The 144179-nt window shown below is 49.1% G+C and overlaps 2 protein-coding genes across 6 annotated transcripts; both read right to left on the bottom strand.

Moving 5' to 3' along the window:
* Positions 1-49127: 49127 nt before the first annotated feature.
* On the bottom strand, positions 49128-117021 carry mtss1 (MTSS I-BAR domain containing 1). Of its 2 annotated transcripts, XM_064304009.1 has the most exons (14): positions 116292-117021; positions 99145-99206; positions 96453-96526; positions 73095-73179; positions 71625-71716; positions 71094-71168; positions 62391-62548; positions 60170-60277; positions 58915-59009; positions 57981-58092; positions 55301-55399; positions 54068-54224; positions 53058-53084; positions 49128-51555 (listed from the first exon to the last, which is right to left on the bottom strand). In XM_064304009.1, exons 1-14 carry the CDS (start codon positions 116361-116363, stop codon positions 50549-50551), a joined length of 2223 nt encoding a protein of 740 aa, XP_064160079.1. In that variant the 5' UTR covers positions 116364-117021; the 3' UTR covers positions 49128-50548. The 2 variants fall into 2 exon arrangements, with proteins under 2 accessions (XP_064160079.1, XP_064160080.1); XM_064304010.1 differs by lacking the exon at positions 53058-53084 and having other exon boundaries at positions 116292-117020.
* A 4164-nt stretch (positions 117022-121185) lies between these two features.
* On the bottom strand, positions 121186-133942 carry osgn1 (oxidative stress induced growth inhibitor 1). 4 transcript variants are annotated; one of them, XM_064304611.1, is made up of 7 exons: positions 131738-131890; positions 130496-131210; positions 128702-128777; positions 128223-128359; positions 127276-127467; positions 126021-126112; positions 121186-125471 (listed from the first exon to the last, which is right to left on the bottom strand). In XM_064304611.1, exons 3-7 carry the CDS (start codon positions 128757-128759, stop codon positions 124505-124507), a joined length of 1446 nt encoding a protein of 481 aa, XP_064160681.1. In that variant the 5' UTR covers positions 128760-128777; positions 130496-131210; positions 131738-131890; the 3' UTR covers positions 121186-124504. The 4 variants fall into 4 exon arrangements, with proteins under 4 accessions (XP_064160681.1, XP_064160680.1, XP_064160682.1 ...); XM_064304610.1 differs by lacking the exons at positions 130496-131210; positions 131738-131890 and adding an exon at positions 133590-133942; XM_064304612.1 differs by lacking the exons at positions 130496-131210; positions 131738-131890 and adding an exon at positions 131903-133569.
* Between the last annotated feature and the right edge of the window lie 10237 nt (positions 133943-144179).

Here is a 144179-nt window from a genome sequence, read left to right as displayed (position 1 = left end):
CATGAGCAAACTATACCAACTCTGCAGAAAAAAATCCATTCCTAAAGCTTGCAGAGAATTTACCTTTAATCGTTTTTAACTACACCATTGTGTTGTGCAGATTGAACTCAACCTAAACAATCTTTTGTAGTTCACATCACTAATCCTTTAATTTCATTTTAAAACCTCAGTTAAATCTCCTTTTAGCTTCCTTTTACTGAGCTTGCAGAGATTAAGTATCTTAAGTCTTTCATTGTAACCTTCTACATTCAAAACCAGGAACCAATATAGCTTGCCCTTCTTTGTAGTTCTTAAAGATCTTGTTTGTAGGGAATTGGGCTGGTGTGGGATCATCTTGCGGGACAGCACTTCCTGGGTTTGAGGGCTGGCTTCTGATTGGCCAACAGGTGACTAGACTCAGAGGTGCTAACATGGAGGGTGTTTCTGGGAGCTGATGGGCCAGAGGCTGGAGGAGGTGGTGAGAGCCTGTCGTCAGCATAGCCTCTCTTTGATGTAGAAATGTCCCCATTTGCCCACCAGAAGCTCATTTTAAATGGTAATGGAGAGATAGGAAGTGATTGTGATGACACGGAACAATTAAGAGTGCTGTAAAAAAAAAAAAAAAAAAAAAACACAACAGGAAGTCTGGAAGAACAAACTGTCTAAAGCAGAGTTACAGTACAGTATGTTATATTTTATTTGGCAGGCACTTTTGTCCAAAGTGCATACTGAAGGTCATTGGAACTAATTCAAACACAGGTGAGATAAAAGTACAATTCTCATGTAGTAGCAGCTACCCAGAGCCATGTCATGTCTAATTAACACAGTAAAGCATGCAAAGGTGTGAGGCATAATTACAAGAGCTACGGTCAAAGTTAGACTTCATTCCACCCGGTAACCATTAACTGAATCTGCATTGCCTTGGCTGAACCAGCTTTGCTTTCCTTGCATTGTTCAGCGAGAGCTTACGGCAGCTTTTAAAGACTGGGGCCAACCTGGACTGCGACCGTTGAGAAGCCCATTGTTAGCCTATTGTTGTTATTGTCGTGGCTGAATGCTGTATCACACCGGTGATAGATGTGAGGGCGCAGAGCACTGAGAAAGGCTCTGGAACGTTCTGTGAGTGTTTGGACAGACAACCGTACACTTGCACTGTCCCGGTAGCAACCTCAGCGTCCTGCTCCTCCGACCTTTGACCCCATTGAATTGGGCTGCAGGAGAGGAACATTAACCAGAAGTGGGGGCTACACGGGGTCAGGATTTGGTGGAGGGGTCTTGCCATATTCTATCTGTAGAGAGGAAGGGTTGAGCTCAGCTGAACATCACAGCTCACAGCCTACCATTGCCACTATTAAACTTTGGAAGACCTGCTCCACATTAACCTGTGTCAGGTTAGAATATCTCAGAACTGAAAATTTCACTGAGCCCATCGTCATGCCAACACAGAAGGAAATCCACAGAACTAAAGAAAAATGTCAGTAATAAATAAACAATGAGCAGTAGTCTGGGGGGAGGTGCTGCACTGTGGGGGGAGTCTGGAGAGGACAGAGACAGGTGTGTGGAGTTGGGGGGGGGGGGGTTGGGGGGGGCAGTCAGTGTGGGGGTATGTTTATCCGAGGCGAGAGTGGGGACAGGTGTGTGGTCAGACCAGCCGTGGGGGGGTGATTTACGGTGGAGGGCCTGTGGTGTGGGGAGGCAGGCCAGGAGATGAGCTCTCAGCTCTGCACCGTATGGAGCTCATCCCCAGCACTGCTGGACCCTAATTACAGCAGCACAGTGAGATATGCACACACTTACCAACACACACACACACACAAGGACATACACACAATGGAACAGTGTCTTAACAGATACCAGACCATGGGGCCCATCCACACACTGGAACAGTGTCTTAACAGATACCAGACCATGGGGCCCATCCACACACTGGAACAGAGCCTTAACAGATACCAGACCAAGGGGCTCATCCACACACTGGAACAGAGCCTTAGCAGATACCAGACCGTAGGGCCCATCCACACACTGGAACAGTGCCTTAACAGATACCAGACAATGGGGCCCATCCACACGCTGGATCAGTATCTTAACAGATACCAGATTGTGGGGCCCATCCACACACTGGAACAGAGCCTTAACAGATACCAGACCATGAGGCCCATCCACACACTGGAACAGAGCCTTTTAGCTTGAAGTCCTTACAGCAGAGAATTTTACCTGCACAGATATAACCTCATTCCCCGGGTTGTGGGAGTCACCTGGAACATTCACTTTCCATTACCAATACCGGTCATGCTGAGGTTTAATTTGAACTCTCACCACAAAAACAAGCTTTAAAACTTTTGTTGGTCAATGCGTTGAATGCACTCTCTGTCTCTCTATCTCTCTCACACACACACACACACGCACACTCGACTGACCCCACTGGCCTTCGGTGACCCTGGGTATAATAGCTCCTGCCCCCCGGGCTCAGAGACTGGCCGTCCAGCGGAGTTCAGCCGGGGGGATTTTGGGGTCAGTCTCTAATGACTCCAAATCTCCCCCAGGTCAAAGGTCACTCTGTATCCACTTTCAGAAGACAGAAAGGCTCTTTCTGGGGTGAACTCCTAAGCTCTCTCCAGGCAGAGGTGAGACTGGGGATGGGCATAGCTGTAGTCCACTGTCCTCCCACACGGTCCCCCAAATTTCTCCTGCCCCCCCCCCCCACCGCACTGCAGGGGGGCCGCGGAGGGCCCCTCCGTGTAATGATGGGATCCCGGCTCCGAGCCAAACCTGTGGGGACCGATCGGGGGGCGAGGGGCTTGGGGGGGCGTGCGCGGAGTGACAGGGCCCCTCAGGAACACAAGCGTGTTTCGGGGGAGGGCGGGGGGGGCGGGGCAGCTCAGGGTTCCCATACCCCGGCCCACAGGGCTTTTGTCGGGGGGGGGGCCCCGTTTCATGAGGCCCCCTCTCCTGAAGGAATTAGGAATTTAGAGACGCCCTTTACCTCTCTGTGGGAACCTGCCTCTCCTTGGAACACTGTGTGTGTCCCAGTTCCTTCATGGTCCTCCATGATGCCTCAGAGACAAAGGGAGAAATGTGGAACAAATTTATGCACATATTTTAAAACTGAATTTAACCATATTTTGTGTATTTTTGCACAGGGCACACTGTATGGACAGAAGATGTCTGCAAACCACATTTCCATACACCTTAGGACTGGCAGGTCAAATAAATTACTATTACTCCAACCTTATCTAATTACTATTACTCTTACTATGATCATGTACAGGTCAGATGTGCTTTGCTCTAAGTATTAATTAATCATATTTCTGATTTATCATATTTATTATATGATAAATCATAATTAATCATATCATCATTTTATCTGTGCGCTTAATGTCAAATTCAGAGTAAAATACTGGTTACAGCAAACTTACTACACTCTAACGCACAGTACAGGATAAAACGCGTGACTGCATAACTGCACTCAATACAATTATACAACTGAAATTAATAAGCAACCAATTATTAATGAGCAAATACACAATTACCTATGATCTGACCATTCATAGGGATATATGGATGGTATCTACTGAAATAAGGATATATGGTGGTGTTTTGGGTGACAGTGTAGCATGCAGAGAAGAGGACTTTCTAACATTTAAGTTCTCGGTTGAATTCCTAGAATTTCCAGAATTCCCACTGCTGTTGTAACCCTGATGAAGCTACAAAAGCTAAACTGCTTCAGTAAAAAAATCCAGCTGTTCGAACAGAATGCATCTAAAGAATGTAAGTCATAAAGCTCTCTGGATAAGAGCTTGTGCTAATGCCTGTACGTTAACGCTCAATGTAAACGCATGTACAGCGCAAACACGTGAACATGTGTAACTGTTTGTGTGTGTGTGTGTGTGTGTGTGTGCGTGCGTGAATGTGTGTGTTAGTGAAAGTGACATGCTGAACTGTCCTGAGGTAAACCCAGGTAACCCAGCAGCCCAGGTAACCCAGCAGGGCTGGGTTAAGATGGCCACAATTAGAGCATTTCCTCTGAATCACAGGGGTTTTATCCAGCTCTCTTACAAGCACTCATATACCCACTTTCATTCTGTCTCTCACTCTCGCTCTGTGTGTGTGTGTGTGTGTGTGTGTGTGTGTGTGTGTCTAATGTGTGTGTGTGTGTGTGTGTGTGTGTGTAGGGCAACTCTCCTCTCCCCCGCAAAATTCAAACAGCATAGTGGAGTGTTAACGCAGGGCTTTGCAGTGCCCGTTCAGAAATGAAGCCTGTGGAGATCTGCTGCCTATTACACCTTTACCGCCACAGACATTTGAAAGAGCGACAGGAGTGTTCAGAAATCTGAATATCTAACAGTCCTTTTCTGCAGTCCATAAAATTCTCAACGATGCAATCACTTCTGGTTTCACACGCAAGCCCCAACAGCACCCTCGTTTTAAAAATAATTTCAAACTTTTAGTTTCCCCGAGAAAGATAGTGGATTGAATCCAATCTGCATAACTTCACATGTTTTGATGCTGTGACAATGACAGGATGAGTAAAAAAAAAAAAAAAAGAACAGCTTCTGTCAAGTGTACTTTCTCTGCGGAGCGGAAAATTAAGAGAATGACACAAAGCAGGTGACTCTGAAGTGAAGACTTTTTGCAGAATTTCCAGGCTGTTGTCGCCCACTGTTTGCGAAGAGACAAAGACCCAAAGGGCATTGAGGTTGACTCTGCTCAACCGCTGTAATACTTTATCACAGGACTGGGGCTGTCCCCTCCTTCAACAAGCACTTGCCACTTCGCTCAAAATAGTCTTTCTAAATGATTCGTAATAAGAGGGGTGGGGGGGCAGTGGTGGGGGTAAAATAATTCCAAGGGCCCTTTAAAAAAATGTTACAATATAGGGTTTTATGAGATGGTGGGGTCCAGTGTGAGATCTTTTCACGATTGGGGGACGCGCCTGTGCTTCTGTGAGGGACGTTTCCCTCTGCACTCACAGGTGAAAGCAGGTGCTTGGCCAGGCCAGCCTCACACGCACACGCTGATCTGGCAAGTCAGACTCTGTATAAGTGCAGTCCAAACTCTCCAAGCTTTGATTAAACAGCACTATATGCACTCCACCCTCCCACAGTTTCTATGGAAACTGATAAGGGGGTGAGGGCGGTAGGTTTATGATCAGGGTTTGGGGGGGGGGGGTAAGAATTATGGATATTTATTAAATGAATTACATTTTTCAGGTGCGCAAAAAAACCATGCGTCACAAGAGCATTATAATGATTTATTTATTTGGCTACCTGCTTTGTTTTTAAGTGTGTGCCTACATAAGTCACTGATTGGCTAAACACAGTCCCCCAGCTGAGCTGCGCAGTCACTCTGCAGTCCCCCAGCTGAGCTGCGCAGTCACTCTGCAGTCCCCCAGCTGAGCTGCGCAGTCACTCTGCAGTCCCCCAGCTGAGCTGCGCAGTCACTCTGCAGCCCCCTCAGCTGAGCTGCGCAGTCACTCTGCAGCCCCCTCAGCTGAGCTGTATAGTCACTCTGCAGCCCCCTCAGCTGAGCTGCCGTCACTGCACCTCAGCTGGCTGCAGTCACTCTGCAGTCCACCAGCTGAGCTGCGCAGTCACTCTGCAGTCCCCCAGTGCTGAGTCTCGCAGCTCAGCTCTGCATCGCAGCCCCCCGCTGAGCTGCCAGTCACTCTGCAGTCACTCTGGCGTGCAGTCCTCTGGCGTGAGCTGCCAGTCACTCTGCAGCCCCCTCAGCTGAGCTGCGCAGTCACTCTGCAGCCCCCTCAGCTGAGCTGTATAGTCACTCTGCAGCCCCCTCAGCTGAGCTGCATAGTCACTCTGCAGCCCCCTGCATCTTAGGGCCTAGAGAAGTGGATCTGGAGGCCTGCTCAGGACTGGAACCCTCCTCTGTGGGAAGAACGAGTGCGTCAGCGAGACACCCACGAAATGTTGCTTCGGCTACATGCAGCAGCTGAACCCGGGTTTAATGTAAACATTGCTTTTGCTATCAAAGCGGATTAATTTCATTCAGGCAGTGGGCAGATCGCTTCCTCACAATTTCTCGCAGTGAAGGCACGCGCATGTCCACGTCTTACAAACCTGCAGTCATTCATAAAGCCAAAAAAAGACTACGAAGAGCTCGAGCACCCACCAGCGGAAGTGAGCACTCATACCGAAAGCTGCTAATTTCTCACCGCACAGATTCCCTTTACTCTCTCTACAGTCACTGCAGAAGCCCTGAGGTTTTCTGAAGACGAGGAACAGTCATTAGCAGGCTGCAGCTGAGATGCGACGGCTTCAGCCCGGTGTCTGGATGGGGCCCGTGGGGGTTTTTTCAGAACTGGCAGTCGGTGCCCGCAGAAGACGCGCTGTGACAGGAACTAAAACATCACGGACCTCAGGAAAGGAACACACAGGCGGAACCGCAGAACTCAAAGGCGGTGGGGGTACTTCCTGTTACCTATTTCAGAGGTGCTACAGGTTTTGTGTGTGACATTACACTCAGGATCATGCTTGTGATTCACAGTGGCTAGCTGGCTTTTCCACGAAGCCCCCTCCCCACAACCACCAGTTCCAGTAAACGATCTCCACTGCGCTGAAGACTCCCGCCCCCCCGCCCCCCCCCCTGCACACAGGAAATAACAATTATTCATTCTCAACATTATCCAGGTTAATGCTAGTTAGTTAATATGATGTATTCCATCTGCAAAGAATCAAGGCACAAAAAAACCTTATCTCCAACAAGGCAACTTTTCAGGAAGTTTTAACTCTGTGGCATTTCGAATAAACTTTATTCAGCGCAGAGACGTGAAACATTTGACAGTACAGAGAGGACGAAGTTAGCTTCCTCTATATATGTCAGATGCGCGTGGTTCCTTACAGCAGCGAGAAAGAGATCAGCAAAACATCAACATTTTAGCACTGTGTTGCGTCTATGTTCATTGCAATGCAGTGGTGGTTCAGTGTGGCTACATCACGGTGGTACATTGATTCATACCAGGAGACAAATCTTGGATGAAAATTTACACTACGTTACATTTATTTAGCAGACGCTTTTATCCAAAGCGACGTACGAAAGTGCATATCGTGGTCATTGGGACCACTACAATTTGCAGGGATTGTCATAATTTGCAACATCTACCTCAGGTCACCGCGATTGAACCTGAGGTCATGTCATTCCCATTTAAAGACGACAGCGGAAACGCACACCTGGATGTGGTCGGCCCGGGCGCCGGTTCCACAGGCTAACGCGTGTAACGAAGAGAACAGAAACGTGACGTGCTGTTCAGCGATCAGCAGTTCCCTAATACCAGAATGTGCGTTTTCATTAGACCTCAAAGTTCAATTTAAGGCCAAAGGTCCAGCCGCAGTAAACTGGTATTTTTTAAACTGTACTACCATTTTTCCAGATGGGTTATTGTTCGGCTCGAACATGGAGTAGATATGGAAACCATGTCTATGTCTAAAACGTCCCAACTTTAATACAGAACTACACCTGACCTCCCAGTACACGCGCACACACACACACACACACACACACAAAAGCATACATGTATGCATGCATACACCCACATGCACACGCACACACGCACACACGCATGCACGTACATGTGCACACACGCACGCAAACACTTACACCTACACAGAGATACCATCTCTGTGAACACTCCATAAACAGAGCCATTCGCCCGTGTGGACTTTTTGCTGAAACTGTGACGCAGTGAAGAGGGCACAGAGAGCGAGAGAGAAAGTGCAGGTGGTGGAAACGAGGTTAGAAGGTTATGACTCCTCCAGGAGTAAGCAGTGTGACGCTACGCTAATGTACGCGAAACCCGAAAGGAATAACTCACTTTGCACTGCATTTCTGGGGGTTGCCCCTACCAAACTTTCCACATAGTGCTTCTCAGAACTCTTCAGTAGTCAAAGGTAATTAATCTGTGGCTAATCGAGACTAAGTTTCATGCATACCCAGTTTAATCCTTTCTAGGTTACGGTATACACAGTGGAGGTGGGGATTGTTTTAGCTGAAAAAAGCATTTTAGACCTACTTTAGATCTGATGGATGGCACGCCATTGAGATTAAGAAAAGGCTCCAAATCTTTTCTTTCCCTGCAAGTAAAATTTTATGACAAATATCAGTTCAGTCCTGGCCATAGTAAACTAGAATGCATTTCTTTTTCTATATTGACACTTGACTAAACCGGACATTTTGCCAGATATGTCATTGCCTTTATACAGGAACATGATGTAGATATGGAAGCCATTTTTATGTCCAAAACTCCCAGACTTTTCTGCTGAATTTCACCCTAGGGGCGACATAGCTCAGGAGGTAAGACCGATTGTCTGGCAGTCGGAGCAAGACACCTAACCCCTAACCCCTAACTGCTCTGGCGAATGAGAGGCATCAATTGTAAAGTGCTTTGGATAAAAGCGCTATATAAATGCAGTCCATTTACCATTTACCATTTACCCTAGCTTCTAGTACACACAACACGTGCACACACACGATGCACTTGCATGCACGCACACACGCATATTCATGGCTGCATGGCTGCATGCACATATGAACACACACACACGCGTACACGCACAGAGACACATAGACACGCACAGGCACACATACACACGCAGGTTTCTGGGTGACACACAAGCGGCAGGTTTGCGTGTGCGGCGCACAGGTAGAAGGCGCAGGCGCGATGTCTTTGGGCCCTAGGGGACCGTGAGTTTCCTGTGTTAGCGCAGAGCTGCAGTCGGCGCAGTGATGCCTTTCTGTACGTTTCCACTGCGTACGCGAGGAGAGAGGGGAACCCCCCCCCCCCCTCCTTCTCCTCCTCCGCCTCCTCCCCCTCCCCTCACCATGGCAGGGTGCTGTGACTCACCCTGGCTGCTGCCTCGTGACCTGAGGGGACCAGACTGGTGCTGCTGCGAGAAAGGGGGGGGGGGGGGTGTCCGCTGTCCGCCACAGGGACCGAACTGGGGGGGGGGTGCAAACATGAGCCTCAGTCACTCTCACTCTCACTCAGGGCAGGTGTGGCTGCGGTTTTCTGCTTCAATACCCTTGACTTCTCACTAGAGGAACCGACACTGCTGGCTCTGAGGCCAGTAAGGCTCTCACCAATCAGGAAGGAGCAGGCCTTATTGGTCTACTGACCTATTACTACACTGTTATGACTATCATATGAATGGCCTCAAAAACACTAGACATGGCGTCAAACCATTACATTCTCATGGAGGGAGCGTTGATGCCCGACTTGGCAGCGACGCTAAGCCTGGTGTAGCACACAGCTCACCATAATGTCAAGTTGCAATCCTTAAGGCTCCAATCTGAACTGTGACCTTGTTTGAAGCTGACCTTTCATAGCGCCTCCAATCACATCCCAGCTTTTTATGAAGCAGGCAGATGTAAACATGGAAGAATATTTAGGAATAAACACAGGGTTTATCAGTTTCGCAAAGTTCACAATTTAGCCTTACAACTTACTACTGTCACTGGTTGTTACAGTTTTCCTAGCCAATGGCTTTCATAGATGTATGACGTCAAGCTTCAACAGCTGGCAGCACTCGATTCTTCTCATGTGTAAGCACCGCCTTACTTGGCGTTGAACGCACCATTTGACTCTTTTCATGTGAAAGAAGCTTGACAGTTACAGGCTCCGCCCCTTTCACCACACTGCTATGACTGACAGTTACAGGCGCCACCCCTTTCATCACACTGCTATGACTGACAGTTACAGACTCCGCCCATTTCCCCACACTGCTAAGACTGACAGTTACAGGCTCTGCCCATTTCCCCACACTGCTAAGACTGACAGTTACAGGCTCCGCCCCTTTCACCACACTGCTATTGCTGACAGCTACAGACTCCACCCCTTTCACCACACTGCTATGACTGACAGTTACAGACTCCGCCCATTTCACCACACTGCTATTGCTGACAGCTACAGACTCCACCCCTTTCCCCACACTGCTATGACTGACAGTTACAGACTCCGCCCATTTCCCCACACTGCTAAGACTGACAGTTACAGACTCCACCCCTTTCCCCACACTGCTATGACTGACAGTTACAGACTCCGCCCATTTCCCCACACTGCTAAGACTGACAGTTACAGGCTCCGCCCCTTTCATCACACTGCTATGGCTGACAGTTACAGACTTTGCCCCTTTCCCCACACTGCTATGACTGACAGTTACAGACTCCGCCCCTTTAGTCACACATCTATGATTGACCAGTGCTCACTGCGTCGTGGCGACCATGTTTGGAGAAGGTGGTCAGCTGTGAAGACGGCTGAGGGCTGGAGGTCGAGCGGCAGTAGACCTGGGGAATTTGGACTTATCCACCCCTGTGTGGCTGAGCAGCTGAGTGGATATCTGAGCACAGGCTGCCTGTAGGACTGCCGTCTGCCCAGTGCCCAGAGAGGGCCCCATTTTACCCAGCCAGCCTGTTAAAGAGCAGCACATGAGTAAACAACTCTGGACTTGCACCTTGCCGTTTCCCCTGCTGATAGTATACGTTAATGTGTCACCTTGAGACGAACCCTTTGCTTGCAGGAATGCAGGTTTGTATGTAAAGCAGGCAGGAGGGGTAATTTCAGCTGTCAATCACAAGTACAGGCCATCCCCATATGCAAATATATTCAAATATTTGTAGGAGGAAAAAAAAGATGCATTTCACAACTGTGGAACAGTAATGTGATAAGATTATCTGTCTTTGTAAAATGTGTGTGTGTGTGTATGTGTGTGTGTGTAAGGAATTCCTTTAAGATATTTCTGTTCTGTCAGAACATGTGTGCAACATCAGTACAACAGTCACCTTGGGTGGTGCTATGAGAATAAATCCCAGGAAAAATACTGGATGTAGACATTTACAGTATTTAATAAACAGCCTTGTTCAGTTTCGCAGCTATAGCCCCACCCAAAAAGCCCCCCCCCCTTCCTCCCAGCAGATCTCAAGATCTCAAAACAGTTGGCCAAAAGTGCCAAAGAACATTTTGAATAAACTAACCTTTCAATCACCACCTCCAAAATATATATATACATATATAATTTATTAAATCGCAATAATTAAATGATAACATAGTACGTATGAATGAATATTATAACCTAGGAATGTTTGAAGTCTCCCCCCACGCCAAGATTGAAAGAACCCATGCAGGATGAACACAGTAAAATTTCACATTAAAAGTTTGTGTAAAGTAATATTTAGCAGTAAAAAGCTCACGTGAACTAATATTTACCGGTAAAAGCTTACATAAAGTAATATTTACCAGTAAAAACCTCACATAAAGTAATATTTAACCATGAAAAGCTCACGTAAAGTAATATTTATCAGCAAAAAGCTCACGTGCAGTAAAATCATATTTACCAGTAAAAAGTTCACAAAGTACTATTTACCAGTAAAAAGCCCACAAAAAATATTTTCCACTAAAAAGCTCACGTGAAGTAATATTTATTGGTGAAAATCTCATGTAAATAATATTTATCAGATTGATATTGATTCATCTTTAACTGGACTGGCTGAGCCTTCCATTCACATAGATAGTCAGGAGATATCAGGACTTCCTCTTTTTATTATTTATTTATTTGTGTCTTTTTTCTCTTTCTATTTTCTTTATAATATCTCTGTACTTTTTATGATTTATTATTATTACCAATATTATTATTCACCGTTTCATTTTTTTCATCGTTGTCATTGTCGTTATTATTGTTATCATTGTTGCTGTGCGTATTATTATTTCACTAATCACACAAGAAAATATTACAAAGTGAACCTTAATACAAAATACAGTGTATACTTTAAACCGGTATTTATTTGCAATAAAAAGTGTCAACAAGAGTAATATTCATAACTAAAAGTGCTTGTAAAGAACATCTAAAGTAAGGTTTAACACTAAAAGCTCATGAAAAGTAATATTTTGCACTAAAGGATCATGTAAAGTAATATTTTGCACTAAATTATCATGTGAAGTTATATTTAGCACTGAAAGCTCATGTAAAGTAATATTTAGCTCTAAAAGCTCATGTAAAGTCATATTTAGAACTAAATTGTCATGTAAAGTAATATTTAGCACTAAAATCTCATGTAAAGTAATATTTAGCACTAAATGATCATGTAAAGTAATATTTAACTAAAGCTCATGTAAAGTAATATTTAGAACTAAATTGTCATGTAAAGTAATATTTAGAACTAAATTGTCATGTAAAGTAATATTTAGCACTAAAAGCTCATGTAAAGTAATATTTAGCTCTAAAAGCTCATGTAAAGTCATATTTATTAATGAGTAAGTAAATTACACTTAAGCTCATGTAAGTAATTAAGTACTAAATTCATGTAAAGTAAATTCACTAAATTGTCATGTAAAGTATATTAGCACTAAAGCTCATGTAAAGTATATGAATAAATTGTCATGTAAGTATCCAAGTGATTTCTCTAAAAGCTCATGTAAAGTCATATTTAGCTCTAAAAGCTCATGAAAAGTAATATTTAGAACTAAATTGTCGTAAGTATAACACTAAGCTGTAAGTATATTAGTTAAGCTAAGCATTGTAAATTGTCAGTAAGTATATTAGACTAATCATATAATAAGCTCCATGTAAAGATATTATTTAAGTCTGTTCATTAGCTTAAAGCTCATGAAAGTATATTAGAATAAATGTCATAAGTATTTAGCCTAAGTCTAAGATATTAACTGTCATGTAAGTGATTAACACTAAAGCTCTGTAAGTTTTAGCTCTAAGTCGTGTGTCTATTACTAATGTCATGTAGAACAAGCTCCATGACGGCCCTGGGCCTTTGGAGTCTCCTGCCTTTCCCAGCGCTGCTGTTTCAGGGAAAGGGTTAAAGGGGAGAGAGGGACGGGGTCAGGTTTAAGGGGAAGGGATGGTCAGTGGTGTAAACTGCAGTGTGTAAGTGTGTCACAGTGTCACCCAGTGTGCCGTGTGTGTGTGTGTGTGTGTGTGTTCCAGACCACAGTTCAACCTATTAGTAATATGCAAGAGAGCACTGTCCACCACCAGTCATTCTAACGGTGCTTTACTGTACACAGGAGACACTGCATAATCACGTCTATGAGATTACACAAGCAGTGTTTTACTGTACACAGGAGTCACTGCATAATCACGTCTATGAGATTACACAAGCAGCTCTTACTGTACACAGGAGTCACTGCATAATCACGTCTATGAGATTACAAAAGCAGCTCTTACTGTACACAGGAGTCACTGCATAATCACGTCTATGAGATTACACAAGCAGCTCTTACTGTACACAGGAGTCAGTGCATAATCACGTCTATGAGATTACACAAGCAGCTCTTACTGTACACAGGAGTCACTGCATAATCACGTCTATGAGATTACACAAGCAGCTCTTACTGTACACAGGAGTCACTGCACAATCACGTCTATGAGATTACACAAGCAGCTCTTACTGTACACAGGAGTCACTGCATAATCACGTCTATGAGATTACACAAGAAGTGTTTTACTGTACACAGGAGTCACTGCATAATCACGTCTATGAGATTACACACTACTATGAAGCACGTAGCAGCGAATGCTTCCCGTACTCCACACGAAGCCCGATGAAGTACCCGGGAAACGGGTGATGCCAGGGGAACACTTGAAATGGTCCTGTTTTAACCCTCCTGTTCTGTTCATTTTTTAGGTACAGCAAAAATGTTCCCGAGTGATATAAACATACAGGGGGGGTTTACAAATACATGAAATGAACCATTTTCATTTAGAATGTTGATTACACTAATTAAGGCCAGTAGAAGAAGTTTCATACTGAAAAAATAATTTTAAGTATTTTTCCTAGATTTTCAAACTTTAAAAAGGGTCAATTTGACCCGCAACATAACAGGAGGGTTAAATGGGTCCTTTATTTATTTATTTATTTTTATCACCAGTTGAACACCGCAGTCCTCTGAGGGAGCTTCGGAGGCCAGACGTCAGTCGTCAGTTTGAGGCGTTTTTTTTACGCGCCGTCGTGCTTCCCTCATCGCGCGTCCCTGACGCCCGCCTTCGGGGCCTTTCTCTTCCTGGGGAACAGCGTTAGTTTTATGTGTTTGCGGCACGTGGTGTCAGTGGAGGAACCATGTGTGCAGGGGGGAGGGGGGAGGAGGGGACAGTTTAACAGGGGAGACAGTGTGAAGCCAGCTCCAGAGTGACGGCGGACAGCTGAAGAGCTCAGAGCATGAAATCGCAACAAAAGGCTGGAAACACAGATTAACATTCACACACCAGTGTGTGTGTGTGTGTGTGTGCGTGTGCGTGCATGTGTCTGTGTGTGTGTGTGTCTGTGTGTGCGTACGGTTGTGTGTGTGTGTGTGTGTGCGCGAATGTGTGTGTGCGTGTGTGTGTCTGTGTGTTTGTCATAAGCATGTGTCACTCTAAGTATTAGTAATAAGAGGTTATGAGTTTAATGGGAGATCATCTGTGTGAGTCATTGTCATGATGTGTTGGTGTTCTGCATAAAGAAACTTCATCTCCCTTTTTGGAGAGCTGTTCTCCAAATCAAAGTCTCCTATCAAAGTCATGCAACACAAGCTATCTGAAAATGGAACAGCCATTTTGAGTTGAAGAAAAAGCATTCTATTTAATTTTCAAATGAAAAATCATGTCATTCTTATATTTTAAAATTAATTTGGCGTTTCATACATTGCATTACATTACAGGCATTTAGCAGATGCTCTTATCCAGAGCGACGTGCACTCATAATAGCCCATACCTAGCATTTACATTGCATCCATTTATACAGCTGGATATACACTGAAGCAATGCAGGTTAAGTACCTTGCTCAAGGGCACAATGGCAGCATCCAAAATGTGCATCATTAAAGTTTTAAAAGATCACACTACCTCAATACAATGATTAAACATCACTATTAAAACAAAGATTTGTTTTGTTTTTTCTTTCCAGTACTGCCATGAAAATCCTTTTTTTTTTGGTTTGTCTGCTCTGTAGAATTGTCGTTTAGTGTGCAGCACCGTGCCGTGTAGCACCAACCACGCCACCTACTGGTTCTAGGCCCCAACCACAAACCTTCTCTTCACAGGACCGGCAGATTTCTGGAACTGTCAATCAAAGGAATGCTCCTCATGTTCCCCAATTCTGGATTCTTTAATAGCAACAAATTTCCTTTCAACAATTTTTTTTTTTACAAAGTAGATAATCTGCTCCTGGCTTAAATAAACACTCGTGCTTAATTTCAATGCAAGGGTTATTTTTCCTTAACAGTTGGACAATTTTATGTTGGTGATTGTTGAATTCCCTGAGCAGAGGGCAAAACAGGACCAGGTTAAAACCTAGCATATGGCTGGACCTAACGCACGTGATCCGGCCGACCAATGGCGTCACTTCGTCACTCAGTCAGTCAGTCAGAGACATTCGCGTTTGTAGGGCTGGCCCCGCTGTTGCGGTCTACCCAAAAAAGTACCAGCTCGCAGTTAGTAAAATCTCTCGGCAGGACCGTTTTTGCCGTAAGTGTTTTTGTCGCATATTTAAATTGCTGTGCAAATATGCGCTCTTCAGTTCTCCGTACGACACTCTGTAACTGACATGCAAATTCAGCCTGAGCAGAACTTGTGGAATGTGATTTCGCGTATGGGATCCCAGGTTACCTGGAGCTCCAACAGTTCAACAGGCAACTTCCTGTGGAAAACACCATTTATACATGAGATTTATCTTTCAGGGGGGATTCCCCATCCCCCTGTGCAGCCAGAGGCTGAAATTCAAACCAGCAGAATTGCATTTGCTGATAGCGTCCCCAGACATGGACACTGTGCGAACAATCATCTCACAGAGTGAGAAGCCTTCATTTTGTGTAGCACACTATAGTTAGCACATTGTAGTTAAATGCAGTGATCACAGTGGTGTTTTTCGCCCGGTAAATAAAAAGCTCATTCAACGCTATGCAGGCATTTGTCACCTTGATTTCCCTGGTTTCAGTACGGAATAAGACAGGAAGTGAGTCACAGCCAGCTGTTGAGATTTAAAAGAGGAACTTATGGCATTACTTAAACCAAAAAAAAAAAAAGAAAAAAGGAAAAGAAAAAACGCCTCTGACTGTTGGAGTTTATGTTGGGCGCCAGGGGTGGGAAATGTGTTAACGTCGATGTGAATCAGGAGAGGAGCTGAGATGACAGTGTGCTCTGCGGTGTAACAGACTTCTGTTTGTCTCAATTCAGTTCCCTGAACTGATGGGAGGGGAAACCCTGTTCCACCGTCTCACAACCAACCAAAATGCCTCATAAGTCAAAGAGTCGAAAACAATCTGCTCCCTGCTCACACCCCGGCTTCACACACAGTGGGAAATGCATGAGAAGTACCTTCAACACCAACACAAAGTGCCTTCTACACCAACACCAACACGTTTATCCCCCAGCAGATGTAAGAATCCTGCAAACAAATAAATAATGTTTGCAGAAGTCTATGTATGCTTTAGTCTATGTAACTTAAAATATGAAGATTTGCTTTATGTTCCGCAAAATTCTGGTAATGCAATATGTGGGTAATGCTGAGATTATGTTATGGTGATGTTTCTATAATGAGAGGGTCATGTTACGGTCATGCTTGGGTAGTGTTCATGTAATATTGATGTACATTATGACAGGATTAGCAAGTTTGAGTTAACATTGATGCACTGTTTTGGTATCTTTATTACTGTTGGATTTATGAGCATGAGGTTTATGTACTGTAGGTTAATGTTGGGATAATGTTTGGGTTATTGCTTTCATGTAATGTTGAGGTAAAGTTTGGATAATGCTGGGGTAATGTTTGGGTAGTGTTTGGGTGATGTTTATGTACTGTTGGTTTAATGTTGGGATAATGTTTGGGCATTGTTTATGTAATGCTGAGGTAAAGTTTGGATAATGTTGAGGCAATGTTTGTGCAGGGAGTAGAGCAAGAGTTGAGAAGCTCATGGTGTGTGTGTGACGTTCAAAGTGCACCGTCCTTCCTCAGAATGTGATTTTCGGCCTCTGGCCCGGTCAGTCAGCTACAGATGAGCAACAATACACTACAGGAGGTAAGGATTTGGAGCACGATGAACAGACCGACAGCCAGGACCCCTCCCACCCTTAAAAATCAACAGAATTTTCATGCTAATTTCATTTATTTTTGACTCTTACCCTCCAGTACTTATCAATAGACTCCTTTAACCACGTCGTTTCTCAGTAATAGGTCCTGCCATTCAGAACCTGAAAGAGAACTGAGTCATTGCTTTCTTCTTTGGGCAGGTTACTGACAACCATGAAACAAATCCACAGAGCTAGGGAACCATGCATCATGTCCAAACAAGACACCGGATCAAACAGAAAATTTTAAACTGTGCTGCCTTTAAAAAAAACTACTCTCGTTAACCCCATCATTCAGCTAAGTGTAACCCTCTTTACTTTTGTTTTCTGAAAAGTTGTTTTTGAAGATGTTGAGAAACTGATCTCCTATCATGAATTTGACCATTTCAGTACTTATACTGTATCGTTTAACTTGCCTTTTCATTACAAGACCAGATAGTTTGTTCTAAATTATCTATCTGATTATCTAATGCCTACCATTACACATCTGATATAGTACAGTAAAAAAGAACATTTCATGAACAACAAACAATGAAATTCACAAGCTCTCATTCATGACAGAGGCAGATCACAGCTCTGTCCATATTTGTAAAGGACTTCAAAAGAGGAACGAGCTTTTACATCTTGGCACAAGAATACAGGATGAATTATGCTCTTCTCCAACTATAATTATAATTTTACCTAGGTGAGAAAGCCTTTCAGCAACTCCAGAAATGTTCAAGATCCATCGTGAAAAAAAACTGTTAATTTGCTCTCATTAAAAAAATTAAGCACAAAATTAAGCGGGCATAAGGGAGTTTTAGGATGCAATTGTAAGTAATGATCTTCAGTTAACGTGCCTCACTGTGTCCCTGAGTTACATAAGGATGAACAGAGTCTTAGAAATGGCCTCTTTTACATTTAAACCAAAAGACATTGTTCTGCAAATTCGAGTCAGTGAAAGAGCGGGATTTTGAGACTCTGAGATGGCGGCCACCTCTTAAAAATCCAATTGAAACGGAGCTCTGCGGGTTTGTTTAAAACGCTGGTGTTCTGAGGCTTGGAATGTTCCAGCAGCCTCCTCTGAAAGATCTCGCCGTCCCTCATCCGCTGAGCTGGGGAGGGGTGCATTGTTGCGGAAACCTGTCTGAGAGGAGGTCATGCCCCCCCCCCCCCACTCCCCTGCTGGGACAGCATATTGGGGAGGTCGTGGCATCCCAGGATGGGGGCACAGGTTGGGGTCATTCCCCGCAAGATTTAGAGTGGGGACTGCGCTGACCGGCTTTCCTTGTTTCCGTCAGACTTCAAAGGCCAAAGAGAGACAAGGAGACCTCGTCAGCTGCCAACGATGATGACCGCTAATGAGAGAACGTTGCGTCTCCCCGGCCTGTCCGCCCTTTGTCTTACGAAACGATGCACTACGCATCCAGCTAATTCAGAGTCTGTGTGAAGCTTCGCCCACCGACAGCTGGCATCGTTAGCGTCGACGTCCTTAGACAATGAGTCCCCGCGGCCTACAGGTAGCACGCGTGAAACCGCTGCAGGAAGTGACCTCCCGTTAACGGCTAGCAAAACCCCTTAGCCCGTTTGTGCTTCGTGCGGAAGCGCAACTTTGTTTTGATACTTTAGCTGGCATTGATTTTCCAGATATGTTAAAGCGGACATGTTCTTGTATACGGAGACGCAAAGTTCTGGAAAGTTCAAGAGAACGGAGAGTGCTGGTGCAGCCTAAATTTAAAGCAGCTGGGTTTCAGCTGCTAATGAAGCACCGTTTTTACCCCCCTGCAACAACCAGGAAGTAACGGGGATACTGCCGGATTCCACCTCTTTTTCTCTCAGTTCAGAGCTGAGAGATGTGGAGCAATTTTCTTTTTCTTCCTAAGATGCAACTTTCTTTCATGCCATTTCCCCCCCTTTTTTATTCATACTTTGACCATAGCACTCTAATGTACTGGGAAGGTACTTGAAGCTCTGCTGTGTTGTGTTGCGTTGTCTATGTACTGGGCAAATTTCCACAAAAGTGGACAATAAAGTATCTATCTATCTATCTATCTATCTATCCATCCATCCATCCATCCATCCATCCCAAATCTAAGGACAGGGGTGTTTTTGCACCCGGGGGTGAACTCTGACCTGTACTAATTCAATCCTTACCCATTAATCAAGATAATGAGGAGTTCAACCAATTAAAAGATACAGTGAAAGATGATGGAAGCACTGACTCAAAAGGTTTGAACTGACTCAAAAGGTTTGAACTGTCTCAAAAGATTTGAACTAAAAATATTTGAACTGACCCAAAAGGTTTAAACTGACTCAAAAGGTCAGGACTGACTCAAAAGATTTGAACTGTCTCAGGCCCGGAGTCAGTTGGAGCTGGTCGCGAATGTGTTATCGCGGCGCTTGAGAAACGCGAAACTCCCCCCAGCCGAATGACGGCCCTCCCTACCACCCCTCATCCGGGACAGGCACAAGCTCCTGCGAAAAGCTTAGCTCTAGTCCCGTGCGTTTGTTTTGAGCGAGCTGCTTCTCTGTCAAGAGCCGGCTCCTGCTAGCTTTAGCACGCGGCGGCTTCAGGAAACACATGGTCATGAACAGAGGGGGGGGGGGGGGTTTGAGACAACAGTAAAACACAAACACCACCCGTGCCTGGGCCTCGCACCCCTTTGTTCCGAGCAGGACCCAGGGCGGGATCGGGCTCAGCGAAGCGGGACGGGGGAGAGCGAGCCGGCGCGAGGCGCGAGGCGATCGGAGCGGGGAGAGAGGCGCGCGGCGGTCTCGTAAACGCACGGCGCGCGTCTGGCGCTTTGCGCCGTATAGCTGCAGCCTGTTTTTTTGCGTTTCCTGATCTCGCGCGGCTCTTGTGGTTTTTTCTTCTAATGAATTCTGAGGTGGTTTTACAGCTATGAACTCGCCGACTCCCTTGCCCCCTCTCTGTTTTTATCGCTGACAGAAAGCGAGAAAGCAATGCAAATGCCTCTTTTACTCTCCCGACTCTTGCGTGCTGCCATAGCTTCACCCCAAATGAACTTAGCCGGGTTTGTTTGTCAAATGAAGACCCAAAAATAAACCGGTAAAATGGATGTGCTCTGTTCAGCTTGTGAAAGAAGATGTGTGAAACTACCCTAATCTGACATCACTGTGAAGTTCACATGAGGTGAATTACATGTGGGGCTGTCATGTGACCTGTGATAGACACCAGGGCCATGAAACAGCTCCCTTGCCTACTATTGAGTATGCATGTTGAGTGCACTGGATGAAAAAGTTGTCAAGCAGGCAAACTTTTCTCTAAGTGTAGTGTACTTAAAATCCCAGGAGGATATACTAATTTACAGGGTTTAATTGAGTGTATTCAGGAGCACACTTTTTAGGAAGTAAACCAGACTTTTTTTTAGGAGGTCCCAGTGGGAGGTCCCATAAAAAGAGGAAGAGGCGGGGCCCTTTTTACTACAAGGGCAGGACGTCTTACGACACTTCCGCAGTACCATTGGAGAATAGTGCGGAGGATATTTTGCACATACTGCCCATCGCATACTAAAAAATACGCATGAAACAGCAGTCAGTATGTTTAGTATGCAGTACACGTTTCGAGGACGCAGTCGTTAGTAGACCATTTTGGACACGGCCCCAGGCTCCTTCCTCTAAAGGTGCGTACGGCCTGTCTCAGTGCCAGCTGAGCAGTTCTTCATTGCCCTCTCTCTGATATGTTCCGTCCTACTGGCCCGTTTAGAGGATCTGAAGCCGAGTGGGCCCGGCTCTGCTGTTAGACCCATAAGCCCCCTGCACCGTGCATCCTGCAGGACGAGAACGCGCGAGGTTCACGCGCTTCGTTACGCACTTTCACGAGCGACAAAGACGCGCGAGGCGCAGCTCCTACCTGACAGCGCGTGAAAGGACGTTTATTTACGAGAGCAGGACTTCGCTGACGCACCGCTGGCGTGTGTTTCTCCTCGCTCGGCTCGCTCTTCTGCAAGTTTGCTCGCCTGATGTGATTTCATTCTCTCTTTTGGAAAGGAAGCACTGACCCCAACAGCAGTAAGAGTGGACAGCGAAGAGAAGAGAAGAGAAGAGAAGAGAAGAGAAGAGAAGAGAAGAGAAGAGAAGGAGGGAATGAGCGCTAATGGCTAATTCAGCCAGTACCGTCGGCTGCCTAAGATGAAGAGAAAGGAGAAAGGAGAACACATCAAAGCTGTCAGACCCAGGCTCAAAATAGCCGCACATGAAGTCACACGCCGTGCGCATCGTAAATTTATGCTCAGCAGATCGCAGGCCTCGATATTGCTGTGGTTTCCTGGCTACAGATGAAAGATAAAACAATAGAAAATCCCTAGACAGACCGTGGCATTTAAAAGAGGGTGTTTAAATGAAACATTTTCACCATCAGTAATGGGAATGAGAGAACGTGGGGCTTTTCCCCAAACTCCATCACTGCAGAAAATTACATTACATTTAATTAGCAAATGCTCTTATCCGCAATGACTTACTGTACAGGAGAAACATAAATGCCTTCACCTGCCTAACATGAACAATAGCTCTTAGGCCTGGCTAACAACATTCACAGTGAGTAAAGATGTCTAAAGCGCTAGCATAAGTTAACCATGCTAACAAAGAACCAAAGTACACATCTTGAATGCATGCAGATTTAATTTATAACAAGCCCTAAGAAAAGAAACATAAAACCATAAAAAATATAGCCTAAAACCATTTTTAAAAATGCCATAATCTGAGTCGGTTCAAAATGTGGAAGTGCTCGGGGGTGCAGGCAGGAGGGAAACCAGGGTGCTGTCTGAACAGGTGGGTGTTCAGTCTGTGTTCAGTCTGTGTTCAGTGTGTGTTCAGTCTGTGTTCAGTCTGTGTTCAGTGTGTGTCGGACGATGGCCAGTGACTCTGCAGACCTGACCTCTGTGGGAAGCTGGTTCCATCAGCACAGCCGCGGAACAGAAGGACTGAAGGGTTGACTTCCACATGGGGGGTGGTGGGGGGGTGGGGGGGAGCCTGTTCTCAAACACAGCCACCAACATTAATCAAAGTTCCCAGGCGACCGGTAGCTGTTCTCCTGGAGCGCCTCGCCGGAGGGTAACGCAGGGTTTCTATTGCAGTGTTTGGCCACACCTGGCAACATGTTCAACACTGACTCACCCCTGACTACTGATCTCCAGCATTAGTCCATAAACCAACAGAAGATTACACGTGGTCGCAAACAGACAAGTAAGCTGCCGTTTGAGATTTCAGTGAAATCCCTCTTGGGCGCCTGACGCGTTCTGATTGGCTGCTATCCGCAGAAGCTCAGGTAAAGGCCTTCTGGGATGAGGGCTCTCTCTCCTTTGACAGCCTGGCGCTGTTGATGCTACCTGGCACCAGCAGTGTTTTTTCCTGCTCGTTTCTGTGTAAAGGGTGTGTAAAGGGTGCTTCCAGGATCTTCCACGGTATCTGAGTGACCCCTACTTCTATGTCTCTGTCATGGAGACTGGGGTACGAGCTGACAAGCAGCCTCTAAGAGGAGATGAGTATCAGGGTGCAGTGTGGAGGAGATGAGTATCAGGGTGCAGTGTGGAGGAGATGAGTATCAGGGTGCAGTGAGGAGGAGATGAGTATCAGGGTGCAGTGTGGAGGAGATGAGTATCAGGGTGCAGTGAGGAGGAGATGAGTATCAGGGTGCAGTGGGGAGAGAGTATAGGTGCAGTTGGGATGGTATCAGGGTGCAGTGGTGGAGGAGATGAGTATCAGGGTGCAGTGGGGAGGAGATGAGTATCAGGGTGCAGTGGGGAGGAGATGAGTATCAGGGTGCGTGGAGAGAGGTATCGGGTGCAGGGAGAGATGAGTATCAGGGTGCAGTGGGGAGGAGATGAGTATCAGGGTGCAGTGGGGAGGAGATGAGTATCAGGGTGCAGTGGGGAGAAGATGAGTATCAGGGTGCAGTGTGGAGGAGATGAGTATCGGGGTGCAGTGGAAAGAAGATGAGTATTGGGCTGCAGATTGAGGGGATGAGTATCGGGGTGCAGATTAAGCAGATGAGTATCGGGGTGCAGATTAAGCAGATGAGTATGGAGGTGCAGATTAAGCAGATGAGTATGGAGGTGTAGATTAAGCAGATGAGTATCGGGGTGCGGTGGGGAGGAGATGAGTATCGGGGTGCGGATTAACCAGATGAGCACTGACTCACTGCAGCACAGACTCACTAAAGCACTGCCTCACTGCAACACTGACTCACTAAAGCACAGACTCACTAAAGCACTGACTCACTGCAGGTGCATTTTTTCTGAGGCGGCTGGGGCAGTTTTCGGTCCCCACACCAGCTCCTGCGTGGATGTTTAGGACCCGCGCCCTTCTCTGAGGGGCCAGCGGGAGCGGCACAGGGCCGAACCGCCACCGCAGGACGGTTGGTGACTCAGAAAGACGGCATGACCACAGCCCGGGTCCTCCCCCCAGGGCCCTTTTCCTTCACAGCCGCACATGAAACACTTTCAGCTCTCAGGACAAACACCGAGCCAACAGTTAATAGCGCTCTCTCTCCTGCCTCACCTCAGGCAAGGTCCAAACGTTAGAGATTAAACACCGCCCCCCCCGGCAAAACGATAAGAGATAGTGTACTTAAGAAAGGTGTGTGAGTTTGTGTGTGTGTGGGGCAAGGGGGGGGGGGGGGAGTGTTATGTGTGTTCAGAACATTTTAACAGTTTGTCTCTTCCTGCAGAGGTCCTGTACAATACAACAGGATGTAAAAAAAAAAAAAAAAAAAAAGCTTATTTCGAAATTTCTCAGCCTGCCGTGTTTTTCACTTCTTCTGTGAGAATAGGAGAGGAGTGATTCAACGCCCGGCATTCCAGCACCTCCTACACAGTCTCCCCGCTCTCAGATATCACAGGGATAGAGGCGCAGAGAGAGAGGTAGAGAGAGATAGAGGTATGGAGGCAGACAGGTACAGAGGTGAGGTGAAGTAGATGCAGAGGTGAAGTAGGTGCAGAGGTGAAGGTGGTGCAAAAAGGCAGTGGCTTTTCTGCGTGGGTGGATGCAGTTTGCAAGTGTAGACAAGCACACACCCCCCCCCCCCCCCAAAATTCCCAGTTCCCAGGCGGGTTATGCCCTCTGAACGCTGTACCGGTGCGTCGCTTCCCTCTAACAGATCCCAACGCTCGCGTTCCGTCAGGAGGAAACCTGGGGATCAGGTTTCGCAGCGGCCGCGGTTTACGTCTGTCACACACGGTAACGGCAGCAGACGAAGCGCGCGCGCGAACACACACACACACACACCGATTTACAGCCCCCCGGACCACGCTCAGGGAAACACAGGAAGTCCAGGTCCTGGAAAGGCCAAAATGCTGATGCACGAGACTCGCTCTCTTTGGGGCTGTCCACATGACCTGAGAACATCCAGAAATTGACATTTTAAAAATTAATTTAAAAAATGTAATATTCCTGTTTTTGTCTTGTTAGTTCACCTATTGAGTCATTTTTTTTTTACAGCATTTCACTTTGGAACCCCACCCCTCCCCCCCCCCTAGAGAAGTTATGAGAACTTCCTAAAATGAATGTTAGGAAATTTACAATAACTGATTTTACAATAATCTTCACTGAACTTGGTACTGTAGCTGAAAAAGCACCGGTCATGCAAATTTTACAAAACGCTACATTTATATCCACGGATCTAATTTACATTCACAATTTCATCTCCTGTACTTTCTTAACGAATAATTTGCAATTTTGCGCGGTTCTGAGTACTTTTCAAAGGACTTGCACAACCTGTCCATGAGTACATGTTGAAATATGCCGGTATTTTTGAATCTTCTGTGCAGGAACACAAAGGCCTCTGGGACCCCCCGGGGGCCCCTGGGGGCCGCAATGGGCACATCGCGCGCGGGCCCGGATTTCGAAGAACTCCACCGGTTTCTAAGAATGAGTGAATGAGATTTTTTTTTGAGCCGTGGGGTCAAGAAGAGTAATAGACGTGACAGGTGGTGTTTACGAGGCGGGAGAGAGAGGGACAGAGGGGGGGGGGGGAAGCAAGTGAGGGAGAAAGAGAGAGTGAGTAGGAGAGAGAGAGAGAGAGTGAGTGAGGGTGTTAATGACCATGTATTTACTGGTTGGTGTTAGTTACCCAAGTTCTCTTGACATGCAAATAAAACTCGTTTGAAATTCAAATGACCGGGGAATTCAACTGTCCGCCTCACCTTCAGCTCCGAGTACAGCTTCATGCGAGTAAATACACGCCCGAATACACTGCCTTAAGTAAATAAGCACACGCTGTTCAGAGAAGGGACCGGCCGCCTCGGACAGAAGGCATGCGGCAGTCAGGGTTTATGGGCACTGGGCCTGAGGCTGCATCAGAGCCTGTTCTCTGGTGAAAGGGCTTTTCTTGGATTACATTCTGCTTTTTTAAGGGGGAGGCGGTTATAAAGCCTGCAGCTCATTCGCTCTCTATTCCTGAATCATTGCAGTAGATACTGCGGTTCTGGCATTGCATCATTGTGTGCGATTCATGCGCCATACTTCATTTCTGCATTTGCAGAGCACACAAGTGTGTCATTATTGAAGGACAGTCCAGAGGTATTCTGTGTGCAGCAATGATGCATATTTGTCCTCCAACCAATCAAAAAGAGATGCTCTACAATGTCAATTCAGCAGCTAATTCAGCAGCTAACCGAGAAGCTAAACCAGGAGTTAATCCATCAAATAATCTAGAAGCTAAACCAGCAGCCAAACCAGCAACTAATCCATCAAATAATCCAGCAGCTACTTCATCAGATAATCCAGCTGCTAAACCAGCAGCTAATCCAGTGGTAATGAGGTAATCCAGTGGCTAATAAACAAGGGTTGTCAGATGCCTGTTCTGTTTTTTGAACAGAATGTCCAGTTTTCTAATTATTTCTACATATATATATATATAGTTTGTGGTCCCAACCAGACAATATAAATAGTAAATGATGGAAGAAACTGACTAGTAGTTTGTGATAAATTTGCCTCAATCACCCCCGGTCCCCAGGCCTTCCTGGCATGTGACATCATCATTGTGAGACAACGTGGGCCTTAGTTAATTTATGGATTTTTCCGCTGTTGATATATCTGTCCCACTGCTTTTTTTTGTCTCACATTTTATAATTTCACATCATTTCTTTGCCTCTATAATTGGAGCGACATGGTGTTTCTTCACTCACGTTGTCAAAACAGGAAACATGTGGTCCACACCAATGTTTTTGTTTTTTTATGTGGTTTATCAAAAATTTTCTGGCCTTTTTTTCACATTTACCTCTGTGCTCCATTTTATCCAATACTCTTCCACAGTGTTGAGTGCGTGTGGAATGGGTCAGGGGTCATGGGTCATTACGCAGAGGTAGCATTAGGTGCTGGGGCAGAGCTAACTTCTGAGGGAAAATACATCATTGGCTCCAGGGCTGTCTTTTGTCTTCAGAACAAAGCATCCAGCCTCGACAGACAGTTTGCTTTGGTGCCTGGAAGTACTTGATTGAGCACAGTCTCTGTTGTATGTTCACATTACATAATCATTAACAAATACACATTTCGGTCCTTGAGTGAAAATGAGTGAAAATGATGCAGCTCTTTCAGATTTTTTCATGTGGCTTGTGAAGTTTGTTTTTCTTCAGAACATGAAAGTGTTCAGTGATGCTCTGGAGGGCTCTGAACAGTCAGTCATGTGGGTGTTAACAGACCTGCCACTCAACCCTGTGCCCAGGTCATATAAGGACAAGGGGCTTTTGTGGGCAGGCTAGTGACGGTCTCACAGTACAATAGCGACTCCTACAGGTGATTTGGGTACCTGCAGTCTCCCTGTACCAGCTACACATACAGTGCATTCATCTGGCAGTGGGGGCTGCACAGCTCAGCTGGGGGGACTGCAGTGTGACTGCGCAGCTCGGCTGGGGGACTGCAGAGTGACTGCACAGCTCAGCTGAGGGGGCTGCAGAGTGACTGCACAGCTCAGCTGGGGGACTGCAGAGTGATTGCGCAGCTCGGCTGGGGTGGCTGCAGAGTGACTGCGCAGCTCGGTTGGGGGACTGCAGAGTGACTGCACAGCTCGGCTGGGGGACTGCAGAGTGACTGCGCAGCTCAGCTGGGGGGGCTGCAGAGTGACTGCACAGCTCAGCTGGGGGACTACAGAGTGACTGCGCAGCTCAGCTGGGGGGGCTGCAGAGTGACTGCACAGCTCAGCTGGGGGACTACAGAGTGACTGCGCAGCTCGGCTGGGGGACTGCAGAGTGACTGCGCAGCTCAGCTGAGGGGGCTGCAGAGTGACTGCGCAGCTCGGCTGGGGAGCCACAGAGTAACAGGGGTGTGGGGGTGTGATATCAGAGGCATTGGCTGTCAAGACAGGATTGGGAAGGAACACAGCAGGCCTTCGGGACGAGGATCTTATCTGTGACGAGTAGCTGCTTGCTCCAGGCCCTGACTTGCCCAGCATGCACAAGGAATATTCATCCCTGTCAGCTCAGCCACACTCCACCATCTCCATCACCGTTCTCCACCAGCACCATCACCTTCTTCTTCCAACTCTATCACTTTCATCCAACTCATTCACCCTCCTCCAACTCCACCACTTTCCTTCTCCAACTCCATCCCCCTCCTCCAGCTCCATCACCTTCATCCAACTCCAACACCCTGCTCCATCAGCTCCATCACCTTCCTCCTCCAGCTCCATCACCCTTCTCCATCAGCTCTGTCACTTCCAGGAGTGAGCCACAGAGATGCCTGAACTGGAGCTCAAGCTCACCTGAAGCCAGGTGTCAACTATGGAAAGAAGGCACATTTTCAATGATAACTCATTCTTTGCATAATATTTCTTCTGAAACATTTATTGTTATTGGTATTCATCCAAAAACATATTATATGTAATAAATTAGTTCAATAAAATAGTTTCAGAAATGCGTGCACTGCCGGGAAGCTTTCTTTATTGCAGGTTTTATTGCATTACATGTTTGTGCCAATGTTTGATTTTAATTTACTAATCACCCCCTAAATTATCTCAAATTTTCTTCGCCACTAGACACAACCCAGAGAATCCAAAATTAATTTTTTGTCCAATTTTTCTTATTTGTGTTTTTCGACGTAACTGGAAAGAACTCTCTTTAATAAGTCTTTATGGTCAAAATACTTTAACTATGAACATTTATTCCTGAGTAGACTGAATTCAGTAATGAAATGTAACACCGTGATGCAGATTCGTTCCTGCTGTGTCTCACGGGGCGACATAGCTCAGGAGGTAAGAGCGGTTGTCTGGCAGTCGGAGGGTTGCCGGTTCAAACCCCGCACCGGGCGTGTCGAAGTGTCCCTGAGCAACTGCTGGATGAGAGGCATCAACTGTAAAGCGCTTTGGATAAAAGCGCTATGTAAAATGCCGTCCATCACGCACAGGGTTAAACATCCCGACGCTGAGGCTTGTAACCCGTCTTTCCCACATGAAAAGCGAGCTCGGTTGCGAAAGAGCGCTTGACGCATTTTTGGGCTCGATGTGTGAGAAGGCCCTGGGGCCACGGCTCTGTGTAAACTCCGGATCACTCACGGAAGGGCGGGGTGTGCCATGTACCTTTTACACACACACACACACACACACACACACACAAAATCCTCCTTACAGACAAGGGAGTGCTCTTTACCTGTCCTGCCAGCCTAATCCCTCTTCGGTGAGCCCCTCCTCCCCCTCCCCCATCCCCCCTTCCCCAACACCTGGCAACCTGATAGCCCCCTCCCTCTGGATTTCCAGGAACTGCACGTGAGCTGCCGCTCGCCCCTGCTGCTCCGGGGCTGATCAGTATCGCAGGACCCTGGACCCTGGGCGAGTGTCCCACCCCCTCACGGACTGTGTAGGAGTGCAGAACAGAGGCGTGTGGGAGTCTGTTAAAGAACATTACAGCAGTAGGTGACTCCAGGCTCACATTGGAGCAGGCCTACAGTGGGCTCCATTAGTACATTCCTCACAGCCTGCTCAGCACACCCTCCTCTCTCTCTCTCTCTCTCTCTCTCACACACACACACACACACACACACACATGCACAGACACACACACACACACACACACACACACACAAATGTGCACATTTAGACCTGCAGCATTTAATCCAGATCCCCCTGCAGCTCTGTGAACAGACACAGTCATTTATGAAAGCACACAGTCATCCATTAACAGCTGCCCCCCCCCCTCCAGACCCCCCTCGGACCTCGCGATAGCAGCAGCGTGGCGGGTCTTTGAAGCCCGGGCGTGCGGTGAGGGTCTCTCTCAGTGCCGCGATACCGAATCTGGGCCAGCAGGTGTTCCGTCTCCCACGCTGCCTAAAATAGCCCCCCGTCTGGTGGGAAAAGCGTAGAGCGTACACAGGTGGGGGCGGGGGGCGCTGTTCACAGAGCGTGTTCGCAACCTTGTTCCCCCCCTTTCCACGAACTGACCTACATCAGCGGATCTGTTCCGTACGCTCGCTGGACCCTAACTTTAGAACGGTGTCGGGGACAGGCGTCCGACGCGGCCGCGCGCTTGTGCCCGCGGCGTTTCTTCACCAGCGAATCGCTTCCCGCGAAACCCGGTCAACCAACCATCTCAAACATCCACTCGCTTGCTTTCCCTCGGAAAGGGCGGGGGGAGCTTCTTTTGGGGCAGGGGGGTGTGCTGCCAGAAAAAAAAAAACTTGGAACTTGGATGCAGACCAAGATCATCCCGTGGCACACATTCCATATATGGTAACCGCTACGGCTGCGTAGGAAAGCTAATAAAGTGCGTAAAGCAAGAGTTTTACAGTGGCGACTAAAGATACCGCGTACGGGTTTTACGACATCACTTCCTTCCTCTGCGCTCTAGGCAAACGTGCGCGCGCCACCTGTACAGGTTAGCGCTGAGCCGAGAGCGACCGCGCGCACGTCCAGAGTCAGAGTTCATCAGAGCGGACCGGGACTCGGTGTCTGAGGTTCCGGATTATATTTTAGAGCCTCCGCCACGGAAACTCGGAGGCCTGTGGCTGTGACCGCGGCCGGCTGTGACCGCGGCCGAACCGCAGTGCGGAGCACGGGGCCGAGGTTCCGTGCGCAGTTCCGATGTTCCCGCGCCAAGCGGGAGGAGGACACGCGTCCTTCTCGGAATACCAGGAAGTGTTTAAAAGCTGAAGCTTCGAGCCGGCGCTGGACTGCTCGGATAACGGGGTGAAGCGGGACGGCCGGGGTCTGGGCGGAGGGGGAGGCGGGGCGGGGGGGAATGGCTCGTCTGTAGAGCGAGCGCAACCCTGCTCCCCGATAACCAGTTATTTAAGGAAGTGAAAGGCTAGGCCAGGCTAGGCTAGGCTAGGAACATTGCATGAAGGAACACTTCCGTTACATCCTGAGGATGTCAGGCATGATTCCAAGCGACTGACAAAGCCAAATCCTGACTTCCTTTGTGTAAAAGGTGTGTGGGGGACCGCATCAAAGCCAGTTTTGGAAGTTCTTCCAGCTAAGAGCGTCTGAAAAATGATTAAATAGTAAACAAACCGCAGGTAAGCTGCGAGTAGGCTTGTTGGTGACCTCTCTCTGATTTAGACTGGCTTGGGAAACCTCACACAGGCTAAAGGTGAGTGACCGAAGCAGGGAGCTACGTTTGGGTCATACCACACGGTTCCAGAAGAGGGGGGGGACGTCAGAAAGGGATGGATGCTTTCAGAGGGGGACATTGAAAGGTCAGGGGACTCTTTGGTGGGGGATGATATTTCAGCTGACCAAGGAGGAGCCTGGACAGCACCGCCCATCCCCCCTTCCAGGAGACATAAATCTGGGCAAGGTTTCAGACAGCCAGGAGAGTTCAGTAGGATCAGCATATAGACACACACACACATAGACACACACACACGCATGCACACACACTCCTACATGCCTACACACACACACACACATGTACACGAACTCACACACACACACAAAAGCTTGCATGCACACACACACACACACGCACACACACACACTCACTCACTCACACACACACACAAACATACACGCACACATCCATGCATAAACATACATACACACACACACACACACACACACACAATCCTACACATATAAATACACACTTAAGCAAACACACGCGCTCCTGAGCTAGATGCAAAGGCTTGTTTAAATCACACTTTAGAACCCCCACTCAGCGTGTCCATGTATGTCTGCTACCTCTAACACACAGGCCTGGGGTTCCCAAGCAATGAACTAAAAAACAAACAAACAGGTGAGCAGGGCCTGCCGCTGAACAGGCGAGGACAGAGGAGCGAAGCCAAGCAGGACGTCCCAGGGGCGCTGGTTTTGGGCAGCAGAAAGGGTGTCAAAGCCAACCGGGGATGTCCCAAGGCCTCTAGTTTGGGCAGTTCGTCGTGTGTCACTCCTGTGACGGAGTTAATGACTCCCTGCTATCACACCTCAGACAGACCCGGCTCTGCCTTCAGGCTGCGTTCACACTGGACGCTACTTACAGGCTGGAAAACACCAGAGCCTGTCTTGATTTTATGAGCCTACTCTGAAAAAGGCACAAGGCATCTTTTTTGCAGTTGCTAGGCAACCTCACTCAGAGCCTGTCAACATATTTAACGAGACCCCCCCCCCCACCCACCCAAAGTAATAAAATAAAAAATAAATAAATACATTAAATAAATTAATAAAATAAACAATAAAACTGCACTCACAGGCTAATGGCCAAAATCAAGCTGAGGAGGGCTATGTCCCACTCTGTTCATTCACTGATAACTGTGTCATTAGACAGGCACCCAATCAGATTTTCTCCCAAGTCAAACAGTCCAATGGGGAGCCTTTGAATGGGCAGAGTCATTAAGGATGGCACCTTTGACACATGTTCTGTGAGTCATTAAATTACAGGAGCATCTGTTATACTCTCCTGGCAGTGTTTTCTGAGGAATGTTTGACCTATAGGGGTTGGGTATCTATCTATTTATACGGACGGAGTGTAGCACAGTGGGTAAGGAGCTGGGCTCGTAACCCAAAAGTCGCAGGTTCGATTCCCGGGTAGGACACTGCCGTTGTACCCTTGAGCAAGGTACTTAACCGGAATTGCTTCAGTATATATCCAGCTGTATAAATGGATACAATGTAATCCAAGTTGTGTAAGTCGCTCTGGATAAGAGCGTCTGCTAAATGCCTGTAATGTAATATATATATCTACATTGAAAGGCATTATGTATGTCATCAACCGCTTGTCTTCTACAAATGCCACAAGTATAATGAGACAGATTATTTTTTTGTCTGCTCCAAAACTGTGGAATGTATTGCCTCAAAACATCATGAGACTTAAATTGCAGTCCAAAAATCACATTTAAAACAGTGTATCCTTTTGAAGAACTCTTTTTTTAATTGCTTAATTCTTTTTTATTTATCATTATATTTGTATCAAATATCTCATTCTTGCTAGCATTATTATGTTGAATACTACGCTTTATCTTGTCTATTTTACTCAGTTTTCTGCACAGTGCTTTGGTCTATATTTCTAGACAAAAGGTGCGGTATAATAATGGTATAGTTAAATTCATGGATAAATTAAACAGGTGTGTGTGTGGGCCTCTGCTCAGCTGACGTTGCCACGTGTAGCAGGACTGGGGGCGCCTGAGGTTTCTGACTCAAGGCTTTCCTGGCAGTGGCAGGGGAACTGGACACCTCGTGCCAGACCTGCCGCAGGAAACACGGAGGACAGTTCAGAGGCAAGCTGCAGTTCACCAGCTCCCTGGAGACCCATTCTGTCACTTCCAGAACCTTCCGCTCGCTCTGTGGCCTGAACCGAAGCTAGCCAAAGCAGCTCCGCCACTGCAGCACTGACTCGCCACAGCACAGATTCAGCACAGCACAGACTAACCACAGCACTGACTCACTGCAACAGAGACTCGCTAAAGCACTGACTCACTGCAGCACAGACTCACTAAAGCACTGACTCACTAAAGCACTGACTCACTGCAGCACTGACTCACTAAAGCACAGACTCACTAAAGCACTGACTCACTAAAGCACTGACTCACTGCAGCACAGACTCACTAAAGCACTGACTCACTGCAGCACAGACTCACTAAAGCACTGACTCACTGCAGCACAGACTCACTAAAGCACTGACTCACTGCAGCACAGACTCACTGAAGCACTGACTCACTGCAGCACTGACTCACTAAAGCACAGACTCACTGCAGCACAGACTCACTGCAGCACTGACTCACTGCAGCACTGACTCACTGCAGCACAGACTCACTAAAGCACTGACTCACTGCAGCACAGACTCACTAAAGCACTGACTCACTAAAGAACTGACTCACTGCAGCACAGACTCACTAAAGCACAGACTCACTACAGCACTGACTCACTAAAGCACAGACTCACTAAAGCACTGACTCACTAAAGCACAGACTCACTAAAGCACTGACTCACTAAAGCCTGACTCAACTAAGCACTGACTCACTGCAGCAAGACTCACTAAAGCACAGACTCACTAAAACACTCTGCTAGCCCTCACTAAGAGACTGAAACTGAAAGCACAGACTCACTGCAGCACTGACTCACTGCAGCACTGACTCACTGCAGCACAGACTCACTGCAGCACTGACTCACTGCAGCACTGACTCACTAAAGCACTGCCTCACTGCAGCACAGACTCACTAAAGCACAGACTCACTAAAGCACTGACTCACTAAAGCACTGCCTCACTGCAGCACTGCCTCACTGCAGCACAGACTCACTGAAGCACTGACTCACTAAAGCACTGACTCACTAAAGCACTGACTCACTAAAGCGGCATGTTTAAACTGTTAGCACCTGTTGGCACTTTAGAATTTTTTTTCCTGGAGGGATGAAACGTGAGCTCCTGGATTTTACTTACGGTTTCATCAGACTAAAATACCTCTGCTATGACACTCGCTCAGAGAGAGGAAGAGAGAGAGAGAAAGAGAGAGCCCCCATCAGCACTTGTCTACCCAGCAAGTGAACACTCAGTACCCCGACCCACCCCCCCCCCCCACCCCTGCCTCTTGGCCCCAGGGCCTCCATCGATGTCACACCTGCACAGGCTCACGTGGGTCGGTCAGGGTGCCAGGGGGGCCGTAAGGTGGGGGGGGGGTGGGGGCGGGGTGAGGGTTTGGGGGCATTTAAGGTGAGGGCTGGGGAAAAAGGGAGAGGCAGAACAAACAGTTTCCAGCTCACAGCGTTTAGATAACGATCACTCTGCCAGGATGGTGGGGGGTGGGGGGTCTGAGAAATGCCACAGTCACCTGAGGTACTGTAAAACAGCCATCTATGGATGAATGACTCCACAGCCTCCTCCTGCTGAACAGCAGGCTAAAGTATACTGGCAGTACTGCCAGTGCCCTTGCACATTTCAAATTCAGCTGACAAACTATAAATTACAGCCAATCAGGAGAGACTGCCACAGGCTGCCATTATCAGTAAAAAACTTTTTTTTTTTTAAATAACGTAGTATAGGATGAATGATGGTACCAGTATGCTAGTGTTGTAACATATAGTGCTTACAATATCTTTTACAGAATTATCCATGCGATCGTTTTGCCTCACAACATAAAAACACTTCATATCCAAAAAAAGTAAGTAAATAAAATTATTATTTTTTAAAACCTGCTGACTGATTTGTGGAGTTTTTTTAATATGAGTTCTCCACAATAGTACACACAGGAGTAGGACATGGCTTATCAGTTATTCATAGTACAGTGTACAAAAGTACAAAGTACACAGCACTCTACATGGAAATGTTAGTTAAAGTCTCTCTCTCTCTCGCTCTCCCTCCCTCTCTCTTTCTCGCTCTCTCCTTCTCTCTCTCTCGCCCTCTCTCTCTCTCTCTCTCTCTCTCTCTCTCTCTCCCTCTCTCCCTTTCTCTCGTGAGCAGAGGAAGCTGGACTGTTCGGCTGCGCGTGGAGACGTTAGAGTTAAAGTTCCTCCTCTCTCTGGTGAGGCAGCTCTTGTGAAGAATGCGGTCCTGGCGGGCCTCCAGAGATTAGCATATCGCGAGCGGGAACAGCCCGTCCCTCTCTAGCTCCGCTCCACAAACCCGCCCCCCGCCCCGTCAGAGCCGGCTGCCTGCTGGAACCCTCCCCCCCAGCTGCAGGCTCCGCCACGCCGCGCTCCCATTGGCTGGCCTTTTCGCGCGCTTTCCCCCCCTTCGCCGCCTCCTGCCCCGCCAGAACAAAAGTTCACTGAGTCCAACGGAGCAGGATGTGACCAAACACGGTCCTTTCCGACGCTCCGACCAAACACGGTCCCTCCTTTTTCTCTGCGGTGGGAAAAGAAATATAACACCGAACCTCGTTACAAAAACAAACTCAGAACGGACTCCGGCCAGAAGAGTATACATTAGCACATTCTTTCATTTAAATTATTTTAGCGATGCTAGGAACAGTAATCGTTCTTCTGCTTGTACGGGAAAGTGAAATAGGAAGCACACCCTCTTTCTGTTCCGTGGTTTTACATATTAAGACACTTAACCCTCGTCTTGTCCTATTATGGTTTTCACACATGAATTCCGCACGTTGGCTCATTTTTGGATAAATAAACAAGGAAACGGTAAAACGTGTGATTGCTTTGAGTCACACGAGGCTAGATTTCTCTACTGTCGCGGCGTGCGGTGAGGACTAGATAGTCAGGTCCTAATACCGTATGTAAAACCGCAGAACTGAAAGAGAGCGTACTTAGTCACATCACTACGAATGGAATACGCAAAGTTGTCAGCCTGGCGGTAGCCTTTTGAGAAGGTTAGCTAAAGGCGAGGAGTATCGAGAGTGACAGGATCTGACTCGTGAGGAGACCAGGGAGAGCGGACAGGTGAGTGAGGTTTAAGCCACAGGAACCGCTCCTCCGTGCCCCCAGATACCTCACGGTTTGCCGCACGCTGGCCTGAGGACGTCCATCTGTCCGGGTCAGGCTCGGTTGCCAAGAGAAGAAATGACGCTGCCACCTTGTGTCCCTTCATAGCCCGACTCAGGGGGCCCCTGTGTTGTATAAGCATTGTCTTTTCAACAACAGGTGTTTTAGCGTCGCTAACAACAAAATCAAGGCGGTGTTGCTACTGCTACAAAGTAAACAGTCATCAACAGACCCCCCCCCCCTCTCTCTCGCAAAGCGCCACCTGCACCTTTGTCTCCTCTCCTGGTGCATTGTGGGAAGTCCCTGAAGGGCAGGTGACGGCCGTCAAAGCGAGGCCAAGGAGCGGTCTTGGGTTTCAGGGGCCAGCTGCGGGACGGCGGGCGTTTATGATGTCACCCTTGCACCGGGCTCTCCGCGCTGCTCTTTGTGTCCCGCCAAAGGGCGGCGAGGGCGGCCCGAACTCGGCCGCTCAGGTGGAACGCAACGCCGCTGTGATTGACAGCCCTGCTCATTACCGCGCCCTAAAGTACTGTACACAGTCTTCCTGTCAGCGAGGTCACGGGTCATGTGGCTCTGGATAGCACACACACACACACAGACTCACACAGACACACACACACACAGACTCACACAGACACACACACCTACACACACACACAGACACACACACCTACACAGACACAGACATACGCACACACAGACACACACTGTCACTCACTCACATATACACACAGACACACACAGACTCACACAGACACACACACCTACACACACAGAGACTCACACTGTCACTCACATACACACACACACACACACACACACAGACTCATACACTCACACACAGACTCACACACACTCTCTCACACACACACACAGGGGTCAGAGCAGGCTGCCGCGTTTTGGCGGGAAAGCAGGGAGGAGAGCGGAGCTTTTGTTTGCTTTCAACAGAAGAGCAGCTGCAACCCACTATAATTCTGCTCCATTTCCACAGAACACAGATCACACACTCACTGGAGTAACAGACAGAACACAGATCACACACTCACTGGAGTAACAGACAGAACACAGATCACACACTCACTGGAGTAACAGACAGAACACAGATCACACACTCACTGGAGTAACAGACAGAACACAGATCACATACTTACTGGAGTAACAGACAGAACACAGGTCACATACTTACTAGTGCAACAAACAGAACACAGGTCACACACTCACTGGAGTAACAGACAGAACACAGATCACATACTTACTAGTGCAACAAACAGAACACAGGTCACATACTTACTAGTGCAACAAACAGAACACAGGTCACATACTTACTAGTGCAACAAACAGAACACAGGTCACATACTTACTGGAGTAACAAACAGAACATTATATCTAGCTGTTCAATATTTAATATAAAACAGGAATAAACCAAGGTTTATTCCATACTCAAAAATGACACCATTAAAATTCAAAACCAGAACAATGGTTCAGTACAGTTTCTTTTATCAGGGAACTGAAAGCTTAGAAAGACATCCTTAGTACTACAGTGGCTCTCATTTGAGTTTGAAAATGTGAAATATGCAAAAAATTAAAAAGTTGTCCGGTTGGGGAAAATGTTCTTCACAAGACTATTCAAATGCGAAGTTCTGAATGAAGGACTGCATTTGATTAATTCAAATGTAACGCGGATGTGAGCAGTAGTATGTAAACGGTGTCCTTGTCCGTAGCAGGTGCTCCTGATGAATGAGGATTCGAAAGCTGACTTGGGTGGGGTGGGGGGGGTAGTCCTGGAGCACCGTATGTAGGTGTTTCATGACCCCCCAGGTCTTAATGTCACAGCTGGATCAGTTATTTCACTAAACTAGCGCATGGGGAACACAGCATCCGGGTGCTCTGGCTATGAAGTCGATCAGATTACACACTTACGAGCTGGGGCAAGATGAGGGACCTGCAGACACCCCTGCTGTTGTGGGACAGAGTCTGGCTGCTCACCCACCCCCACCACCCCAACCCCACCATCACCCGCATGCCCGACCCCACCGGCCCTGCTCTGCACTGTACTTCTAAACCAAAGTGCGATGCTTAGACCAGTTTGTTTCCTCTGCCAATGCTGTGACACACACACACACACACACACACACACACACACACACACAGCAGCAGACGAGTGTGCCCTCTGCCTCCCCCCTCCTCAGTGGCCCTCCGGTGCCAGGTGGGGGGGCACGCTCAGAATTACTGACTGGTGTGCGGGCGACCGCCATCTGAGATGTGCTTTCCCAGCATACCCTGCTATCTAACAAATCACAGGCAGAGAACACCCAATTACAGTAAGAGCGAGAGAGAGAGAGCAGAGGAGAGAGAGAGAGAGAGAGAGAGAGAGAGAGGACAGGCTGCTGTGGCTGAATCCCCTGCCCTCCTGCATGCTCTGCTCTTCAGTGATGTCACTCAAAGAAGATCATTCAGTCACGGTCATAAATACATCAGGCTGTTTGTACTGAGAGTACACCTCTGCCAAAGAAGCCAACTGCATCAGCTCTCTTCTCTTACTTTTATTCATTTACCCGAGCATTCACTCCCGACCTGCTGCATGACCTTCAGACGGCTTCAAACTCCCAACGTTTTTAACATCCACATCAGGGCTGCCCAACCAACCCTGTTCCTGGAGATATACCATCCTGTAGGTTTTCACTCCTAACAAACCCAAACAAAGCACACCTCGTTCAATGGCCTTGAGATCTTGTCGAGCTGCCAATTAGTACAATCAGGTGTGCCAAAGTAGTGTTGCAATAAGGAAGGTACAGGACAATAGGTCTCCAGGAACAGGGTTGGGCAGCCCTGTTCTAGATGATCGGTAATTATTCTTCTGTTTGAAAATGAGTACAACCCTGCAGGGGAAGAAAATCTACAAATACATTTGTATAAATTGGCCATAACAGTGACAGACACACCCAGTTAACGGCATCATCTAATCGGCACAATCTGGCAGAGTACTGAGCTGGGACACAACACGGTGACTGAATTCCTAGGCGCTAACGCAACCCGTGGGCTCTTAACACGCCGCGGGCTACTGTGTACCAAACGCGGCCGGTGCAGTACGAGAGCTGGGAGAGCAAACAAGCTGCCACGTTTCGGGAGTCCGTACTGGGAAGCCCGTACTGGGGAGCCCCCGTTCTGGGGGAGCCCGTTTTGGGGAGCCCCTGTTCTGAGAGCCCGTTTTGGGGAGCCTGTTCTGGGAGACCGTTCTGGGGAACCTGCTCTGGGGAGCCCTTTCTAGGGTAGCAGTGTAGCATGATGGGCAAGGAATTGGTCTTGTAACCTAAAGGTCGCAGGTTCGATTTCCCCGGTAGGACACCGCCGTTGTACCCTTGAGCAAGGTACTTAACGTGCATTGCTTCAGTTTACATCCAGCTGTATGAATGGATGCAATGTAAATGCTATGCTAAAGTTGTGTAAGTCGCTCTGGATGACAGCGTCTGCTGAATGCCTGTAATGTACTGTAATGTACTGTACTGTACTGTAATGTAATGTACTGTACTGTACTGTACTGTACTGTAATGTAATGTACTGTACTGTACTGTACTGTACTGTAATGTACTGTACTGTAATGTACTGTACTGTACTGTACTGTACTGTACTGTAATGTACTGTAATGTAATGTACTGTACTGTACTGTAATGTAATGTACTGTACTGTACTGTACTGTACTGTAATGTAATGTACTGTACTGTACTGTACTGTACTGTACTGTAATGTACTGTACTGTAATGTACTGTACTGTACTGTACTGTACTGTACTGTAATGTACTGTACTGTAATGTACTGTACTGTACTGTAATGTACTGTACTGTAATGTGCTGTAATGTACTGTACTGTAATGTACTGTACTGTAATGTACTGTACTGTAATGTACTGTAATGTACTGTAATGTACTGTACTGTACTGTACTGTAATGTACTGTACTGTACTGTACTGTACTGTACTGTAATGTACTGTACTGTACTGTACTGTACTGTACTGTAATGTACTGTACTGTACTGTACTGTAATGTACTGTACTGTAATGTACTGTAATGTACTGTACTGTACTGTACTGTACTGTACTGTACTGTAATGTAATGTAATGTACTGTACTGTAATGTAATGTAATGTAGTGTAATGTACTGTACTGTAATGTAATGTACTGTAATGTAATGTACTGTAATGTACTGGGCAGCCTGATCACAAGGCGTGCCGCGCAGCCCGCAGGCGCTTCCCACGGTGGCGCGCTGTAGCGGATTAGCGGTCGCATTAAATGCGTCACTCATCGCTCATCGCGGATTTCAGAGAGCCGCGGCGGGAAGAGGATCGGAGCTGGCGGCCTCGGGGGCCTCATCCCGCCAACATCAGCTCCCCCTGGCGCTCTGAGGCGAGGGCTCAGAGGTGCGCAGTCCGGCCCGCGATTATTTCACTCGCCCCCGTGCTTTATATCAGCCGAGGTTCCCGATAAAGCCCTGAGCTACCACTGCAGGCTGCACACACTACTTCTTATTACTGCTGGCATTCCCAAACCTGGCTTTATTACTGCTGCCATTCCCAAACCTGGCTTTATTACTGCTGGCATTCCCAAACCTGGCTTTATTACTGCTGGCATTCCCAAACCTGGCTTTATTACTGCTGGCATTCCCAAACCTGGCTTTATTACTGCTGGCATTCCCAAACCTGGCCCACTTAGGGCTGGCATTCCCAAACCTGGCCCACTTAGGGCTGGTGTTCCCAAACCTGGCCCACTTAGGGCTGGCATTCCCAAACCTGGCTTTATTACTGCTGACATTCCCAAACCTGGCTTTATTACTGCTGGCATTCCCAAACCTGGCTTTATTACTGCTGGCATTCCCAAACCTGGCCCACTTAGGGCTGGTGTTCCCAAACCTGACTCCAGGTGTTACTCAGTACTTAATCGATCAATGAAATCACTTTTATGAAGACACCTGCTTACTTGGGTCTAAAATTGTATTATAACCCTATACTTAAATAACAAGATGTGTGCTCTATAGTCACAGACCCTAAAGAGTAGAGGTCTCAAACTTCAGTCCTGGAGGGGGGCAGTGTCTGCAGGTTTAACTCCAGTTCTGGAGGGCCGCAGTGTCTGCAGGTTTAACTACAGTCCTGGAGGGCCGCAGTGTCTGCAGGTTTAACTCCAGTCCTGGAGGGCCGCAGTGTCTGCAGGTTTAACTCCAGTCCTGGAGGGCCGCAGTGTCTGCAGGTTTAACTCCAGTCCTGGAGGGCCGCAGTGTCTGCAGGTTTAACTCCAGTCCTGGAGGGCCGCAGTGTCTGCAGGCTTAACTACAGTCCTGGAGGGCCGCAGTGTCTGCAGGTTTAACTCCAGTTCTGGAGGGCTGCAGTGTCTGCAACTTCAGCAATGTGGAGGAATGTTAAGAGAGGTGTCTAATGTATTAAAGAGGTAATTCAATAGTTAAACTCAATACTCTTAGGGTCACTGAAGCCAGTCCAGTGCTGGCTTGTACATTGCAGTTGTACCCCAGGGCAAGATATTAGATCTCCACCTATGGGTACAGATATGCAAAATTCAAGATATGCAAATCATGGCATCAGTTCTCAAAACAAATTAATATTGTAATATGTCCTCAGGACAAATGCAGATGTGGGTCTGGTACAAATGGAAAATAACTGAAAATGTATGGTACCCGTCTCGTTATAATCTTAAAACTTTGCATGAGTAGCCTACACATTTAATTCTTTTTTTAAATGTCCAAATTAGCTACTTTTCAATAACCTTAAAGTAACGGATGGCAATAGCAGACCCCATGAACTCCTTTGCTATGCAGTCAGCAGCTCTTACTGAAAGGAGGAGCTTCACCGCTTAACTGCCAGATAGCTGCGAGACAACGGGACCAGGGACATGCCACCCACTGAGGCGCGCCACGTCACAGCCTGAACATCTGAACACTGGTGACAAATTGAGCAAGAATTCCGCATGTAACCGTTGATTCAGCGTTTAAATCCCAGCTTTGCGGTTTACTTCACTGCACACCGAGTGCCACGTCACCTTTGTCCACGAAGTGGTTTCAGCTGGCCGCGTGCATAAAAATGCCTTACGATTGTTTAAACAGATAAAAGGAACCTACATTTTTCCCGCATACTAGCGTTTTCTTAGCAGCCTATCCCACACGTCATGCGGTTTTCGTTTGTTTACACAACTGATGTGCTTCATCGACCTTCTACTTACAAATCGACTCGCTGGTAGCCTTCTCGATCCAAATTCCACAGAAATATTTTTACAACCCTGTGTGCGTGTCATTGTTGGCGGATATGATGGCATTCCCAGAGGGACCGGGTTTCCGTCTGGATTAGAAATAGGAGATTCGGGCCCAGAAGCGCTCTCGCGTCTGCGAGGAGGAGGGGCGCAGCGTGACCGGCCAGTGGATCAGCCGGCCTCCTGGAAGTGACTCAATGAAGCGCGCCGCATCAAAGCGATGACTAGCGCTGAGTCACAAACGGACAGATGAAATTACCGCGCCGCAGCGCATTCAACCCCCTTTCACTGCTGGGAGAGAGAAACAGCGGGGTGTTTGTCTATTGTTACAGTAACGGCACAAGCAGGAATTATAAAGGAAGCCCCCCCCCCCCCCCACAATAAATAAATGAATTAAATAAAACAAATAAATAATAATTATAATAAAATAAATATAGGAAACAGACTTGGAAAGCCATTACACTTATTAATAAACAAACACATGCCGACCTTGTTTGAGGTCAAAGCTCATAAAACACTTTTCCTCAGCCATAAAGCTATGTCCGCTCTGCTGTTTATCCAAGAACGGAGCCTTCTGCACCCTGGCCCTTGGTAATATAAATCGCTTGTCGAGTCAGCGGTCGTGTGGAGTAATCAATGGGCACATGCGCCCCCTAGTGGAATACAGGGAACACGAAGGTGACGCACAGTAGTGCAATCGCCTTGTAATCTGTAACGTGTTATTTGGGTCAGATGAGATCATAGGTCGGTTATAATCAGTCACCGAGCAACGTGCTGAGTCATGGTGAGTGGACAGGTATGTGCTGTCCCTTCGAAAATAAAAGTTTTCAGTTGGATATAGTCAGTTCATCTTCTTGGAAAGAAAACAGTATAATTAGTGATTCATCCAGATGAATGTGGGGTGGGATAAACCAAGGAATGTCCCATCAAAATGCAGTCATAGCAAAGACAAGGTCTTTTTTTTTTTTACCTGGTTGTATTTTAAAGCGCACATTCATATCCAGCTGAGGCATCAGCTTCACTACACAGACAAAACTAATACCCTGCCATCCCCCCTCCCCCCAACCACAAAAATAGAGTTAAATTAAAATTTACACTGATACATCTTTCCACAACACAAGACAGTCACTTTCCTACTCAGCAGAAGTAAACACTGGCACATCCTTCCACAACACTCTCACTTTCCTCCTCTCTGTGTGAAAGTACACACTGGTACATCCTTATAAAACTCACTTCTGTGTTTTTCATCTCCCCTCTGCTACAGCTTGTGAAAACACACACACACGCACACACACGCGCACACGCACACACACGCACGCACACACACACACACACGCACACACACACACATGCACGCGCACACACACGCACACACGCGCACACGCGCACACACACGCGCGAAATGAGCTGTGAACAAAAGGGAGTAGTAGGAAGAGGGAAATGAGGTAAGGAACTCAGCTAGCTCAGGCACATACGCTGTGATGGAGATGGTTTCTGTTAATAACAGTAACCGTAACAACAACAACAACAACAACAACAACAATGGACATGGATCGGGATTAAACAGTGTGGCTATCGGGTTCTTTGCTGGCGTGACCGGCCAGGTTTGCCAATAACGCGGCAGAGCTCCCACACCTTGTTTGTCTCCAATGCGTACACAAGGCAGCCGTGGCCAAGGCTGAGGCCGGGGTTGAGGGTTTCACTCAGCCATGTTCCCAAACGGAGTACCCCACACTGTCCAGGAAAGAAGGAACTCTCATTTCAACCACATTAACAAATAACGTACCACTCGCCCTAAAAACGAAGACAAAACAAACAAGGCATTACATATGTACTCTTAAGAAACACAGCATTGGACACACTGTGTATTACAGTGCAGACACACTGAGTATGACAATGCGGACACACTGAGTATCACAGTGCAGACACACTGAGTATCACAGTGCACACTGAGTATCACAGTGCACACACACTGAGTATCACAGTGCAGACACACTGAGTATCACAGCGCACACTGAGTATCACAGTGCAGACACACTGAGTATCACAGTGCAGACACACTGAGTATCACAGTGCAGACACAGTGAGTATTACAGTGCACACTGAGTATCACAGTGCACACACACTGAGTATCACAGTGCAGACACACTGAGTATTACAGAGCACACTGAGTATCACAGTGCAGACACACGAGTGCAGACACAGTGAGAACACACTGAGTATCACAGTGCAGACACACTGAGTATGACAGTGCAGACACACTGAGTATTACAGAGCACACTGAGTATCACAGTGCAGACACACTGAGTATTACAGAGCACACTGAGTATCACAGTACACACTGAGTATCACAGTGCAGACACAGTGAGTATTACAGTGCACACTGAGTATCACAGTGCAGACACACTGAGTATCACAGTGCAGACACACTGAGTATCACAGTGCAGACACACTGAGTATCACAGAGCAGACACACTGAGTATGACAGTGCAGACACACTGAGTATTACAGAGCACACTGAGTATCACAGTGCAGACACAGTGAGTATTACAGTGCACACTGAGTATCACAGTGCAGACACACTGAGTATGACAGTGCAGACACACTGAGTATTACAGAGCACACTGAGTATCACAGTGCAGACACACTGAGTATTACAGAGCACACTGAGTATCACAGTACACACTGAGTATCACAGTGCAGACACACTGAGTATCACAGTGCACACTGAGTATCACAGTGCAGACACACACACTGAGTATTACAGAGCACACTGAGTATCACAGTACACACTGAGTATCACAGTGCAGACACAGTGAGTATCACAGTGCACACTGAGTATCACAGTACACACTCAGTATCACAGTGCAGACACAGTGAGTATTACAGTGCACACTGAGTATCACAGTGCACACACACTGAGTATCACAGTGCAGACACACTGAGTATTACAGAGCACACTGAGTATGACAGTGCAGACACACTGAGTATGACAGTGCAGACACACTGAGTATTACAGAGCACACTGAGTATCACAGTGCAGACACACTGAGTATCACAGTACACACTGAGTATCACAGTGCAGACACAGTGAGTATTACAGTGCACACTGAGTATCACAGTGCACACACACTGAGTATCACAGCGCACACTGAGTATCACAGCAGACACACTGAGTATCACAGTGGCAACGACACAACACATGAGTATTACAGAGCACACTGAGTATCACAGTGCAACACACTGAGTATCACAGTACACACTGAGTATCACAGCGCACACTGAGTATCACAGTGCAGACACACTGAGTATTACAGAGCACACTGAGTATCACAGTGCAGACACACTGAGTATCACAGTGCGGACACACTGAGTATCACAGCGCACACTGAGTATCACAGTACAGACACACTGAGTATCACAGCGCACACTGAGTATCACAGTGCAGACACACTGAGTATCACAGCGCACACTGAGTATCACAGTACAGACACACTGAGTATCACAGAGCAGACACACCGAGTACTACAGAGCACACTGAGTATCACAGTGCAGACACACTGAGTATCACAGTGCAGACACACTGAGTATCACAGCGCACACTGAGTATCACAGTGCAGACACACTGAGTATCACAGTGCAGACACACTGAGTATCACAGTGCACACAGAGTATCACACTGCAGACACACTGAGTATCACAGTGCACACACACACTAACTGATCTCCCACCCCTAGAAGAGTCCCTTCCAACGGCCTTTGCATTGAAGTTGAACTCATAAGAACTGGTTTCACCCGATACACATGCAAACGCCTGAAGGGGAAGGAGGGAGTAGAAAGTCAGACAAAAGCCTGGCAGTACACACCCTGCAGAATACATACACACACAGCCACACACATACACACCCACAGATACAGACACAGAAACAGACTCACACAGCCACACACACACACACACAGATACAGACTCAGAAACACACTGCAATCTGAGAAGAATTTGGGTCTCAAGTCCTGCCTGCAACAGCAAAAAACAAAAGGCGAACACACATTATTTTCTCACTGAAATACTCTCCAGTATTTCCAATAACCATGTTTTAATAATGAATTTCTACTTTATAAAGTCTTAAAGTGCCCCTCATTTATCTACAATGCCATTTTATTTAAAAAAAATGAAAAAACAAAAAAAGTTTATTTCAGAGACAAGCAGCATGTAAGACTTTTCTTATGAGATTAACTGTAATACATTCGTATTTAAAGGTTATCAGAAAAAACTAGTTATTTATAAATAATAATTTATAATCTGTCATATCACAATGTAAAAATCTCAATCAGAGTTTTACACCTCAAAGTCTCTGAGCTAAACTGGTCAACAAAGACGGGACATCACAAAGAGATACGACTGAGTTTCACACTGGCTTCAGACCCAATCCACTTTTATCCCACCCCACTCTGTAGGATATCACCATCACTTTGGTAAACCTCGCCCTGCATATACCTTTACAGAAATATTGCGTGTAAGCTTGTGAAGGATAGCAATGTTGTGCCAACTTTTTTTTAGTTTTTTTCCTGTATTTTATAAAGCAAGTCACACACCATAACTTTCCATCTTATCTGGAAGTAATTGGTGGAGTCAGCTGAAGTTCACCAAAGAGATGAAAGGTGACATGGAATTGGCCTTGTTTTCTGTTGTACCTGTATTATAATAATATTACTTGCAGAGTGAAGCTAGCGACAATAAGACCTTTTGCGAGGGTCTGAAATTTTTAAAATAGTCCCAACGATAAAACCACTATTATGTTCATCCATCCATTATCTATACCCACTTACCCTGGACAGAGTCATGGGGGGTGCTGGAGCCTATCACATCATGCATTTGGTGAGAGGCAGGAATACCCTCTGGATAGGTCGCTAATCAATATTACAGTTCAACATAATGGACTTAAGCTGCCTACTTTCTGTCACTCATTTCATGGTACTAACGTTACCTCTAGCTATCCAGCTAGCTACATTAGGTGAGGAATTTGGGGTGAGCAGGAGAAGAAGACTTCTTTGATTGTAAACACAGGCTAAATAATCCTGCATAGTATGCATTTAGTGTTATTTGCAACCATCCACTGAAACACTGTAAAAGGTCACATTAGCTTTTAAGAGGTTTGACAGAGGTAGCAGAAATGCCCTGAACTTGGCCCAGATACTCACCCCAAATTACGCCATGTAACAAGCCCTAAAATTACCCGATACCTTAACGCCTGAGACACCAAAATACCACTGGCCGACTCACCCAGTCCATGCAGATCACCAATCGAGCGAACACCAGATACATACGCTAACACCAGAATACCAAGGCTAATCACAAAGCCTAAGCCGAACTACAGAAACCGTACGCAGACTACCAGATATACGTAACATGCTGCAACAAATACACTGACGACTGATCACAGATAGCATCTGTAACACGGCCCTGAGGACTCAACCCAAGAATTACACCCTGTAACACGGCCCTGAGAACTCAACCCAAAGATTACGCCATGTAACATGGCCCTGAGAACTTGACCCAAGATTTACACCCCTGTAACATGGCCCTGAGGAACCAACCCAAAAATTACACCCAGTAACCTGGCCCTGAGAACTCAACCCAAGAATTACGCCCTGTAACATGGCCCTGAAAACTTAACCCAAGAATTACGCCATGTAACATGGCCCTGAAAACTTAACCCAAAGATAACACACTGTAACACGGCCCTGAGGACACAACCCAAGGACTATACCCTGTAACATGGCCCTGAGAACTCAACCAAAAAATTACACCCTGTAACCTGACCCTGAGAACTCAACCCAAAGATAGCACCCTGTAACATGGCCCTGAGGACTCAACCCAAGGACTACACCCCATAACATGGCCCTGTTCTCTCCCTTCAGCCCTCAGTACATCCCATAAGGTGCAGAAGGAAGGACACAGACTTTAAATCACAGTGATACACAGCTTTACTGAGCCTGTACAAATCATTTCATTTGGAATCACTCATGGGAATGAAAAAGACCAGTACAAATAGAATTCATGTTACAAGACCATGGGTAATGGTTTGCTTTACAAAACACAACAATCTTTAGATTAAATTATATTTATTTACTAGAAAGGAAAGATCTTTGAAAGTCTGTCTCTCGTATGCAGTTAAAGCAGCAACAAAAAAAGAGAGATTTCGTACATTTTTAATTTAAGAAAACAAAATATAATAAAAATGAACTTGTTTCATTCTTACTCTGTTCAAACAAACACCAAATCAGACAGAAGTTTACTACCCCACATTTCTCCCCTTGGTCATGAGAACATTACTGCCACCGACTGTGTGCTTTTTAGATAGATCAAGTCCACTCCATTTTCCTTTATAGAACAAAAATCAGCCTTAGATTAGATGTTTCCTGTAGCTGTACACATTTCCCATGGCCCTTTCTGGAGCTAGCTCTAACCATACGTGGTTTTGGTTTGGGCCTAGTGCGACTTACAGATTAGTTTCTCTGAAGCCAAAGCCATAAATGAGGAAGCAGGAAGTTGTAAATGAGAAAGCAGGAAATTGTAAATGAGGAAGCAAGAAGTTGTAAACGAGGAAGCAGGAAGTTGTACATGAGGCAACAGGAAGTTGTAAATGTAGCAGGAAGTTGCAAATGGGGAAGCAGGAACTTGCAAATGGGGAAGCAGGAAGTTGTAAATGGGGAAGCAGGAAGTTGAAAATGGGGAAGCAGGAAGTTGAAAATGGGGAAGCAGGAAGTTGTAAACAAAGAATCACGCAGCAGTAAACATGTTCATTTGGACTCCAAAACAATGTGAACCGTGCAACGCTGCGCACTTTTAAACACAAAGTTTTACCCGCAACAAAACACGAGCACGTGTTCCTTTAAAAAAAGGTTCTGGAACTCTTCAATGAGTGCAGGGGCACATCACCCCATTTCAGCCACACAGAACCCTAAGTAAGCAAATGTAAGCTTTTATTACTGTGAAATCACCTGAATTCCTGTTCATAAACGAAGAGTGAGATGAGTCAGCTTTAAAATTAGAAGCGTGAGGGAAAACAAACAGACAGGATTTTATTGATTGAAATGAGGCAAACATGGATAAATCAGACCATTACAGACATCCCAGCATCCGCAAGAAAGCTCCCCAAGACTTTGAGCCGTTTACGACCAACGATGCGATTACATCACCAACGAGCCAGCAGGTCCACTGCACACAGCACATCGGGCCCCCGGGACTGCTCACAGTCCAACGTCCCCTCCTCAAGTTCCAGGGCCAGCGCAGAATCACTCCAGTACAAAGGCCTGGCGCTGCGGCACCAGGGCAGGGGGGGGGCGAATCGCGAGGGCGCCCCCAAGTGGTCACAAAATCATCGAAGAACGGCGAGGTGAAAACGATAATCCACGTTACGGTCAGCCGAGGGACAAGAGGTCACAGGTTCACAACCCCTCCCCCGCCTTGCGTTCGTTTCGCCCGGCCCGAAACAAACGTGTCCGCCTCATTCCGATTTGGGTCCGCCCCCCGATAGCCTCGTCCGTGGAGCCAGGTCGGTAGTCCTTTACAAAAATAGACGCCCAGCTCTTTCAAAGACAAAGATGCCATCTAATAAAACTAAATACCATTAAGTTTTTCAGTTCCGATTTTGATTACGCTAAATATATACAAATGTCTTTAAACGTTTAACTTTTTTTTTGTCCAAGAGTCCATGGGCAATTTAAGACTATGTGCTAAGTAAGCAAGGCAATTTTTTAAAATATATACTTCTGCAGCAATCACATTGACGTTTAACTTAACTTTCCGCACCGACGTTCGACAAAGGCCATTAGCGAATGTTCAACTGCTGGAAAAACAGGCAACGGTTTCCGTGGTGATGCTGAATGGCGCACAGTAAGAGTCATCGCCGGCAGCAGGGGCTGCTGGGAGTTTTTTGATCCAAGTATTTTCAAACAGCACAAAAGGCAAAAAAAAAAAACCTCCTCCACAAATTCCCAAAATTTTACAAAATGCAAACAAGTGAACAGGGAAATATTGAAACAAACAGAAATATGAAATGAATAGGGAACAGGAAACAAAATTCAGCTGTGTGAGTCAGCCGGGATGGTGGGGGGGGGGGGGGCAGGAGCGGGACACTCAGTTGAAGGTGATTGGGTGCGATTGGGATGGGGGGGCGGGGAAAGCTTAGCTAAAGTGATTGGGTGGCATTGGGCAGGGGAGCTCAGTTGAAGGTGATTGGGTTGGATGGGGTGGTTGAGCTCAGCTGAAGGTGATTGGGTTGGATGGGGGTGGGTTGAGCTCAGTTAAAGGTGATGGGGCATGATTGGGGTGGGGCCAAGCTCCGTTAAGGGTGACTGGGCATGATGGGGGGGGAGCTCAGTTAAAGGCGATTGGATGCAATTGAGGGGAGGGGGGGGTGGTGCTTAGTTAAAGTGATTGGATGTGATTGGGTGTGATTGGAGCAGGGGCTCAGAGCTCAGTTAAAGGTGATTGGGCGTGATCATGGGGGCAGAGCGGTCATTGGTCAGAGTCCGGCGCAGTTTCACGCCACGGATCATGGTCAGCATGGCTCCGCCCCCCGATGGCTCCGCCTCCTGAGCATCCGGGCAGGGGGCGGACTCGGCCGAGGGGCTCGTTACCGCAGAGACGGCGGTGGGGCTGGGGGTGGAGGCGGGGTTGTAGAGGGTGTGCTGCTGCACCTGTGGGTGGAGCTGCTGCTGCAGTTGAAGGTGCTGGGGTGGCAGGACCTGGGGCTGCTGGGGCAGGTGGGGCTGTAGGGGCAGGTTCTGCTGGTGCGGGTGGGGTTGCTGGGGCAGATGCTGCTGTTGGGACTGATTCTGCTGGTACAGGTGGGGTTGTTGGGGCAGGTTCTGCTGGTGTGGGTGGGGTTGCTGGGGCAGATACTGCTGTTGGGACTGATTCTGCTGGTACAGGTGGGACTGTTGGGGCAGATACTGCTGGTGTGGGTGGGGTTGTTGGGGCAGATACTGCTGTTGGGCCTGATTCTCCTGTTGGGGCAGATACTGCTGTTGGGGCAGATACTGCTGGTGCGGGTGGGGCAGCTGCTGCTTGCTGGGCGGGACTGACGGAGGGATGAAGGCGTAGTAGGCGGAGGGCGGGGCTCCGGTGCTCAGGCTCTGGGTGGAGGTGCACAGGCCCTGCCTGGCCTGGGACAGGTCTCCCGCGTCCCTCTGGGCGCGCAGGGGCACCTGGGGGGTGCAGATGGGGATGGGGACCCCCCCGCTGATGGTGCCGCGCCGGAAGTTGGGCTTGCTGGAGGGCTTGCGGCGGATGGTGGCCACGTGGGAGGAGCCCAGCAGGGGCTCGGGCTCGGCCAGCAGGCTGACGGTGGAGGCGGGGCGCTTGCTCTGGAACAGCTTGCGGTAGTTCTGGCCCAGGTCGCTGTTGCGCGGGATGGTGGAGGACCTGTCGAATTCGGGGTGCTCGTGAGCCTCCTCCCCTCCGTGCAGGGAGATGTAGTCGTAGTCTGAGGACGAGGGGAGAGAGCCGCCATTAGCGTTAGCGCTGGCGCAGAAAGCCTCCAACTCCCACAATTCCCTGCAGCTCGGTGTGTGGCCGTCTGTCCCTCACTTCTCTAGAGGTCTACAGCCCGGAAATAAAGGCCTTTTTACCCAACACACCAGCCTTTTTACCCAACACAACGGCCTTTGTACCCAACACACCGGCCTCTGTACCAAACACACCAGCCTTTTTACCCAACACACAAACCTTTTTACCAAACACATCAGCCTTTTTTACCCAACACACTGGCCTTTGTACCCAACACACCGGCCTCTGTACCAAACGCACCAGCCTTTTTACCCAACACACCAACCTTTTTACCAAACACATCGGCCTTTTTTACCCAACACACCAGCCTTTTTACCAAATACACCGGCCCTTTAACCAAACACACTAGCCCTTTTCACCGAACACACCAGCATTTGTACCAAACGCATAGGGCTTGTTACCAAACAGCCCAACCTTTTTACCAAACACACCAGCTTTTTAACCAAGCACACTGACCTTTCTATCAAACATAGCAGCATTTTTAATAAACACACAGGGCTTGTTACCAAACACACCAACCTTTTTATCAAAAGCGCCGGCCTTTTTAACCAAACATGCCTGCCTTTTAACCAAACACATCCGCCATTTTACCTAACACATCGGCCGTTTTAACCAGGGAGCAGAATCTTCCGGAATAATCAGGAAATGTTGATTCTCAGACCCTAAAACACTGAATCAGGGTCAGAGGATGTGTGTCACACACACACACACACACACACACGCACACTCACAGAATGTTCAGCAATAAAGCGAAATGTTAGTGGGCCCCAGAAATATTAAGGGTCTGAAAAACAGTACTTCTGGAACAATCAGGAAAGCCACATACTATTTACATCTGTATAGTCCTTATTTGCATGCCTCATAAAACGAAGACGCATTACTTCCAGGTGTTAAATCCTAAACCCTTTCGACATGAGATTTCTCTGGAGCAGATTCATCCTCCTTTCAAAGATTCTCTTAGCGTACGTGAGACACAGCACACCAACAGCGCCACTGAGTGACGGACAAGACTTCCTCTAATCAGCACAGTTAACACATAGGACGGGGCGGAAGTTAACAGGCTGTACTGTACGTCATAGCGCCCCAAAGCTAACATTCCACCCCCCCCCCCCCTCGGAGGCGTGGCGTGGCATTAAACCGCTCTCTCCTCTGGAGGAGGAGGACGGCCAATAAGGGCCGAGCAGGCGGGTCCGGAAAAGGGTTCGAGAGCCCGTGACATGCTCATGAACACCCCCCAGGGGAGTCACGCTGGGTCTACTGTGACGCTGCGTCCGGCCACACTGTGCCCCCCGGCGCCTGTGATTCACAGCACTCATGTGACACTGACTCTGCTTTCAGCCTTTCAGCAACCGAGTCCGACAAGAACAAAAAAATTTAGGGAACAAAGTGAAATTCTATATATAACACACAGAGACCTACCATAAAGAGGAGGTTCTTTCTTTACAGCTGAAAAAGAATATAGAATTACATTTAACTTATACACAGTTTTTTTTTTTTTTTTTTTAACTTATTTTTTAATGGTGTCATACAGGTTACAGATGTTCACAGATGTTGAATGAGATGTGGGGATGCCACAGGGTACAGAGTGAGCTGCGTGAGGTTTGGATCGACGTTTGGACCAAACATCCGCCGGCGTAACCGCGACGATGCGCGGCGTGAGCCTGGGGAGGCGACAGGCAGGTCTGGTGTGTGTGACAGACAGACAGACAGACGGACGGACGGACTGACAGGCAGACAGACAGACGGACGGGCAGGCTGAAAAAGGGTGGAGCAGGCAAAGGAAGCACACGGCTTTACGTGCGCTGAGAAGCCAGGCTCTGCTTGGGAAGTGACAGGGAGCAAACAAAAAAAAAAAAAAAATCTACAGACACATCATTTTTCACCTTTCAATACCACGCAATGCACACCCATAGAGCGTGAATTTGGGGTATAAGTTCTCCCCAGTATCTTCAGTATCACTAAGAGATTTTGGACAGTCGCTGGGGCCTAAGATATGACAGAATGAGAGTGACTCAGAAGAGTATTATCCGGGGAGCAAACTGCTTTAAAGCTCAGATCGCACCCTCGCTGCTCTGTTCCTGTGAAACTCTCTGAAGCTTTGTGCTGCCGTGCGCAAAACTGGCTTTTTAGGAACAGGAATAAGTCGTGTGGTGTGAGAACATTTTATCAGCCGAGGCGTGAGCACGGCGTTGAGAGCACACTCGAGCCGCCGTGGCAAGGTGACCTGTGGGGAAGTCACCGGGAGGGTCGTTTCAGCTGCAGTTACCTCACTGTGTTCGGGCGGGGACGCTAACGCTAACCGTGCTAGCAGGCTGGGTGCGCAGTACGCTGTACTGAAAGGGGAGGGAAGAGGGGGAGCGGGCGGGGGATGGGGGGGCGCAGCTGCGGGCGGGGGTTGGGGGGGGCGGGGCATGCCGGGCGGGGCTGACCGTGGGAGGGGATGGTGTCCTCGGAGCAGGAGGGCGTGGTGGTCTGCGTGCTGTAGCCGCTGGAGCAGTGCAGCGAGTCGTGGCTGGTGCGCGGGGCGTCCGAATTCAGCCCCCCTCCCCCGAGCGTGAGAGCCAGCTGCTCCCGCGCGGTCTGGGGCTGCCGAGACATTCATATAGCGCCTTTACCATCATATAGCGCCTTTACCACTATATAGCGCTTTTCACGGTCATATAACACATTTACCACCATATAGCACCTTTCACTGTCATATAGCACCTTTACCACCATATAGCGCCTTTACCACCATATAGTGCCTTTCATGGTCATATAGAGCCTTTTAATGCCATATACACCATTTAGCATCTTTTACAATCATAAAGGGCCTCTTACCATCATATAGTGCCTTTCACACATATTGATATGAGCACCTTTCACATACTGATAAATCACTGTAAAACTTTCATATATTGCCTTTCCCTGTCCGAAATGAACTGATTCTGTTTTTCATAGTGAGAACACAACTTCTTCCCTAATCATCGACCTTGCCACATAGTTAGACAGCTGAAATGCGTGGCAACATGCAGCATACATTTTCTCCCACTTGTCCTGTGCTGCCACCAACTGGTCAAGAAAGACATAACATCAACTTTGATTGAGAGAACATTTCAAAAACCCGTATAAATCATTATATTAATTTGACCTCACTGTACTTCAGACTCGCACTGTTAATATCAATAATAATAATATTAATAACCATAATGGTTTTGTGTTTCTGGACTGTGGACAGCTACTGAGTGAGTAAAACAGCCTGAGTAATTGGTTGTGAGTAAATGACATGTCTTGGGTGATTGACAGGTCCTGAATGAGTGACAGGTACTGAGTGAATGACATGTCTTGGGTGATTGACAGGTCCTGAATGAGTGACAGGTACTGAGTGAGTGACAGGCCTTGAATGAGTGACAGCTCCTGAGTGAATGACATGTCTTGGGTGATTGACAGGTCCTGAATGAGTGACAGGTACTGAGTGAATGGCATGTCTTGGGTGATTGACAGGTCTTGAATGAGTGACACGTCCTGGGTGATTGACAGGTCCTGAATGAGTGACAGGTACTGAGTGAGTGACATGTCTTGGGTGACTGACAGGTCCTGACTGAGTGACAGGTACTGAGTGAGTGACAGGCCCTGAATGAGTGACAGCTCCTGAGTGATTGACAGGTCGGGGGGAGACGCACCTTGCTGGAGGTGGACATGGCCCTGGCCCTCTCTCCGGGGTGGGAGTAGGCGTTGTGAGGGGGGGGCATGGCGGTGCCATTCTCAGTGCCAGCAGGACCCTGTACAGAGCGGGGGGGCAGGCAGTTAGTCAGGCCCTGCTCCTGGAACACAAACAGCACAGCTTACACCCTGGGGGCCTTAGCCTGGGGGGGGGGGGTGTGGAGGGGTTAGCCTGGGGGGCACAAAGCCTGTCAGTCACAGTCCCTGAATCCGGTGACTGTTTCAGGTCTTTCCTGCAGACTTCTCTGCCCCCTTGGCAGGTAGATTAAGAGGGGAAACAGCGTTTCAACTACAGGGGCGCAAACACAAACACAAAAAAAGATGCAAGCCTGGAACCACAATATGACAGTCTGACCAGGTCATGACACCACAGGCAGACAAGGCCATGTCATGATAGGCAGACCATGTCACGTCATGGCAGGCAGACCCTGTCACGTCACTATTGGCAGATCACATCACGATAGGCGGACCACTTCACGTCACAATAGGGAAACCACGTCACGATAGGCAGACCACTTCACGTCATAATAGGCAGACCACGTCACGTCACGATAGGCAGACCACGTCACGTCATCATAGGCAGACCAAATCATGTCATGACAAGCAGACTAAGTCACGACTTGACAGGCAGACAGCGATATGTCATGACAGGCAGACCACGGCACAACTCAGAGCAGACCAAATTACGTCTGGAAAGACAGACCAGGTCACAAACGTCCTGAAAACGCCCTTCACATGCACTACCCAGAGATTACCGAGCCAGGTCAGGACATGGAAGCAGACTTTCTACAGAAAACCCACTGATTTAAAGCCGTCTCTGCACCCAGACACCGATACACACACACACACACACAAACACACATGCACTCACAAACACTGATACACACACACACACACACACACACAAACAGACAAACACGGACACAAACGGACACAACGGACACAAACAGACACACACGGACACACACGGACACAGACACACACAAACACACATACGCACATGCAAACGCACACAAAGACAAACACAGACACACTCACACACACACGGACACACACAAGGACACAGACACACACAGACACACACAGCGACACATGGACACACACACGAACACACATGCACATACTAATGCACAAACAGACAGACAGACAGAGACACAGACACACACACACACACACACAGGTGGGCAGGACAGCTCACAGTTCTCCTGAGGCGGGGGGGGCCCAGCGCGTGGGCGTGGGCGTGGGGGTGGGCGGGGCCGGAGCGAGCGGCGGTGGGCGAGTTCCCCTCGCTCACCGACCGGGACCCCTCCCAGCCCGAGCAGCGCATCATCGGGCTCGGCGAGCGCTGGGGAGGAGGAGGCGGGGTCAGCGGGGGGGGGGAGAGAAAGGGGGCGGGGTTTCAAACAACAAGCACTGCCGTTAGCCGTGACCTCAAACGACCTCCCGCACACCCCCCCCGCGTGAAGGCCCGAGTCTGAAACACAGGGGCGGCCCGGGCCAGGGACAGCCAGGTTAACAAACACCCTGAGGCCTCTTTCCACAACACACTCCACACGCCAGAGCTGCAGCCAATCAGAGAGCAGAGAGAGAAAGGCCACCTCCCTCTGTCAAAGCAAGCTCAGCCCCCCGGTACTTGCACAAAAGCTTGATGTCAACAAGCACCGAATGCACACAAAACAGAGCCAAATCATTTCTCTCATTCGCCTTTTCAAGTTAAGGAGAGGCTGAACTACGGTGGCAGTGAAAATAACCCTTTACTCCAGTCAAAGGAGATCTGAGGCGTTCCTGTGAGTCAATTTAACCTGAAATGCCTCCCTTTGAGAAACCAGAACGGACAGTCAGGATCGCAAGCAAGCAAGAGGCTTCACGTCAGACCTGTTCAGCAGAAGCTCTTACCCACAGCGACTTACAATATAGGAGAACATGAGCGCACAACCCCAGGTACCTGAGGACAAGTTTCACGCCTGGCAACCCCAGTTACCTGAGGACCTGGCAACCAATATTGCCAGGCTAATGATTGTATTTGTACCTCCAAAGAGTCAGGAACCTGTGAGGGGATCAAGGGTATGTGCAGGTGTGAGCCTGTGAGGGGTATGTGCAGGTGTATATCCTGTGAGGGTGGATGGGTATGTCAGTTGATATACCTGTGAGGGTGGTATGCGGGTATGTGCAGTGTGATGTACCTGTGAGGTGGGGTATGTGCAGGTGTGATATACCTGTGAGGGTGGGGTATGCGGGGTATGTGCAGGTGTGATGTACCTGTGAGGGTGGGGTATGTGCAGGTGTGATATACCTGTGAGGGTGGGGTATGTGGGGTATGTGCAGGTGTGATGTACCTGTGAGGGTGGGGTATGTGGGGTATGTACAGGTGTGATGTACCTGTGAGGGTGGGGTATGTGCAGGTGTAATGTACCTGTGAGGGTGGGGTATATGCAGGTGTGATGTACCTGTGAGGGTGGGGTGTGTGGGGTAAGTGCAGGTGTAGCGTACATGTGAGGGTCTGGGAAAGTGGGTGGAGGAGGGCGGGAGGTGTGGTGTACCTGTGAGGGGTTGGGAAGGTGGGTGGAGGAGGGTCGGAGGTGTGGCGTACCTGTGAGGGTCTGGGAAGGTGGGTGGAGGAGGGCGGGAGGTGTAGCATACCTGTGAGGGGTTGGGAAAGTGGGTGGAGGAGGGTCGGAGGTGGATGCCGTCCACAGCGCTGGATATGGAGTCCAGAGATGGAACATGGCGCACTGAGGTAGGCTGGTAATTACTGCAGGCCAGAGAACAGGAGCACGGGTTACTACTCAAAGAAACCAGCAGGGGGCAGCAGCAACTCAACTTCAGCTTAACTTCAGCTTGCTGCTAACGCATCCTGTCTGTCATCTTGGACCCAACACAAGTGTGTGTGCGTGTGTGTGTGTGTGAGAGAGACAGAGAGAGAGAGAGAGAGTGCGTGTGTGTGTGTAAGAGAGAGAGTGTGCGTGTGCAAAACAGAAATAGAGAGAGAACGTGTGTGTGAGAGAGTGAGTGTGTGTAAGAGAGAGAGAGTGTGTGCGTGTGCGAAACAGAAATAGAGAGCGCGTGTGTGTGAGTGTGTGCACGGAATGCATCATATTTCATTACCGATCTTAAATGCTGCAAAATGATCCTGCCTATTAAATTATACATTTGGGTGGTTTTCATTCATACTGTACGTTACTTACGTTTCAGTAAGGTGGTCTTAAATTAGGTAATGAAAAAGCTACTGATATTAAGATTGCTGAGTTCTCTCCCTGTCTACTTCCTGAGGAGTAGCACTGTTTTCAGATCCATTTCTAGTGTATCAATTTCATCTGATACAAATGTGATTGAATTTTTAGTGTCTCAATGAAGTGACTGAGTGCCTTCTCATCAGATAAGTCTTGAAAGCCATGCATGAATTGTGACTTCATTGCTGTCAAACCTTTTCTCCGAAGAGAAGATCTGTAGCGAACTGGTCTGGTCTGATCTTGATCATCATTATTTGGGTGCAGCTACTTCAACCGTACAGTGTGTGTTTGTGTGTGTGTGTGTGTGTGTGTATGCATGCGAGTGTGTGTGCACGCACACAGACCTGCTGATGCTGCTTTTGCGGGACAGCGTGCCAGGGGAGGCAGGGGGGGTCTGGTAGGTGTAGCTGTAATCAGAGCCCTTCAGGTCCAGAATCACCTGTGAAAGAAAGCAGAAAAACACACTGAGTCACACTGGAAAATGCAGGGCCACTAATCCCCAACACACTGGATAATGCAGGGCCACTAACCGTAACAGACTGGATAATGCAGGGCCACTAACCGTAACAGACTGGATAATGCAGGGCCACTAACCGTAACAGACTGGATAATGCAGGGCCACTAACCCTAACAGACTGGATAATGCAGGGCCATACCGTAACAGACTGATATGCAGGCCACAACCGTAACAGACGGATAATGCAGGGCCATACCTAACAGACGGTAATGCAGGGCATAACCTAACAGATGGATAATGGAGGCACATGAATCCCCAACACACTGGATAATGGTTGGACACTAATCCCCAACACACTGTATAATGGAGGGACACTAATCCCCAACACACTGGATAATGCAGGGACATGAATCCCCAACACACTGGATAATGCAGGGACACTAATCCCCAACACACTGGATAATGGAGGGACACTAATCCCTAACACACTGTATAATGCTGGACACTAATCCCCAACACACTGGATAATGGAGACACACTAATCCCCAACACACTGGATAATGCAGGGACACTAATCCCCAACACACTGGATAATGGAGGGACACTAATCCCTAACACACTGTATAATGCTGGACACTGATCCCCTACAATAATGGAGAAACACTAACCCTGTGCTGACTTGATAGCATAGGGACACTAATCCCCTACACACTGCATAGTGTGTGTATATGAGCATGTGTGTATGTGTTCATGTGCGTGCGTGTGTGTGTGCTTGTGTGTGTGTATGTGCGTGTGCTGGTGCGCGCGTATGTGTGTGTGTATGTGTGTGTGTGTGTGTGTGTGTGTGTGCTGGTGTGTGTGTGTGTGCGTATGTGTGTGTGCGCGTATGTGCTGGTGTGTGTGTGTGTGTGTGCGTATGTACTGTGTGTGTGTGTGTGGTGTATGTGTGTGTGTGTGTGTGTGTGTATGTGTGTTGTGTGTGTGTGTGTGTGTGTTGTGTGTGTGTGTGTGTGTGTGTGTGTGTGTGGTGTGTGTGTGTGTGTATGTGTGTGTGCATGTGTATGTGCTGGTGTGTGTGTGTGTGTGTATGTGCTGGTGTGTGTGTGTGTATGTGTGTGTATGTGCTGGTGCGCGTGTCTAACCTGCTCGCTGGCAGGCGGCAGTTTGGTGGGCTCGGCAGTCAGGGTGCTGAGGTCCTCCAGGATGGTCTGCAGATGAGTCACTTCTCCCAGCATGCCGATCTCCTCGTCCTGGAGGGACACGGACTCTTAGCGCACATCTACACTCACAATGCACCAGACCTCTTTAAGGCAAACTAATCAAATACTGAAATCAGGCTTTACTAAGCGCCGACACACGCCAAAGACGTCTGAAGGACTCGGGAGATTTACATTTCTCAAGGACTTCATGAACTCAAGCAACCGCACCCCCCAGTGTCAGGTGTTAGGTGTCAGGTAGAGACAGGACATAAGCCGCGTTTCCACCGCAGGAACTATACCCCGGAACTAGGAACCTTTTGAGGAACTCAGTGCGTTTCCACCGCAGGAACTAGGGTCTAAATTTAGTTCTGGGGGCTTTGTTTTACCCCCCAAAACGTTCCTGCTCGGGGGGTAGTACTTTCCGAAAGTACAGGAACCTTTTGGGTGGAGCTTGCAGCGCTGAACATTTCTGATTGGTCGAGTACTCGCAGCATTTGTGTTGTATTTATTTTCCGCCATTACCCGCCATGTTTGAAAATATTATGCAGCGGCAAACCAATTTATTTTCATAATAACTTCAAATCAAACTTGTACGTTATGCGGCGCAGTAGCCTAGTTTTGGTTATAGCCGGTCAACGTCTTGGAATTATAACGTGTGCTCTTCTGTTCTTTTCTTGCTTTAGTATTCGTTTTATAAAATGCTAAGCATTCGTGCTGGTACAGCATATTACATAGGCTACCAAAACATTCAAACGGATTAATTCGGTTGCTGAATATTTTCTTCCGGATTTTCTTTGTTAGCCTGTTGTAATTGACTCAAAACGTTTGATACAGTTATGTGAGGTATGCGGTAGTTCTGCATAATTGACATTGGTGATACAGTACAAGCAAACTGGAAATCACCATCCGCACTTTAGGTAAAATAACAGGTTAATTCTAGTAATCTTCCCTTTAGCTTTTTCAGACTGCCGTAATTTACTAAATTTTACTGCCATTTTTCAATTCCACGAAAAGACCAGGTAGACTATGGACTAATTTATGGTGCATGCTTCGCATCTGGAGGGCACACTTCGCTGCTCGGCTAGCAGTAACTTCGAAGGAAAGCAAACGGTGGCTGTACCACTACTAATTTACATTTTCACGCAAGTCCGAGTTTTCGTTCTATTCTTGTCATTTTGCCATTAGCCTATATGGAATTGACGACGAGAAAGTAATCAAACAGCAAATTGTTTACAACGTGTGCATGTTTTCTGCTGTTGTTGCCAGTTATACATATACATGTGAATGCATTCTGTCGCTTCGGATGTCAAGACATGAAAGCGAATGTTCGCATAAAAACATAATGAATGTGTTTGAGAGGATATATGAAAATCAATAAATACAAAAGTAACCATATATAGTCATTGTTGGTAACCCGTTGTATAAGTGGAATAAACCCCTCCGGGCTGTCCCGGTTATTAGAAAATAATGTAGGCTACTTCGGTGGTAGTATGGGGTTACGGAAGAAATCATATGACAGACGGACCGACGACAACGTTGCTTTTTCATACGTCAGTGGGCTAATTTGCCTAATCTTCGCGGTACTTTAGACCCCGGTGGAAACGCAGACAACCATTGGCTGAAGGAACCTTTTAGTTCCTGGTAAAGTAGTTCCTGGGACTGAAAGTTCCGGGTAATTTTGGTGGAAACGCGGCTAAAGACAGAGATGGGACACATATATGGGACAGGGACGTAGAGACAGGACAGGGACGTAGAGATGGGACACACATATATGGGACAGGGACGTAGAGACAGGACAGGGACGTAAAGATGGGACACACATATATGGGACAGGGACGTAGAGACAGGACAGGGACGTAGAGATGGGACACAAACATATATGGGACAGGGATGTAGAGACAGGACAGGGACGTAGAGATGGGACACAAACATATATGGGACAGGGATGTAGAGACAGGACAGGGACGTAGAGATGGGACACAAACATATATGGGACAGGGATGTAGAGACAGGACAGGGACGTAGTGACGGGACACATACACAGACGGGACAGGGACGTAGAGACAGGACACAAGTAGAGGCACAGACGGGACAGGGACCTAGAGACGGGACAGAGGCGCGGATGGGACAGAGGCGCAGTCAGGACAGGGACCGGGGGACTCACCAGTACGGGGCGCAGCATGGTGACGAAGGAGCAGAACCGGCCCCTCTCCTCGATCAGAGCCCGGCAGACGGCCCTCTTCTCCGTCTCCTCCAGGACGGCGTATTTCACGTTCACATCCTGCAGGGCGCTGTCCAGCTGCATCCTCACCTCGTCCTTCCCTGGAGAGAGCAGGGGTCGCGCCTCAGTTAGCCCGCTAGCACCAGTCAGTCCGCTAACACCAGTCAGTCCGCTAACACTACAGCCCGCTAGCACCAGTCAGTCCGCTAACGCTACAGTCCGCTAGCACCAGTCAGTCCGCTAACACTACAGTCCGCTAACACTACAGTCCGCTAACACCAGTCAGTCCGCTAACAATACAGTCCGCTAACACCAGTCAGTCCGCTAACACTACAGCCCGCTAGCACCAGTCAGTCCGCTAACACTACAGTCCGCTAACACCAGTCAGTCCGCTAACACTACAGTCCGCTAACACCAGTCAGTCCGCTAACACTACAGTCCGCTAACACCAGTCAGTCCGCTAACACTACAGTCCGCTAACACCAGTCAGTCCGCTAACACTACGGCCCGCTAACACCAGTCAGTCCGCTAACACTACAGTCCGCTAACACCAGTCAGACCGCTAACACTACAATCCGCTAACACCAGTCAGTCCGCTAACACTACAGCCCACTAGCACTACAGTCCGCTAACACCAGTCAGTCCGCTAACACTACAGTCCGCTAACACTACAGTCCGCTAACACCAGTCAGTCCGCTAACACTACAGTCCGCTAACACCAGTCAGTCCGCCAACAAACACTGACATTTAAAACGAGTCATGTTGTAGGTTCAACCACACTCAGGGAGCAGTGTCACTTCAGTCTTAGAAGCATAATAACGTGAATGTCGTCTCAAAACAATAATAATACACTGTTTACTGCACGAAGACCTTGCTTCAAGGATTAATACTGTTGTGGGAAAAGACTGCAGACAGGCTGGAATGTGAAGCAGAAGTCTACAACAAAGCAGTAGCCTATATGCAGCGAGATGCAGAAAACACTCTCAAACAATCTTAACATGTTCAATAACGGCTCTCACCACCCTAGCCCATAACGTTGGCCTAATACATCTCAGTTTAATGAAAACACATCAAATGGTCATGTGTAGAAAAGGAGGATCACAGGTAAAACAAACGCCTCTAAGATGTGTCCAAGATAGTACAGAAATACTCGGGCTGCCACAAGAAATTAAGGTTCGTAATTATTTTACGTTTGCACTGATATATCCACCCTATATGTAGGCTATTTGCTCCGTTGTTGTAGGCCTACAGTTAAACAATATTAATGAGTGTTTGCGCTTGTGAAAAAAGACTACAAAGGGAGGCGTGTTATTATAGAGGATCTTAAATGTAAAAGTTTGAATTAAATTGGATGAATTAATTAATGCAGCAGAGACTCGAATGGCGAATGGTTTGCCATGATATACACAGATCATACACGTCAACTGAAGATCACAATCCACAGATTACAAAGTTCCCTCTTGACTAACAGAAATAGAAAGGATAAGTGACCAGTTCCTAACAGTTCTTATGCCAACCACCAGGTGGCAGCAACACACAGTTTTCTGATATGGAGCTCAGTGTCAAGAGCTCAGAAGCTCCCAGCAGCCTCTGAAATGGGAACCTGTGCTAACTACATTGACCGGCTCAGGGCTCAGGGTTCTGGGTTCTGGGTTCTGGGTTCAGGGCAGGGGTGTGTAGCCCAGACAGCAACACCATGTGCTGAGGTCACACAGCACAGGGTGCCCTGATGTGGGCTAAGAGGGGCAGTTTCGGCATGTCAGTTTGCCCAGGCTTGCCTGGTGTGGGGTAAGAGGGGCGGTTTTGGGCCGACCGGGGTACTTAACCCCTCAGAGGCAAACCTGTGCGAGACCGGGGGGTTAAAGCAGCCCCTGTGAGATACCAACGCGCCAGAAACACAGGCCTCCCTTCCCAAAGCCGAGACAAACCCAAACTGTGAACGTCGTGCAAGAAACACGCAACTCGAATCCTTTACATCCAACACTGTTGTCTTTCCACCCCCTCACTGTTTTAATTCATCTACACAAAATTTCTTTTTCCCTTAACGGTGGCGATTTCGCATCAGCGATGATCATAAACTTGGTAAGACGTTATCACGCAAAGCCATTTCCGGGTCCGTACCCCCGTGTGACTTGAGGGTCGGGTCGGGTCCAGGGTCGTGACTCCAGGGTCTGGGGTCTCGCGAGTTTTCAGCAGCGTCCTTTAAGAGACCTCCGACCGCGGGAACAGGAAACGCGCGAGCGCAGCGTGCGCCCGAGTCACGGCGGCAGAGCCCCGCGCAGCCACAGCGAAAGGGAAGTCTGTGAGGCGTGTCGGCGGAACGCAGGACGGGGGGGGGGGGGTGATGACCCCCCTCCCCTGAGGCGAGCCTCCGCGCTTCCGAAAACGGCCCGCGTCCGGAGACGCTCCGGCTCGTAAAAAAAAAAAGGAGGACCGGACCAGGTCCGGACGCCCGCGAGGGTTTCAGCCATCTTGGCTTCTCTGAGCGTCATCGAAATTAGTTCTGCCCTGATCGGAGCCTGAGGTACTAAGCAGGCCTGGGTCAAATTCGTATTTGTTTTCGATTCAAACACTTTTCTATGCTTTTCGCTGATCTTGTCTGGCGTACTGGAACCAATGAAATACTCTCAAAAAGTGCAAACCCCGCCTTCTGCTCATATTGGCAGGCTCAATTATACCAGGCAAGATCAACAGAGCACAGAAAAGTACTTGAATCCAAAACAAACACGTATTTGACCCAGGTCTGGTGCTAAAGAAGAAGAAAAGCGGGTCAGGAGACAGAGAGGGCCGTCCTTGGGCTCGGCCCGGAGAGAGAGAGAGAGAGAGAGAGAGAGCCCGGTCTATTAATAGAGAGAAACTGATACCTTTCCCAGCCCCGCGTGCCGAAACAGAGCAGTCTGGAGCCCACCACATCTGTGGCTCTCTCAACAACACGAGGCCAGAGGAGACAGAGAACGAGAGACAGAGAACAAGGGGGAAGGAGAGAAACGGACGAACAAGAGGAAAGAATGAGAGGCAGAGTGCAAGAAGAGTGAGGGAGAAAAAGAGTGCAAGGAGGACAGGAGGAAGAAAACGAAGCGCGCTGCACTCCTTAAATCCGGCCGTTTCCTCAGTCGGACGACGGGGGAGCGGAGCCGGAGAGGAGCTTTCCTGAGGCAAGTCGGGAGAAGCGAAGGTTTAATCGGATCCGAGCGGGGAAGGGCGGCGGGCCGAACGCACCCACGTGACACGGTTTTACGCCACACGCGATCAACTCCCGAGGGGAAGAGAAAAAAAAGAAGAAGAAAAAAGGACGAGCTTGTTTCCCCCCGGCGGTTCCGTCGACGAGCGAACTCCTCGCGGCGTCCGCCGGAACTTTGGCCGCGCGTGCCTCGAAACGAGAAACAGGGCCTCGGGCCCCTCCGCCCTAGGGAACCCCGGACCTGGCGTGGACGGGGGCGCACCAAACTGCGTGTCCCGCATTCCTGTGCGGCCGGTCAGAGAGGGCGGCGGGAGGGATGGGAAAAACGACGTGGCGTTCGTAAAACGTGACTCACTGGATTTCCCGCTCACCGGTATTCCCCACACGCAACACGTGCGAACGGTGGGCACCAAGGAGTCATATTTTCCACCCTCAGCACTGTGTAAGAAAAGTGAACCTGTGTCTAAGAGAACTCCCAGAGACTCTGGAATAGCGTGGGAGACTCTGGGAGACTCTTGGAGACTGCAAGAGACTCTGGGATAGTGTGGGAGACTCTGGGAGACTCTGGGATAGTGTGGGAGACTCTGGGAGAAACTAGGAGACTCTGGGACAGTGCGGGAGACTCTGGGAGAAACTAGGAGACTCTGGGATAGTGCGGGAGACTCTGGGAGAAACTAGGAGACTCTGGGAGAAACTAGGATACTCTGGGATAGTGCGGGAGACTCTGGGAAATGGGGAGACTCTGGGATATGTGGGAGACTCTGGGAGAAACTAGGAGACTGGGACAATGCGGGAGACTCTGGGATAGTGGGAGACTCTGGGAGATGGAGACTCTGGGAAATCGGGAGACTGGGTAGCAATGGGAGACTCTGGGATATTGTGGGAGACTCGGGAGAAACTAGGAGACTCTGGGACAATGCGGGAGACTCTGGGATAGTGTGGGAGACTCTGGGAGACTCTGCGGTAGTGTGGGATCCTCTGGGAGACTCTGGGATAGTGTTGGAGACTCTGGGAGAGTGCGGGAGACTCTGGGAGAAACTAGGAGACAATGCGGGAGACTCTGGGATAGTGTGGGAGACTGGGAGAAACTAGGAGACTCTGGGACAATGCGGGAGACTCTGGGATAGTGTGGGAGACTCTGGGAGAAACTAGGAGACTCTGGGACAATGCGGGAGACTCTGGGATAGTGTGGGAGACTCTGGGAGAAACTAGAAGACTCTGGGACAATGCGGGAGACTCTGGGATAGTGTGGGAGACTCTGGGAGAAACTAGGAGACTGGGACAATGCGGGAGACTCTGGGATAGTGCGGGAGACTCTGGGAGAGACTGGGAGAGAGCTGGAAAATCTGGTAAATCCAAGATATCACATTATATCTCATTTTATAATCCAAGAAGAAGAAAAAGAAAAAAAAAACGGAAGATGAAAGATGCACTGGCAGTGAATGGTGTCATCCTGCTCAAACAGTGTGTACCGATGCGACTGCACACCGTGGTTACTGTTGTTGTGTAACAGGTAGCAGATGGTTGCCTGGCATCGGTCTGTCAAACATAGCTGGAACAGCTAGTCACTGATCCGCAGCCATCGCCATAGCAACAGAACAGCTCATCACTGGTACGCAGCTGTTACCATGGAGACAGAACAACCTGCTGCTGCGCCACATAGGCGCCTGGACTGACAGCTCTCAGAGCGATGCATTACCCATAATGTAGTGGTAGCGCTCTCCCATTGAGTTCCTCTCCAAATTCTGAAGTAGTTCAAATTTAGGGGTCTCAAAAACTTCAGGCCCAGAAGGTCCATGGTGTCTACTGGCTTTCTGTGTGTCTCAGCTCTTAAGGGCTAAAGTTAAGTCATTAACTGGCTAAAGATTCCACAAAGACTTCTTCCCAAAGTCTTAAATGGACAGCTACACTTCAAAAAATCAAAAAACTCTTAAGCATCTGTGGTAATCCAAGACTGGAGCAAATCCTGCAGACACTCCAGTCCACCAGGACTGGAGTTCAACCTGAAGACACTGCGGCCCTCCAGGACCGGAGTTAAACCTGCAGACACTGCGGCCCTCCAGGACCGGAGTTAAACCTGCAGACACTGCGGCCCTCCAGGACCGTAGTTAAACCTGCAGACACTGCGGCCCTCCGGGACTGGAGTTAAACCTGTAGTCACTGCGGCCCTCCAGGACCGGAGTTGGAGGTTCCTCCCTCATTTAACCAGTTTCAATTCTGAAGGGCAGGCTCGTCCCAATGGGGCACAGAGGGGCGCGAGGCCGTCCCGTACGCATCCGCAAACGGAATGCGCCGAAACGGAGCGCCTGCAGCACGGCTGCCCTCAAGGGCTCCGTAAATCCAGCCCGTCCCGGACGTCTTATCAGATAAATGAGAGCAGAGACTGCACAGGCACAGCCCGGACCCCACCCCACCAGAAACACTCACGCTCAGCCTGCACCTACAGAACGGCCGTCAGCAGAACACACTCCCCCCTCCTTAGGTTCAGCTCTCCGAGTCCGGCCATTCGACCAGAGGAACTGGGAGAAAGGCGGAAGTGGATTGGGGCTCTTAATGACCCCCCTGTCATAGTGACCGGGTTGACAGGGAGTCATTAACGCGGTTGCGTTCTGAGCCGACTGATTGTGCGGCCGAGAGGCGCGGCTCAGCTTCACGCCTTCGGGGGTACGAACATCGCCACGGTAACGGCACGAGGACAGACGCGACGAAAGAGCGAAATAATACAAACGCTCATAACAAAGGCTCCCCCGCAGAGCGTTTAGTAATGCCTGGTGCCTAGCTGACTGATCACAGCTCTCCTGCAGGGCAGGTGATTTTGGGGTGCACCCCGTACTCTCCGCTGTGGGCGTGAGAGGGGTTGGGGGGTGGGTGTAGCACAGTGGGTAGGGAACTAGACTTGTAACCGAAAGGTCGCAGGTTCGATTCCCGGGTAGGACACTGCCGTTGTACCCTTGAGCAAGGTACTTAACCGAAATTGCTTCAGTATACATCCAGCTGTATAAATGGATACAATGTAAAATGCTATGTAAAAGTTGTGTAAGTTGCTCTGGATAAGAGCGTCTGCTAAATGCCTGTAATGTAATGTAATGGGTGGGGGGGGGCACTGCCAGCTCTCAGGCTGCTAATGAGGGCAGTGGGGGAGTAATGCCTCTTCAACACAGCTGGGGGATTCTCTCAAAGCCCTATGAGTTAGTGCACACACACACATACACACGTGCACATGCACACACAAACACACTTTAGCGCACACACACACACACACACACACACACTAGCTCGCACACACACACACACACACACACACACATCTAGCTCCGCGCACACACACACACACACACACACACTCTAGCTCGCACACACACACACACACACGCACACACACGCACACTTCAGCAGACAGAGGAAATGACACACAGGCGGTCCTCCACACAAGCCGGAGTGCGATTTCCTGCTCCCTCAGAAGGCCGTCTGATTCAGCCTGAGCCGCTTGGGTCCGCCTGTTTTTCCAGAGACGCTTCCCTCCGAAACGAAACGGCGGCCCAATGGCCCCTTTGTGTGCCAAGAGCAACGCGCGAGCTAGCGAGCGAGCGCCTGGCCGAGCCTGAGCCGAGGGGCGGGGCGGGGCGGGGCCTCTCAGACCGGGGGGGGGGACGGGGGCGGACGCCGGCGCACTGTCCTGCACGCTACGGCGCGGCTAAAAGCCCGCTGTGTTAGCCGAGCACGGAGGGGAGATTCCGCTCGGCGTGTGAGGGTCCGCACGTACGGCAGGATGAGGCGTCACCTTTTCCCAGAGCGGTGCAGTCTCCACATGTTTTCCCCACGTCAACCCCCCCCCCCCCCGGGCCTGGACTCTTCCCCCTACTGGCAGCCTAATGGAGGAACGCCCTGCCCCCCCTCAGTCAGGACAGCAGAGTCCCTCCCTAACGTCTGGCATGACCTGCTGACCCATCTGTACAGGAAATGCCCCCCCCCTTCTCTACCTGATTCCCGTTCCCCTCTTCTCCTATCTCTCCCATATTTCCATACTAAAAAAACCCTTCCTGCCTCCCCTCCCACGTTTTACATCCAGCGACAAAGATTACCTATCGCGTGTGTGTGTGACGGTTATGACCATTACACTCTCAATAACTGCTATGAAATGCTGGCGATTTACTCATTTTGGCCTTTAGTTTTTGCACTAACGGTAAGTTGCTCAGGATAAGAGCGTCAGCGGAATGCCTAAAATGTAAAATGTACAATGCAGGCTGCATGTAATGGAGAGCTGTGAAAGAGGGGTGTTTTCTGGACACTCGTGTGTGAAACCCCCCCTTCCACTGCCCCACTCTGTGTCCATTAGCTTCCAGCTTCCTACTCCCAGCGCAGTGTAAAAAGCTAATCAGCAATGGATCTCTCCATTACTTCAGCAGGAGAGACCTGTGTCCCCGTTAGCACGCTAATGCTAATGCCTCAGACCAGCTCTCTTCCTTCCATTACCTCAGCAGCAGAGAGAGCCGTGTTCTCGATAGCATGCTAATGCTAACACATCAGACCAGCTCTCCTCCATTACCTCAGCACCAGTGAGAGCCATGTTCTCGAGAGCATGCTAATGCTAACACATCAGACCAGCTCTCCTCCATTACCTCAGCACCAGAGAGAGCCGTGTCCTGGATAGCACGCTAATGCTAACATTCGCCTTACCACTGACGTTTTTCTCTCTCAGCTATTGGAATGAGACTCACCAACACCAGGGAGGGGAGGTTTCCCCGATTCAAAAAATGCTGATTTTCGGATTCTGAATGTCTCAATCAGAAGCAGTAGAATTGAGTGTGCGCTAAGAACACACATTTCAATTGGTTTTACACTCCATGATAACTGATAACTGATGTTCAGGGACTGAAAATCAGTTATCTGAATTATCAGAAGTCATAGTGCGTTTTGAAGTGATACACACAACAAAAATGTTTACCCTCTCCCTCTCGCCTTCTCTCCCTCCCTCTCTCCCCCGTGTGTGGGGTAAACCTGACCTGCCGCATCAGCAGCGTCTAAGCCCCGCCCGCAGGTGAACAGCCGCACCTTCCTCACACGACAGCCGCAACCTGATAACCGTGCTAGCGTTAGCGTAGCCGCAGCTCCGGCTACACTTCCCCTACTGCGGCTTCAGCGTCCGGGCAGGCCGGCGTGATTATCGCCGGTTACCCCGGCGACGGCCGAAACGCAACGCCATTGGCACGGCGGGGGACGTCAGGCGACGCCTTTCACGGCACCAGCAAGAGAGGCCGCGGCCTTATCTCCACGGAGACGAGAAAAGGGAGGGGCCGACCAACAGACTGAAGCCGTCCGGAACTCCGGTTTCCCTTCCGCTAAAGCGCGAGCGGCGTTTGTGTAACGCGACTCCTGGGGCAGCCCGTTGCCCTGCGGGGCGAATCTCGGCCGGTCGGGATAATCGATGGCTTCGTGTCGTACGCCACAGTGCTGACTTTCCTCACCTTTCTTCACTTTCTTCTGCAGCTTGATGGTGTCTGAAGACTTCTTCTTAATGTCAGCGCGAGCTTTCTTGTATTCTGCAACAGGACAAGGCGAAACAACTCAAATCATTGCACCCGTAACAAAACAACTCAAAATCTACTCTCACCTGTAGCAACACGACTCGAGATTTACTGTCACCTGCAACAAAACAATTCTCGCACCAAAATGTAACAAAACTGAAAACCATTCTATCACATGTAACAAAACAACTTACAGCCAACTCTCACCTGTAATAATACAACACAAATTCTACTGCCATGTAACAGTAATCACTTCCCCATCGGAACAGAGAGGTTACTGGTTAATGTAGTACATCACCAGTTTATGGATGGTATTGTCTGCTGTATGACCTGCACTGAGGACCAAACATTCGTATTACCCGTATTACTTGTAAGCTGAGTAAGTAAGGAGGGGCAGTGATTTGAAGGCGGGGCGTTTTGAGGGGCGGGGCCCCGGGGGGAGGGGCCCCAGGTGGGCGGGGCAAGCGGTACCTTTGGCGTGGTCTTTGTCCAGCTGACTGGCCACTTTCTTCCACTCCTCGATCTTCAGCTCCAGGGGGCTGATCAGGCTCTCGGTCAGAGCCCTGCCGAAACGGAGAGGACAGGTCAGTCGACATGCCTGGGCGTCAGTCAACAAGCCTGGGCGTCAGTCAACACGCCTGGGCGTCGGTCAACACGTCTGGGCGTCGATCAGCACGCAATCGGTACGTTAATCAACTGTCAATATCACTCCTCTCCTTTCCTTCCTCTGTGAGATTCTATACAGCTGCCAAATGCTTAAGAGAAATAATGATGATGACCTGGCTTAAGTGGATTAGGCTGAGTCACTCTGGAATTCTAATATTAAAACTGAAAACCACTTTATGCAGGCCTCGCCTACACAGGTAAAGTAATGAGGAGAACCATGGCAAAGAGGTCTAATTCCGCATTTATTTCCCCCGACGATCAGTAATCAGCACATTAGAAATTCTGTCTTCTTGTGCAGAAACGCTTCCCGTCGACAACTTCTACTCTTCTCCTTCTCTACAATCAAGCATCCAGAACTCAAGAACAGAACCTCCTCCTGGATCCTGATCTGAACGCCACTCAGAACAGAACATCCTCCAGGACCCGGATCTGAGCCTCTCAGAACAAAACCTCCTGCAGAACCCAGATCTCCTGAGCCTCCCAGAACAGAACCTCCTCTAGGACCCAGATCTCCCTGGAGGGGGGGGGGGATCCTGCACCCACAGCTTCACCCCTAAATCACTCACCAGGCCCTCCCTCCACTACATTCTGCATTTCACCCTCTCTCTGCCCCGCCAACGCTCAACTCAACTGGTATACTGGGAGCGACCTCCATCACGATCGCCGTGGAGACGCGTGCTGGCACTGTCACAGTGCTGAGCCTTTTCTACATGCATGGCAGAACGCTTCACACCAAACCTGCAAAGGCTTATATTTTTACAGCCGTTATATTTTTAAAGCAGGATTTTAGTGACCTGTTGGGTGGTTGATTCATTGTTAAGTTGGACTGTAACTAGGGCACCACAGACATCAGATCAGCAGCATGGAAAGACCAAATGCTAAAAGCATGGCAGTAATACTGAGTAAAGCAGAGCGGTAATACTGTGCATGTGGTGGTAACAGCGCCAGCATGGCAATAACACTATTAGCATGATTGTAATGCTGTTAGCATGATGGGAATTGTTAGCATGGTAATAGTACTATTAGCATAGCGGCAACACTATCAACATGGCGGTAACACAGTTAGAATGGCGAGAATAGTGATAGCGTAGTGCTAATACTGTTAGCATGGTAGCAGTACCGTTAGCATGGTGGTAATGCTACGAGTATGATGATGATACTCTTAGCAATGTAGCAGTACAGTTAGCATGGTGGTAATACTGTTAGCACGACGGTAATACTGTTAGCATGGTGGTAATACTGTTAGCATGGCAACAAGGCAGTAAGCAGACTCACGAGGTGAAGAGCTTCAGTTTGGACTCGATACTCCGGTGCCTCATACACATTCTGGTGAGGGCAGACCCGATCTCCTTTGTCGCCCCTACAAAACAAAAAGGGAAGTAAAACGTTAATTCAAACGGCTTTAAACAACACACTTTAAACAACTGGCAAAACCTCTGCCGCTGACACAATCGTGTGACGCTGGGCTTGTCTTGTTTTACCGAACCCTTGTGGGTTCTAATGAGTGAGCACAGGGGTGGCAGGTCTGGGGTTTGGGGTCTGGGCTGTGCGGAGGTCTGGGGTCTGTGTGGGTTTCTGCACAGGAGGGAAGTTGCCGGAGTTTATCCAGGTTACAGTGATCAGGAACTGCCGCAGGGCGGGTCAATAGAGGCAGACAGAGCACTCATCACTGTATTGGCTTCCCATTGATTTCAGCAGATGTCAGTCATACCCCCAACAAAGCCAGCAGAGACTCCACCTCCATCCGTGTGTGTGCGTGTATGAGTGAGTGTGTATGTGTGTGTGTGTGTGTGTGTGTGTGTGTTTCACGTGCCATTTAAGAAATGATGTACAAGCTAGCTAACACTGCAAAGTGTAACTTCAAGAACCTTGTGCTAATGCACACCTGCCCAGGACACCTGTCTGAGAAATACAGAAGCAGCCGATGCTAGCTCCATGTAGCCCATATGAAGAAGCTCAGGCACCAGTCAAATACAGACAAACACTATGTATATTTCAGTTCGATGAGTAAAAATGCACAAAAAGAGCACCCTCACATCACAGGCTAGATCCTGCCCAGGTTCTGATAACAGCCTTTGATTTAATTCTCTCAGCTGTTCCAGATAAAGTACGTGAAAAAGCTGAACGTTGTTAGATTTAAAGATGTGACAACAAAGCACCATGAGAGACATGCCCGGCCAGGGCAGGCAGACCTAAGAGGAAAACGGAGGCGGCAAACAGGCTGCAAACAAGACGAACGCGACACACATTTCACTTAAAGACAGCGTCGGGAGCAAGAATCCGCTCATGGAAAAAAACATTAGCAATGTGGCAGGAGCAACTGCAGCGGACCAACGCACTGGGGGCACCTGCCTTCAGTCCAGCGAGTGTGTGCGTGTGTGTGTATGTGTGTGTGTGTGCGCGTGTGTGTGCATGTGAGAACGAACGTGTGTGCATCGCGCGAGAGTGTGCTTGGCAAACAGCACAGAACTCTTGCGCCGGTCTTTGCTCAGTGAGCGCGTGCAGACCCAATAAAGCCATTTGGCTGGGTGTTCCAGGGTCAGAGGTCGTGTGGGCGGAAGAGGCTGCCAGCTCACTGTGCAACTCTATCACGCGCAGCCGGTGCAAAGGGACCTGCAGACAGCATTGTGACATCACATCCCCAAACTCCGCCCCCCCCACCTCCAAGGGTTGCACAGGACTGCTGCAATTCCCGACAGCAGTCTCCCAGCTCGCTGCGATCGGATTGGGCAGCGGTTATCCCCATGGTGCAGCATTAAGGAAAAGGTCGGGGTGAGAGAGGGGGACGACAGACCGTGCCGTACTTCACTGGCAGAGCCGAGCTGAGCAAGAACTGCCCCGTTTCTCCGTCAATGGATTCCTCCAGGTTGAAGCAGTAGCCAGTAGCAGAGCGAAGGGGGGACTTCCATTCATGTGTCAGCAGGATATAATAATGGGCAGGGAGTAGATGAGCCGGTCTGGCCCTAAAACCCAGCCCTCCTGCGCTCCCATAAAAAGGCCATTGTGCCATCCTGACACACAATACCCAGCTTCCTGAGTGGCCAAGGCTTTATGCTCAGAGGGAAGACTATACCCTCTTTAGCTGTGTTTGTGTGTGTGAGTGTGCGTGTGCGTGTGAGAGAGAGTATGTGTGTGTGAGTGTGTGTGCACGTGTGGGCGTGTGTTCATGTGAGTGTGTGTGTGCGCGTGTGTGTGTGTGTGTGTGAGTGAGTGTGCATGTGTACGTGTGTGTTTGAGTGTGTTAGTGAATGACTGAGAGGAGGGGGAGTAAGAGAGAGAGCATTTCTTTTGTAAACCTAAGTGATACACTAACCCCTCCCAACCTTCAGCCCCTTCCAGAGAGCACTGCAGAGATTCAGCCTCATGAGAGTCCCTCAGTCACCATGAATCAGATACCTGGACCTCAGGGTCATCCGGACCGATGGGTCAACAGGACCATAAGGTCTCCTGGACCTCAGAGTCATCCGAACCAATGGGTCATCCAAACCTAACAAGCATCCGGACCGATGAGTCATCCGAACCAATGGGTCACCAAGACCTCAGGGTCTCCTGGACCTCAGGGTCTCCTGGACCTCAGGGTCATTCGGACCTCAGGGTCTCCTGGACCTCAGGGTCTCCTGGACCTCAGGGTCTCCTGAGCCTCTATATCCCTCGGGCCTCCTAGTCCCAGACCGTTCTGTCCTCCAGACCCCTTCACCCCAGCGGCCTGGGAGTCAGACTGAAGCCTCCTCTGGTAACAGCGAGCCAAACCAACACCAGATCTGCGGGTTGGGTTCCCAGGCAGAGCGAGGCGCTTCGGTAAACGCCCGAGCGGCTCAAAATGAATGGAAGCTGTGTGAGGCGCTCCGGGTGAGAGCGTGTGGAAAGTTCCTAAACTGCAAATGCAAATGTAATCACTGCCGGCCCCATTAAAACCCTGGAAACATCGGCGCTGTGTGTGTGTGTTCAGCCCTGAAGGACGCTCAATCGTGGTGTGAGCTGTGGGCTGTTAAAAAAAAACAAAAAAACAAATGGGACAGATGAGTTATGATCCTGTTTTTACGGACAGAAGAGAAAGTATGTGCTGATGGAGGGGAGAAAAACATTGGTAAACAGGCTTGTGTTCCAGCCTTAAACCTCAGAGATAACCCCGCCCACTTGTCCTCGCACATCCAATATTTCCCCACCAATCACATCAGCGCTGCGATTGAAAGAGGCAATTTGAACATAAACTAGGAGAGACCACACTGGAAGGGGCTGAATAGTCAGAGAAGGCATGTGTCAAATATACCCCACATCCACGACCCGCCCCTCTGAGAATCTGACCAATGGCTAAGCTGCATGTCCCTGGTGCGGCCTATCTCTGCTACGGTAAGCGCTGCTTCCAGTGTGTCCCAAGACCTCTCCCGATCGGACCGTCTGGGAATCCAGACTATTCCGTCGCCAACGGTAGGGGAAACTCCAGGCACGGTGACAGAATTCTGGAGCGGGAATTTCGTCCTGGCCCGAGGTAGCGGGATTGCGGGGAATGCGTCTCTGGCACTGGAGGCCGGGGCGGGATGAGGCCATCAGAAGACAGCGGAAGAAAAGCTTGAAGAAAAACATTCGGCCTTCATCGAAAATCACAAAGGTCCCCCCCCCGCCCCAACGCACGACTCCACAAAGAGACTCCTGTCCTAGGACAGACGAGGGGGGGTGGGGGGTGAATTTGCAGAGTTGTTTTGACTGATTTGTGAGTGCACAGTCAAAAGTTCAGTGAGGACTGCAAAGCAAACAGAGAGCTGATTCAAAGCACTCACAGCGTGGAACGCCAAGCCCGAGTCACGGGTAAAATACGAGCTCTTCCCTCCATAAGCGAGATGCATCACCGCAGAAACCCCGCAAGCGGCATTTAAGCAATTTCCTACCCGCATATCTTTTGGAAGCGACCGTTCCGGAGGACGCTGAAATCTGAAACGAAATCACATTTCTGCCCCCACATCACAACCACCAATCAAAATCAAGAAGTCTTGACGCAAGGCGTTTGGGCCCAAGAATCAGTCAAAGATAGGTCAGTCATCTCAAAGTCTTTCACAAGTCCAGCATGCTGGACTGGAACGGTCTGGTCTGAGCTGGATTGGGCTGAACTGGACTGGATTGGGCCAGACTGGGCCAGACTGGGCTGGGCTGGGCTGGGCTGGGCTGGGCTGGTGCAAGATCTCACAGGGTCTAGTTATGGGCCAGTCCAAATGTCAGTGAGGAGGTGGAGTATGCACATGCATCTGAATGAGGAGGTCCATCATCCAGGTACTGATATGAAACAGGAGAAATTTAATGACTCGTTAAACAGAGTGAACTGCTTTCTCTATGCGTTTCATCTTCAAACTCCAGTCCTCAGCCCATTTGACGGTTAAAGACCCCCAAAGCGGACACCCGCTCGGTACACCCCTATGGCACATTTCAGTCTCGGTTTCGGAGAAGGGACAGGAGTGACATCACATTTTCCCTCCCAGTTCCACTCATCGTCTACCGCCAAGACGCTTTGCCGTCCCGCACCCGGTCTGTTCCGGAAGGATCTTAAACGCGCCTCTCCACGCCGAAAACACGAACCGGGACAGCTGCCCGCGTACCAATCAGAGGAAGCCTTCTGCGAGGCCGGGACGGGACTGGACGCGCCTAATCCCGCCCACATCTAACACTGAGCATCTGCGCACAGTAGCGCAGGCATTCTGGGATTCTGAGTGAAGCTCAGCGCGCTGAGAGAGAGCGCCCGGGACAAAGGGCGCGTTTCGGGAAGGGTGTCGCCCCGGTAACGGCAGGTAACCCGAGAACACCTGAAATGGGAGAGGCCTCTCGGAGGAAGGAGGCCAAGATGGCGGACGGGCGGGGCACACGCGTGAGCTGGCAAACAGGACCGACAGGTTGGCAGTTTGCGCCCCGGGCTGGGGGACGAACGGCTACAGTCCTCTCTGATTTTCCCACTCGGATTATTTAGGGAAATGCTGATCTTCAGAGCCCGAATGCCTCTCGGGCTGACTGGCATCTGGCTGTTTTGCGCAAACAGCTCTGGATTGCGAGTGTGCTTATGACACACCCATGGCCTAAGACGCTGGGGTAGAGAGAGATTTAGGGTCTCGCGACGGATTAACGCATTTTATTTATCAGCAGGAAAACAAAGGGGATAAACAGGACTGCTTTTAGATTGCTGAACCAGAACAGAACCGCCACTGCTGCTGGGCTGGGTGGGGCACGCTGTGGGGGGGTGGGGGGGAGGTGGCATGTCAAGTGCGTGAGTCACGCTTCACCCAGCGACAGGCTCCGAGCACGCACGGCGGGCGTGTTGGGTCCTGTGCCACCGCCACCGAGCGCTCAACCGCGCAGAAACGGGCAGGTTCCGGATCTTTCCGTCCGCCGCGGAAACACCCGCGAGCTTCTCCGAGATCGGCCTGCCGTTTCCACCGCTGCTTCCTTCGTCTCGAGGCTCGCGGGGGGGGCAGGGCGGGGTCCTGTGCGCGTCGCCGTGATTGATGGGCTCAGAACGCGACGCATCGTTCCACCCAGGGGGGGTGGTGGGGTGTGTGGTTACTGATTTAGGAGCGTTAGGCCCGGGGAATGGGGGTGGGGGGTGGGGGGGGTGGGAAGTTCCCGTGCAGTTAATCTCTCCTGTCGGACGGAGCCCATCAAAGGCCCCTACTTCAAAGAGAAGGAGTACCCACACTGCCCTGCCATACCATACCCCCCTCCCTCGGTCCCATGATCCTCGGCGTCCCGGGCGTGGCCACTTTTCCCATCGGGCAGCGACGTAGGCATGAACCGCAAAAAAACGGCCTGCAGTAATACCCAAGATATAGAGGAAGTAACGACGTACCTAAAATCAGCAAAGCAAAAAACCCCCGTGAATGTTTACGCGGTAGAAACGAGATTCAGAAGCGATGCCAGCCGTGCAGCCCATGCTGCTAACGCTGGCTCTCCGCGGTTCTCCTGGCGACCCGGTGATTCGCCTCAAAGGCGGAGCGGATAAACGGCGGGGCTCAACCCGCCGTCTGCCCAGGCGTGCCAGCGGGGGAGTCGCAGCGTACGGCCTTTTTAAAAAGTCACACGCCACCGAACAACCACGTCTGCAGCAAGCACAACGCCAACGGACTAGCCGCCCCTGCTTCTCACTCGCTTGACGGTTGGCTCATTAAAAAACCATTTACCGTTATCCACTTGTTTATTTCTCTGGAGTTTGCGGCGGATGAACATCCTGCTGTTACTGCCGATCAGAGGCGCTAAGATTCTCAGAAATTTCCAGAGAATTTCCAAAAAGACCAGGCAGACAGAAAAGACGAGGCGAGGCATGGCGTGTGAGTGATGGCATGCGCGGGGGGGGGGGACTCCTCCTCTCTCAAACGCTCCGACCATTTCCTCAGAAACACAACTCTCTCTCATCCTCGAGCCGAGGAGAGGTTTCCAAACCTGGAAGGGGAGGAGGAGGGAGGGGGGGGGGGTGGAGCCACAGCTTTGGGAGTAACTACCCCCTCCTGAACCCATCCAGCACATCCAACGCTCTGCCGTCAATGACAGCTTCGCGACTCACGGACGGAGTGTAGCACAGTGGGTAAGGAACCGGGCTTGTAACCGGAAGGTCGCAGGTTCGATTCCCGGGTAAGGACACTGCCGTTGTATCCTTGAGCAAGGCACTTAACCGAAATTGCTTCAGTATATATCCAGCTGTATAAATGGATACAATGTAAAATGCTATGTAAAAAAGTTGTGTGGATAAGAGCGTCTGCTAAATGCCTGTAATGTAATGTAACGACTCGTCTCCGGATGGAAAAATGAGCGGTCGTGAGACTCCCCGGCGACCGAAACGCAACATCAAACCCCTGCTCGGCTTCGGAAAAAACCCAGCTTAATTTGCGGCTTACGGTTTGTTGATATTTATGAACGAAGCCGGTCGGCTACGCCCCAAACCGAGGCAGCGGCAGCCAAGGATTTTAAGGCCAGAGTCAAAGCCAGAAAACATCATCACAGAGACCGAGTGACTTCAATCAAACACGACAAAGGCTTCGTGGAGCGAACTGGTCGAACCGCTTCAGCCTCGAACCATGAAGACCGCAGCCTTGTGATAATTAACATTCTGACTGAGCACAGTGACATCCGTTCATCAGTCCAGCGGTCATTCTCCCTCTGAAATGGCTGGTTGGTTATGGGACGTGAACCGCTACTCCACCTAGCCTACATGCACTCGGCTGGATGACGGACTCAGTGCCCCAGAAGCCTCGGCTGCAGACGGAAGCTCGCCGGCTGTGACCGTAAGGACCACTCCAACAGTTGAGCTTCGACAACACGGCACTTGATTCTACAAAGGCTCTTAAGAATGCGAACGCAGAGGTTTAGAAGTGCCAGCTGATCCAGTGGGCAAGCTGAAAATAGAGCGAGAGAGAGAGAGAGAGAGAGAAGCACTAATCCATGCTATGCTAATTAGGTAGATTAGTAACACATGGGAAATTTTAAGCTAATAGCACGTTAGGAACATTACAAAACCACACCACTCCTCAGCCTTTCAGTGGCTATCTCAGTGCCAGCAAAGCTACCGCAACTCTGAGAGCACAACAGCTAGCGCTGATTCTGAAACTCGTTGTAGCCATGGGAAATCAGCAAACCAGCTAGCGCTAATTCTGAAGCTCGCTGTAGCCATGGGAGACCAGCAGAGCAGCTAGCGCTAATTCTGAAACTCGCTGTAGCCATGGAAATCAGCAAACCAGCTACCTGATTCTGGGATTCATGGAACCAGCAGAGCCTAACGCTGGGAATTTAAACCCGTAGCCCCTGAGCTGGGATCAACCCGCAGCCCTGAGCTGGGAATCAAACCACAGCCCCTGAGGGGATCAAACCCACAGCCCCTGAGTGGGAATCAAACCGCAGCCCCTGAGCTGGGATTCAAACCCGCAGCTCCAGAGCTGGGAATCAAACCCGCAGCCCCTGAGCTGGGATTCAAACCTGCAGCCCCTGAGCTGGGAATCAAACCCGCAGCCCCTGAGCTGGGATTCAAACCCGCAGCCCCTGTGATGGGATTCAAACCCGCAGCCGCTGAGGGATCTAGCATTTACACTGCACTGTCATCCCAGTGCTCACACTGCGTCAAGTGACACATAATGCAATGTTTATAACGTTTTACAGGACACAGGACACTCTGTTCTCGGGACTGGAAGACCAAAGGCTGCTGGCCTTTTGCCCGAAGTTTGCAAAAGTCGCTTTTTAAAGCGAGGGAGGGTGAGGGCAATTCAGCAGGATCGTGCGTCGGCGCGAACACATTCATAACTACGCACCACATGGACTGCGAAAGCCGTCGGCCCACTGACAGCTAACACCTCACATTCTCTGCAGAGAAAGACTGTGGCAAAGTTCGCCAAAAACTTCATTCGCACATCATCCTAAAAAAAACGTGTTTCTTTCGGTCGAGGTTTCTGCCCTTCGCACCCAATCGATGAGGACCTGGGAGACCGCACGCACTCAGTTCCTCCGAGCGAATCGAGCGGTTCGAGCCACACTGCCCACCCGAGCACCTTAGAGCCGTCTGCTGACTTACATGACAGCACTGCTAATCTCATTTGCCCATACGTTTGCTCTGCAGTGAGTCATTTTCAGTCTTGTGTCCCGTTCAGACCACACGCTGACGCATCTCTGGTGGAAAAAGAAGATTCTAGAAGCACCGCTGTTTTTGTGCTAGCTGGAACATTCCAGATACTTCTGGAACGTTTTTGCAAAACACTTGACTTGTTTTTTTTTTTCATTTTGAGGAAACGGACAGACTCGTGAAGGAACGCCAGCGCGAGGAAAGGAAATGTGCTCTGCTTCTGCTTGGCTTAGCGCAGCGAGCCACTCCGAATGAGTGAAACCCGAAATGACAGGCCGCCCCGCAGACTGACAGAAGCCAAACGCGGTTAATCTTTAACATTTGAACTCTGATTCGGTCAGAGTTAGCAGAGTTCAGATTGGTACAGACAGGGTCGAGCACACATGACCTATGACCTAAAAGGCAAAGGGACACCGCTGGCATGCCGGTTGAGAACAGCCGGAGAGAGGGAACGCCGCCATCCCTTAATTTTACATGAAGGGATCACAGTCGCTAACGGCAACCAGCTCAGCCAATCAGAGAAGGGGAGGGTAGGAAACACTGTAACAGAAGCAGCGCTAACAGGCCTTTCACCAAGATAGGACCCCCCCCCCCCCCGCCCCCCTCTCCACGAACAAACCTAAAAATGAACGTACGGAACGAGAGGTGTGCGAAGTTTACACACGCATAAACAGGAAGAACGAGGGCAGTGTAGTAAATGACACGCTTAAGCATGGGAGATAAATTTGAAACGTATTCAGCATGGCCCTCGACGTTGGCCGTTATCACCCTGGCATCTGTTGTTTACAAAGCTCAGACGGACGACGGACGACCTAAACTCGCTCAGCGCCCTTGGACTGCAGAGATGAAAGCAGAGATGCCGGGGTCCAGCCTTTTTACGCGTTAATCCCGTTCTCCCCCCGAGCTTGCCCCGCGAAGGGAGGAACGTCCACAAAGGGAGAAAAAGAACAGAAGAGAGAAGAGGAGGAGAGCTGAAGAAGGTGTCACAGGCACACACTGTTTTGGAGCTCCTGTACGCTTCGAGAGCAGATAGCAGGGGAGAAACGTTCGGCCGCAAACTCGAACGTCACCGTCTGAAAAATCAACATTTACGTTTCAGGCTTTCAACGGACGCGCTCGCACAAACGGCATTCTGTTACTCGCAGTCCATTTATGCAGCCGGATATTTTTACTGGAGTAATTCTGAAGTTGAGCACCCTACCTCAAGAGTGCAACGGCAGTGCCCCGCCGGGGGGAATCAAACCCGCAACCTCGCAGCTACAAGCCCAGTTCCCTAGCCGTAACACTACACCGCCGTCTAATCAGTGTAAATATTAACCTGGAAAAAAAAACTCACGCCCTGGTAATTACCCCGCAAGAAATCAACAGCCTTGGGTTGCCGAGGGCAACCGAGTTTGTACAGGCTCTTCTATGGCTGCTTTGTAATCAGTGAAACAGAAAGGGATGTTTAAGGATGGGAAAACAGAGACACGAGAGGTGGGGTGGCGGGAAGGCGGGGGTGGGGGGGAGGAGGGGGAGGTTTCCTTTAGTAATTTCTCTCATCTGGCACAAAAGCAGAGGAAAATAACACAGCGCACCGAACACTGGATCTCTTACGAAGCACCGCCGCGGTTCAGTGACTCACGGAAGGTTCAGCTCGTGAATGCTGAACGCGCGCGTGACACCGGCCAGCGGAAACGCACCTGAACCGTCCGACCGCCGGCTAACTTCGCTTACTGGCCGCGCCGAGCGACAGAAGCGAGGGCAGAGCGATCGACACGGGTGATAATTAGACAGAGAATAAGGGCCGAGGAGTCGTTATGACGCTGGGACTGCTTCACTGCTTTGTATTCGCAGACAGACGCGAACGCACGTTTCTTCTGATGTCCAAAACGCACGGTGAATCCACCACTTTTTGCAATGAGAATTTTTTCTCTTAAGAAAAAAAAATGAACTGTTAACATCCTTTCTTAAGTCACAAACCTGTCTTTATTTTTATTTTTTATTTTGTTGCCATTGCAACACAAGTTCCGGCAGACATTTCGTCTGAGCCTCAGACATCACTGCACTGAATCATGGGAGCTCGAGGCAAATGAAACATGGAAATGACTTCACTGGCTGACAGACCTGCTTTTCTCACAGGGCTGAGGACAGGAGCAGCACGCATGGGCTGATATTTAAATCAGAAGTAAACACAAGTAGCCGAGAGCAGGACTGCATTAAACAGGAAGAGTGTCAGTGTACATGTACAGACTGTAATAAACAGGAAGAGTATCAGTGTACATATACAGACTGCAATCAACAGGAAGAGTATCAGTGTACATATACAGACTGCAATCAACAGGAAGAGTATCAGTGTACATATACAGACTGCAATCAACAGGAAAAGTGTCAATGTCCATATACAGACTGTAATAAACAGGAAGAGTATCAGTGTACATATACAGACTGTAATAAACAGGAAGAGTATCAGTGTACATATACAGACTGTAATAAACAGGAAGAGAGTCAGTGTACACATACAGACTATATTAAACAGGAAAGCAGTCAGTGTACATATACAGACTGCATTAAACAGAAAAGCAGTCAGTGTACATATACACACTGTATTAAACAGGAGAAGAGCTCTCCATACCTACATCATGAGGAGTAATCTGATGTACTTTTAGAAGAGCCGTCTCATATCAGTAGTGCTCTGGGTGTTTGCATCATTGTTTGCAGACAGTGAATATGTTTTTATACACCTCTCTTTCCCAGCAGACAGCGGAACAATGCACTGTACTGCTCGTATCTGCATAAGGGTGTGACCATCGCATTATTACTAGATAAAGAGCGCACACACCCTACACACACCACACACGCACACACACACACTGCGCACACCCCCACACACACACGTCCAAAGTCACAGCCTTCCCTCTGTTCCACCCTTTACGCTCTATTTCCTGCTGTTTGGATTTCAGACAGAGTGCTGGCACGTTTCCGTTAAGTTCCACTCAGCGCTGATGAAATATGGCGCTCTCTGGCTTGCCATACTGTAATCTGATTGGACACGCCCAGCTCTGGCACACGCGTATTCGGTTAATGGTGCTGCCACAACGAAACGTGGTCACGCACAGTAAAGTGAAGAGGAGATGGTTACCTTTGAGTTTTCTGAATGAATAAATGTGGACCAGACCGTACCAGGCTGTACCATGCTGGACCGGGCTGGACCCGGCTGTACCATTCTGGTCTGTGATGTTTAGCTAGCTCACTATATCTAGCCAGCTGGCTAGTCGAGTAGCTGACTGGCTACAGCAGTAAAGCACTTTTGCGTCTAAAACATGGTTGAGTTTGCTTTCAGAGATGTACAATATTCATTTAATTCTGTCACTGAAAGCCGTTCACCAGATTTGTGTGGAAGCACTCATTTGAAGCCCACACGCTAGCTGTCCCAGTGGCTGCCTATGGGAGCAGTTTTAGGGTCATCTCCCTTTAGGGGAACATCGATTATTTGGTCAGACGGTGTCCTGTCCAAAATTTGTGTGTGTGTGTATGTGTGTGTGGGTGTTTGTGTGTATGCGTGTCTGTGTGTGTGTGTGCGTCTGTGTACTCTGTGTGTGTGTGTGTGTGTGTGTGTGTGGGTGTTTGTGTGTGTGTGTGCGTCTGTGTGTGTTTGTTTGTGAGGGATGTGATTCGGGTCGCTCTGCTTTCTGCTCTGGCCGCTGTTATCGGCTTCAACTCGCGTTTTCCAGAAAGCAGATACGGCGGGGGTCAGAGGTCACGGTCCCGGGAAGGTCAGCGCTCACAGAGTGTGAGAGAGAGGACAGGGTTCGCTCAGAGACCGTCTGGCACACGCGGGGGGGACGGGGGGTCACTGAACGGGGGGTCCCGCGCGGGCTGCGGTTTTTTGGATACGGGTCCGCTCCGGGTGCCTCTCCCGCGTGGCCTCGGCCGTGTGATACCGCGGCGCCGGGTCCCAGAGCGGCCGTCCCAGAAGGACGCTCGGACACCGTCGCGGGACGTGGGGGAGAAGGGGGGGGCGGGGGGGTAGGAGCGCCAGGCCCCGTTTCCTGGAAGGCCCCGCGTGTGCGTCTTCTGAAAACAGAGTGCATCACGCTTCCTTCCCGCGGTTCCCACAGACCCCCCCACGCCCAAACCCCCGGCCCCCCCCCCATCAATTTCCTCCGAGACTCGGACAGGAGAAACGCCGCTTCTCCTGAGTGAGGGGCGAGAGAATAGCAGATACGCCTCCGCTGCTCCCGAAACCCTTTCTGCTCCACTTCCCTACCATTTCCTGTTACCCACAATGCACTGTCCACTTCCCCTTGCGCATAATCTGCATATAGGCCAGGAGAGCTCCTGAGAGATCGTACTGCAGATGGGGGACAGTGTGTGTATTTCAGGTCCTGAGAGCTTGTAATGTAGATCTGGGACAGTGTGTGTATTTCAGGTCCTAAGAGCTCGTACTGCAGATGGGGGACAGTGTGTGTATTTCAGGTCCTGAGAGCTTGTAATGTAGATCTGGGACAGTGTGTGTATTTCAGGTCCTAAGAGCTCGTACTGCAGATGGGGGACAGTGTGTGTATTTCAGGTCCTGAGAGCTCGTTTTGCAGATGGAGGACAGTGTGTGTATTTCAGGTCCTGAGAGCTCGTACTGTAGATGGTGGACAGTGTGTGTGTATTTCAGGTCCTGAGAGATCGTACTGTAGATGGTGGACAGTGTGTGTGTATTTCAGGTCCTGAGAGATCGTACTGTAGATGGGGGACAGTGTGTGTGTATTTCAGGTCTTGAGTACTGCAGATGGGGGACAGTGTGTGTATTTCAGGTTCTGAGAGCTCGTACTGTAGATGGGGGACAGTGTGTGTATTTCAGGTCCTGAGAGCTTGTAATGTAGATCTGGGACAGTGTGTGTATTTCAGGTTCTGAGAGCTCGTACTGTAGATGGGGGACAGTGTGTGTGTTTCAGGTCCTGAGAGCTCGTTTTGCAGATGGAGGACAGTGTGTGTATTTCAGGTCCTAAGAGCTCGTACTGTAGATGGTGGACAGTGTGTGTATTTCAGGTCCTAAGAGCTCGTACTGTAGATGGTGGACAGTGTGTGTATTTCAGGTCCTGAGAGCTCGTACTGTAGATGGGGGACAGTGTGTGTATTTCAGGTCTTGAGTACTGCAGATGGGGACAGTGTGTGTATTTCAGGTCCTAAGAGGTCGTACTGTAGATGGTGGACAGTGTGTGTATTTCAGGTTCTGAGACGCTCGTTTTGCAGATCTGGGACAGTGTGTGTATTTCAGGTCCTAAGAGGTCGTACTGTAGATGGTGGACAGTGTGTGTATTTCAGGTTCTGAGAGCTCGTACTGTAGATGGTGGACAGTGTGTGTATTTCAGGTTCTGAGAGCTCGTACTGTAGATGGTGGACAGTGTGTGTATTTCAGGTTCTGAGAGCTCGTACTGTAGATGGGGGACAGTGTGTGTATTTCAGGTCTTGAGTACTGCAGATGGAGGACAGTGTGTGTATTTCAGGTCCTAAGAGCTTGTACTGCAGATGGAGGACCGTGTGTGTGTGTATTTCAGGTCCTAAGAGCTCGTACTGCAGATCTGGGACAGTGTGTGTATTTCAGGTCCTGAGAGCTCATACTGTAGATGGTGGACAGTGTGTGTATTTCAGGTCCTGAGAGCTCATACTGTAGATGGTGGACAGTGTGTGTGTATTTCAGGTCCTGAGAGCTCATACTGTAGATGGTGGACAGTGTGTGTATTTCAGGTCCTGAGAGATCGTACTGCAGATGGAGGACAGTGTGTGTGTATTTCAGGTCTTGAGTACTGTAGATGGGGGACAGTGTGTGTGTATTTCAGGTCCTGAGAGCTCGTTTTGCAGATGGAGGACAGTGTGTGTATTTCAGGTCCTAATAGCTCGTACTGTAGATGGGGGACAGTGTGTGTGTAATTCAGGTCCTGAGAGATCGTACTGTAGATGGGGGACAGTGTGTGTGTATTTCAGGTCTTGAGTACTGCAGATGGGGGACAGTGTGTGTATTTCAGGTTCTGAGAGCTCGTACTGCAGATGGAGGACAGTGTGTGTATTTCAGGTTCTGAGTACTGTAGATGGAGGACAGTGTGTGTGTATTTCAGGTCCTGAGAGATCGTACTGTAGATGGGGGACAGTGTGTGTGTATTTCAGGTCTTGAGTACTGCAGATGGTGGACAGTGTGTGTATTTCAGGTTCTGAGAGCTCGTACTGTAGATGGTGGACAGTGTGTGTATTTCAGGTCATAGTTTGCGATGATGTCGGTGGATCAGCCAGTACACACAGAGCTGCTGCTCTTGGCCGATTCACACAGACCCACATCATCGCCTTCAGGCCTGTAAACAAGGGCTGAGACAACCGCTATGTCACCATGACGATGCCCCGCAGCTCGCTCGCCCAGCTACGCCTTTCGGCTCGTTCGCCGAATGGGCAGGAGCTGAGGGGGGTGACATCACCAGCCGGAAAACCTCAAACGCGTTCCGTCAGACGAAACAAGCTCTCGGGAACCTAACGTGGCGTGAATTAGCGGCAAAGACACTGGACTGTGAGAGACCATGCACTAAACACTGCTGTGTGTGTGTGTGTGTGTGTTTGAGACTGAGCACTAAAAGGTGGACTGTGTGACTGAGCACTAAATGCTGGTCCGTGTGTGTGTGTGTGACTGTGTGAGTGTGCGTGTGCGTGTGCGTGTGTGTGTGTGTGTGACTGAGCATTACGCTGATCTCCTTCCTACATCCACAGAGGGCCTGTTGTGTCTCTGCCCTCTCTGACCCAGAGTCCGCGCCCGTGTCGGGCCACAAAGGCTGCCAGTGTTCCCCCCCGCTGGGGCTGTGCCACGCTCACCTACGCAGTTTACCCAGCCACCTCCGCCCAGCGCGGAGCCGTCTGACTGCGCTGTCATACTGTGCCGTTTAATTATGCTGTTTCACTGTGCTGTCTTACTGCGGTGTAATACTGTGGTGTCATACTGTGCCGTTTAATTATGCTGTTCCACCGTGCTGTCTTACTGCGGTGTAATACTGTGGTGTCATACTGTGCCGTTTAATTATGCTGTTTCACTGTGCTGTCTTACTGCGGTGTAATACTGTGGTGTCATACTGTGCCGTTTAATTATGCTGTTTCACTGTGCTGTCTTACTGCGGTGTAATACTGTGGTGTCATACTGTGCCGTTTAATTATGCTGTTCCACCGTGCTGTCTTACTGCGGTGTAATACTGTGGTGTCATACTGTGCCGTTTAATTATGCTGTTCCACCGTGCTGTCTTACTGCGGTGTCATACTGTGGTGTCATACTGTGCCGTTTAATTATGCTGTTCCACTGTGCTGTCTTACTGCGGTGTCATACTGCGGTGTCATACTGTGCCGTTTAATTATGCTGTTTCACTGTGCTGTCTTACTGCGGTGTCATACTGCGGTGTCATACTGTGCCGTTTAATTACGCCGTTCCACTGTGCTGTCATACTGTGCCGTTTAACTGCGCTGTCATACTGCAGTGTCATACTGTGCTGTTCCCCTGTACTGTGCTGTCGTACTGTGCTGTTCCACTGTGCTGTCATACTGCGCTATTGTGCTGCGCTGTCATACTGCAGTGTCATACTGTGCCGTTTAACTGTGCTGTTCCCATGTACTGTGCTGTTCCACTGCGCTGTTTTTGCTGCTTGCGTGCGACTCGGGGCCCCTTGCAAGAGAGACGCAGGAGTGATGCAGGGTTCGACAAGCCGTGCACGACCCCGCCAGCTCACAGACGCCGCTCGCTAATCTGACCTCGCCGTTTTACCGCGTTCGCTTTCCCCCCCCACCACTTCAGTAAAAACAACGCTAGAACCAGGACCGGGCGCGGCAAACTGATCGCGTCACGAAAACCCCCCACAGGTCCCCTAGCAACAGGCGGCGAGAGGAAGCGGCCGCCCGCCGGCGAGCAGGAGGCCGATTGGCCGGCGCGGTTCTTCCTGCACCCCCCCCCCCCCCCCCCCCCCGGCACGCTCAACAAAGACCACTTTCATCTCCTCGCCAGTCAAGAAAGCGCAACATAAAGGCGACTCCCGATCGGAGAAAACAAGAGCAACAAAGTCCTTCCTCGCGAAAAAATCAAAAGGAGGAGGAGGGGGGGGGGGGGGGGGAAGAAAACCGAAATCACGATGCGGGTGCAGCGGTCTTCAGGATTCGCCTCTCTCGCATTCGGGAGCCGGTCTCGCCTGGGTTTCGAGAGCGGTTACCGTGGCAACGGTACGCCTCGGCGCTGGCGAGCCCATGACACGTGCTCGGGGGGGGGGAGGAAGTGGCCGAACCCAGACAGCTGGACCTGGGGAAGATTTCCAGATTTCCAGGCCTGGCCTCGTCGTTTAGCAACCGCGCCAGCTGCAGCAGCGACGGCCACGCCAGCGACGGGTAACTTACTTAGCCAGGGTATTTGGAGGGAGGGTCACGGAAGTGTGACGCCTCCAAACCGGGGTCTCCACAGCGGGGTCTACAAAGCGGGGACTCCAAGGCGGGGCCTCCAAACCGGGGCCTCCAAAACCAGGGTCTCCAAAGCGGGGTCTCCAAAGCGGGGTCTCCAAAGCGGGGTCTCCAAAGCGGGGACTCCAAAGCGGGGACTCCAAAGCGGGGTCTCCAAAGCGGGGTCTACAAGCGGGGTCTCCAAGCGGGTCTCCAAAGCGGGGTCTCCAAAGCGGGGTCTCCAAAGCGGGGACTCCAAAGCGGGGTCTACAAAGCGGGGACTCCAAAGCGGGGACTCCAAAGCGGGGCCTCCAAAGCGGGGTCTACAAAGCGGGGGTCTCCAAACCAGGGTCTACAAAGCGGGGTCTCCAAATCGGGGCCTCCAAAGCGGAGCCCCAAAATTAGAGTCCCCCTGGGAAACGTGCTGGCAGAAAACACCGGACCCGCAAGTCAGCGCCCCTCGAATGAGACGGATAGCCAGAACGAGCACCAGGGGAGTCAAATTCTCGCCTGCCAAATATTTGTGCTTGCGTTTCGACCAACCCCCCCCCGCCCTTCGCCCCCGTTTTTCCCTTCTGTCTGGACATATAAATGAATAAAGTTCAGCAGCCCTGAGTGTCTGGACAGCACTGTCTGCTTTTACTCCGGCGCATTTCACTGAGGTGCGCACAGACAATCGAAACTAACCACCTCTAAAACCCTAACGGCTAAAGAAAGGGAGCCTTGTCACGCAGGAAACAGCGATATCCTCTTTTAACCGGCTCATCTCTTCGCATCCTGCTTTTACACCAGTCATTCTGATACAGAGTCCCATGCCAACGCTGTGGGCTGTGGGCTGTTTATGGACAGAACGGTCAGTGGGCTCAGGGCAGCTGTTCATAAAACACACACACACACACACACACACACACACACAGGAACACGGACACACAGACACACACATACAGGAACACACACAGATAAGGACACACACACATACACACACAGAGGAAATCACACACACACACAGACAAACACACAAACACACACCCAGGAACACACACACACACACATAAGACACACAGACACACACACACACACACAGATACGCACACACACACACACAGACAAACACATGTACATGCCTTGTGAGGACGTGTGGCCCAGCCTTGCCCCCTCCCATAATCCCGCATGTCTGGAATGTGTCCAGTGGTGTCTGCTGCTGGGGGATCCCAGTCAGAGGGGCCAGCTGGCTCTCAGAGCCCCCCGCCCCCCACGCTCCGGACAGCTGGGAGGAAGGGGGCGGAGTTACAAGCTGTCAACTGCCCTGCCAGGCACGCCTCTGACAGATGCAGGCGGAAAATGACCATTAACTGCCCCAGCCTGCTCTGGAACAGGACCGCACTCAAACCAGCCTGCTCTGGAACAGGACCGCACTCAAACCAGCCTGCTCTGGAACAGGACCGCACTCAAACCAGCCTGCTCTGAAACAGGACCGCACTCAAACCAGCCTGCTCTGAAACAGGACCGCACTCAAACCAGCCTGCTCTGGAACAGGACCGCACTCAAACCAGCCTGCTCTGGAACAGGACCGCACTCAAACCAGCCTGCTCTGGAACAGGACCGCACTCAAACCAGCCTGCTCTGGAACAGGACCGCACTCAAACCAGCCTGCTCTGGAACAGGACACCTCTATGAGGCCTGACAGCAGACAGCCTCTATGGGGCCTGACAGCAGGCAGCCTCTATGGGGCCCGACAGCAGAAGGTCTCTATGGGGCCTGACAGCAGACAGCCTCTATGGGGTCTGACAGCAGAAAGTCTCTATGGGGCCTGACAGCAGACAGCCTCTATGGGGCCTGACAGCAGACAGCCTCTATGAGGCCTGACAGCAGACAGCCTCTATGGGGCCTGACAGCAGGAAGCCTCTATGGGGCCTGACAGCAGGCAGTCTCTATGAGGCCTGACAGCAGGCAGTCTCTATGGGGCCTGACAGCAGACAGCCTCTATGGGGTCTGAGAGCAGGCAGCCTCTATGGGGTCTGAGAGCAGGCAGCCTCTATGGGGTCTGACAGCAGGCAGCCTCTTTGGGGTCTGACAGCAGGCAGCCTCTATGGGGCCTGACAGCAGGAAATCTCTATGAGGCCTGACAGCAGACAGCCTCTATGGGGCCTGACAGCAGGAAGCCTCTATGGGGCCTGACAACAGGCAGCCTCTATGGGGCCTGACAGCAGGAAGCCTCTATGGGGCCTGACAGCAGGAAGCCTCTATGGGGCCTGACAGCAGACAGCCGCTATTGGGCCTGACAGCAGGCAGCCTCTATGGGGCCTGACAGCAGACAGCCTCTATGGGGTCTGACAGAAGACAGCCTCTATGGGGCCTCTATGGGGCCTGACAGCAGGCAGCCTCTATGGGGCCTGACAGCAGGCAGCCTCTTTGGGGTCTGACAGCAGACAGCCTCTATGGGGCCTGACAGCAAACAGCCTCTATGGGGCCTGACAGCAGGCAGCCTCTATGGGGTCTGAGAGCAGGCAGCCTCTACGGGGGCTGACAGCAGACAGCCTCTATGGGGCCTGACAGCAGGAAGCCTCTATGGGGTCTGACAGCAGGCAGCCTCTATGGGGCCTGACAGCAGACAGCCTCTATGGGGCCTGACAGCAGGAAGCCTCTATGGGGCCTGACAGCAGACAGCCTCTACGGGGCCTGAAAGCAGGAAGCCTCTATGAGGCCTGACAGCAGACAGCCTCTATGAGGCCTGACAGCAGGAAGCCACTATGGGGCCTGACAGCAGGCAGCCTCTATGGGGTCAGAGAGCAGACAGCCTCTACGGGGCCTGACAGCAGACAGCCTCTATGAGGCCTGACAGCAGACAGCCTCTATGAGGCCTGACAGCAGGAAGCCTCTATGGGGCCTGACAGCAGGAACCCTCTATGGGTCTGACAGCAGATCCTTACAGACCAAAAACAGCAGGAGAAACACCAATGCTTAACTATATCCTGTAGTGTGTAGCACAGCATTATGTAGCATAGCTTAATACAATATAGCATCAGTATGGACTTGTGCGCTATTTGGGAAGCATAGCATAACGTAGCATAGCACAGCAGAGCACAGAGTAGTGCAGCGTAACACGTTTGTGGATGATTGTGCTATTTACACCATGCACCACGGCCGAGAGTAGCATAGCATAGCACGTTTATGGATAACTGCTATTTGCAAAGTGGCGTAGCACAGAGTAGTATAGCACAGCATGTGCTTTTTGCGTTGTGTAGCATGCAGCTCTACAAGAAGACAGGGTCCACAGGCTCCTTCAGAATATATAAGGCAAGTGCTAGAGATGTGGGACAGGAAACTGCAGTACATACAAGAGAGGAGCCGTGCCAGCCAAACCGTGCACACATCTAAAAACCAGAATGGCCTCCATTTAAGCAGCTCCTTTCAGATCAGTCATACCCTCAGAGGGAAACTCACCCCACCTGGGTGATGCACGGTGGCCATTTTGTGCCAGCTCGCTCGGCACAGGTCAGGCGAGGAGGAGAGGGAGGGACCGCCAGGGCAGAACCCAGCGGGGGCGGGTCTTAACCAAACCGACGCGCTTCCGATTGGACGGCCAGCCCAGGCGAGGAGCCGCCTCTCTCAGTCAGCAGCAATTTAACAGGCACTTCCAGAGCCTGACAGCCACAAACAACCTTGAACTCCAGCTTCTCTTTTGGGGGCCGGTCTGCCAAGTAATGAACCGCCGTGGCATGACGGAGCAAGCCAAGGCTGAGCTCCGTCTTCCTGGGGGAGGGGCCTGGAAGCACGTCGCCGGGGGCAACCGAGCTGCGCTCTGGGTTATTCCACAGGGAGCGGAGGTTACCCGTCACGTTGATTTCTTCCTCGCAAAAACACACCGATTAAAACCGTCCCTTTATGAGGTCATTAACTCCGGACGCCAATTCACCGCATTCAAATGACCCAATTAGCATGTTGCCTGGGCAACGGGCGGATTAAGAACGAGAGGCGAGTCGCGGCCTGCGCGTCTTTCGAGACGTTCCCCGCGCGTCAGACTCCGCGGCGGTTTCTACCCCCCTCGCGTGTGCGCTGACACCCTGTCCGGTCTCGACAGGTTTGGCACCGAGAGAACCTTCCGCGAGTGCTTGCCAAACAAAAAAAATTTGATTGACAGCACATAGGAAGCCGACGGGAGCCTCGTCTCTGCACGGAGCTCCGAGGCTAAAGGGGCGGAGCCTGTGACCGCCCGCCCCGGGCAACGACCTGTCGCTGACAGAGACCCCTCCCTCCCCCTCCAGGAATTATGGGATGAGATTTTTCCCGCTCCCTGAAATTTTCAGTCTCTAAAAGCCTCAACCGGAGGCAGAGTACTTGGGGATGTCACAAGCTCACATTAAAGAGATTTATACTCCTTCAGCAGTAAAACCAAACACCACAGTAAGGGGCAAAAACTAAAACACTAAAATGCATCTCATCACAAAATCCCAGAGAACAGAACTGCATAAACTACAGTCAAAATGGGACCTAGAACATACTCTGACTTTGATCATCTAACCGTACCCTGACCGGGATTAGACGTAAAACCTCACCACAGTAAGGGCTAACCACTCAACACTAACAGCACTCTCATCGAAAGCCCAGAGAACAGACCTGCATAAACTACGTCTAAACTCTGACCGACAACGTCACTCTGACAGGTCTAACCGACTGACCGGTTTAACCTGCTCTGACCAGGCTGACTCATCTCACACACACAGCCTTCTGAAGGCTCTGGAGCGCTCTCCTAAAACTGCACTGTTACTGTGACCCAACAGCCTCCAGAAGGCTCTGGAGCGCTCTCCTAAAACTGCAGTTACTCTGACCCAACAGCCTTCAGAAGGCTCAGGAACCCTCTCCTAAAACTGCACTGTTAGTCTGACCCAACAGCCTTCAGAAGGCTCTGGAGCCCTCTCCTAAAACTGCACTGTTACTCTGACCCAACAGCCTTCTGAAGGCTCAGGAGCCCTCTCCTAAAACTGCACTGTTACTCTGACCCAACAGCCTTCTGAAGGCTCAGGAGCGCTCTCCTAAAACTGCACTGTTACTCTGACCCAACAGCCTTCAGAAGGCTCTGGAGCGCTCTCCTAAAACTGCACTGTTACTCTGACCCAACAGCCTTCAGAAGGCTCTGGAGCCCTCTCCTAAAACTGCACTGTTACTCTGACCCAACAGCCTTCAGAAGGCTCTGGAGCGCTCTCCTAAAACTGCACTGTTACTGTGACCCAACAGCCTTCAGAAGGCTCTGGAGACCTCTCCTAAAACTGCACTGTTACTCTGACCCAACAGCCTTCTGAAGGCTCTGGAGCGCTCTCCTAAAACTGCACTGTTACTCTGACCCAACAGCCTTCAGAAGCTCTGGAGCCTCTCCCAAAACTGCACTGTTACTCTGACCCAACAGCCTTCGAAGCTCTGGACCTCCTAAACTGCAGTTACTCTGACCCACAGCCTCAGAAGCTGACGCCTCAAACGCATTTACTCTGACCCAACAGCCTTCTGAAGGCTCTGGAGCCCTCTCCTAAAACTGCACTGTTACTGTGACCCAACAGCCTTCTGAAGGCTCAGGAGCGCTCTCCTAAAACTGCACTGTTACTCTGACCCAAAGTCTCCTGCAGCCGCAGGTGAGGGTAAGGGAAGACGAGCGTGGCGTAACTCTGTCCACTCTGAGAAGGTTGGAGAGACGGCCGCTTTGTTCGGGAGGGGCCGTTTGGGGGGGGGGTGGGCGGGGTGGGGGGGACAATAGACAAAGAGCGCTCCTGTTTCCCCCGCGAATGCGCCGCGTGTAACACTAGCCCCGGCGCGGAGCCGCCATTGTCGCCCTGCTCTGGATTAGGCCGGGGCGGCGCTCCGGCGCGGCTGTGGAAAAAGCCAGGCTGCGAAGGTGCGCGTCGGCCGCCGTTACCCCGGCGATCCGGCGCCCTGTGATTGGCCGACCTGTTGACCCGAGGCCGGGGCGCGGCATCTCTTTACTGTAATGGGCTTACGACAGATAAGAGCATTACGGCCAATCTCTGTGCACTGCAGCTGCACGCACTGACATTACAGCAGAGTACACACGCACACGCACGCACACGCACGCACACACAGACACACGCACACGCACACGCACACACACACACACACACACACACCTACACACGCACACACGCACACACACACACACACACACACACAGCCACACACACACACACACACACACACACGCACGCACACACGCACGCACGCACGCACACACGCACACACACAGTCACATACACGCTGCGTGCAGGCGCGCACACTGTACGCATTCGCGCACACAGAGCAGTGCCTCTGGTAAACGCTGCCTGAACAGGGCGCCGTGGCAACGCTCGGCTCCTCGCGGTCATCAATAATCCACAGGTGTGTCACCGGAGCCGCGCAGAACGGGAGGTCCGGGTGGCGGTGGGGGGGGGGGGGCTGGGGTGCCTGTTTACTCACCCCCCACCCCCACGCAGTACCTGTCCTACACCGCCAAGACCATACAGACACGCTCCCATGACCCTCACAATTCCCCAACTCTGCACAGAGGGAGGCGGGGAGAGAGGGATACAGAAGGACAGAAGAGGAGAAAGAGAGAGAGAGAGAAAGGAAGACGAGAGGGAGACGCTCACCTCGGGTCCCAGTGGCCAAGTCGGCCACTTTCTGAAAGGCATCCAGGAAGGAACTGGTGACCAAGAGGGTAGTCCTGGAAGAGAGATAGAGCTCAGTTAACACTGCTGTTATTATTAAGGGTAATGGTGGTCCTGGAAGAGAGATAGAACTCAGTTAACACTGCTGTTATTATTAAGGGTAATGGTGGTCCTGGAAGAGAGATAGAACTCAGTTACCACTGCTGTTATTATTAAGGGTAATGGTGGTCCTGGAAGAGAGATAGAGCTCAGTTAACACTGCTGTTATTATTAAGGGTAATGGTGGTCCTGGAAGAGAGATAGAACTCAGTTAACACTGCTGTTATTATTAAGGGTAATGGTGGTCCTGGAAGAGAGATAGAACTCAGTTACCACTGCTGTTATTATTAAGGGTAATGGTGGTCCTGGAAGAGAGATACAACTCAGTTAACACTGCTGTTATTATTAAGGGTAATGGTGGTCCTGGAAGAGAGATATAACTCAGTTAACACTGCTGGTCCTGGAAGAGAGATAGAACTCAGTTAACACTGCTGTTATTATTAAGGGTAATGGTGGTCCTGGAAGAGAGATAGAACTCAGTTACCACTGCTGTTATTATTAAGGGTAATGGTGGTCCTGGAAGAGAGATAGAGCTCAGTTAACACTGCTGTTATTATTAAGGGTAATGGTGGTCCTGGAAGAGAGATAGAACTCAGTTAACACTGCTGTTATTATTAAGGGTAATGGTGGTCCTGGAAGAGAGATAGAACTCAGTTACCACTGCTGTTATTATTAAGGGTAATGGTGGTCCTGGAAGAGAGATACAACTCAGTTAACACTGCTGTTATTATTAAGGGTAATGGTGGTCCTGGAAGAGAGATATAACTCAGTTAACACTGCTGGTCCTGGAAGAGAGATAGAACTCAGTTAACACTGCTGTTATTATTAAGGGTAATGGTGGTCCTGGAAGAGAGATATAACTCAGTTAACACTGCTGTTATTATTAAGGGTAATGGTGGTCCTGGAAGAGAGATATAACTCAGTTAACACTGCTGTTATTATTAAGGGTAATGGTGGTCCTGGAAGAGAGATATAACTCAGTTAACACTGCTGGTCCTGGAAGAGAGATATAACTCAGTTAACACTGCTGTTATTATTAAGGGTAATGGTGGTCCTGGAAGAGAGATATAACTCAGTTAACACTGCTGTTATTATTAAGGGTAATGGTGGTCCTGGAAGAGAGATATAACTCAGTTAACACTGCTGTTATTATTAAGGGTAATGGTGGTCCTTTGAAGAGCGACATACCTCTAATAATAATTGTGGGCGGCAGTGTAGTACAATGGGTAAAGAGTTGGTCTTGCAACCTAAAGGTCACAGGTAGGACACTGCTGTTGTACACTTGAGCAAGGTACCTAACCAGCTTCAGCATATATCCAGCTGTATAATTGGATACAATGTAAATGCTACGTAAAAAAAAATTGTGCAAGTCGCCCTGGATAACAGCGTCTGCTAAATGCCTGTAATGTAATAATACTCCTTTTGTTACATATGGTTGTGAAGGTCCAGAAAGACAGACATAACTCCATCACTACTGCTGCTATGACTAAAGGTGATGATGGCTATGTGAAACGGTTTCTGATGTGCGTTTGGGTTAACTCCATGTTTATAACTGCTCCGTTGACCGTGAAACGGTCCAAGCCTTACGGTCGCGAGAAGCGCTCAGGAGCAACGTGGCGGGTCACCGGGTGGGCGCTGGGGGCGGGGGGGGGGGGAAACTGGGCGTTAGCGCCAGGCTAACGGAACTCGCGCACGTGTGCTGCCGGTGCGCTGAGCTGGCTCTCCGGCGCAGAGCCGGTTTAATGAGAACACGAGGGGCGATTAGCACGCTAGCGACAGAAACGTGCGCTCTGTGACCGCAGTGGAGGGGCGGGGGGGTGGGGGGGTTGTTGAGTCATCATGAATTCCGGAAAAGGGTCGTTTTGCGTACGAGGCTTCAGGTCAGGTTCGTATAATCCACAGACTCCAGGCACACGCTCCATGTGTTTCAGAGCACAACGCTTGAAGCTCCGCCCCCTGTCCTGTTCTCTGCACATGGGTAACCTGTGGTGCTGGGGTAAGGGGCGGCCTCTCTCCTAAAGTATCCAGTACAGGGGCAGAAGTGCTCCTAAAATGGCTGAATACTCATACACAGTAGAAAGGCCTTCCAAAAAAAGACAGAGGCAGGCTAGGAAATGTGTAATCATTCCTTCAAATTAGCAGCTTCAGTGACAGTATTTATCTGACGGTGCTCGCTGCTTGTTTGATGCGCTACCTTGCACAGATAGCTGGTTATGAACATGCCTACTGCATCTCCTCCGTGCTGCTGATGTTCTACTGTCTCTGCGAGCTGCTCTGGTTTGTACCAGAACAGGGCGGGGCCACCTGGGGGGAGGAGCCACATGGGGAGGGGCTACGGTGAGGGAGAGGAGTCACATGGGGGAGGGGCCACACAGGGGAGAGCCACATGGGGGAGGGGCCACCTGGGGAGGAGCCACGGGGAGAGGGCACACGGGTGAGGAGAGGGGAGGGCCACATGGGAGGGAGGGGCCACACAGGGGGAGGAGCCACAAGAGGGAGGGGCCACACAGGGGGAGGAGCCACACATGGGGAGGAGCCACAATGGGGAGGGGCTACGAGGAGGGGCGGCTCTTACCTCAGCTGGGACTGCAGCTTCACTCCTTTGGTCACAAAGTCCTCCCAGGCAGGGTAGCTGGACTGTGGGGGAAGCAGAGGGAGAGGGTCACTCAGGGGTCAGAGAGACGCCCTTCACTTAGAGCACAGGCAGTCACACAGGCACCAGCACTTCAAGCACACTGCAGACGGGTCCCATATAACCAAGCCTGGAGCCTGTGCACACAAGCCTGTGTACATAAGCCTGTGTACATGAGCCTATGCATCTGGGCCTGTATACGTGAGCCTGTGCATCTGGGCCTGTATACATGAGCCTGCGCACACAAACCTGTGTACATAAGCCTGTGCACACAAACCTGTGCACATGAGCCTGTGCACACAAACCTGTGCACATGAGCCTGTGCACACAAACCTGTGTACATAAGCCTGTGCATCTGGGCCTGTATACATGAGCCTGTGCACACAAGCCTGTGCACATGAGCTTGTGAACCTGAGCTAGGGTACATGAGCCTGCCACTCTAAAGCATTGTGCACGGGACCAGCCATTTGGAGAGCTCCAGGTGCTCGATGGTCCTCAGCTCTGGCTTTAGAGAGCAAAGGCAGGGGCCTTTAGCCCTGGTCCCGGAGAGACACCTGGTCCGCTGTGACCATATCCCTAACCACAGGGTCTCTGCTTAGACCCCATCCCAAACTGCAGGGTCTGCTGAGACCCCATCCCAAACTGCAGGGTCTGCTGAGACCCCATCCCAAATCGCAGGGTCTGCTGGGACCCCATCCCAAATCATGGGGTCTGCTGGGACCCCATCCCAAACTGCAGGGTCTGCTGTGACCCCACCCCAAACCACAGAGTCTCTGCTGGGACCCCATCCCAAAACCCAGGGTCTGCTGGGACCCCATCCCAAACTGCAGGGTCTGCTGTGACCCCACCCCAAACCACAGAGTCTCTGCTGGGACCCCATCCCAAAACCCAGGGTCTGCTGGGACCCCATCCCTAACTGCAGGGTCTGCTGAGACCCCACCCCAAACTGCAGGGTCTGCTGGGACCCCATCCCAAACCGCAGGGTCTGCTCAGACCCCATCCCAAAACCCAGGGTCTGCTGGGACCCCATCCCAAACTGCAGGGTCTGCTGGGACCCCATCCCAAACTGCAGGGTCTGCTGGGACCACATCCCAAACCCAGAGTCTGCTGGGACCCCATCCCAAACTGCAGGGTCTGCTGTGACCCCATCCCAAAACCCAGGGTCTGCTGGGACCCCATCCCAAAACCCAGGGTCTGCTGGGACCCCATCCCAAACTGCAGGGTCTGCTGGGACCCCATCCCTAACTGCAGGGTCTCTGCTGGTTTGTGTTTTCACCTTAAAAAACCAGACAGATATCAGGTGGAGAGAGTTAGCTGGGTAATCAGCTGCCTCAGCTGACCAATTAAGAGTAACAACAACAACCAGCAGATCCTGTGTCTCTCCAGCACCAGGGCCAGGGGCCCCAGCAGCCCCTGTGTCTCTCCAGCACCAGGGCCGGGGGCCCCAGCAGCCCCTGTGTCTCTCCAGCACCAGGGCCGGGGGCCCCAGCAGCCCCTGTGGCTCTCCAGCACCAGGGCCGGGGGCCCCAGCAGACCCTGTGGCTCTCCAGCACCAGGGCCGGAACCCCCAGCAGCCCTGTGGGTCTCCAGCACCGGGCCGGGGCCCCAGAGACCCTGTTGCTCTCCAGCCAGGCCGGGGCCCCAGCAACCCTGTCCTCACAAACACCAGGGCTCTGGGCACAGACTGTTCTCCCGCACCATGGGCCGGGGACCCAGCAGACCTGTGGCTCTCCAGCACCAGAGCCGGACCCCAGCAGACCCTGGGTCTCCCACCGGCGGCCGCAGCAGACCCTATGGCTCTCCGCACCAGGCCGGGACCCCAGCAATACGGTCTCCATGCACCAGGCCGGAACCCCAGCAGACCCGCGGCTCTCAGGACCAGGCCCTGAGACCCAGCAGACCCTGGGCCTTCCGGCCAGGGCCGGGGACCCCAGCAGACCCCGCGGCTCTCCAGGACCAGGGCCGGGGACCCCAGCAGACCCTGCGGCTCTCCAGGACCAGGGCCGGGGACCCCAGCAGACCCCGCGGCTCTCCAGGACCAGGGCCGGGGACCCCAGCAGACCCTGTGGCTCTCCAGGACCAGGGCCGGGGACCCCAGTTTTTAGTTCAGGTTGCTCTGCCAAAGAGGCAGAAGCACACAGCATCCGTTCCCCCAGATCCTCACGCCCTGCTGCCCCATCGGGGGGGGGGAAGCCGGGGAGGAGAGGGCCTCCTAAACACAGAGCTACACCCGTTTCAGCCTCTCGTCTGCACCAGTGATGGACCAGCAGCCCGAACGCTCCCCCCAATCAGAAACAATCTTACCGCGGCTCTGGGTCACATGGTTTCACGACCGTCACAATATTAAACGGGCGAGCGCGCAGCCCGAGGGTGAATTCAGAGGAGGAAATGAGCTCGTTTCCCCACATCTCTCACGAACCTCACCTTCAGCTTCCAGCAGAACAGCCCGTGAGGTTCGGGGCTCCCGTCGAGCCGCACATTAGCCCAATAAAAAAAAGGCCGTCCTGTTTCAGCCCGACGCCCGGGACCCCCGAAGAAATTAAGGTCGCCTGTCCCGACAGGTAACGGAACGGGGAAGACACCGTACCGGAAACTAACGAATCTGAGGTTTAGCCAACGCCCTAAGAAGACAAAAAATGAAGCAGAGCTCCGGGACGGCGCTGTTCGGAGGTTCCCCTTTTTTATCTCACGCGTGTAAATCAGCGCTCTGAAACGGAGCGGCGCGCGACGCTCGAGTTCCGCTGACAGAGCGGCACGCGACGTTCCGAGTTCCGCTGACAGCTGACGCGCGAGCTTTCCCGTTCGGCCGACCGTGACCTGCAGGCGCAGACCCAAGGGCTGTGTGCGCGTGTGTGTGTGTGTGTGTGTGTGTGTGTGTGTGTGTGAACAGCCCCTTCTGTCACCTGCTTAATGAACAGGCTCCAGCACTGCAACAGCAGGGCTGCAGGACGCGAGACCGACCGTCTTTGCTCAGCCTCGGAGACCGGCTGAGCCACCCACAGTTAGGAAACGGAGGGAACGCAAGGGGATCGGGCAGCCAATCGGACGCAGGGGAACGATCCCGCGGACCGGCGTCTCCTCTGTAAAGAGTCTTTGTGACAGCGTTACTGCAAAATCCACTACATGAATAAAATCACCAGATTTTGTGTGGTAATACATTACATTACAGATATTTAGCAGACGCTCTTATCCAGAGCGACTTACACAATTTTTACATAACATTTTACATTGTATCAATTTTATACAGCTGGATATATACTGAAGCAATTTCGGTTAAGTACCTTGCTCAAGGGTACAACGGCAGTGTCCTACCCGGGAATCGAACCTGCGACCTTTCGGTTACAAGCCCAGCTCCTTACCCACTGTGCTACACTCCGTCCGTAATAAAACATAAGAGCGTAAGGATAAATGACAGGGAACACTTGACTGGTCCACCGCGGTTAAGAGTTACTCTTTAAGTGTGACGGGGGTCTGTAATGACCACAGCGAGTCGGGACGTTGCCTTAGAAACTGGAGAGCGCCCCCCCCCCCGTTTGCTACAGTGACACACCGACATGTGCATCAATCACACGCCCGGTTACCATGGACACCCACCCCGCACCGCCGACAGCATGATCGCGATTTCTCCCAATGGTGCGAGGTGTCCGCGGGTCCTGCTCTGACCGTCTGTACTCCCCAGCCGCCAAAACCGCTCCGGGGGGGGGGGGGGGAGCGGCATCGGGGGGAGGGGGGGGGGCTGGGGCGGTTTAGACGACTTCCCTCGCGGTTCCGGCGCACAAAGGCGGGCCCTCATGAGCCGAGCAGCCCCGCCCCGCCCCGAACCGGGCCGCCTCATTTGCATCCAGGTGTCCGCTAACAAGGAGCCTTTCAGCCGGCGCCCGGCAAAACGGGCGAAGGTCCCGTCCGGCTCCGGCTTCGCCCCGAGTGAGCCCTGCGAACGAAACCCCGCCAGGAAGGGCGGCGTTAGCGCTCTCCGCACGCCGCCGTCGACCGCCGTCTCCCTGGGCTTCTCCTGGACGCTCACGCCGGGGCACGCAGCCAAGGCTGGATACCCACTGCAGCCATTCGGCCAAAGTGCCTTTCACTCAAGGACACCACCGAGACCGCGGGGCTACAGACCCAGCCCCCTAACCGCTGTACCGCTATACTGCGTCCTGCGACCCTCATCGGACATTAAATAGCACAGAGATCGCGGGCAGGTTGCGCGCAAAGCAACGGGTCACATGACAGGACTGCGTCACTCGCATGTCAGCCACCAGAAAGCAAATCAGAATGCAAACGTGACGGTTTCGATTTCACACCGGGACCAAATTACAGTCCCATCTCCCAAACTCCAGGAAATAGGGTGCCCCCCCCCCCATCCCCGCCCAACCCAAACCCCCCTCTCCTGAACCCAACCCCCACACCCCCCGCCCCTCCTCCATTGGGCAGAAGAATAAAAATATCCGGTATCATTTGACCAGTTGTTTCTGACCATTTACCATTTGACCATTCTTCCTTTCCAACCTATGCCAATGACCACTGCTGAGGCGATTAAACTGAGATTACGGCGATTACGCAATTCTCACGAGCGTTTTCTCGACACAAACCGGCGAACTGTTTGTTTGTTTGTGCGCGAGCTCGGAAGGTTGAGAAAGGAGCTGTTTACCAATCCTGTAAGAGCCCTTCGACTGCTCGGAGCGTTCTGGCATGCGAAACGCGAAGGGCGACACCTCAGAGAGATCCCTCCAGGTTCTTCTGGCAGAAGGCCTGTTCGTCGTTAGCGACAGAGAGCTCGTTACGAAACGAGCGCTACAAACAAACGGCTTACGGTCGATACTTCACCCGGGAAGACCGGGCCTCACTTATCAAACGTGAACCGAATGAATTTAATCTCAAATCGTTGCATTTACGCAAACAACGTGGGATTTACCAAGGTTCATACATCGGTTCGTTCGTAGCATCCGAACAAATTTCAGGAGTGCTCTGAACTGTTCGTATTGAGTGCTTGAATAAATAAAAAAAACACGGTTGTAAAGCTTGTTTTGCGTATTGTACTTTTATGTATTGCAATATTTATTCCAAATAAACTAGACTGATTTTCAGACCCTAAATGCTTCTGGGGACCACTAGCGTTTGGCTTTACGGCTAAACATTCATGAGCCCCCAGCCCCCAGCCCGCGTTTGCTTTGCCAAATAACGACAAGTGGACAGGGAGGAACGGGCGGGTCTGACCACGTGAACTTCGGGGTTTAACCGGAAAACAAAACCAGCGCTCTCCAATTCAAACAGATCTGCTAATGTCGACTCCACCGTGCACGAACACTAAAAATACACTCTCAGCTGCAGCTTCGCGCGTTGCTGCCCCAAAATGTACTTTTTAAACTGAAAAACGTGCCCGGTAACTCCCGTGCCGTTCTGGAATATTCATTCTGGGCACCTTACGCAGGGCTGAACGGGAGAATGGCTGAAGCAGGCCCAGCCGAATCCTACCGCAACGCTGACATCTGTACCGCCGCCGCGCGCTCATACGTGCTAAACGCAATGCTAACGATTAGCCGCGGGCCACAGACGGTATTGGGCCTGCGCTCGCCATGGTTGGGCCTCAGGACGGTTAAAAAAAGACGTGAGAACGGCGGGTTCGAGTCTCCGAACTCCAGCGGCCCGCCGCCTCGCTCATCACGCGCTGGCGGGCGGGCGGAAATGCGGTCGGTGGGAGCGGCTGGGCGACCGCCGCCCGAGAGGAAGTGCGGTCCGGGCGTTTCCCCGTCACGCGCGGCGTGCGATTCCGCCCCGCGAAAACCCCTCGTTCCGCTTTCCTTCTTTCAGTTCCTCCATTTTTGGGCTGGGAAGGTCCTCCCTTGCGATGAGCCTTTGCATGGCCGCCTCTCGGCTCTACGAGCGCGGCGTGGCGGCGTTCGCTTCGCCGGGGGGGGGTCACCACCGGGCAACTGCACTACGTTATATTACATTACAGGCATTTACCAGACGCTCTTATCCAGAGTGACTTACACAACTTATTTGTTTTTTTTTTTTTTTACATAGAATTTGCATTGTATCCATTTATACAGCTGGGATGTCTACTGAAGTAATGCAGGTTAAGTACCTTGCTCAAGGGTACAATGGCAGTGTCCTACCCGGGAATCGAACCTCCGACCTTTAGGTTACAAGACCAACTCCTTACCCACTACACTACACTGCAGCCCTGCTGTCGCGCTAGGCGGCGGTCCTGCGGCTCGGCCTCCATATTAATGCAAACACACACTGAGAGGGTGCGAGAGAGCGAGAAGCCCAGCCTCTACTATAGTATAACGCACAGCAGCTTTGATTAATAAGGGAGACATAACGCGAGACGGTCCAGCTCTGAACCTCTGCTATTAACCAGCCTGAGACGCAGAGGAAGGACTCATCCTCCACTGAAGAGCCGTGATCGTAGTCATCCTCACATTCGTCCCGGGCCGAGCGGCAGCCGCTCAGCGCTTCTCGAAGCGCGCGCGACGCGGACGAATCAAATCACGCCGCACGAGCCCGTCGTCAGACCTCCCCTCGAACCGCGCGTTTCCACTTCCGCTTTTGTTTTCGGAGCGGCTCCGATCTCACGCTCGATATTAAAAGGGTGTCGAACCTGAGCTGACGCGCGTCAGTGGCCAAGGTCAGAGACCGAGAACAGCACGCTGGATTTATAAAGCACCGTCTAAAAAGCGTAACAAAAAAGTTACAATAATTATTTTTTTTAAGGGACGGAGTGTAGCACAGTGGGTAAGGAACTGGGCTTGTAACCGAAAGGTCGCAGGTTCGATTCCCGGGTAAGGACACTGCCGTTGTGCCCTTGAGCAAGGTACTTAACCTGCATTGCTTCAGTATATATCCAGCTGTATAAATGGATACAATGTAATCCAAGTTGTGTAAGTCGCTCTGGATAAGAGCGTCTGCTAAATGCCCGTAATGTAATGTAATGTAATTCTAATCGAAGGTTAAGAAGCATGAAAACATGGCGGAATACCAACGAGTGTTCCTTGCATGCGTGTAGCGTAGCATGTCCTCAGCCTACACCTGACAGCTGATAAACTGCCCCCCCCCCCCAACACCCTCCCCAGACCCACGGTGTAACTGCTGCTTTATCAGCGAGGGTGGGGCCCCGGGCCACACCCACATTCCAGCGCAGCGCTGCGAAACCCTCAGCAGTCAGCAAATCGAAACCGCGGTGCGCGGAGTTAATAAGAGATTACACAGGGACACATGCGCTGTGCCCCCCCCCCCCCAACCTTCCCAGGGAGAGAGCAATGCCATAGGACATGTCACACAGCAGTCCCTGCGTTTGAAATATCGATTTCTCATATGCATCTCATACGCTCAACAGGTTTTCTGCTCTATTTTCTGTTGTTGTTGCTATCTCCATACCTCATATAAAGCAATCCACCCCAGCTGGGAATGGGGATGATGGCGAAGCCACAGTTCAGCACCGCAAGCACTCCCAGAATTTTGCAATGCATCACCCCCCCCCCCCCCCCCCCCCGCGTGACTGCACACACACTCCAATGCCCAGCGGAACGCAGCAGACAGGCAGAGAAACTATGACTCAGGGTTTATTCATCCTCTCGTACCACACACTCGGCTTCCTGTATGTGCCAACACCTGCCTCGTGTTGTGTAGGAGGACCTGCCCGAACCGCCCTGTTCCCCTTAAAGGGGAACGCGCCACAAAGAACATGGCCCCCAGCTCGAGAACAGCACGTCCACCTCATCTCTACTGTGACACGTACTGTATAAATACTTCAGCCTGATACTAAGAAAAAAAAACGTCCAGTGCCCCACTCCCAAACAACGATGTCACCTGGGTGTAACTCCTCCCCTTTCCCCCACTGTAGAGAACGGATTCACTGAATTTAATGGGGGCTGCAGTTCAGATTACACTAAAAAAAAGACTCCGAACCTTCAGTTACCACTTCAGAAATACAGAGAAAACGAGATGGGCAAGGAACAGTCAGGACTGTGCAGTTAAAAATGCACCTCCATTCACTTAAACACAGGGAGGAAGCGTTCTATCCCAATGACATCATCACAAAAAAATGACTTTTGGGTACGAGCAAGAACCCAGGTCAGACAGCCAGTTCTCACAACTATAACCGACAATATGTTATCCAAATAGAACTATTCCAATTTTTTTTACCCGTACTGACATTTTGTTCAATGTTAATACCTTCATTTCACTTCATGTACAAATCTGTGGTATAAAATTTGTATTATTGTGCACCCTGAAAGAAAAGCACTCTGTGAACGGTTATTATTGTACTAAAGAAGCGATACGGTCAGATATATCCTTTTGGAGAACATTTCGCTCGTGGAGTTGGCAGACGAACGCGTGCGTGTGTGTGTGTTTCAAAGGGCACGAACAGAAGCCAGACTGAGAAGAGAAAGCACAGGAGGAGGAGGAGGAGGAGGAGGAGGAGGAGACGGGCTCAGGACTATCCGCGTGGCCCCGGGGCCGAGTGGGTGATTGACAGGCTGGCGCTAGGCCTCGCGGCTCGCGGGGGGGGGGGGCCTGCGGGAGAGCGCGGCGCAGAAGCGCGCGGCTGCCGAACGCGACGCGGTGAAACGCGGTCGAGCGTGTCAGCACACAAGCGTGTGACAGGACGCCCCCGGACTGCGCTCTGAAAAAAAAAACACCCCTGTTAAAGCAGAGGCTTCTGATTTTTATCCATGCTGCTGACGAGGAACGCCCTTCAGATCGTGTTGTATTTAATACTGCAAACTGCATGTTTCTGAATATATCGCCAATGCGAGTAAAAAGAATTCCAAAATACTGCATTTGGCAGTTTTCACAACAACAGAGTCCCTCCAGTTCAGCATATTTTAATACAGCATTAACTACAGAGGTATTACAGCCATAACCTACAATACCATTACAGCCACAACCTACAGAAGTATTACAGCCATAACCTACAATACCATTACAACCATAACCTACAACACCATGACAACCATAACCTACAGCATCATTACAACCATAACCTACAGCACCATTACAGCTGTAACCTACAGCACCATGACAACCATAACCTAAAGCAGCATTACAGCCATAACCTACAGCAGCATTACAGCTGTAACCTACAGCACCATGACAACCATAACCTAAAGCAGCATTACAGCCATAACATACAGCAGCATTACAGCTGTAACCTACAGCAGCATTACAGCCATAACCTACAATACCATTACAGCCATAACATACAGCAGCATTACAGCTGTAACCTACAGCAGCATTACAGCCATAACCTACAATACCATTACAGCCATAACATACAGCAGCATTACAGCTGTAACCTACAGCAGCATTACAGCCATAACCTACAATACCATTACAGCCATAACCTACAATACCATTACAGCCATAACATACAGCAGCATTACAGCTGTAACCTACAGCAGCATTACAGCCATAACCTACAATACCATTACAGCCATAACATACAGCAGCATTACAGCTGTAACCTACAACACCATTACAACCATAACCGACAGCACCATTACAACCATAACCGACAGCACCATTACAATCATAACCCACAGCAGCATTACAGCCATAACTTATAACACCATAATAGCCATAATCTACAACACCATTACAGCCATAACCTACAACACCATTACAGCCATAACTTACAGCACCATTACAGCCATAACCTACAGCACCATTACAGCCATAACCTACAACACCATTACAGCCATAACCTACAGCACCATTACAGCCATAACCTACAGCACCATTACAGCCATAACCTACAACACCATTACAGCCATAACCTACAGCACCATTACAGCCATAACCTACAGCAGCATTACAGCCATAACCTATAACACCATTACAGCCATAACCTACAGCACCATTACAGCCATAACCTACAGCAGCATTACAGCCATAACCTATAACACCATTACAGCCATAACCTACAACACCATTACAGCCATAACCTACAGCACCATTACAATAATAACCCAGAGCAGCATTACAATCATAACCTACAGCACCATTACAGCTGTAACCTACTGCAGCATTACAGCCATAACCTATAACACCATTACAGCCATAACCTACAACACCATTACAATCATAACTTACAGCAGCATTACAGCCATAACCTATAACACCATTACAGCCATAACATCCATAACTGACAACACCATTACAACCATAACACAACTCTTGTAATAAGCAAGAATACAAGCTCTGACACAAGCTCATGCATGTCATTACACACATGATGACACTTGTGACTGGTGGCGTGAATGCTTCATACGACTTTATGTCCAGCATTTCAGTTAAAACAACAATTCTAAAAAGTTCAGACGATAAAAACTTTGAAGGCCGTGAGTCCCACGCGCCTGACCTCGGAGAGAGAGCGCGTGCATGATCTCATGCTGCACAGACAGCGGGGTGACCTTCGCAGGCCCGTGCCGAAGGAAAGACACAAAGCGCTCGTCGGCAGCGTCCGCACTCAGCTGACAGGGGAGGGAAAAAAAAAAAAAAGAGAAGAGGAAATCTGCCAAGCAAAGCAATGGCAGCTTACGCAAGCCTTTCCAGGCGGGAGCAGGCACACGCATCGGTATTTACATACCGGCCCTGTCCGACACGCACGCGTACGGTGGGGTTGGGTTGGGTTGGGGGGGGGGGGGGTTGGGGGGGGGGGCGGGGCTCTCTCTTGGTCGCACACGGTCCTCAGAGAGCCCTCTGTACTCTGGAGAGGGGGCGGCTGTTTCCCTAACCTTTGACGCTGCCGCTGGGGGAACAATGGAGGTCCTTCTCCACAAGCTTTAACACTGAGCTGGAGTTAATCACAGCAGAGTGCAGTGGGGAGTAACACTGAGCTGGAGTTAATCACAGCAGAGTGCAGTGGGGAGTAACACTGACCTGGAGTTAATCACAGCAGAGTGCAGTGGGGAGTAGCACTGAGCTGGAGTTAATCACAGCAGAGTGCAGTGGGGAGTAACACTGAGCTGGAGTTAATCACAGCAGAGTGCAGTGGGGAGTAACACTGAGCTGGAGTTAATCACAGCAGAGTGCAGTGGGGAGTAACACTGAGCTGGAGTTAATAACAGCAGAGTGCAGTGGGGAGTAACACTGAGCTGGAGTTAATCACAGCAGAGTGCAGTGGGGAGTAACACTGAGCCGGAGTTAATAACAGCAGAGTGCAGTGGGGAGAAACACTGAGCTGGAGTTAATCACAGCAGAGTGCAGTGGGGAGCAACACTGAGCTGGAGTTAATCACAGCAGAGTGCAGTGGGGAGTAACACTGAGCTGGAGTTAATCACAGCAGAGTGCAGTGGGGAGTGTTGTACTGGGTGGAGCAGGTCAGCTGCAGGGAGTTTGCCAGGAGGAAGAGGAAGTTGACAGTGGAGGCAGATGAGTCTGAAATGATCAGCTGATTCAGTGAAACAGGGCATCAGTCAGCATTTAGCCTACATTAGGGGAAACTGTGACTCTCCCATTCACCACTGCTGCAGTCCAGCTACTGGAGTTCATTAAGTATGAACTTTGCCCAGATGGAGGGGGCATGCGCTGCTGTTCCACCATGTTCCAGGGTACAGACTGAGAGAGCCCGGTGCCAGGATTTCTGCTATCCCATCATCCCCCAGTGAAACCCTATCACATCTCCATCATCATATCTCTCTCACAGAGAAACCTTTCCATCATCCCTCTCTCACAGAGAAACCTCTCCATCATCCCTCCTTCACAGAGCAACCTCTCCCCCATCTGTCTCTCACAGATAAACCTCTCCATCATCCCTCTCTCACAGAAAAACCTCTCCATCATCCCTCTGTCACAGAGAAACCTCTCCATCATCCCTCCCTCACAGAGCAACCTCTCCACCATCTGTCTCTCACAGATAAACCTCTCCATCATCCCTCTCTCACAGAAAAACCTCTCCATCATCCCTCTGTCACAGAGAAACCTCTCCATCATCCCTCTCTCACAGAAAAACCTCTCCATCATCCCTCTGTCACAGAGAAACCTCTCCATCATCCCTCTCTCACAGAGAAACCTGTCCATCATCATCCCTCTCTCACAGAGAAACCTCTCCATCATCCCTCTCTCACAGAGAAACCTCTCCATCATCCCTCCCTCACAGAGCAACCTCTCCACCATCTGTCTCTCACAGATAAACCTCTCCATCATCCCTCTCTCACAGATAAACCTCTCCATCACCCCTGTCACAGAGAAACCTCTCCATCATCCCTCTCTTGGAGAAACCTCTCCATCATCATCCCTCTCTCACAGATAAACCTCTCCATCATCCCTCCCTCAGAGCAACCTCTCCATCATCCCTCTCTCACAGATAAACCTCTCCATCACCCCTCTGTCACAGAGAAACCCCTCCATCATCCCTCTCTTGGAGAAACCTCTCCATCATCATCCCTCTCTCACAGATAAACCTCTCCATCATCCCTCTCTCACAGATAAACCTGTCCATCATCCCTCTCTCAGAGAAACCTCTCCATCACCCCTCTGTCACAGAGAACTCTCTCCATCATCCTTCTCTCACAGATAAACCTCTCCATCATCCCTCTCTCACAGATAAACCTCTCCATCACCCCTCTCTCACAGATAAACCAGTCCATCATCCCTCTCTCACAGAAAAGCCTCCCAGTAAGCAGTGCATGAAAGTGTGCAGCAGATGACCGATTACATCATCGACACTGATAACCTATCATCAGCAGCCACTGGCTCTGGGAGCTCCATAAACCGTGCAGCACACATTCAATACATCACCTGCACGCATCTCCAAACCTACCGAGCCCTTCAGCACGGAACACTCATTAAACAGCGTCGCTGAAACAGAAAGCTATAATTGGCACATGAATCAATAAATCCATTTTATGGCCAGGGGTGGAAACGACGTTGAAAAAGAACTGCTGACAGAGTCAGGAGAGGACACTTGTGTGAAAGACGCAGGCCTGAATGCTAATGGCGCGGCGAGCCGCCTCGTCCATCTTGAGAGAGGCTGAGGGGCCGCACACAGAGAACCAGAGCAGAGGCTCGGCGAGGAGAGGACAGGAGTTCATTGTTAGTTTATGCGGACTTTCTGCCAGCACCACCCAAAAATCACCACACTGGAGACAGCGCTGGGCCTGTCATCACAGAACAGAGGAGGAGAGATTTTTTAGTGTAGCCACTCAGACAGATAGACAGACAGACGCACGCGCACACATGCATGCACATGCACACACACACACAAACAAACATGCAACAAGTACACACACACACATTCACACACACAGACAAGACAAACAGACAAGACAGGCTGAGAGGGAAACATACAGGGTAACAGTGGAAGGTTCAGAGTACCAGTGGAAGGCTCAGAGTACCAGTGGAAGGTTCAGAGTACCAGTGGAAGGCTCAGAGTACCAGTGGAAGGTTCAGAGTACCAGTGGAAGGTTCAGAGTACCAGTGGAAGGCTCAGAGTACCAGTGGAAGGCTCAGAGTATGTGATGAAGTTACAGCTCAGCCATTTCCACCTGGCATGTTTTAACACGAAGACCATTGTTTCCACAGAAAGGGATAGAAAGAAGTCATGAGAAAAGACTCAGCCTTTCAAATACGAGTCCTGTTCTCCATTCTATGACCCTGCAGCAACCGATAATTAGTTCACTGCGCCGTTATCAGCCAAAAAAACGTTTTCATTAATAAAGTTTTCCGCGCCTCTCCCGTGCTTCGAGCTGGCAGCGGGCGTGTCCGAACGCCGCAGCGGGCACGGCCCCGGGGCGAGAGCGCGCTCGGTTCAGACCAGCCCGTCCAGCGAGTCGGGCATTTTGCGACGCGTCTCTCTCCGCACCTCCGAGATGGCGGACGGACTCGTCCCACGACGGGGCGCGCCCCGAGAACCGGATCGCACGCAGACCGCGCGGCGGGGGCCGGGGAGGGAGGCCGGCCCTACCCGCGAGCCCCGCGAGCCCCGCTGCATCGTGGGAAACGGGAGCTGCGGGTGCAGGTCTGAACATGGGGGCCGGAGACAGCCACTCAGAGCTTAAAGGCAGGCCCGTGTGTCATCTCTCCCAGGTTAATGTCTCCTCTCCAGCTTCGCGGCTAATGAAAGGATCACAATTATCCAGCTTGCACACGTGGTTGAAAACCCCCTTCCACTGACAGCAGAATGAGACGGTAGGCTGCTTTTTCGGCCCGTAACGGGCACCTCTGCCACCTGGCAAACCGAGGCTAAGATGGCACGCAACATACAAGTCTGAACACCTAAGCAAAAGATCCCGAGGTTCGCCTTCCCTTTTGTTTTTAATTGAGATGCGCAATCTGGGAGTTCCGAGCGGATATTTGTGTGGCCATATTGGCTGGCGCCTCCCTCTTTTACACTACAGCAAAAATGCTAACTGCAAGCAACCTCCCACGTTCACGGAGCACGTCAAGGATCACAGACATCAACTTATAAAGGACACGTGTAGCAAAGTTTACTTGTACAACAAAATATTTCAACTTGCCCACTTCATTCTTAAGCGGACAGCATGAGTCTACAGAGCTCCTGGGACTTTGCAGAGTTGTGCTTGTGAGTTTGACTGGTAAAATGACGCACTAAAAATAAATAATAAATGAAACTGGTTCAGATGACTATGATTAGGCCATTTTTGAGCACAACATTTTCACCTGATTCATATCATCAGTGGTGCAGCAAATGCATCCTCATATGGGCCATAATCTTGCCACTGGGGCCATACAGATAGGCCATATTTGACCCATACTATTGAGGCCCCATTATTGTGGTCCATCTCTAGTTTTTTACAGTGTGCACACAGTTAATCACTAACTGATTAACTGTGTGCACACAGTTAATTCTGGATTTAGCGCATACACGTTACAGATCCAAAGGCAGCCCTGCCTAATCATCGTTTCAGCATACGGATGTCTGTATGTCAAGGTTCAGAGTCCTGTTGTGTCTAGGCCGCTAAATATATCGCTGTTCCGATTGGTCCATCGTACTACCTGCTAAACCATCAGGTCTGAACAAGCAACCACACGCAGGATTGCGTATGCCGAATGCGTCGGACAGCATTAAAGTTACGTCAAGAACAGTCATTAGATGGGATAGGAGATCAGTTCATGGCTGCGAGGACAATGACAATAAAAACACAGTGTACGATGAGACCAAATAAAGACAAACTAACGCAGGGTCGTTTTAGCCGTTCCACGGGGGCTCTGCGAAAGACTGAAAAATAAAGTCTGCCTGTGTGAAAAATATAACGCTGTACTCCATTCACAAAAAGTTGTGCCAACTGGAAATTGGCAACTCTGAACAACAGATGCAAATGGGTGGAATCGGGCAAACTGCTGGGTCAGGACATTTTGGTAGGTACTAGACAGATGCAAGATTTTCCACTGCAAATATTACATTTCAGGAAACGAAAACAATGAGGGAAGCACTCCCTTGTCCAAGCTTGGCACGCTCCGATGTTGTGGTGCGCCACGCAAAGCTATCTGACTATTGCGCTGTGTTCACGAATTTTGAACAGACTCGTCTCAAAAAATAAAAAAGTAAAGTTTCCAAATCACAGAAGCTAGCAGTGTACCGAAGAACAGTACCAACACAGCTTCTAACCAAGAGCTGATAGTTTTGAGAGCAGTTAACTAGCTTAAGTTCTTTAAATCGCATTACAATCCCAGCACAGATGTATCCTTCGGTTGAATTCCGTGATTATTTATAGCTCAGTCTACACAATGGTGGTCGGACAGCTGTAGAGAGTGTCTCGGGTTTCGGGAGAATGATGAACGTGTTTTTTTCCCCTTGGCGGCTCAGAAACAGAGAAAGCCGAATGCAATACGCGAAAGTCATAAACTTAGCCGTGCAACCATGTGTCGTCAAAGAAAGCATTTGTTTCTCCTTTTAAGCAACAGGGCCGGTGATTTAATCGACAGTCCGGTTTAAATAGCCCCTTAACAGCGATGAAGCAACGCGCTTCCCTTTCCTGTAATCTAATGTTATCGTGAATTGCGTTTCTACAGAGGAAAAAAACCCATCACAGGTTATGATTCACTTCCTGCTCACCTGCGCCCATTAAAACACGGTAAACAATGAAGTATACGACTGCTAACGTAAGATATGCATATCCTAACCGTGACACAGCGTTGAGGTTATGGCACACGTATGTTTACAGCGCTATACATGCTCTGTCCTTGTGTTTTATGACTATAGCATTCCTGTGCATGTAGACTAGAAATAGATTTTTTTGTTTGTTTTTTTTTAACCAAATAAACTCAAGTCAGCCAACTTGTATCGAACTGGCAAACCTTTGTCGTTTTTTTGCCGCCCCAAAATGGCAACTTCTACCTGATCCCGAAGTTAACTAACTTAGCAAGGCATTATTGTCCCGGGAACGGGCCGTGGAAAATACGGATAAGACGGCTGCGAGTTAGCGGAGCGAATCCCATTTAGCCAAGTCAGCCAACTAATCGTTCTACTTGTGGCTCTCGGGCTATCTGGCTATCTTCTATTCATCCTGCAAATGTGTGTATATTGGTCATGATAGGTAGGAAACGTTTATTGGGTAACGTTAGATACAAATTGAAAGTGCAAGTCAGATATATAGCCAACCTGTTTCTGCTGGACAAAAAAGGCAGCTAATTTTGCACGTAACACTGTAAGCAGCGCGTCAGGCATACTATATTTCAGTGGCTAGCAACATACCTAACCTGCAATCTGGACTACACCATTTTCACAATACACCAATATACCAGTACCAATATACCATTTTACCAGTACACAACACATAGGTTGGATACTTAATTTTTCTTCTTTTTTTTTTTTTACGAATAAGTACATGTAAGACTGTGATAAACGGGCATAAGTTTAGGGTCAATACACTTAAACTTTGATACCAACTAACGTTAGTCAACTTACTGTTTTCAGTCAGGTTATTTTCACTATGAGGCATCACTGGGTGTGTATTAATCGGTACAGTTTAGAAATGTTAAATTATTATTTGCTTAATGACAGGCATCACTAAACCATCTAATTGTTTTGCATTATTATTATTTTTAAAATAACCATCTAATGTTAGACTGAAAATGAGGTTGGGGGCTGGCTTAAACTGAAGATAGGGGGTCTGACTTACCTTCATGTCGTTCATGATGGTCTGGAAAAGCCCTCCTAAAGCGCTGCACTCTTTCTCTATACCCGCATCCATTTTCCACCTTCACAAGCGACACGCACGGGTTTCTGAATATACCTGAGGTAACTCAAGCCAGATAGCTAACTTGCTAAAGTACGAGCGGGTCTAACCCACTGCTTGAATAATACCAGATAAAAAATAACACATATATTTGAAAATAAAGAAAAACACAAACGGCGAATTGAACAGGCACAGATCCTCAGCTGGCGTAGCTAGCAAGCTAGCTAGCGTGCTTGCTAGCTAGCTAGATTTCCAAGCAAACATCGCCCGTCGTGTCGGTGCAGCCCGTAATCCTTCCGTTTTTGCCTCACGGAGTTGGTTCAATTCACCGTCAAGCAAGGTCGGCTAACGACTGCGAACTGCGATAACAGTCTCAGTAGCTGGCAGGATAATGTGATGCTAACGTCAGCTAGCCCTGATCAATAAAGCTTGTTTCCCGTTCCCATGGTTCGGACTCTGATAAATCGAGTTTGCTTAACGATTGCGTTGGTCCCCAGATCCCGGCGTGATTTCCACCTCTTAGACGTCCCGTATTAATGGTGATGGGTAAAGTTGTGCCCTAGGTTATAATGATTGAATGCCCTTCTTTCCAGTGCCACGCTTCCCTGGCAGTTGTGTTGCTGTGTGTCTGATGCCGCTCCGGATTCCCTCTATCCCAGTTCGGAAAATCGGCTCCATCTGTGGGCGGAGCAAAACCCTTCGGCATTTTCCGGCTTTTTCCGGGATCAGATTCGTCTTGACCCTGGGCACACCCTCCTGCACGGGTGTGAAAGGTGATGGGCTTAGCAGGTTTGCCAGAGGGAATAATAATAATAATATTATTATTATGATTATTATTATTGTTGATTTTCTTTAACCAGTGAAGTTTATTTTATCCATCTCATTTTTTTTGTATTTATGAAACACTACAGTATAAATATGGTACACTAGCCAAGCTACACCCACTACAGGCACACGTACATGCATACGTTCACACGTGTTTGCCAAAACAGTCCGATTTGCATGGTTCAAAACTGCATTAAGCAAAATCTCGAACTTATACGTGGGGATTTCATCTGCATTCTACGTATGAGTGCTTTCTCACTGTTAGCCGAAATGTCCAGTAATGCGCCTTCATTAACTCAACCCACATCTCTCCACTGTGTGGAAGCTGCCACAGCGTGCCCATTAAAGCACAAAACCATTTCACAGCCGACAGCAAAGTATAAAATGGCGCGCAGAGAACTCCCATTTCACCCGGCTTATTAGCTTCGTTCATCACGTGTCCATCAGTGAGAAATGCACCGCGCTTCTGAGCGTGTGCAGAGGGGAGATTCTACCAACTAGTTAGTCAGTGTTAGTCAGACTAGACTAGTTAGTGTTAATTAGTTTAACCTACAGGGTCCAAGTTGAACTATGCAGTTGTTCCCTGCACTTGGAACGGTACTTCTCTCTAGGGTTTTCAACGTACTTGTTCCTGGTTATGGTTATACACTTTGTTGTACGTCGCTCTGGATAAGAGCGTCTACCAAATGCCTGTAATGTAATGTAATGACTGTGAAGTGATGCATCTGCAGGGGGGCAGGAAGGGCTGAGCTAGAAGACGAGTGAAAGAAACAGAAGTGGGGATGGAGGTGGTGACTAGGATCAGGGGAAGTGTAAAGATAATCTGACTGTAAAGATAATCAACCGCATCATCATTTCCAGAGTTTGCCTTTCGTGACATTTCTGAAGTTATTCAGAACCGCCTACAACTTCAAAACTTTTACTGCGCAGAGAACAGGGTGTTTTGGGCACACTGCAGTTTCAGCTCAACCGCTCGACACGCCCAAATGTGGAGCGGAGGTCAGAGTTCAAGAGGTCAAGCTTTCCAAAGCCCTGTATGGTTCAGAGCCACAGATCTACATGGTCAGATGAGATTTAGATCACTGGGCAGACGCTCTGAGCCCAGCGGCCGTTTCTCTGTAGGGCCCTGAAACAGAGTTCCAATCCACACGCTATTCCCAAACAACACAGGCGGTCAGATCTGGAGAGATCTCAAGTCTCGCCGTACCATCTGGAAAAAGCACTTCCTCTAGCGGCTATAGGCCAAGCCAGGGATGTGCAGCTTAGGCACTGGGGAGATTCTCAGAGGAGGCGGGTCTGCTTAAATGCCCTCTGGTTTGAAGTGCAGCATTCATCTTGGGTCCGCCTTCACCGAATCAATTTGATTGGTCAGAAAATACTGGTTAAGTCTCAAACGTGGTTCATGGCTCTTGGGCCCGCCTTCACCGAATCAATTTGATTGGTCAGAAAATACTGGTTAAGTCTCAAGCGTGGTTCATGGCTCTAAACTGCACTGCTTTCTCCAGGCTTAGGCACACGCTATCCCACATCCTGACCAGCCTCACCCTTTGCCTTATTATCATCGGCACACCAACCAGCAAATCAGGTTTCCTCACAACCGAAGTGTCTCCATGACAACAGTGCTGACCTGGATTCTGAAGGGTTTAGCTGGTGAAGAACAGAACAAAACTTTATTGTCCACAGAAGTGGAAAATTAGCCTTCGGCTTCACAAAGTTGGTTTAAAGAAAAAAGATGCAAAGACAGTCACCAGGAGCACATCCTGGGACCTATATGAGCTCTCTCCATTGTCCATGACTAAATTTGGAAGCTTGATCTATTCTTCTGTCAACGAGGAATGTTCTTATGTTCTTATTAATGTGTATCCAAGTATGTACTATATGCTATACAAGTATGTCTAAATGCCACTGGAATGAACTTTGTTGACACTGAAGCTTTGGCAAAGGCACTCTTGGAAAATAGATTTTCTACCTCAATGGGTATTTATTGGAAAAATGAAGGATAAATAAAATGTTTTTAAATCTCCAGATGTCACAGGATCGAACCTGCGCTACGCGGTTACCCACCGTCGAAAGGGAAGACCCCTCCGGTGGAAAACAGCAGGTCTCGTCCCACCGGAGGGAGGGGGGGTGTGTTCAAGTCCCCCGCGGCTTGGTCTTCAGAAGGGGGGGGCGTTCTCCCTGTGCCGTCCTTCGGGGTCCGGGTGACCTCCGCCCCCCAGGCTGCAGGCCCACGTCCCCGTCTGAAGGACGCTGTTATCTGAGACCGTCTCGGTCTCTGGTAGCTCGCGCCGGAGACCCAGGCCAATGCCGTTCGCCGATAAGGCCGAGACATTACAAAGCGATCGGGCGTTCTCTTCAACGGGACCTTTGACTGAAGAGCAAGGGAGGACCCTCTCCAAACCCCGCCCGCCCTCCCCCCCCCACCCCCAAAAGCAGGGCGGTCGTCCCTCTCTTCCGTCTCATTTTTCTTTTTCCCTTCACGCTCTACCGTTCTACCGATCGGTTTTCCTCGGCCTCCTTCCTTGCTTTCCCGGACTTGTTTACGGAAATTCCCGCTGGTAGCGCGTTCCCCTGGTGGGTTAATGTCCCCGAGCGGTGGGCGTCGGCCACGCTACGCTAATCAGTTTAGGTCACCGTGACCCCGACGTGTCTGATAAATCACCGAGCCGTGAAAAGGGGCCCCAAGACATTCTCTGTCAGTAAAAGATGTTCGGACGCACGCAGGTCACACTTCATAACGCGTTTGAATGAGTCAAGGAACTCAGAAGAGCTGAATGTTCTTCATAGCTGGCACGTCACACTAAGGCTGTCAGAGTTCTGGTGGCAGTGTAGCATAATGGGTAAAGGAGTTGGTCTTGTAACCTAAAGGTCGCAGGTTCAATTCCCCGGTAGGACACTGCCGTTGTACCCTTGAGCTTGGTACTTAACCTGCATTGCTCTAGTATATATCCAGCTGTATAATTGGATACAATGTAAGTCACTCTGGATAAGAGCGTCTGCTAAATGCCTGTAGTGCCAGAGACTACCTCTCATACCGCTGGTGTAAATGCATTCTCGCTCCTGAAATGATTCCCTCTTATTGGCTGTTGGACTATGGGGACCTGACGTTCCAGCGGGTGTGTCCTCACCAATAGAATATTTCGGCATTCATCATTGTTTTTTTTCCTTCCATATTTGTTCATGCGTGTTTCCTTATGCAAATCACATGAACAGGACTGTGCATAAAATTTACAAACAGCCAGCACTCCAGGGATATGCACAAAAACAAAGGTCTGCACGTGTCATGAATCTTATATTGTTTTCTTTGTAGGAACATTTTAAATAACAAAAGTAAAAATACTTTATTTAAAAATAACGAGGCCTGATGTGCGAGCCGATTCTTGGTCTGCTGTGAATCTCTGAAGACGAGCGCTAACGGCTACAGGCTAACGTTTCCGCGGGGTTATGCTGCATGACATCATCATTACTACAGCAGAAGCTCTGGCTGCGATGTCAGGAAAACCTTTTGCCTGTAAATACGTGTCTGTCCCAGGTGATTTAACGCACCTGAGAAACGCATTACACACCGTACATTCACACCATGAGGGGTTTTCTTTGAATGTGCTGCCCCCTGCTGGTACACCACTAGAATAACAGCAAGGGAGAATGGAAACTTTGTGGTTGCATGCGTAACCGACTCCCATACAATTAAACTGAAAATGATTCTATGTGTATAGTTAATGATTAACATGATTAATTGGACAATTTATTTTATTGCTTACCATGTAACTATTACTTCTCCAAATAGTTTATTTTCCTTTGGTAACATGCTTCGTTAAAAACACTTACTGTACATAACAAAACCCCAATACCTGGTACTTGTACTATAAAATGGACTTTATGTGTCGGCTCTAACTCTACACATATTAGTATGTAATAAAAATGTCTATTTTTATTACATACATTACAAAATTCACCAAGTACTGTGTGTGTGTGTGTGTGCATGGGTGTTGGTCATCCACCACAAGATAAGTTAAATTAGCAAACAATGCATATTTATTATCAAACCACTGATAGGAAAAAAAAAAAGCCTCTAAAATGTACTGAATGTTCCAGATTGAGGAAAGCGGTATAAAATGAATATAAACACATTTCAATAGCAGCCAGTAACATGCTAAAGCCACACAGGGCTTGGCAATGTTTCAGTGCGCAAACAGTCTGGACCACAGTGATGTGGACCGAATATTCCAGTATATGCATACTGAGAGAGGACAGACATCTTAAGGCAAGTTCATGTTGACACTACACACCACACTTCCCCTCCCGATAACTATCATTATTCTTTAAAAGTTAACTCTTTTAAAACTTTACCGGCAGCAAATCAAGAATACAGAACATTATTATTATTATTATTATTATTCTGGTTACCCTGGGTGACATATTTGACATATCCATTCATAAAGCTGCATGGTTGAGAAGCACTGAAGATGAAGCACCTTTGTAAAGACTACAGTTCTATGCAGGACTGAAGCCCAAACCCTCCTAGCTCTGAGACCAGAACCCAAAACCCAGCGGTGCCAGAGACCGGGGCGAGAGCTAACCTTTTAAAAAACCCCCAGAGCATTACTGCAAAAGAAATGAGGGGGCGGGGGGGCGTTTATTGGGCGCACTGAACGATCGCGGCCCGGCCTGGAAAGGTGCCCTTTAAACTAGACCCTACCGCCCATCACCAGAGTGGTGCTCATGTTAAATTACCTCCAACAGACATGAAGTCGAACTGCCAGAAATCAGCTGCACGCTCCTCACATCAGTAACAACGACTGTCAGCAGTGTCAATGTACACAAAGCGGCGAAACGATAAAACAAAGCAGTGGAATCAACAGCCAGGGTTTCTACACGCCCGCTCACCTGTCGAACACATACGTACCTGCCCAGGGCAGGGGCACAGCAGATCCTTAATGCCTTTTCTTAAGGTACGTGTGTAAGGCAGGGGCGTCTATTCTTATCTGAAAAGGGCCAGTGTGGGTGCAGGTTTTTAGTTTTAGCTCAGCCCCAAGACACCCGATTCGGCTTATCGAGGTCTTGCTCGAAGACCGTGATTGGTTAAATAGTTTATCAGGTGTCGTGTCCCGTCCACTGGGCTAACACAAAAACCTGCACCCCACGCCAGCCCTTTTCAGATAAGAGCGGCCACCCCCCTGGTGTAAGGTGACATAGCAGCACTGGTAATAATGTGGATTTCTTCTATTGTGAACTTTTCACCAGATTCCAATGCAACACTAAAAAGCTAAACATGCCTTTAAAGAAAATGCGGGTTGATGACAAACATATACAACATCAAAATTAACTTCCAGATAACGGAAATTTAACATTGACCAGGTCTTTCAGTCAAACCATAAACAAAACGCAACGGATAGTCAGTTTGAGTCTAAAATGGCATGCCTAAAATGCATCGTCTTCTTCACTAATTTTATACAGAAAATGTAATATAGTAGCATACATTAGCATACATTTAGCCAGTGCACTGTTTTCAACAGGTCTGCATATAAAAATATACATGTAAAATTCATGTACAGCTCAGTGTTTTATTGTCTCCCCCCCCAAAACAAAAATAAAATCAGCATGATTGTGCCTCATCTCTCTCCCTCACACCCCCCTGCACAGGGACACACATGCCTCCCCAGGAGGGGATCTTTAGGAATGTTCGTACATCGGTTAAAACACCTACGAATGGAAACGATAAAATGTGACAAATATTTTACTGTCAGTTACTAACAGGCAGAAATTATTATGATTATGAAAATATAATCTTCTGTTAATATATGAGTACCAGTGGTGTATAATGACGTGTGCATGAAGGTACGCTCATGGTCTCTCACACACACATACACACACACGCGCACACACACACGCACACACACGCACGCACGCACACACACACGCACGCACGCGCACACACACACGCGCACGCACGCACGCGCACACACACACACACACATGCACACACACACACCATTCAGTATTGCTTTGCACAAGGGTAGGCAACCCTGGTCCAGGAGTGGCAGAGAAATGTCTTGTTTTTGCTCCATCCAAACCCCCCCACTACATAATTGTGTTAATTATTAGGCTTAATGAGCGCAGGTGCCCGTGTGATGGAGGTACACAGCGGTTCACCATTCTGGCTCAGATTCACAATAAATACATTCATCTGGATGAACTAAAATGCACAGAAGTGCAGTTCACTGCAGGACCAGGGTAAGCTTGTTGGCTAACAAGATACAGCTGCATTCAGGCTTTGAATGGCCTTGTTCACAAGTCAGTTTTGTGATTGATTAACCCAGCTAGCATCTTTAATATTCCAATTCAACATGTCCAATATGGCTGCCACTTCATCAAATACCCTTTTTAAAAAAAAAAATTGCCTGAAGATGTTATATTGGGACAGGTATGATGGATTGCTTGTAGCTGGCAGAATTGAGTGGAATGAATGTTAATAAATAATTAATATATTAATCTACTTTAAAAATGGCCTTAGATCATTCATTTGCTTTTTACATTTTCAATCAATTGATTGAACTTAAAATCATTAATTTTAAGAAAATTCATGAACTGAAAAGTAACTGCCCCAATAACTGTGAAGAACAGATTAAAAAATACCGCACCTGCACATACAGGCCATGCTGTCAATGGCTGCAAGTAAAAATATTGCTTGTCTGCTGCCACCTGGTGACTACATCAGGAACTGCACTTTAAAAATATACACGCAAAACCTCATCCGCATTTCAAGGAGGAATTTCTAGAGAAATTACCAATAAACCTTTTGGGCACCAATTAAAACCAATCCACACAGCCTTACAGCACATCAAGGGGGAGACTTGAAGTAGGGCTGAGATTTTTACACGTTATTTAAGAAACCCTGATCTTCAGATCCTTCATCTCTAAATTCAAGTCCCTGGAATTTAGATTCACTGTAGTACATTCTTTCCTGCGATCAGCTGCCTAACAATATAAAAGTTCTTGGTGTGTGTGTGTGTGTGTGTGTTACTGACACACACTGAGTCCTCTGCCTCTGGTGGACACAGTCAGGGTGTGAAATAAAGATGAATCCTTGCTTGTAAAAGTCCACAGTTCAGATTTCAAAGCTTCTCAACTTATCAGAGCCACCGCGCAGACAGAGCCCCGCCCACTGCCCCCTCTCGTCCAATGGGATCGCTGGCCCCAGATCCGGCATCCTGCAGATCCCGAAGGCGGTTTCCCCGTTCTCTTCCAGCCGGCCCGCTCCGAACCAGCGGAAGGCCCCGATTGGCCCGATCCGTCCCCCGCGCGATGCGGCCCGCCCGCCCGCCTGCCCGTCACGAGTCCGGCCCCTCCCCCCCCGCGCGCCTCCGGGCCAGGTGCGCGGCGATGGCCAGGGCGCCGCCCTTCAGGAAGCGGACGAAGTTCTCGCCCACCAGCGGGCCCATGGCGTACAGGCCGGGCTCGCGGACGCACTCGTGGGTGAAGGGGTCCACCTGCAGCGGGTTCCGCCGGCAGCCGATGCGCTCGTCCGGGTCCAGGCCCAGCGGCCGCCCGTCCTCCGGCAGGAAGGACAGGTTCGGGTACGACCCGATCAGGACCAGCACCATGGAGACCTGCAGCACGGTGCGCCGCCCCCCCTCGCCCTCCAGCACGCACTTCCTGTCCGGGAGGAAGGCCACCACCCGGTGGCGGGGATAGCTGACGTAGCCCGGGTAGCAGCTGGAGGGGGCCTCCCCCCTGTCCTGCTGCTGGGTCATCATCTGGTGCACCTTGTGGTACTCGGGGTACAGCACCTTGGGCAGCTGGTTGAAGATGAGGGCGGGGTCGGTCACCGCGCGGCGGAAGGCGTGGCGGACGGGGGCGTTGAGGTGGCGGGCGGCCAGGACGGCGTCGGCCGCCGTCAGCCCCGCCCCCACCACCAGCAGCGGGTCGGAGGCGGGGCCCAGGCGGCCGGCCGAGATGGCGGCCTCCAGCTCCCAGAAGCCGTGGCGGACGTGGGGCAGGTCCTCGCCGGGCACGCCCAGGCGGGCGGGGACGTCGTGGGTCCCCGTGGCGAGCACCACGCTCCGCGCCAGCAGGCTGAAGGGCCGCTCCGCCCCCGCCCCTCCCCCGTCGCCCGGCCCCGCCTCCCTGCGCATGCCGCGCACCCTCCAGACGCCGGGCCCCGCCTCCCCGCCCGCGCGCTGCAGTGATGTCACTGTGGTGCCGCAGGCGAAGCGGTCCTGCAGCCCCATCAGCGACACGTAGTGCTGGTAGTACGAGGCGATCTCCGCCGGCGTGGCGCGGTCGTTACGCACGCTCCTGTGACACACACACACACACACACACACACGCACACACAGCAACATTACACATCAAAAGACACTAACTTTTCAACTGCACTGTGTTTAGCTGACCACAGAACTGCATTAGAAGTGGAACAGCTGTGTCCAAATCAGTTAAATAAGGATAAGCTGTTCCCGTTGTGATCATACCTGGGTCAAATATGTATTTGTTTTGGATTCAAATACTTTTCTGCGCTCTTAAGATCTTGCCTGGCGTAATTGAGCCTGCCAATATGGGTTGGGACCAGGGTTTGCACTTTTTGCGGGTATTTCATTGGTTCCAATACACCAGACAAGATCAGCAAAGCGTAGAAAAGTATTTGAATCCAAAACAAATACGGATTTCACCCAGGTCTGGTTGTAATGTAGTTTTCTTGTCCAGGGGTTTAATCTCCAGCTAAGCACACTATAACTGACCCTAAACGTCATGGGTTTTCAGAAATGCTACATTATACAACCCTCCTCTCGCAGAAAAGGTGCACTCCAATGCAGCCACCAGGTGGCGACGTGCAGGAAGCGGACTGACCTGCGTTTCTCTCGCACCCAGTCCTTCAGCTTCAGGCCCGGCAGCTCCATCCAATTGGCCAGGCTGAGAGTGAGCATGGAGCCCTCCATGGCCTGCGGACCAATCACAGGGCTCAGAGCTCCGCGTGCAAACAGCCCTCCACCTTGGCACGCAGTACAACACTTCTCACGCAGTCAGATATCTCTCCAGATCAGTTCTCTTCCTGTTACTGTTTCCTCATCTCCTCAGCCAACATTCAACCAAGCATATCTTATTTATTTTTGTAAATGATGCATTACATAAGTCTGAAATGTGGTACGTGACACAAACATGGTGAGAGACACACACATCTATGAATGATTATATATGAAAACTAGTTCTTTTCAATTATTTACATATATATATCGTTCCAATATGCTAAACACATTAAACATATTCTATGAATTTTTTTTTTTTTGCTGTTTAATAATTTGTACACAGACACAGATCTAGCACTATGCTAACCGGTCCCATCCCTTATCAGTTTGATACTGTAGCAATGGGCCGTAAACATAAAAAACCTGAAATCGTAAATCTAAAGATGGATGAGCAGCACAATCCTACTGCAACTGCAAAAGTAGGGTTTAGCCGCCAGACCTGGGTCAAATACGTATTTGTTTTAGACTCAAATTATTTTCTGTGCTCTATTGATCTTGTGCAGCTGAGCCTGCCAAGAGGACCAGAAGGCGGGTTTTGCACTTTTTTAAAGTATTTCATAGGTTCCAATACACCAGACATATATATCTGACCCAGGTATACTGGCCACAGACATCAAAGAATAACCAGATTATCCACACCCACATTCTGTTTGTCCTAGCCTTATTCCAGGGTACTGGATGCACTGAGTTCTGAGTATCTTGTTGCATGTTCATTCCCTGTTTTCCATACAGGGAATGGACATGCAAAATCCACACTGTGGTGTTTCATGTTGTCCATTATGTGAAAGAACATGCAAAATTTGCACACACTGTGGTCCAGTGGTTCACTTTCAGTTCATATTTTTGTTCTAAATTATGCAAAGTGTTCATTGATTGGCCCAGATCCAGTGGAAGTATATTGTACTTGTCACAACCCACGATGGCGTTCATAAAATGCATTGATACTGGAAAATTTAAGAACACAGAGTGGAGTATCTGGTTAGTCTATTGAATCTGTGGTTTAGTGCAAGCTCGCTTCTTCAGTTTTAGTCTGAAGGATTGCGTCGGACCCGGGCGCTATTTGGGGACGTGGTACTCACGTGCCAGGCACCCCCGGGCGGCCCCTTCCCCAGGACCACGTGCGGGACGGCCCGCTCCGGCTCGTAGCGCCACTGCAGGGGCGAGGGGTAGTCGGCCCCAAAGTCGCTGTCGGGCAGGAGGAGCGAATCGAAGAGCACCGCCACCGGGTTCGAGGAGCGGCCCTCCAGGCCCTCGCACAGGTACTCCAGATCCTGCCGAGGGGGGACGCACGCCGGTTACACGCGGCCCGGGGCCTACTTACGCCCTGCCAACGACCCCAAATATAAAACGTGTAATAATAAAAGCAGCCACTAGAGGGAAGCATACTTCCTGAACTAATGTGCTGAGCAAGCTATCAAGATGACAGGAAAGTAAAATGACACCAGAAGATGTAGATGCAGATATCACTCAGGGGTCTTATCAGCCTCACTATCTGCTTTGCTTGGGAGAGATATGTGACCAGGAGACAGGGTGAGTACAGCTTATCAGATTGTGGTGTGCATGTGACATGCTCGGAATATTTGAATTTTCATCAAAATATCATTTGAATATTGGTTTGCATTGGTTTGTGCACACAGTCACTGTTACAGGAAAAACAGAGAGCAACGCTTAGATACAGAATATCATGGAAGGACAATTTTGGGTACAAAACAAGGCAGCTTGCACCAACGAACATCCTCTTTGAAAAAAAGGCTTTTAAGGAACAAATCAAATGTCTTGTGTTGGCTGGACGCGGTCAAACACCGACACGGTCGCTTTTTAAAAATTTTTTTTTAGCTTTCAGTCGTTTTGCAATGCAGCTCCTGTCTTCAAGTTTCCGCCATGCTTGCATTTGATGACGACCGCTTTCCTCGGCTAACACCGCGTACGTGCACTGCTTCAGGTTTGCGAGGAGCGCTTCGTTAGCAGAAGCTCGTTAGCGTGACGCGCGGCGGGGGGGGGGGGGGACGGGGACGGGACGCTGTACCTGTTCCAGCAGAGACAGGTGAGGCTGCTGCTGCAGCTTGCGCTGGAGGATGGGGTTCGGGTGGCTGCCCTCGGGCGACGGGTACGGCACGTACCCCGACAGCAGGTACGACAGGCAGATCCCAGACGGCCCGTTACCTGCAAAACACGCACCGAGAGCACGTCTGTGGACACGCCCCCTCGGCCTCTGCACGGGCACACGCTGGTTAAGGAGAGAGGCTGAGAAAGGTCGGGAAAAACGGGGGGGGGGGGGGGCTAAAAAAACCCCAGAGCAAACCGAATGGCGGTCCATTATCGTACGACAAATAACAAAGTGCACAAGATTTCACAAGTAAAAAAAAATGCAGCTATTTAAGCAGCTTATGCAGAAATCCTGGCATGGGAATAAACCCCAGAAGCGTTCGGCTGGTGAGGAGTTCCCCCCCCCGTACGGAGGAGAGAGAACGCAGAGAGCGGAGCGAGGAGGTGAAACGCACTTACCGATGACCACCACCGGCAGGACGTCTCTGGGGACGAGGTGGTCGTCCTCCAAGTCCATCGCTCTCAGATGCTTTATCTGCATGCACATTCAAAAAAATGATCGTTCATCATTCCCAATATCTTGCAACAAGACTCAGACACAAGATTCATTTTACTTATGAAAGCCCTGCTCCGTATTTCACATCCACACAGTGAAAGAACATGTAAAATCCACACGGTGGTGTTTCATGTTTTACATTAGGCGAAAGAACATGTAAAATCCACACAGTGGTGTTTCATGTTTTACATTAGGCGAAAGAACATGCAAAATCCACACGGTGGTGTTTCATGTTTTACATTAGGCGAAAGAACATGCAAAATTCACACACACTGTTGTCGAGTAGTTCACTTTCTGGCGTTTTTGATATTTTAGTTCTAGAGCATGCCTTTGATTGGCCCAGACAGTTTTGCGTGTGATGAAAGATATTTTAGATACAGTGCCATGATAAAGTACTCCCCTTTCCTGATTTATTCCATCATAGCATATTTGTCACACTGAGTGGTTTCAGATCTTTAGACAAAATGTAATATTAGACAAAGGGACCCATCTGACCCCCCCCCCCCCCCCCCCAAGTTCATTTGATTTCTTCTGGTGCTATAGAGCACGTTCACATTTTTAAAATTCATAATTGTTGAACCACTTGACTTGCCACCAAGGGACATGCAACCAAGACTACTAGATACTCTTGCCCACAAAGAACAAACAGTATTGTTGGGCCAAAAAAAAAATCCAGCAACTATATTTTATTTTATTTAGATTTTCTGAAAAACATGAAAAAAATCTTCAAGAACTGAATGTCCGGTTTATGTCAGATTTGATGTGAAGCGTCCTTGTAGTAGATCCTAACTGAATTGCGAAGAAATAGTTCATACGTCAAAATATGGCTGAATGGCGAGCCAATAAGATTGACCCATTGGTAAATGTCCATTAAAATCACAGCAATGTATTCCACACATGGTATTTGGCCTTGAAACATGTTCTGAATCGTGCACGTCATAAGGGCACGTCATTCTGAACAAAACAACACTTGTGTGTTTAAAAATGGCAAAATGACAACCGGTCATATTTCACAGCACATGAAAATACTATGATAAGTCACAGCGTTCATTCTTGTTCGGTTTCCTTCTGTGTTTCGTCTTCGACATTGTTATGCACAAGGAAAAATTGAATGGTGACAAAAGCATGAACAGCACGGCTACCAGTAGCAGTTTAATATTCGACATTCATTGGTGTTGTGGGGCGTTCAGTGTTGTGGCTTCCTGGACTTTAAAGTGTAAATCCATGACAATTAATGGTGTTGTTAGACAGATTTGCTTGACTTGCAATACGGCAAAACTTGTTCAGATGCCGACTGCTTTACAAAAATGGCCGCTATAAAAAAAACTTAATATTCAGCATATTCAGCCATTGTTCCATTTGAAAAAATAAAACTTAAAAATCTTTCTTTCATGAATCATAAATCCTATCGCATGACATTTGGAACATAAACTCATTGCTTAAAGAGCGTGGACACGGCTGATTGCAGCATGTTGCACTAGCTGCTTGGAGCCCGCGCTGCTTTGCAGCTATAGTGGAAATAAATATTATTCGATTAATATGTTCCTATAGCCTACAGCCTCTGTTAACATGACGTCGCTGTGTACGAGCTGCTTTGGACTTAAATCACAAACCCGCAAATGCCCCACGAGCCAATGTAAGAAACGTCAGTAAATATCTAGAATATTCTTCACTGAACACAAAAACTGGAGCTATACCTGTGCGTTCAGAGTCGGGGTTTTTCCTCGCTTTTTTTCCAAAAATAAAAAAATCCCGAAAGATTAAAATTACATCAGTCAGATCGCACGATGAAAACGGATACAGACTTCCTTACGGGAAGAAGGAAATGCGCGCCGACACATTTCCAGAGAACTCTGGAGCCTGGCAAGTGTTCAACGGGCGCGATACATGGCGCGCTCAGTCGGGGAGAGAGAGAAAGCGGCAGCCGTCTAGCCCGCCGTCTGCGCAGTAGAGTGCGGCTCACTAACGCTTACATAAGATCAGAATCATCGTGACGCTGCAGAAAGTTTAAAGCGACAATGTACCGCGGTGCGCGAGCGGTCCCCGACACCCGCCTCGCCATAGTGACATCGCTAAAATGAGAGTACTTTACCCAATCCAGGACTAAAGGTGACTGCGCAGCATGCAAATGAATTGTTGAAATACTTCGCTTTGAAAAAAGAACAAGGCACGCATACCTTAAAAAAAAAAACATTTTATATAACATATTTCATCTTTGAGGAATTCCTTTGCTTAAAAATAATACGAACTGACATTAAATTGAAACACCGCAGCCGTCTATGGATTAAATTGGACATACAGTAGCCTGTCTAGGAGCCTGATTATATTTTACTAAAGCAAACTGCATTCTAAACTAATTATGGTAACGTTAAAAAATTCAAATAAACGGCGCTGTTTGTGAAGTGTCCATATCTGTAGAATATTTTGCGGGCGTCTCCCATGTCATCAACAATCTGACACCGGCCGGACAAACTTCTGGGAATAAGCAAATGGCAGTGATGCACTGGAGTAAATTACGTGGACTTGTCAAATTGCTAAAAGTCTATTTAGGTTTCCATATCATTGTGTGCGGTGCACAAAATTGCACACTTGGGAAAAGTAGCCAAGTGAGTTCGAAATTGGAAACTGAACTAGAGAAACTGAAAGCAATTGCATAATGTAACCACGTATCGCATTCACAAAACGTAACCATGATGTCCTCAGACCTGCAGTAAATGTTGTAAGGTAGGTCTACATTACAAAATTGTCCGTGGCTGTGCTCATAAATAAAGTAACCTATAATAAACAATTAATATAAATAAATATAAGGTCAAAAATTATAATAAATAACAACATGTCCGTTGTCATACATTATTTTAACCGTGTATATGGGTGTGCATTTCTGCTGATTTAAATAAGTGTTTGCAGATAAATCTATAAGAAACCCAATTTGTTACTACCTGTGAAAAATGCAGTGATAGCACCAGCCAACTGGTTGCAAATACGCGATGAGCTTTAAAAGTACTTGGTACCCACTGTGCAATACAGATACCAGTGAATACAAGGGGTTCTCTGTCATTAACCCCATAAAACTATTCGGCTGAAAACAGTAGCATGCGGTTTACCGTAACATTCCACTTGAGAAAGTCTCCACAGTGCACTGCAACCTGATCGGCTACATCTTTGAGTCTTTTTGCAGAAAAATTCGCACATCTCGCAGTCTGGTCTCATTAAAGTTTCACTTCAAAACAGGTTTTATTTTCCATGTGTTTGGGTTCGTGTAGCCTACGGCGACGCTTTGCTGATACACCCAAAGCGCAGTCGTTTAGTCCCAACCGGTGCGCCGCGGCACACTGCCGTGTGAAAAATTCTTTAAAAAATTTTTTTAATGTTCAACTGAATTAAGAAAACTTAAATGAACAAATCCCATTCACAAAACCCAAAATAAATGTCATTAAAATGCATATCGCTTAATTAAAGCCCCAAAAGAACATTTCGGGCTACTGTTGGCACGTCACATCAACGTCAGTACGTCGCTTGCAGGGTGTTTATTTTTTATAATGCCTTGATGCTTTTGAGAGTGGTGTGCCATGAGATTCTGTAAATTTGGAAAGTGTGCCGCGGAAGGAAAAAGGTTGGGAAACGCTGGTTTAGTCTACACCACACACTGATATACGCACAAACTACCCTGTTCAAGGGAAGCATATCTGCCAACAGGACTCACTGACAGTGTGTTGCGTTCAAATGATATTAAGATTAACAGACCTACTGTGACATATGGCCTGCCCGATCCAAACCGTAGTGAACTGTCTGGAGTGGGCGTTCCAGGACTAAATGACAGATGGCTTTCACGTTAATGTTGCTCTACACCTCCAAGCAGTGCCCAGTAAGCGATCACACAACCACTTTCACTTTAAAAATCAACTGACATCGCATATTTTAAAAGGACATTCAGCTAAAGCTATATAAAACATTTTCATATATTCTATGGTTCAAAAACTGAAAGCTGAAATTTATGGGGAGGAGCCATTTCGTTACGTATATACCCTGCTGACTAGCTAGTTCTGCACACATGCGTTATCGTTACTTTAGTTATGGCTGACAGGCAACACAATTCAAAGCTGCGACAACTGAATTTCTACAGTCATGAAACGTATCGTAACATCAAATGCGTTGCACAAACGTTATCCTGCATATTTGGCTCAAAAGCAAAACTTTATTCACTTCTTCCCAAAACTATGCGATTACAGTATGCTAGCAAGCTGCATCTCCCGTTACATAGGCTAGGGAAAATCGCATCGAAGCGCAAACCCATGATCTCCTATATTCAAAGCTTGCAATATACGGAATATTGCAGCCAGCTGATGTCCTTGCCGCTGCTGCAGCATTATACTGTATAGCCATTAGGACCGGTCTACACTACCCCTGCCAATACCCACAGCAAGACCATGCTCCTGCCGGGTTATCTAATTCAATTGGACTAGATCCACCGCCTGCTGCAGGTCGAGCGTCGCGTTAACTGGATTGTAATTTGCAAACAGCTTTAGTCTAAGACTTAGTCGTCCGCATAGGCTACATAAGCAAAACGGCGAAAGATAACCTCAATCACAGTCGAAATAGGTTAAGCTAAGCTAACCGGTGCTATTTCATAACGATTATTTATATTCTGAAGCGCCAGCACAACAGTCAAATTTTCCAACTCCTTCACAGAATACATTTAGCTAAATTAGCAAACTAGCATCCGTGCATCATTACAGTGGACGACAGACCAAGGAAATAAAGGCTAGCCTTAGCAAGCTAACTGCTACTTACCGCTGTATTGCGTTTTCCAGTAAAATCGCTAGCCGGTCAGCTAAACAGCGCGATAACTGTTGTCTCCTCCTATATCCGAGTGCTTCCCTTCCGATTTCAGTTGTGATTGTACGATTAAATACTTTTCAAATGCAGATAGCCTTGCCGTCTACGTTCTTATTCCAAAGACAAGTGCCTTTTCTATATGGTACACGCCGAGAACCTCACTGTTATAATCGCCGGACCTGCGTGTCTGGGATGGAGTAGGCTATTATAATGAGGAACATGCCTTTTCGTCTCTGTCCAATAATCTCTGACTCTAGCCACAGCAATGGATTACTATAGGTCTGTCACACAATGATGCAAGAACCTCAACTAAACCAATGTTTTTATTCGTGGCCTTAGACTCTACATGCTTTTCTTTAATTGGCCAAATCTGTCCGCTATATCGTTTGTAACCAATGGTAATCATGTTCGTATTGCGTGTGAGATGAGAAAAGAAACTAGCATTTCCTACTCCTGTAAAGAACTTGGTAAGATGTTACGTAACATTTCTTCGAGGAAAACGCTTATTATTTGGAAAAATAAAATGTTTTTCACCAAATTATATCTTTGACAAGTTAGGTGGCATATAATTTATTTTGTATATAATATATATAATATATGTAATATTGATATTTTGAAAAACAATTTAAAGCATGAAAATGTCCATAAACAGATATTTTTGGCTTGGGGTATGTTTTGGAAACTCTCCATAAACATGAAACAATAAATATGACACAGAAACATTTCTTCCGTCCACAAAGATACAGGAAAGATATAGTGCTGATGGATCAGCAAGAGGAAAAATGTTGACAATTATTATCATACGATGACTTTAGTCTTATATTTAAAATACTATACTGTAGTTTCATTAAAATAATGTGATCCTGTTACTGGTACCATATTAAAAGTTTTTTTAACTATAAGGTTGAAAGTAACACTGATTATGCAGAATTCTATTACTTATTTATTATCATTTCTTAATGGCACTGACATACTAAACAATAGATTTGTTAATAAATTAGTAAGAGATGTGAATAGTGGAATAGTTTCACAGACACAGATTAATCCTAGTCCTTATTCTAAATTAAAATCTCCATACAAAGCTCACTTTAGTCCAGGAATAAGCTTAATCTGTGTCTGTGAAACCTGCCCAAAATATGGTAAATAAATTATATCATGCTGAATGCCCTTGACGAATATTTAAATTTAATCTTGACAATAACTGTATATCCTGTGATTTGGCCAAAGACAACACAGCATTCTTTCTTTGATTGTACTTTGACAGGTCATTATAGGAATGGAATTGTGTGGAACTTAATGAGAAAGTAAATGTTACTGCAAACTTTAAGGTGTCCAACCGACCCCCTTTACATTTATTCCTCATTTTAGAACTGATAATTTAGTGTCCTAAATATAAGTCATATTTCTGGATGAACTGTGTTTAAATACTTTCTAGAAAATTCGTATTCCTCTCGGGTTTGGTATTTATATTTTGTTAAAATGTAGAAATAGCAACAAAAAAAAAAAAAGTAATATTTTGCAAATAAATTACAAACAAGTTTGGTCTGCATTAAAAAAAAAAACATCAAACAAATATTAAATACTCTTAATCAAATTCATTCATTCATTCATTCATTCATTTCAAATGAATATGAATTACATTTTAAAGATGTGAGAATTTAAACATCAAAACAATATTTTCCCATTTTTAAAAATATTTTCCCCATCAAATAAACTAAAATAAACGGCAATACCTTCACAAACCCATTGCTGAATGCAAATGATCTATATTAGAATATGAAATATTTTAAAACTATTTACTCATAAAAATATTCAAAAAGTCTTTAAATATATGTTCTGAATATATAGGTCTGAAAGAATATCTGCAGATACATTTAACAGGTGCTCAGCATACACGTTTTGGTTCTCATGACAATCTCAGAACATTAGGAAGGTTAGGATACATATTACCAGAGTGTTAGGAAGGCAAGGATTAACATTGCTGGAAGTTTGGATAAATGTTGCCAGAATGTTAGGAAAGTTTGGATAAATGTTTCCAGAATGTTAGGAAAGTTTGGATACATGTTTCTAGAATGTTAGGAAGGTTTGAATGAATGTTGCTAGAATGTTAGGAAGGTTTGGATAAATGTTTCTAGAATGTTAGGAAGGTTTGGATAAATGTTTCTAGAATGTTAGGTAGGTTTGGATAAATGTTTCTAGAATGTTAGGAAGGTTTGAATAAATGTTTCTAGAATGTTAGGTAGGTTTGGATAAATGTTTCTAGAATGTTAGGAAGGTTTGAATAAATGTTTCTAGAATGTTAGGAAGGTTTGAATAAATGTTTCTAGAATGTTAGGTAGGTTTAGATAAATGTTTCTAGAATGTCAGGTAGGTTTGGATAAATGTTTCTAGAATGTTAGGAAGGTTCGGATAAATGTTTCTAGAATCTTCCACTGCAGACTAAAGACTCATCTCTTAAGAGAACACCTGGAGTAAGCACCTACATACCCTTCACTTACCTTCAAAATCACACCTACCCATACCTTTACTTACCCTACCCTGAGTGCACTTACCCTTAAAAAATAAAAAAAATAAAATAAAGCCTGACCACTAATTAGCAGGTGGTAGTTATTAGCCACAAGTTCTTTTTTTTTTCGGTTTGTTTTTTGCGGAAAATGTTGATGCAAGCCGATGTTGTTATTCTGAATTTCAGAGCATTTTGTAAGGCGCTCTGGATAAGAGCAATATGCCCTGTGATGTCAATTTAAGTGTATGAAATGAGCTTAATGTAGCCAGCCTATAGTCAGCCATCCAGCCAATCAGCTTTCAAGGAACCCTGTGGAGTCCAGAGGGGTACACAGAGGGGAAGGGGGAAAGGTGGAATTGGTGTTAGCCGACTCAGCTATGTATAGTTTCAGGGTAGTTTAAATATCGGGGGTCTGTACCAAATTTGGGCCTGGTGCAAACTGTTCTCATCAGGTTCCTGGCTTTACCTCACCTTCTATGTTTTTAAACTTGCGCCTCATAAATTGTTCTGTTCCTTTGATCATTCAGTTTCCTCTAGGATGGCAAAGCATTCTGGGAGATGCATGTCTCTGTGATCCTGTAAATCCAGCTGTACTGGAACTGTTAAAAGAAAAAGAAAAGAACTATGGGCTATATTTCCAAAGTGCAGATCACTCTCACACCACAGTGCTATTCCACATTTATGTTGGCTGAACTTGCCATCCAGCAGTTAGCACTCATGAAACATAATTACATTAGCAGAGGTAGAAAATCCAGGTTCAGAAAGTAGAAGTCCTCCCCAGTATTTTGTTCCAGCCTCCCAGATTTGCTCATTTAGGCACAAAGAAATGATTTCAACATATGGGGCAGACCATCTTACTGCTAGTGCTCGTCTGCAAATCTTTTAGAGTTGCACACAGATATAACAGACATTAAATTAGTAAAGCACAAATTTCATTACATCTCAATTCTCAATATTACAACCTTAAAAGTAATGTATGAATCATTGAATCACGGTTCTTGCCATCTTGTCCACTGCAGCAGAAACTCTTAATCAGTTACTGCATCTGTTGTGTGAGCTGTTTGACTGCTCCTGTGGGAACTGAGAGCCACTCCTCCCGCTCGGAAGCTGGCTTTTCCGCCATCGCGTTTACAGGAACTCACTGCCTCTTCCCCTTGGCTCTGCTCCTAACCTCTGGCTGTGAGGTCTGAGGTCACGGCGGAGAACTTGGCTCAACCCTCCGGAACCCTCTCATTCCACTCAGGGCAGAGGATCCAAGGCGATGCTGCTGCAGAACACCTCACGGGATGTTCATGCTGATCCCTGTGCAGGTTGTTTACTGTGAGAGACTCAGCATCTGAGCACCCGTCCCTGTAACTGTGAGAGACACAGCATCTGATCACCCGTCCCTGTAACTGTGAGAGACTCAGCATCTAAGCACCCATCCCTATAACTGTGAGAGACACTCTCTAAGCACCCGTCCCTGTAACTGTGAGAGACACAGCATCTGAGCACCCGTCCCTGTAACTGTGAGAGACACAGCATCTGAGCACCCGTCCCTGTAACTGTGAGAGACACAGCATCTGAGCACCCGTCCCTGTAACTGTGAGAGACACAGCATCTGAGCACCCGTCCCTGTAACTGTGAGAGACACAGCATCTGAGCACCCGTCCCTGTAACTGTGAGAGACACACTCTCTAAGCACCTGTCCCTGTAACTGTGAGAGACACACTCTCTAAGCACCCGTTCCTGTAACTGTGAGAGACACACTCTCTAAGCACCCATCCCTGTAACTGTGAGAGACACACTAAGCTCCCATCCCCATAACTGTGAGAGATGCACTATCTATGCACCTGTCCCTGTAACTGAGAAGCTGTTTATTTGGTCATTTCCTGTATTTTGGACGATACAGTATGAATGTTGGCATTGTCAGGGACCTGGCATTATTAGGAATGTGTAAAGTAACACCAACCCCCCCCTCATTTCATTTGTCATGACTGTCTGTCTGTCTGTCTGTCTGTCACTACAGCAGGGGGAGCATGCAGCGGCACTACGGGCAGAGACAGACAACACAGGGCTTTTTATTCTCTCTCTCCGTTATATGGACCTCAGCCTCCTCTCATTTTCTTTCATTGAAGGGAAGTGAGTTCCACCAGTTCTGGCACACCCAAAGCATATGCAATGCTCCACCCAGCAACTCCCTCTCTCCCTCTCTCTCTTTCGGTTTGCCCTGGCACCTCGGCTCAACAACTTCGTCAGCACCCTGGACAGCAGCTGGTGCCCAAAAAAAACCAATCAGCGTCTTAAATATCCTCCTTCGTTTTGTCCCCCGTAAGGGACATGAGTGTCTCAAGAAAAATATATTCTTCTACGCTAGAAGCTGCACTACAAGGGTCATATTTTCACCGCAACATGTTTTTGTCATGCAAGACAGTTATGTAAAAAAATTACACACTTAAACTTTTTCTCTGCTCAGGAGGATGCACCATGAATGATCCTAAAAAGGCAGCGTGTTCCTTTCCAGACAGGAGCGAAGCACTGAAGTGACTTGCGGGCCAGACAGTGCATTTCTGCTAGTAAAGACGTGACTGTGTCCAGGTCCCGACCCCTGCATACTAAAGCTGGGCCACAGCCAGGGGACGACCAGAAGGGGCCCCTTATTCATGTCCAAATTTCACCCTGACAGGACCTCTGACTGAGCCTGCCCGAATAACAGGAACGCTTCACACCAGCATCACTCAAAACACGCAACAATTTTTTCCATTAAAACAGATGATTTCCATTTTTTAAATTTCAGTTTGAGTGAACAAAGCAAGCGGAAAATCGTGTAAAAAATGATCTCAAAAAGGGGAACTTATCGACGCATCCTGTTATCGAGTTCCCTTTCTCATAAAGGTCAGTTTTTGTATTCAAACTCATTCCTGGGAGGTCGACTTCAAACGGTCGCAACCAGCCTTCAAGCCAAAGTGCTTGAATAAGAAATGAATATTCATGAGAGACTTCAAGGGAGCCTTTGTGTGTGACTGGGTTGTGTTTGCATATACACCAGGGCAGGTGTTTTTTTTCACTACTTTGGTCACACTGCTGTTCTTGTGTTCTTAAGGGGTCATAGACAACGTAGGTCTGACCACAAAGTCCTGTTTCGCCAACCAGGGTTACCGAGTTAGCTGGATAACTGCAAAACCCAGAACCCTCCCAAAATCTGGAACCTGGACTGTAAGTAAAAACAGCTACTCCAGGTTTTACTCAGTGCAGTTACCCAACCAACTCAGTCATCTTACTTTGTGAAATGCCCACCCAAAACCTCAGAGAAATACCTCCCCAGTCAGAAGCCATAACTGGCTGGAATTTTTCTGTCTGGAACCTCCTGAGGCGTTGACACAAGGTCACATGACTTCACCTCCTGAGGCTGACACGTAAGGGCCTGTTTTGAGTCAGTCTTTACTGCCCTTCCTTTATTTTTTGTTCTTTTTTTTTACGGCAGTGTAAGAACGGCGTGAGCCCCTCGCTGAGCTCGTGCTCCAGTTAGCGACCGGCGGCGGTTAGCGCACGCCGAAGAGCGCGGTCGGGGGGTCGACGCGTCCGGAATCCTGGCGCGCGGGACGCACGCGAGCTCGCTGGCCCGGGAACAATGGGCCGCGCTCGAAATAACTCCAGGATCAACGCCGCTCCCACGCGGGCTCCAGAAAAAATATCTCTGTCAAGGCTGCGCGTCCACATTCCTTCCGTATCCGACGCTGCGTCCGTTAGCCAGCTGCAGGGTCGGGCCCCAAGGTCACTTCACAGCCGAGTCTGGTGCGCCCGTCGTATCACACTGGCCGTGTATTTTCATGCGGTTATCTGTTCTCCAGTATTAAAATAACCTTATTGTCGGCGCTGATTTCAAAAAAAAAAACAAGCACACGGTAATCTTCTGCAAAAAAAAAAAAAAGACGCTTGTTATGTAATTGCAATGTCGAAATCTGATAGATTTTATTACATCGCTATAACGTGCAAGGACAACATCTGAAGTGGCAGACACAATAATCCGTTTATCTCTAAGGCCCACCCCTCTCTCTGTTCCTTTTTAATTCGCGGCTCTGCACTGGAGTCCCGTCGCTGGTTTGGTAGGGAAGGGGGCCCGGAAAGGCCCGGAAGAGCGAGCGGCTAAATTTGCGCCCCCACCACCCGCCCCCACCCGCCCCCACGCTTCACCGGGCGCTTTGAAGGAAAATGAAAAGCACGCCCCGGCGGCCCACAAAAGAGACGGATAAGGGCTAAGACCCGGATTAGAGCGTCTGGCCGCGTGGGGAATGCGCCCCGTTATGTAAAGTGTGACGTAACGCGCGCCGCGCGGCCTCGCCGCCAGAGCAGCCCCAGGGCTCGGCGGCCATGTTGGCTCAGGAAGAAGCCGGCCTTTGTCCCCGGTCACGCGTGCGGTGCCGCCGCACACAGCGCCGCCGCTCACTGTCGCTACGGTACGACCGCACGCATTTCAACACAAGAGGCGGTTAATGACATTGCCGATGCATTCTTTATTTTTTATTTTTTTGGTCTCTTTCAGATTAAATTTAAGAGTAAACATGTGCCAACAGGAGACTGTGCAGCGGATGGGGATTAGTGTCATTTTAATGTACCGAGGCCAGAAATGGATGTGAACAGACGCGCGTGATATTATTATGGTATGTTCAGTATTCGCAGAATGAGCGAGAGGCTGCCAGCCATGTCGGTGCCTGTTTTGTTCCGGTGAGGGCTGTTGTTGAAAGCGACGGGAATGTTCACACCAGGTGACAGCCCTTAACATTTAATAACTGAGACAGACGTGCTCAGGAGCACTCGTAATTATCCTCCTGAAGTCAGTTACTGACACCTGTCAAATACTCTCCTAATGACACGCACACGTGCGCGCACTCCAGGGGCGTGTCTACGGGTGGGCTGGGGTGGGCATTGCCCACCCAGAGATAAGCCTTGCCCACCCAGAGGAATTATATGCTCGTCCAATGAAAAAATCACCGTTATGGCTATTTTTTGAGCATTCATAGTTTTCTGTAATTTTGTCATTGGTCATCAAAAATGCACTGCTTTCTTAGTGGCCATTTTGTAGGTGTGGGTGTGCTTAGTCAGTGCTGTTCCTTCACATTATCACCAAATCACGACACTTCTTCACATGCGGACCGGTACAGACATGGTTAAGTGAACTGCAAAACCTGTTTGTAGCTAGCTGCTCTCAGCAATCCAATTAAAACTGCCAATACCTTTGATTCTTGTTCATTGTTTTCTCTGGTTCTTATAAGTTATATTAGTAGTCTTGAATAGTTTCACAGTTGAGTTTGCACGTTTTGCAAGCTGCGTGTTTCTTTTAAGTTACCAGCTCACTTGGTGGCCATTGGTTTAGTGATTAACCAGCTAGATAGCCAGCATTTTTGTATAGCCGTTTCCGTGGATAAAATCGCATTTATAATTGTTATTTTCTGTTAAAAACATTTAATTCATATTCAGGGAGATAGCCAACAACCCGCAAGTTAGATGACACATGTAGCCGTTTACTAACACCATCACACCTTTTCAGGCTGGAAAATAACCCGTTAAACCAGAGAAATTGCACACACGCACTATTCCCACTGGATCTGGTTTTGTTCTCTTGTATATTTGAACAAACATGAAAGTTAATCGGATGAAGTTCATTTATTTAACACCTAATATACAATAAAAGCAAACATTAATCATGGGCCTTTTTAGGCCTTTTTTTAAACTTGAATGTGTAAATAGGTCAGCATCAGGTGTTCAGAGTATCTCTTCCGAAGGCTAAAACCAGGGCACAAACCACATCAAAGAGGTCACATATGAACCTCGGAAAGAGTGCTCGTGACCTGTGAACAGACAGGGGCGGGAGAGGGGGAGGGGTTGGGGGAGGCATTGTGACCGTCCTGTTGGCTGAGCATTCCTCTGACCCCCGCCCCCCCCCCCCTTCGAGGACCTGTCCGGAGGGAGGTGAGTAAACAGACCAGGTGTTCCCATCGACCTGAAAAACCATCTCATACCTTCCGCAAGCAGGTCAAATAACAGAGCCTCTTACACACCTGATATTCTTTACAATCCTTTAACACACCTGCATATGCACTGAAGCAATTCAGGGAAAGACCTGGGAATAGTAAGGTTTTTGCAGGAAGCAATTTTGGCAAGACAGTAGGGGCATTCGCCGCCCTCCCCCACCCCCCCCGCCCCCCCCCGCCCCTCCCAGATCAAGCAGAAAGCCAGCGCTCCAATGTAGTGATGGGGACACTGTGCTGTAGGAAACATTGCATTTTGGATGAGATGATAAAGAATAGGGAGCGAAGGTTGGCAGTTCCCCGCTGTTCTGGATAAGCCCCCGGCCTGGCTCTCAGAAGGCCACAGAATTACCATGCTCAGGTGCAAAATGGCTGCTGTGCTTCACCCGGGTGGGGACTGCACATGGGCGGCGACTGAGCCGAGCACTCCTTTTATTGCAGAACGCTTTAGCCAGCTGCCACTTATCTACGATTCAAACGCAGGACCGGCAGCAAACACCCGGAGGTCGCAGAACAGAGGGCTCTAGTAGGTGTGTAAGGACCGACGGCCCTTTGAATATATTATGGAGACGACCCGTTTTGCACCGGGGTCAGAGTTTGCTGTGTGCCGACATAGGTTACTAATAATAAATAGAGATTGAACATCAAGTGACATGGCTCAGTCAGGGGAGTTATTTATTAAAGCAAAAATGAACTATTAGAGACTTCCCATGATCATCAAAAAGAGCTGCCAGCAGGTCAAAGTGAGATATGAAAGCATCTCCCAGCAGCTCTTATCAGTGCGGGAAGCAACACATTCTTTAAATTCTCTGCTTTATCAGCAGCAACCTGCTGGAGTGACAGACAGAGAGGTGGTAATGGAGCGGAGAGGAGGGGTAAGACACACAGCTGATCAGGACATACTGTACATGAATGCTGTCTTGCATAAGGAAATTGAGTAAGGTGTGAAGCAGCATTCCCACCATGAGCCTCAGGAACTGACAGGTGGAGATGGCCTACCTTCCTCTAACCCCATTTCTAAACTAACCCTAACCATAACCCTCAACCCTAAACCCTAAACCCTAACCTTACCCTAATCCCAACCCTAAAATAACCCTAACCATAACCCCAAACCCTAAACCCTAACCCTAACCCTGCCAGGCATCAGAAATGAAAAGAAAAATAATTAAAATTTAATTACTACATATGCAGCTGGCTCTAAGTATAAAATTTAAAGTCTAGCCTGGAATGTTGTGCTATCATCACATAATTTCTACAAGGAATGCGTTTGCTATTGAGTCAGTTGGATCAGATGAAGTCAGGATTTGGTTGTTCGAGCACAGAAATGAGCCTTCAGCTCACCCTGCTCTGCCGATCCAGTTTGACTGGCTCTACGCGTTCCTCTGTGTGCACACAGGGGCCTGGAACTTTCCTTAGTCTGGGATGGATTATTACGCAGCAGACAGCACATAGCAACGTTCCCAGACTCTGATCTCGGCCAGTCTAAAGGTACCTTCACTCCTGGCGCTGTAACTGTAAATGATAGCAACTATAAGGATACGAAGTTTCACAAGCACACACACTGTAATGACATCCATCCACGATGTTCAACTGCATCGTTCCCTTGACCATCATTTGGAAGATGGAGGACGACTATTTCACCCATCTACTACTCTACTCACTCACTTTCTAAAATAAGGCACAGTTGGTGAATTTGGGTACTTTAAAAGTACCCTTATACCCTGGTGTCTGTCAATGCATGCCCAGAGGTCAGCCTTTTTTGTGACAATTTTATAAGGGGGATCGCCCTTGTTGAACAAGAAAACTTTCAAACTCTTGTTCAAACTGTCATACTGTAGCTGAGTAACATATGCAGGACAGTGGGATGGCTGCCATGGAATAAAACTGTCATTGAAAAATGTGTCACAAGGATTTTTCACTTTAGAACTCACATCAGGTTGCTGAGGGTACTTCATCATTGTACATGCATGAAAAAATAGCTCTGGGACCGTTAAAACTTTATGGTTATAGTTCTCATTTTGGCAGCATTGA

The sequence above is a fragment of the Anguilla rostrata genome, chromosome 13 (genome assembly GCF_018555375.3).
Source record: "Anguilla rostrata isolate EN2019 chromosome 13, ASM1855537v3, whole genome shotgun sequence".
NCBI lineage: Eukaryota > Metazoa > Chordata > Actinopteri > Anguilliformes > Anguillidae > Anguilla > Anguilla rostrata.
This window is presented reverse-complemented; position numbering and strand designations above follow the sequence as displayed.

Excerpts from the sequence above, each read along its gene's own strand:
- mtss1 (XM_064304009.1), bottom strand. The coding sequence starts at position 116,363 with ATGGATGCGGGTATAGAGAAAGAGTGCAGCGCTTTAGGAGGGCTTTTC. Across the intron at positions 99,207-116,291 it reads CCATCATGAACGACATGAAG|TCCAGCTACCCTGCCTGGGA; the intron begins GTAAGTCAGACC and ends CTTCCCCCACAG. Across the intron at positions 71,717-73,094 it reads AAACTGAAGCTCTTCACCTC|GGCTCTGACCGAGAGCCTGA; the intron begins GTGAGTCTGCTT and ends CCGTTTCGGCAG.
- osgn1 (XM_064304609.1), bottom strand. The coding sequence starts at position 128,783 with ATGCAGATAAAGCATCTGAGAGCGATGGACTTGGAGGACGACCACCTC. Across the intron at positions 128,360-128,701 it reads CCTGCCGGTGGTGGTCATCG|GTAACGGGCCGTCTGGGATC; the intron begins GTAAGTGCGTTT and ends CGTGTTTTGCAG. Across the intron at positions 125,472-126,020 it reads TGGGTGCGAGAGAAACGCAG|GAGCGTGCGTAACGACCGCG; the intron begins GTCAGTCCGCTT and ends TGTGTGTCACAG.